The sequence below is a fragment of the Ruditapes philippinarum genome, unplaced genomic scaffold (genome assembly GCF_026571515.1).
Source record: "Ruditapes philippinarum isolate M1 unplaced genomic scaffold, ASM2657151v2 ctg2349_1_1_1_1, whole genome shotgun sequence".
In the NCBI taxonomy this organism is placed as follows: Eukaryota; Metazoa; Mollusca; class Bivalvia; order Venerida; family Veneridae; genus Ruditapes; species Ruditapes philippinarum.
The window spans coordinates 2250-146428 of NW_026865513.1; the positions used below are offsets into that span (position 1 = coordinate 2250).

Here is a 144179-nt window from a genome sequence, read left to right on the forward strand (position 1 = left end):
TATTATAAGAATTATATTTGATGTCCTTATCAACATCTAAATTGTGTATTCTTTAAAAAGCTAAAAGGTACCAAGCAAACAATTTAATATATAAAATAATCTTAAGGGTCATAAATTCTTTGTGTGCAGAAAGGGACCATGTGACACATGGTTCCTTTTTGCATTGATATAAGTGCTCAAAACTTATATAGTCATTCAATGCAAAAAGGTACTATGTGACACTTGGTACCTTTTTGCTCAAACTGGTATACATATGGTACCTTTTTGCATTACTAAATGGGAAAATATTGACATTGTACCTTTTTACATAACCTTATATGTATGTAAATAAACATGATACTACAGAAATATTTCTACAGATTAAAGATAACATTAAAACATAATGGAAAATGTTAAAAAGTCATTTTTGGTCAAAATGTCGCTTGGTACCTTTTTGCTTTAATGGGGCGATATATGAATGCTCCGCTACATTGCTTAGCCAACTGAGCATACAGGCAGAGCATTTTAACACTTAATTTTGGAATGCACCGCTCGATTGCTCTGCCAGGTCGACATTACAGTAGAGCAATTTTATAGTTTTTACACTTTATATAAGAATGCCCCACTAGATTGCTTAGCCAGCTGAGCATTCCAGCAGTGCAATGATACAATTTATTTTGCAATTCCCAGTTAGATTGCTCTGCGAGCTCGGCATTACGGAGAGCATTTTTTTAATTTTTACACTATATATAAGAATGACCCGCTAGACTGCTTAGCCAGCTGAGCATACCAGCAGAGCATTTTTCGCACTATATTTTGGAATGTCCCGCTAAATTGCTTAGCCAGCTGAGCATACCAGCAGAGCATTTTTGCACTATATTTTGGAATGCCCCGCTAGATTGCTTACCCAGCTGAGCATACCAGCAGAGCTTTTTTCGCACTATATTTTGGAATGCCTCGATAGATTGTTTACCCAGCTGAACATACCAGCAGAGCATTTTTCGCACTATATTTTGGAATGCCCCGCTAGATTGCTTACCCAGCTGAGCATACCAGCAGAGCATTTTTCGCACTATATTTTGGAATGCCCGGCTAGATTGTTTACCCAGCTGAGCATAGCAGCAGAGCACTTTTCGCACTATATTTTGGAATGCCCCGCTAGGTTGCTTACCCAGCTGAGCATAGCAGCAGAGCATTTTTCGCACTATATTTTGGAATGCCCCGCTAGATTCTTTACCCAGCTGAGCATACCAGCAGAGCATTTTTCGCACTATATTTTGGAATGCCCTGCTAGATTGCTTACCCAGCTGAGCATACCAGCAGAGCTTTTTTCTCACTATATTTTGGAATGCCTCGCTAGATTGTTTACCCAGCTGAGCATACCAGCAGAGCATTTTTGCACTATATTTTGGAATGCCCCGCTAGATTCTTTACCCAGCTGAGCATAGCAGCAGAGCATATTTCGCACTATATTTTGGAATGCCCCGCTAGATTCTTTACCCAGCTGAGCATACCAGCAGAGCATTTTTCGCACTATATTTTGGAATGCTCCGCTTAGATTCTTTACCCAGCTGAGCATACCAGCAGAGCATTTTTCGCACTATATTTTGGAATGCCCTGCTAGATTGCTTACCCAGCTGAGCATACCAGCAGAACATTTTTCGCACTATATTTTGGAATGCCCTGCTAGATTGCTTACCCAGCTGAGCATACCAGCAGAGCTTTTTTTCGCACTATATTTTGGAATGCCTCGCTAGGTTGCTTACCCAGCTGAGCATACCAGCAGAGCATTTTTTCGCACTATATTTTGGAATGCCCGCTAGATTCTTTACCCAGCTGAGCATACCAGCAGAGCATTTTTCGCGCTATATTTTGGAATGACCTGCTAGATTGCTTAACCAGCTGAGCATACCAGCAGAGCTTTTTTCGCACTATATTTTGGAATGCCTCGCTAGATTGTTTACCCAGCTGAGCATACCAGCAGAGCATTTTTCACACTTTATTTTGGAATGCCCCGCTAGATTGCTTACATAGCTGAGCATATACCAGCAGAGCATTTTTCGCACTATATTTTGGAATGCCCGGCTAGATTGTTACCCAGCTGAGCATAGCAGCAGAGCACTTTTTCGCACTATATTTTGGAATGCCCCGCTAGGTTGCTTACCCCAGCTGAGCATAGCAGCAGAGCATTTTTCGCACTATATTTCGGAATGCCCCGCTAGATTCTTTACCCAGCTGAGCATACCAGCAGAGCATTTTTCGCACTATATTTTGGAATGCCCTGCTAGATTGCTTACCCAGCTGAGCATACCAGCAGAGCTTTTTTTTCTCACTATATTTTGGAATGCCTCGCTAGATTGTTTACCCAGCTGAGCATACCAGCAGAGCATTTTTCGCACTATATTTTTGGAATGCCCCGCTAGATTCTTTACCCAGCTGAGCGTAGCAGCAGAAGCATATTTCGCACTATATTTTGGAATGCCCAGCTAGAAATTCTTTACCTAGCTGAGCATACCAGCAGAGCATTTTTCGCACTATATTTTGGAATGCCCCCGCTAGATTCTTTACCCAGCTGAGCATACCAGCAGAGCATTTTTCGCACTATATTTTGGAATGCCCTGCAAGATTGCTTACCCAGCTGAGCATACCAGCAGAACATTTTTCGCACTATATTTTGGAATGCCCTGCTAGATTGCTTACCCAGCTGAGCATACCAGCAGAGCTTTTTTCGCACTATATTTTGGAATGCCTCGCTAGATTGCTTTACCCAGCTGAGCATACCAGCAGAGCATTTTTCGCACTATATTTTGAAATGCCCCCGCTAGGTTGCTTACCCAGCTGAGCATACCAGCAGAGCATTTTTCGCACTATATTTTGGAATGCCCCCGCTAGATTCTTTACCCAGCTGAGCATACCAGCAGAGCATTTTTCGCACTATATTTTGGAATGCCCTGCTAGATTGCTTAACCAGCTGAGCATACCAGCAGAGCTTTTTTCGCACTATATTTTGGAATGCCTCGCTAGATTGTTTACCCAGCTGAGCATACCAGCAGAGTATTTTTCGCACTTTATTTTGGAATGCCCCGCTAGAATTGCTTACCCAGCTGAGCATACCAGCAGAGCATTTTTCGCACTATATTTTGGAATGCCCGGCTAGATTGTTTACCCAGCTGAGCATAGCAGCAGAGCATTTTTCGCACTATATTTTGGAATGCCCCGCTAGGTTGCTTACCAGCTGAGCATACCAGCAGAGCATTTTTCGCACTATATTTTGGAATGCCCCGGTAGGTTGCTTACCCAGCTGAGCATACCAGAAGAGCATTTATCGCACTATATTTTGGAATGCCCCGCTAGATTCTTTACCCAGCTGAGCATACCAGCAGAGCATTTTTCGCACTATTTTTTTGGAATGCCCTGCTAGATTGCTTACCCAGCTGAGCATAACAGCAGATCATTAATTTGAATGCTCTGCTAGTTTGCTTATCCAACTGAGCATAGCAGCAGAGCATTTTTTGCACTATATTTTGGAATGCCCCGCTAGGTTGCTTACCCAGCTGAGCATACCAGCAGAGCATTTTTTCGCACTATATTTTGGAATGCCCCGCTAGATTCTTTACCCAGCTGAGCGTAGCAGCAGAGCATATTTCGCACTATATTTTGGAATGCCCAGCTAGATTCTTTACCTAGCTGAGCATACCAGCAGAGCATTTTTCGCACTATATTTTGGAATGCCCCGCTAGATTCTTTACCCAGCTGAGCATACCAGCAGAGCATTTTTTCGCACTATATTTTGGAATGCCCTGCAAGATTGCTTACCCAGCTGAGCATACCAGCAGAACATTTTTCGCACTATATTTTGGAATGCCCTGCTAGATTGCTTACCCAGCTGAGCATACCAGCAGAGCTTTTTTCGCACTATATTTTGGAATGCCTCGCTAGATTGCTTACCCAGCTGAGCATACCAGCAGAGCATTTTTCGCACTATATTTTGAAATGCCCCGCTAGGTTGCTTACCCAGCTGAGCATACACCAGCAGAGCATTTTTCGCACTATATTTTGGAATGCCCCGCTAGATTCTTTACCCAGCTGAGCATACCAGCAGAGCATTTTTCGCACTATATTTTGGAATGCCCTGCTAGATTGCTTAACCAGCTGAGCATACCAGCAGAGCTTTTTTTCGCACTATATTTTGGAATGCCTCGCTAGATTGTTTACCCAGCTGAGCATACCAGCAGAGTATTTTTCGCACTTTATTTTGGAATGCCCCGCTAGATTGCTTACCCAGCTGAGCATACCAGCAGAGCATTTTTCGCACTATATTTTGGAATGCCCGGCTAGATTGTTTACCCAGCTGAGCATAGCAGCAGAGCATTTTTCGCACTATATTTTGGAATGCCCCGCTAGGTTGCTTACCCAGCTGAGCATACCAGCAGAGCATTTTTCGCACTATATTTTGGAATGCCCCGGTAGGTTGCTTACCCAGCTGAGCATACCAGAAGAGCATTTATCGCACTATATTTTGGAATGCCCCGCTAGATTCTTTACCCAGCTGAGCATACCAGCAGAGCATTTTTCGCACTATTTTTTTGGAATGCCCTGCTAGATTGCTTACCCAGCTGAGCATAACAGCAGATCATTAATTTGAATGCTCTGCTAGTTTGCTTATCCAACTGAGCATAGCAGCAGAGCATTTTTTGCACTATATTTTGGAATGCCCCGCTAGGTTGCTTACCCAGCTGAGCATACCAGCAGAGCATTTTTCGCACTATATTTTGGAATGCCCCGCTAGATTCTTTACCCAGCTGAGCATAGCAGCAGAGCATTTTTCGCACTATATTTTGGAATGCCCCGCTAGATTGCTTACCCAGCTGAGCATACCAGCAGAGCATTTTTCGCACTATATTTTGGAATGCCCCGCTAGATTGTTTACCCAGCTGAGCATAGCAGCAGAGCATTTTTCGCACTATATTTTGGAATGCCCCGCTAGATTGCTTACCAAGCTGAGCATAGCAGCAGATCATTGATTTCCCTATATAAATTGCAATGCCTTTTTGCTTAGCTCACTGTTAACTGCTAACTTCTCACATACTATCGCATTAACAGAGGTTATATCGGTAACAAAATGAAATTAGATATAAGCCGCGTGAATTCATATCGTTACTGCGTGATGTGTCTTACAGTGGAACGGACAACAAACATCAAAATAGTTGGTATCGGGACACTTGAAGGTCAAAGGTTAAATTCTTGTCCGCTCCATAACTTTTTCATTTATTATGCTAATTTGATCAAACTTCACACAAATGTTCACCGGCATTAGATATTGTGTCCCATGCAGCATCAAGGTCCCTACTGCGTCAAGGTCATGGTCACACTTGAAGGTCAAATTCTTGTCCGCTCCATAACTTTATCATTTATTATGCGAATTTGAACAAATTTCAAACAACTTGTATGTAACCCAGACATTCCGCACCGTCGGTCTATTTGAAGCATTGTCCTTAGCACCACAAACAGTTTTCTGACCAATGAAAAGCACACACGTCACAATAACATTAACTAGGTATAACAGAAACGTGATACATTAATATAATATATATATAATTATACAAGCGTAAAATGGCTGCGTAACAATTGTTTGATGGAAAGGCATGAAAAACTGTTATTTAAAAGGCAGCTGTTGAGTTTTACCAAATTGCTTAACAGCATGTAAAAAACAAACAAAAATGTATTACTATGTTACACCACGAAGTTATAAATTACAATTTACTGGGTTAAAGGGGAATCGTTACTATAGTATAATTATAATAGTAAAATATTTCCTTATCACACGGTTTATTTGATTGTAACGGGTCTGATCAAAAACTTTAATGCGTTAAATATAAAAAATACACATTTCTTCATAACGAACTTGTTTTTTAGTTTTAAGGCAAAAAAATTAGATGGATAGTTTCAGATATACATTTTGTATTATGAGAATGTAACACATTTTGCGTGTTTGTCCAATACAAAACAGTGCCCCTTTAGATCCAGATAGGTTAGGTAACAAGATTCTATGCGTCATCATTTCCTGAGCTTTATTGTCTAGTTCCATGATATTTAGTCTCGATTACCTACCCCCTATACATGAAAATCTGAAATCGTCCAGTCCATTGGATGTTTACGGACATGAGAAAATACTTTCTTTTCATTTGACAAAAATGAAAAATAAAAATGTTTTGCAACAATGCGAGAAATTCAAAATGTGCCCCAAAGTGTTAAAATTATGTACGAGACATTTTTTTATTTACTTGTGTTTTTATTGGGAACTCGCAAAATAAATCGTGTAGTGCCGCAGTAAATCATGTGTGTTATATAAAATCATAAGATTTGGATGCTTCGCAGCCGAATAAAGGCACTGTGACGCCGCACAGAAGCCCTGTCGCATAAACGGGTTCAAAGTCATTGATGCGGTGATTTTCCTCGCATAATAGAGGTGAACACGTTTATGCGGCTAGGCGCAAAGCATAAAGCGAAAATTGCTTCAGTGCCTTTTTGCCACATAAAGAGGCTGAACCTGAGTTTATATATTTTCGAGCCAAACAAAGTAAAGTATTAATATTTCAACAACTTTCGATAATAATTTATCCCTTAAACAGGGATTCCATTGTAGACTACCGTAGAACGGTTCTAACACATTAAAGTAAAAGAATCTTATTTTAAAATTTTCTTCCATTTACAAAATCGAGTTACTGGTATGCCTAGATATGCCTCTAAAACCTGCGCGCCTGTTCCGACAAATGCGGCGGCAAATTTCATGAAATCAATTTCACGACATAATAAAAATTAAGTACACAATCGAGCAAACTTGCGTGGCCTGTCATTAACAACTATCTCTTAAAAATGTTTAAAATGACGTTACGAATGATCATAAATGTCCGTCAGTCCAATAAATGGTAAAAAAATATGTCATACGCCGATTCAATTTTGATTGACACATAAACACGTTACACATTTACATAACCTTAGCAGGAGATAAATGGCTTTTTTTATATTTATTTTATTTTTTAACGTCAAAAACACCCCGTTTCTAATACAAAAAAGTCTTCAACATTTTAATTGTTTTTATGCGGTGACAGGGTACCTTTGTGCCGCATAAAAAGTATTTCTTTAACGCGCATAAACGACTTTGAACCAGTTTATGCGGCAAGGCCGCAATGCGGCGGCACAAGGCACCGCAAGAAATTAAATACACGTTCCTGTTATACAGTTAATAATGTGGTAAGGTACCATGATTACAAAGTCAAATAAAAAAATAAACTCAAGTTTGTGCAAATCATTTTAATCCATATTTTCCAACAAGAACAAGTATATTGAAATCAAATAATGCTAATTGATACTGTAATGATTAAGTGAACAATAATATTCATAAACGACTAGTGTAACCGTAAAACTACATAAAACATGATATGGCACTAGAGTTTTAGTGCAGTTTGTGTGTTATCATTTTAAGAATAGTAAATTATAAACTTAATGTAAATGTTATGATAAAAATTATGTACAAATCTCCCATTTGTAATCAAAGAAATAAAACAAAACTTTTGGAAAGCAAACTTTCAAATATAAACGAAGTACAATGACGAAAACAAATTCTTAGTACTAATTGTGATATTTAAAAAAAAAATGAAATCCAATGTTATATCAGTTTCAGCTTTCACCTATCTCATATATTTTAAAACATTATTATATGAGCTACAAACGTTCATGGCCTTCTATACCATATATCTACAATTTCAAACTATATACTTACAACCACTACACTCCTCCCCTCTTTACTTTTCAGAGCTAGCCAGCTCTCCTGAATGACACTCCCTGCTTACCGCATGAGTCCGTCAAACACTTCTGACACCATTAAAGTAAATTAGGAGCCAGAAAAATACCAAGGGTCCAACCGGGTTTTGAACAACAGACCTCTTGGTCCTTAGGCGGACACCTCAACCACATCGCTAAAGGGTTTACCCAAGAGCAAGGCTGTTGGAAGTGGCCTATATACCACTGCAATATATTGTGTTTGACCTCCAGAACGGCAACTAATTCGGCAACTGAATAATTTTTTGATGCTTTATTTTAATGCTATAAGCAGTGAATAATAAGTAGTAAGCCGTAAGCAGTTGACAGTAAGCAGTTGACAGTAAGCAGTAGGCAGTCAACATTTGGCAATTCCATAGTATATTGATTCATTAATGTTCCCAAAGAAATATTGAGATAAATATGAAAAGTTATGAAAGTATAACAACCTAAATCAATACACCGCATAGTTACGAATATCGATCAACAGATCAATTGGGTATTATTTAATACTTACATGTAGTAAAGCCTATCTAGTCAGATTATGAACAGGTATAATATAAAATATATATTAAGATATAGTTCCCCCTTAGCATTAACAAGCGGTTTGCTCAGTTATGTCAAATAATACTAGTATAACAAATATACATGTATATCCAAATGTTTTTGTTGATGCATTTTGTGAGAAAGACATCCTCAAAGAGAAAGTTTGATCTCACACCTGGTCCGTGGTTGAGAACCAAATCCATCCCTTTTATCAAAAACCGTTTCTATGGCCATAACAGGTTTTTGCCATAGACCGCGAAATACACATTTTGTTTGCTTACTAGGATATGTTTTCATGTGTAAATGGTATAAACTTTAAATGCTTTAACACTTACTTTTTTGTTTCAGTTCCATCTGTTACTTTCCTACCAAGTGCGACATTTAGCGTCAAGGGGTTGCGACATTTAGCGGCAATCGATTTTTGTGCGACATATAGCGGCAACGTTGCGACATTTAGCGGTAGGCGATTGCGACATATAGCGTTGATTGCGACATATAGCGTCAGAGTTGCGACATTTAGCGTTATTTGCGACATATAGCGGCGTTGCGACATATAACGTTGCTACAGCGCTGAATGTGAAATGAGCCGCGTCATGACAAAACCAACATAATGGGTTTGCGACCAGCATGGATCCAGACCAGCCTGCGCATCCGCGCAGTCTGATCAGGATCCATGGTGTTCGCTATTAGTTTCTCTACTTGTTATAGGGTTTGTAAGCGAACAGCATGGATCCTGATCAGACTGCGTGGATTTACAGGCTGGTCTGGATCCATGCTGGTCACAAACCCATTATGTTGGTTTTGTCATGACGCGGCTCAAATTATTTGTCATTATTTTAAAGCCATTTTCTTCTTTTTTTTATTTATTGTTCTTGTGCAAATTTTAATACAATCACATGTCACCACCTACGTTTTTATTTTAACACAAGAGATGTAAGAAGGCGAGTTTCGAAATTCCCTTTGTTTTATTGTTTGGATTTACGTATACAGTAGAAGGAAATTCCGACTAAAACACTAAACACGCATAACAAACCTAAAAAAAACAACATCAAATGACTCAAACTTAAGTGTCATTATTGTGAAAGAATGGTAATTGTTTGGTAGTTAAGTAGATGATATAGGGATTTCCTCTAAAGAAAGGACAACCCTGTGTTTTAAAGTGTAGTGATAATTTCTTTAGAGCATTTTACATGCTAATCACGTGAAGGAGAAATCAACGTTTAATGCGAAATACATAATACTTTGTCATATAAGAAGCAAAATGTTAACAAAGTGTATTTTGTTTTCCATACAAAATACTATATCTAAACGCCAAAAAGAAAAGAAGAAACAATACATAGATAAGCTACATGGAAATGACTAAAAAGACCCAAAAAAACTGTTATATTATATCTGGGACATAAGATGTTATGTCCCAGATTATATCAAAAATATAAGACACAGGTTTGCTTGTTCTTTTATGTCATCAGCCGAAAACAAAAAACAAAATATATTTCACATGTGATTGTGAAACTACATCTTTAAAAAAGAACGGTTACCGATTTATATCCGCCTGGCGCCTGCCATGGCATAGTGGTAGGAATTAGGAGGTACATGGTATGCAGGCAAAACGTGTCTCTCTCATAAGTCAAAAATGGCTGGCCCCATCAGTAGTGGTGACACTATAGTAAACAACAAAAACATTATTACTGAAACAAACTATGATTGATAAAATCTATTGTATCGCTAAACATTTTTTTTCTTCATGTTTTAAGTTGAAAAAAAGTAAGTAACATAGATGTAAGTATGATTCTACAAAACAATTAATACACAATTAAAAGCATGTATAACATATATATTTTTCAAACCATTCAGGATGTCTTAAATACTTTGGGGGAAAAAGTCTTTGTCGTCGATATTTCTGTCATGTGTTTAGGCTATGTTTAAATTGTTGTGAAATCTGCTGATTTTGCTTTTTGTTACACATCGTGGGTCAATAAGTGTATACCTATTCAGAATCTTGTGAGTTGTTTTGTCATTAGATATCATCTTGAAATAGTAAGGCACAAAGAATCGAAAGTGAAAATGGTTTCTTACAACGACATTATGTATCTATGTTTCGCAATACTTCCTTTTTTGCCATGACTAACATGATGCATGTTTTGCAACTTTCAAAGCTTCCTTGTTTAAAATATTACTCTAATATACAAGGTTGTCAATCCCCCCTCCCCCGAAATAAATAAATAAATAAATAAATAAATAAATAAATAAATAAATAAATAAATAAATAAATAAATAAATAAAAATAAATAAATAGATAAATAAATAAATAAATAAAATGAAAGACAAATAAAAAAAACCAACAACACATAAGTATTCACCTAATCAAACATTTGTACGGAAGAGCATTAGTGCCAAGTATGCTTTTTATTAACTCGAAATTTTGAGTTATTTATATTTTCACTAATCAAATTCTTCACATCCCTGTGAATATAACGATCCTATACTTCAAGTGTGGGACATCTGAGGAAAGTACCGAGGAGTGGCCAAAATAGGTTGTGATGAGGCCTTTGTCAAATTTGTTGGACTATACGAAAATTGTTCCGTATCTTGTAAAATCGGTTGCTTTAATATTATTTCCAACAAGTTTCAAACAACAAGTTCCACCTTTAACAACTTTTATCAACACAAAATATGAATCAAAGTTTGAGTAAATAAAAGAAAATAGAATATTGACAAACATCTTTTAAAATGTTACAAAAAGAATGTTAGTTTAAAGAAACGTGACAGACTAACTGGCGTATACACGCAACTTTAAACCTAGCTTACACATGAGTATTGCACAGTTTACAATAGGGTGGGTTTTGGACTTGTCGAATCTCCACATGATGGTTGTATGTGTGCTTTAGACACAAGAAGCATACCGTTAACACGAAAATGTGGAAAGTGTGATTTTATCTCCCCCCTCAAAAAACAGCAATCACACAAAAATGGAAAGGATATGTTCGGCCTGTGTGGACAATTTGATCCTATTAAATGCATAGGGGCTCTGTCTATATGCAACAGCTACACATGAAAGAAAATATCTTGAATTTAATCCTTGCTTTCACCGGCAACCAGTGTAAGACAGATAAATGGTGCGCAAGAGATACTAAGTCGTGCGCACGACTTGCTAACTCGTGCGCACGAGTAACTAAGTTGTGCACACGAGATAATTAAGTGGTGCGCACAACATAATTAACCATTCAGATTCATATATGTATATCTTAGTTAACTAGAAATGTGCCGTATGACAGTGATGCCCGTACTTCACCTGCCTGTCACACTGGCATGTATTACACACTTATGATTTTTTCACTGTGACATTGACCTTTGACTTTATTAAATTAAAATCAGTAGTGATCATTTATTTGCCTTGACCAATTTTCCTGCCGCGTAACATAAACAATGGCTTATTTATTCAAGAGTTATTGATTCGACAAGGGTCTCTGTGGCTTTTACCTTTGACCTTATGACTTTGAAATTAATATGGTTTTCTACTGGCCACTAAGGGGCTAAGAGCAATGTCCCTATCATGTAACAAAGCGCATGGCTTACTCCTTCTCAAGCTATTGATTGAACAATGATTTTACATTTAAGCGTCATTGTGACCCAATGAACATAAAGTCATTAGGTGTCATCTAGTGATCATGATAAATGTCCCTACTAGGTGATATAAACCATGACTTATTCCATCTCAAGTTATTCATCAGACAACGATTATACATGAAGTGTCTTGGTTATCTTGACCTTTGACCTTATGACCTTAACCATCAATAGAGGTCATCTTCTGGCCATGGGCAATGTCCCTACCAAATAAAATAAGCCAGGGCTTATTCCTTCTCAAGTTATCGTATGGACAAGGTTAACAGACCGTTAGTACGTACGTTCTGATCAACCCTATCACAGGATGGTCCCCACAAAGGGTCATAACGTAGTCAAATTTAATGTCTCATTTATAGGCCTTGGATAGTGACCTCCTAATATGATCTTAAAGACATGTATCCAGTGACGACCTAAAGTAGTTTCAAAGATTAATGTTGCATGTAAAACTTTAACCAGCTTAAAAAGCTTTAAAAAATCATATATATAGTGTTATCTGATTGGTAAGTTATCTCGTGCTTACGAGATAGATAAACAGACACACATGTCACCTCTGTGCCACCGTAGAATTTTGTGAAGCCTGTTAGAATGTCTTTTGAATTACAACTTTTATATTAAATCATTGAATTTCATAAAAATTGAAACGGTGCTATTAATGTTTGATTAAATGCATTATTACTGAAATAACTAGTAAATTTGCTCTCATTTCTTTTTTGAACACAGATTATTTACCGTACACAGGATCTTTCAAATCAATAAACAATATAAATATACATGTATTAAGATACGTGCATGGTCAACAAAAATATCATGATCAAAAGTAGGTTTGATGACAAATTATAATGCCCTGGAAACTGGTTAAATTTCTTATTTTGCAAAACACGATTTTAACAAACAAAATAAATCCATATAACACTTCAGATGTATAAAGACTTTCAGACATTATGTTTGTCGCGGGTCAGATCAACCAGGTAGGCAGTATCATTTGGAATTTCGGGTCGAAGTGTATACAAACGCAACAAAAGATACGATCCTTTAATTATATAAAAATGCAATTTATGCTACATATACAAAAGTAGTTATTTAATTAAATACATAATATTACAATAGTTGACATACATGACTCATGAGAGTATATATGAATAAATACAAAATACATTTATACCTGTAATTATGTAAATGAATAAATACAGAAGTGGAAATATATTTTATAGCACAAAATGGCTTTGTAATGGCGGAGAGTAATGATTGGTTATTGACCCGTGCAAAAGTAAATCGAATTCAACGAAAAGGAGTTTTTAATAACAACAACTACATATGAAACCCTGCAGGATTATCATTCAAAATGATATAATTTGCTCTGTGTGTGTGTATTTATTAAAAAATGATATAATGATAGTTTATACAATAAATGATAGTTTATTGGAAGTATAGGTTAAGTATAGGTTAATAAATATTTGCCAGTACTATGTTATAACACGGATTTATAAATCTGTGGTTATAAATATATATAAATATAAAATATATATATCCTATGCTACTAATTACTTCCGTAATGATTTGTTTAACGGGTATACGGATTTTAGCGATGTTATAAAGTGACTATCATGACTATGTAAAATTACAAGTTCACAAACAAAAACAAATTTTGTCGTAAAACGATATCATATAAACTAGAAATTTTCCTATATTCCATTAAAAATCTTTCAAAATGGTTTGCGAAAAATGTAAGTACATATTTCATAACCCATAAAGATCATGAAAAAAATGTTATAGACAGGAGCAATTGTTTCAGAATAAGTAAACAAAATCTCATTCGGTCAGACTAATGTAGTGATTTTCCCTTGTCCCTATCCCACTTAGACATATATACATTATTAGAAATATTCCCGAAACCAACTTTAAAATTTAGTTTTCATGCTAAAGATGTGACTTTTTCTAAACTTATTCTAGGAGAATAAAATGTTTTATAAAAAAGTACTTTCTTCTAAAAGTATTCAGTCAAACCAGGTATGTATATTATCCTCAAGGTACTTTATACCGGGAGGTACTTTGTACCGGGAATGTCCAGATATTACAAATTATTCGTACATAAAAAAATTCTTTTGTATGCAAGTGTTTGTTACATTGATTTCATACAAAGTATAGCATTTTTATGAAGAAAAGTCGAAGTTTTAATAACCCTTTTCACATAAATGTGTTTTATGTATAAAAACCAGTAGTATGACTAACAATTTGGACCCAACATGATATTTTGAACGTGTGTGCAAATGCTTATCGAATTGTTACCCTTTTACTGTGTAATAACTGATAAATATTGAATAGAACTTTAGTATCATTAGCAGTAATGGACCATTTACATATGTTTTTAACTTTTTATTGATTGCTTAAGGTGACAACGGAGTCAATTATTACTTAAAATACCTAAAATGAGATTCTTTGCTTAGTAGATTTATCAACCTTTTCTGAACACATTCGTGATTTAATTTTGGAAGCAGTTAGTCCAAAAAATGTGTTTTTAAACGTTTTAAAACGGTACCTGTACCATTTTTATCTTCTATTCGCGTAACCTGTCAATTATCGATAACGCTCCGCCCCCTGTTGAGGCATCAATGAGGGAAATCGGTAGTTCCATATATCCGTGTATTACCCGTCCATACTGGTCCATACTACTCGTAATTCATGTATCGTACAAATACCGTACATCTTTTATGAATATCGTCTACCTTTTATTAAGCATTTTTATAAAATAAGAAATTGTCGGCCAATGTACGTAACATAATGTATGAAACATAAATAATTAAGCATAGCGGCAAATCGCACGACCACGGGTTGATTTAAAATATAGTTGCTAAAATATCCATAATGTGTGAAAATAATTTGTCTGTCCCGTTAATCTGATAGATATTACATTGAGTTTATGGACTTTTGTACGGATTCATCGGCTTGCTTTACATTCAACCTCGTTTTCTAACAATGACAAGTAAAACAACAACAGAAACAGACAACATTTTTTATGTGAACGCCTATATGACTTGTGGTAAGGTGTCCCTGACAAATTTCTAAACCATTTTAGATTGTTTAAGGATGATCATTTCTCTATGAATCAATAAAAAAAGATATTAATATATACTATCAGTGAATGCTCTGAATAAATTGTTCGCCAGTAAATCGAACACAGTACTAATAAACCTGGGACAAAGTATGGAATTTATTGTATATCCCAGTAGAAACTGGATATCTATGCCGTGCATAGATGATTTTCATGATAAAAGAAGTCATAAAGGTCAAATCATAATGATCGAGTGATACCTTTTATTTCAATTATAATATGTCAAGCATTTATTTCAATTTGGAGGAAGAAATATATAATATCTCGTTTTTATTTTTACATTTACCATGGACTTTAAAAGACCATCAGAAGCTCAGTTTTTTGTTATTTTAATTTATATTTTAACGGAATTTCATACACGAATACACAGACAGAGTGACACTGGTATAATATAATAATAATGCTGATGATAATAATAATAATCTTCAAAAATGAAACAATTAAAAACCCCGCTAGCGGTGCGCAAATACGTTCCATTTCCCCCCACCGAGTGCCTCAAATTTTACCGAAAGTCACGTGACATGTGCGACCGACAGTAAATCACGTTAAGATTTGAAGAAATTTCTGTTATAAACTGATATTTATCAGCAACTTTTTAATTGGTCAGATGTCACTGGGTCATAAAATGTTGTTAGAGTATGTTAGCGCAACTTGTGACCCTCTCTGGTGCGATATTTGTGTATTATGCAATTATTTAGCGTGAAACGTAGGGGTCCGAGAGAGAACAGCCGATTTATGACACTTCGTTTGATGCGGGTCGGACTAACTTTGAATCGGCATAACTTGTTTAATAATCGAGCGATTAACATGCGGTTTAAAGCACATGAAAGGGAATTTATTTACGGAGGGAACCGTGTCAGGGATTTTTGTTTGCTCAATCAGCGACTTAATTATCTTTAATTACGTAATATGTATGGTGAAAAAAGTCGCATAAAATGTTTGACGTTACGTAATATTTTTTTGAGAAAAGATAGAAAAAATTTGAGACACGGTTCCCCAGATATTATAAGTATGTTTATTTTCCAAAAGTTTGATGACAAAAAAATACAAAATGACTTTGATATGACGATTTAAAATTTTAGGATTTTTATTAAAAATCAATCATTTACAAAGGCATTTTTTTCAAATATGTTATTTTTTATGTTGATCAACGACATTTAATGCATAAAGATTAAATAAATAACAATTATTACTAAAATAAGTTGGTTTAAATGACATTTATGTGAGTACCACGGAAAGTGTCTGTTGTCACCTTAAAAGTCATTCCTGGTATTAAGTACTTAAAAACAATGATGGCTGCCACTCTTATGAGGTTATTAACCGAACCATCTTTTTGATTTGTAGTTAAAAATTCTTTTGGATATTTGTTACTTTCATCAAAAAATGGTACCTTCTACAGAAAATAACTATTTTATCCGAGATTTTTTCTGTATTATATGATGGTGGGCCTAATAAGGCTTACACTCCCGGTAGATAGTACAACCAGGATAATATATATACCTGGTCAAACTTTACACTAAATTTATGAGGAAGTCTTAAATTGTAATGTCATAAAAGAGAAAAATGTATATATTAAACAGAAAATTCAAGTTTTTTCTTTAGATTTCATCTTGTGGTATGAATTTGATATTTTATGTGACATATATGTGTCGCTACTGTAACTCATGGCAGGTTTTATTTACATCTTGTGGTATGAAATTTTTTCATATTTTGCTTGTGGCTTCAGTCAATCATGAAATGTTTATTTCCTTACCACTCAATGAAAATAAATCCTTTATTTATAGACAGAAAAACATAAACATGAATACCCTCAAATTCTGTCAGACTCTTGCTATAACTTCTATGTGGTAGGCCTTTCATTTACTCATTTCATGATTTTTAATAAATCATGGACCATGGTCAGACCCTGCCCCCACATTTCTCTGCCCTTGTTGATTTTCAAAATATATTAATTGTGGTAACACATTAAACGTTTTTGTAAGCCAATTAGAATTTGTTTGATATATACTTAACCATGATTTTCCAGTGCAAAGCAGTTGAAACTTTTCAGATGTAATGAGAACAAATATAAATAAATTATAGTATGATACTAAAAAGCAATGTTTTATTGATGTCAAAAGTAATTTTCACATCATGTCTGGGCAATACGGGGAAACATTAGTTCCTGGTAAGGGCTTTTGTCCACCAATACTTTTTCACTGGAGGGCTTTTGTCCACCCTTTCATTTTCAAGGGAGAGCTTTTGTCCGCCATGTCATTCTAGATGGGAGGGCTTTTGTCCTTTTTCCTAACAAAACCTGTAGCAGAGTCACAGTGTATAGTTTCTTTTTATCACAAGAAAGGTTCAAGTTGAAGTATATACTGTACTTATGTCTTTTTTTATTTCTTGAAAGAATATGAATAGGAAATGGGGTTCATCTCTTTTATGGAATTAAAAAGATAAAGTCATGTCAAACCTAATTTTTTATATCCATGTACCTAAGTAGTTCTTTAGTTTTCCTGGTACATGCATGTCAGTACCATACATATATATTGTAAGAAGTGGATCAGTGCATTTAATAGTTCATATGAAAGATATTTATGTAGATTGTTTAAACAGGTAAATATTTTTTAAAAAGCAAGTTTAAGCAATCCAAACTTTAATTTTGGAATCTTCTCTTATCGTATTGCAGGTCAGAAAAAACTTGGAAAGGTTATTACTCCTGATCCATGGAAGTCTGGTGCAAGAAATACAACAGGTAATTATGTTGATGTCTTAGCTTTTCATGTTTTTTTTCTATTACTAAGTGTATTGTCTCTTACCCTGCAATCATCCCACTGTTACTTGTAGTTACTCCTTACACCTTCAATTAGTAGCTGATTTCAGAGACATACAGACAATTTTGTTAAAGTCACTGAAGCTGAAAATAAATTTTACTTTTTTTAGCTCGACTATTCGATAAGAATAAGTAGAGCTATTGCAGTCACCCGAGCGTCGGCGTCGGCGTAACCACTTATGTTAAAGTTTTTGTAATAGTTCAAATATTTTCAAAGTCCATAGACATATGGCTTTGAAACTTTGCACACTTGTTCACCATCATGACCCCAACCTGTAGACAGGAGGAGGTAACTCTATCAAGCATTTTGACAGAATTATGCCCCTTTTTCGACTTAGAATTTACGTTAAAGTTTTTGTAATAGTTCAAATATTTTCAAAGTCCATTGACATATGGCTTTGAAACTTTGCACACTTGTTCAACATCATGACCCCAACCTGGAAACAGGAGGAGGTAACCCTATCAAGCATTTTGACAGAATTATGCCCCTTTTTTGACTTAGAATTTAAGTTAAAGTTTTTGTAATACCTCAAATATTTTCAAAGTCCATTGACATATGGCTTTGAAACTTTGCACACTTGTTCACCATCATGACCCCAACCTGTAAACAGGAGGAGGTAACTCTATCAATCATTTTGACAGAATTATGCCCCTTTTTCGACTTAGAATTTACGTTAATGTTTTTGTAATAGTTCAAATATTTTCAAAGTCCATTGACATATGGCTTTGAAACTTCTCACACTTGTTCACCATCATGACCCCAACCTGTAAACAGGAGGAGGTAACTCTATCAAGCATTTTTTTTTACTATCAAGCACTAAGAATAGTCGAGCGTTGCTGTCCTACCGACAGCTCTTGTTCTGCATATTAAAATTTAAACCCTGCTTTAGGTTCTGTTAAAGCAACATCAAGACATCATAATGTTGGTGTCATTAATACTCATGGTAAAAGACAAGGGGAGCCATGGCCTAGTGGTTAAGGTGTCTGCCTCTCAACTCGTGGATCTTGGGTTCGAGCCCTAATTGGGTCACAACTATGTTTCTTCATATGACACCAGTACAGTACTGGTTGGTTCCAGGAAGTGGACTCAAAAGTGATTAATATAGGTTGCAAGAACTTGATTTTCAATGGAGCGTAAATAAATATGTATAAACCAAAAGACAAAATTTTATTGTATGATTTATTTAAATGAAGGAATCATAGGCAAACAATATACATATCATTTTCACAATTAACTATTTTACAGCTAAAATCTATTAGTTTGCAGTTTAACTTATTTTATATTTTAATTCTTAGACACTGTTTGATTAAGAAAAACTCTGAAGAAAAAGGTGGAAACTTCAATCTATCAATGACTTTATTAGGCTTTTTATCAGAAAACGAGTTGTACTTTACACTTGTATATAATTAATCTATTTCTTACAGAGGGAGGTGGTAGATCTGTGAATGAAAATAAAGCTCTTACTATGAAAAAGAACAGGTAAGGCTTTATTTGTAAGCAGTTTTCTACTTACATGTATAAGTATAATATTACATTATCACTCAAGTGGAAAATTGGTAATTTTCTTTCACATCCGAAAAGATATTACTAAATTTTTACTATTTTTATATAGTCTTTGATCAATAAGAATTTTGTTCCAAGTTAAAGTTGAATAATGGCACATTGTAAAATCTAAAAATTTATTTATGGAGATGTGGTCTCATGGTTAAGGTGTCTGCCTGTTAAGTGAAGGATTTAGCCGATTTATGGTTTGGGCACTACTCTCATTATGACCATATTTCCTCATAAGACACCTGTACTAGGTAGGTTTAGAACGCAGACTCAAACTTACATTACAACCAAGCTAATAAAATTACTGTTTGTTCAAACACATTATATAATATTTGTGCTAATTCTGCAATAAGTTATTAAGTACAGTAGAGTACTATAGGTAGACTATAATGGTAACTAATAATGTACAAGAGTCTAATAATGTACAAGAGTCAATATGAAGAATATAATATCAAGATTTTTTTTTCCAGATATTCCCCATATAGTACAGCTTTTGAGAAATGTAGAATCTGCAAGTCTTCAGTACACCAGAAAGGTTCACACTACTGTCAGGGTATGTTGTATATTATTTTGTCTTTTAATTAAATGGGACTATGAATCAAGCGAATCAGGGTTAGATTCCCGGACCGTTCAGGTCACTTCCGTTGTGATTGATTATGAAATCCCTTCTACGGACATTCGCACTGTATCTCTGCTCTGGCATGTTCAAAAGTTATCAGTTCATTGAGAAAGTGAAGGCAACTGGTAGTGGTACTGGTAAACTGATTGACAGCCTGCCCAGGAAAGGTGCAGTTGCTGAACTGTGCTCTGGTAAATTCAATGTGGGTTAATGCTATGATCTGAGTGAAACCTACCAACACCACCACCACCACTTTCATTGTCAGTAGGTTCAGGGTTGTAATGCTAAAATAGGGATTTACACTAGTCATATTCGTATATAATATTTAAAGAATGTATGTATGTTTTACTGCTTGACCCAACATAGCATGACATTTTGACATAATGAAATTAGGGATTTACACTAGTCATATTTGTATATAATATTTAAAGAATGTATGTATGTTTTACTGCTTGACCCAACATAGCATGACATTTTGACATAATGAAATTAATCATGGTGCCTATACCACATGACTTTGTATTGATTTTTTCTTTGTGAAGTGTCCTATAAACATGTGTAACTTGCTAGAATGAAAGGGTTTTACACTTGATCAAATAAAAAATAACAAAATATTAAAAAAGTTATGAAAGAAACTAAAATCTGTAAAGTCTCTTTTATTGGATTTTTTTTTGCTCCACCTAGATCATAAAAATGTCACATGGTATATGTCTCATGTTGATGAGGAATACAAAATGTAATCTATAAAAGCTTTTTGGTTTTGGAATTGTTATTGTTAGCCAAATAAATAGTTTTAAAATATCTGTATTTTTTTCAGGTTGTGCATACAAAAAAGGTATCTGTGCAATGTGTGGGAAGAAAATCATCAACACAGCAAATTATAGACAGTCCTCCACTTAAAGTCTGCTGTGATCATGTAATTATGACACTGACTTGATCATCTAGCCTCAGTTTTATCAAACAAATTCACTGTGAATCATCAAAAATTATCTGTTTGTCAGAATCTGTTAAAACTTTGTAAAAAAGGAAAATCCCTTGCAGCTTTCTTGTCAGAATTAAATAATTTGAAGCTTAATAACAAGCGTGAATGCATATCTTACAAAGCAAAAATTGTTATCCTTTTTTAGAAAAAGTCCAGCTATTATTTTTATCTAATCGTCGTTGTTGTACAAAAACAATGTACACAATTATTCAAACATTTAAAAAGGTATCAATATGAAACTGTGAATGCTTGCAGTTATTTGACAAGGGGCATGATTATGAAAACAATATTTTTGGATTTATGTCCCTTTTTTACTTATAATTTTTAACAGACAAGTGTTAACATACTTGTTTATATTTATACAGATTGTATTAGGTTTACTGATTAAGGATATTAAAAAGTGGTTTTAATGCCTTCTTAATTGACATTTTATGAACCAGAAATATTACTTGTTAAAATGCTGGTTAAAATATTGTAAACTTTGATTACATATTTATGAGACATTGGTTTACAAAGCTATGATCACTTTGTTGCAGATAGCATTTCTAATTATATTTTTCTGTAACATTTGATCTCTTCATGCAGACAGATAAATTCTGTTCTGGTAACAGATAATTTTGGGGGAAAATAAATCCTTTACTGAATAAATAGATATTGCTGAATGGAAGTCATTTTTGTGATTGCTACCTTTTAAACTGTGCTAATTTGTCTGATCATTCATATTTTTATTACACAAAAGCTTTTAAATGTTCTTAATCATATAGCAAAAAGAAGCTGGTTTTCAAATAATAAGATTGGGTGTAATATATAATATTATACAGTCAAAATTGTGTAAAGCAGCCCGCAAATATGGCAAAGTTAGCTGCATGTAACAGTTGGCTGCTTACTGGCTGCACATGTAACAGTTTGCTGCATATGTAACAGTTTGCTGCATATGTAACAGTTGGCTGTATATGTAACAGTTGGCTGCATATGTAACTGTTTGCTGTATATGTTACAGTGTGCCACATATGTACAGTTGACTTGATATGTAACAGTTTGCAGCATATGTAACAGTGTGCAGTATATGTAACAGTTGGCTGCATACAACAGTGTGCTGCATATGTAACAGTTGGCTGCATATGTAACAGTTGGCTGCATATGTAACAGTGTGCTAAAATATGTAACAGTTGGCTGTATATGTAACAGTGTGCAGTATATGTAACAGTTGGCTGCATATGTTACAGTGTGCCACATATGTACAGTTGACTTGATATGTAACAGTTGGCTGCATATGTAACAGTGTGCTGCATATGTAGCAGTTGGCTAAATATGTAACAGTTGGCTGCATATGTAACAGTGTGCTAAATATGTAACAGTTGGCTGTATATGTAACAGTTGGCTGCATATGTAACAGTTGGCTGCATATGTAACAGTTGGCTGCATATGTAACAGTGTGCTAAATATGTAACAGTTGGCTGTATATGTAACAGTTTGCTGCATATGTTACAATGTACTACATATGTACAGTTGACTTGATATGTAACAGAACAGTGTGCTGCATATGTAGCAGTGTGCTGCATATGTAAAAGTTTGCTGCATATGTAACAGTTGGCTGTATACTGGCTGCATACAACAGTTTGCTATACAACAGTTGGCTGCATGAAACAAACTGATATCCCAAATTTATTTATACCAATAGTATGTAAGCCAAAAAAAACAAAACATAATGACATATACATGTACAGTGTCAGTTTTTAATTATTTTATTAATGTATTTTTTATGATTAATTCATCATGAAAAAAATCATATTGTATAAATGCATACAAGATTATGTCAGACAATATCTTTCATCATTAATATTGTGGTCATTTATCATTTCTTTGGTGTTGTTTTATTTGATGATTGTAATTCATTGAAGACACATTGGTTTTGAAAAGTATTTTTTTGTGATCACATTTTTTTAAATATAACAAACAGTGTATATGTGAGTGTAAAGATAACATTAGATTTATTGCGTTTTTGTCCATACTTGTCTTATGAATGACTGTATTTTGAAGCTTTGAATTTATTATAGCCTGAAAATGTAAATGTTTGATGGTGAATTGCAGTTTTCTGATATATATGTAAATACTGTTTAAGTAACTTGTCATTGAATTGAAATTATGTATAGTATGTGATTGTTTTGAAAAATAAAATGTTCAAAATTTGGAGAATTTCTCTGTTTTTAACCAAAGAGACCCATTTAGACAGTTATACAATTTAAACATAGCTACTAATTTTGTACACACACATTGACATACTCCCAACAGAGGTTACTTCCCTTGTACCTTAAATTAGAAAATTGTAACATCATTTCAAGACATTTATAAATAAGTTTGCTTGGCTGTACCAATGAAGTCTGTCTTTTTAGCTCTATAGGGAGAGTATCAGATTTGTTATCTAGGGGTCAGGTTGCTGGTTCAATCATCAGATGAGCCCTAATTTCTCCAGGACTAATGTTTTGGGCTTCAAGCCTTATGGTCTTTCGACTTTAATCGCTGATTCAGAATCTATGTGGATTAGCTGTCAGTTACTTGCGGAGAAATTAGTAATTACTGGTTAGTAATTACAACCACAGACATAAGACCAAAAACATGTTCAAATCAGCATGAAATGGAAAAAACAAATCAACATATTTCCTGTTATCTAAAGCATACAAGAAAAAGATGTAACAAATTCTTTACTTTACTATTATTTAAAAGCAAATGTGATATTACAAATGAAGCTCTTTCACAGAGACATGTTGTGTCCAGAGATGAAGGTGCTTGCTTATAAAATGAAATGTTATAGCAATAGTTAATATTGTTTCAAATGATTCTCCATCTGAAGAGTTTATCTTAGTCTTAGTTTTACACCACTGTTTCACACTCGCATAAAGTATTATACAGTAAAAACAGACTAATCAGGAAATTCATCCAATTGCACATTCGTCTTTGTTTTGAAACACACATATACATATCTAATATACAATGTATACACATGTATATAACAATTTTTATTTGGTGTTATTCGCACCAGCATAGTTAAGGTCACATGGTGACGTTCCAGCTTAACTGATGGAGGAAGATCTTGGATGACCCTCCATGCATTTGACACAATTATATAAAACTATGATAATATTTCTGTACAAACACAGGAACAGACTTTAAATTCACTTGGGTCTTATTGTACACTCCACAAATCACGAGACTTTTAATGAATCTATAAATGTTTGTCTAATTGCTGGAAGGGTCTCGTACAGTTTCATTCCGAATGCCATGGTAATATCAGCTTGTTTGTACATCATTAAGTGTCTCTTTAAATCCTACAACAAACAAACAAATAAAAACATTAAAGTTGCATGCATCCAGAAAAGAAAAGAAATTTTTTAAAAATCAAAACAGAAATATTTATCAATAAAATTGATTAGTAAATTTTACAAAGTCTACATTTTACAATTATTAGTTTTTATGCCCCCACAGAGTGGTAGCATATAGCGTTGCACTTGTCCATCCATCCGTACGTCTGTCCGTCAGTCTGTCCGTACATCCCGAAATCTTGTGAACGCAACTCCTCTTAAACCGGATGGCAGATTTTGCTTAAACTTCCAGGGATGAACAACCTTAATGTGTAGATGGTAGTAAAGGAAGGAATTTTTGCTGCAACCAAATTTAACAGAATTATGGCCCTTTGTTGATATTTTCACTATATACCATATATATGTTGTCAGTGGGGGCATCCGTGTCCTTTGGACACAGTTCTAGTTTTTATAACAATTGTCAACAGCTGCTGATAGTTTTTCAATTTTCAGTATTTTCATAACTTAATTCTTTTTCACCTCAGACAATTAAATTAAAGTGTGACATGATATTAAAGGTTGAATGCAACACTGGATCTCCCAGTATTATTTGGACTGCCTATCCACCCTAAAATCAAACTCAGCCTATGGTTTCTTGTCAACATTTTGGGGGCCGACAGGTTTAATAATATTTGCCTCATTTTCATAAAACAAGAAAACAAAGCTCGGCAAGTTACCTCATTCTTGCACTTCAATATTCGTGACATCATTGTAGATTTCAGTTTGACATGTGTTTTATCCTGTGTATACATGAATCTGTTCACATGATGTACCGCCACTAGGTACAGTACAGGGCTCCAACATGGTCGCAGGGTACCACCAAACATGCTCTGGTAATATAGACGTATCAACTCCACATTTGTCTCCTCTGGCTCTAGGAAGAGTTGAACTGGTAACGGTAACTGAAACACATAAAAAATATACATATTTAAAAACATACAGGATTTTAAATAACATGCTGAATTCATTTCTGTTGAAATTGATGTCACAATGATGTAGTTCAGTTCATACAGAGTATTTCCAGCCGTTAACCCAAAACCTCCTGAATTTGTGCAATGGATTTGTCCTACTTTGAATTTGGAACAGTCCATTTGAAGTTAAAGAGTTTTAATATACAAAAATAGTTATCTATTGTATAGAGCCTGGCTTCGTAGTTATAAAGAAATTCTCTAAGCCCAAACTCAGATCTTGGGTATTTCATTGGTCAGAAACATCCACAGAATGTACACTCACCAATGAAAATCCTGAGATTTGAGACAAAGCTCAGAATAAAGCTTTATTTCCTCAAGGCCTAGTCAAACTGTACAAAGGTGTACAAACTGACTGGCATGGCTTCATTGAGTGGCAAGGGTTAATCAATTCTGGTTCCAAGTTTAGGGTAAAAAACACACAAACATTGCATATACCTCTGTCATATAAATCATGGCCGGTAAATGCAAAAAACCTTATTCCTAGAAAGACAACATCTATGTTGGGCACTCAATAGAGCCATCAGCTTTCTTTTAGCTAGCTTCTGCATGTATAAGAATATGAAGTCCACTGATGGGACTCAAACCTACAGTGATATGAGGAGATTTACAGTAAGCCACCCTAACTGCTAGACCACTGTTGCCCTACCGGGGTCATTATCATGCTCCCTCTACTGACACCTATACAGGTAGATTCAAGGAAGCAAATTAAAACAAGAGAGGGTCAAATAGAGTGTCAAATAGAGGTTTAAGCTTTCGTAAAAATCTGGCTAAACTAAATACAACAATTATCACCTCATTCAGTGGGAGTGTAAGAGTTCGCAAAATTCCTGTGTATTCTGTCCAGATAGCTTTCCTGAACTGTACACTATGTCTCTGTTGAAGTGGGATTATAACGTAGCAAGCAAATAATGAGTCACCAAATGATACTGCCTCATACTGCTGCAGTAATGATATATATCTGAAATAAAAAAATTATCTCTAAATTATATAATAATCCTATTCAAAGTATCAAAATAAACAAAAATGTATACCCATATACTAGTAAAACCATATTTTATGTTTGATGAAGTTAATACTGCACTAACTGCTTTTGCAAAAAGGTCATGTGCCCAGTATTCATTTTGAAACTGTTTTAAATAAAATTTGTGATTATAATGAGAATAAGAGTTTTTTTCAGCCCATGTTAGGTACCAGCCAAAAGCGGACCAGGGTTCATAGGAATGCTTGCCTTGGTTCACTTTACGTTCAATGGCTGTTTACATAATCATTATATTTCTGTGGGTAACAACATCATTATTAAATTAACAAGCTGAAAAATCCTTTAAGCAGACTTTCTTTGTTAAAAATCAACAAGTCTAACTAGATTTGCAAAAAACTAGATAATTATCAGTACAAGTTGTGTACTTACAAGTCATAGAATGACGGTAGACCTGGAATATCTTCTGAGAAGTTCATCTTGTTAAGTATAGCAGGTTTAGAGTACAATCTCAGTAATCCAGCCAGAAAACAGTGTATTGTTCGATCCAGAAACATGTCATTTCCTGAAATGTAAAACAACACATTTGTAAATTTTTTAGCTTAAGGATCACAAACTTTAATGAATTGATGATTATTGATTAACTATAGGTAATAGCATAATAAACTTAACATCATTCTCACCTTTAATTTAAACCACTTGCTCCTCACTGCTGTCGGTTCAAATCCCAACAGGGACTTTGGATTCTTTCATGTGAGGAAGCTATCCAGCTAGCTTACAGAATGTTGGTGGTTTTACTTAGGTGCCTATCCGTGCCTGAAATTATGCACTGAAGGGCACGAGAGGTCTTTCTCCACCAGTTAAGCTGGAACGTTGCCATATGACCTTTATTGGGCCAGTGTGACATAAACCCAATCAAACAAACAAACAAAACCTTCTTTGACAGTTTTTGTAATACTTACCTTTTGTATAATATAAGTTATAAAGGAACCAACTTTACTTGCCTCAAGAAAATAAGTTTTAACTAAAATTCAAATCTAAACATACCTGTAAGAAACGCGCACATGATGCGTGACAGTTTCAGCGTGACAGAAACTCCCTCTATCACAAATGATCTATATGATTCCATCAGGTATATCCATCGTAAAACACACCTGACAGTGTCAAGCTGAGAGCTAGATAAAATATTCTGAACCTCTGCTCCACTGAAATATAAATGTTTACCATACACTGTAACACCTACAGTGAAAGGAAAACAAATGTTTCAGATACATGTATTTTCAATTCAAATGTAAAGGCCCATTCATTATGCCCCAGAAATGCTTTTATTTTCATTTCACAAAAGCTTTTTATTTTTGGTGTACTTCTATAGTTTCCAAAAAGTTATTCATTGGCTGAATACCTGAATCATCTTTTTCTTCTGTTGCTTTTTTTTGTAATTATAGTTATAGTGATTTTGTATGGAAGTCAAATTATCAATTTGTTTACATTTTGCTACTTGTACATTTTATTTCATAACTATCCCTACTTTCTACTTTCGCGTAACAAGCATGTAACATGCTCTAAACCATATTTTAAAAGTCTTCATATTCATGTTTGCCATTTCTAAAGAAGTAAAGATTTATTCTTTTCTGAGGCATAATGTGTCTTTATGTCGGTAAAAAGTTGAATGTCAAATGCATATTCTTCATGTAAATATAATGAACTGAAAACTATTAAATGCTTAAATTTGTATGAATGGAAGTGAAATAAAAAGGCATGCTTACACAGTGCTGTACTTGTTATAGAGGTCTATTAGAGGAAGAAATATCCAATCATTTGGCATCACAGACTCTCCAATATTGGAGGTAAAACAATCTTTTGTTGCCATGGTGTCACCTACATAATGACTCCTGAAAAGTTTATAACAAGAGACACAAAATCACAATATTGCGATATATCCAAATTATTAACACAGTGTTTAACACCAAGACTTTGCCTTTTCTACCAGAGTAAATCTGGAAAAGCCCAAACTGTCATGTAACCTGGCTAACATAATACTATTGGCTACCCAATTAAGTACTTTTACTTCTCAACTTCCTGAATAACACTGAATTATCCCACCACACATTTCCCCTCCCTCAATTGTTAGATTAAAATTTTGTGATGAAATAGCTATGCCAAAAGTGGTAATTGTTGTAAAATGTTTGAGCTGTTTGTATTTGCAGACAAGGCAATATTTTCGTAACTAAGGGAACAAGTCTAAGCTACAGTCCCCTTGACATAATTTCCAATTTTGGAGCAAAACATGGTTAACATGAATTATCCCAAGAGTAAGGGTCATATTTCATAATAACTTTTAAAATCATTGGATAAATATCTGAGTTAAAGTAGATTACCTTGATAGTAACACTTGCTGCTCACTGTAGCTGAATGCTGCCAGGTATGCAGCCCTGATAGAATTCAGGTTTTGCTTTGCTTCTTTAACTAACTCTTCTGTTACAATCTCTATTTGTTCTGCTGTTACTGTTTGTAGATGTATTGGTGTAGACAAAGTCATCTCCCCTAGTCTATCTGCTGACGTGTCTGCTGACTCAGATCTAAAATAATTAAAAAACAACACTAAATGAATATGTCACTTTTAAAAGTTTAGCAAGAAATAATTAACTAAATTACTGAGTAAGTTAAGGCAGCAGTATCCATAAACCAGCCATGTGGACCAATATAGAGCCAAATCGGCAGCATATCTATGTATATATGTAGTCTGGTCACTGTTTATACTGTTTGATGCTCAATTTCATTCTAATATATAAATTAACATCTATATTTTTCAGACTAAAAAAGGGACAGTTCCAAATTGAAAACAGGACAGTTCCATTAAGATTTTTTTTTTCTGTTTGGTTTTACTGGGCACCAACACTGTATATATCATATGGCACTTAAACAGGAAAGATGATTTTGGCTAACTATATGTGTGCTACAAGCAACACCAGGTGGCAAAACCATCTCACCTGCTGGAGCTAAGAGATGCACAGACTGTAGTAATTCCAACTCATTTAGTTGCCTCTTATGATCACCCAATTCTGATCCCTCAAGCTGTAAAGGCAATAATTCTGCTACAAGGGGCATTCCATTATTAAAGTACATTAGAAAATATCATTAACTTACTCAAAGAATACTGGATCAAAAATGACAGTAGAGAGTAAATCATGTATGAGATATTCGTCACCATGTTGTACAGATGTTAGTAACTTCAGAGCCACCTGGTGGACAACTGACATATCAATACTGCCACATGCTGATGGCTGCAAATATGTGATATAATACATAAATATACCAATAAATTCACTGAAATCTGTCTATAAAAGCTTGTTTTTAATAACTGAAGTTTAATAAATGCTGCTGTCAAAACTACAGAACTCAGATAAAACAAGAGCTGTCACTAGGACAGTAAGCTCGACTACTCGCAGTGCTTGATAGTAAAACAAGAGTCTGGGTAATATAGAATTTTCTTAGTTCAAAAAAAGCCATAATTCTGTCAAAATCCATGTGAGTGTTATAGGCCTTTGGCAGTGACTTCTGAAAAACGTGTGTTAACATCTGTGTTAGCTTTACCAGTTTTTACACTACTGTCCGCATGAGTTAAGTATTTTATTCCAATCATAATAATAAAACAAGAGGGCCATAATGGCCCTGAAGTCGCTCACCTGTATATAGGCCCCCAGAGTGGGGCCAGTTTAAACCCCAGGGCTTTTATTTGAACAAACTTGGTAGACACCCATTACAAGATGTTTCATGCAAAACATCTAAGGTCTAGCTTGTTGAGTTTTTAAAAAAAAAGATTTTAAAAGTTTTAAATATACACATATAGTTCAAAGCAATGACACCCCTAGGGCGGGGCCAGTTTTGCCCCCAGGGCTTTTTTTAACAAACTTTGAAGACACTCACTAGAAGATGTTTCATGCTTAATATCTAAACTCTAGCAATTTGTTTTTTTTTTCAAAGAAGATTTTTAAGTTTTTGCTATACACATATTAGGAAAATCAATGTCCCCCGGGGCAGGACCAATTTTGACCCCAAGGCTTTTATTTGAACAAACTTTGAAGACACTAACTGGAAGATGTTTCATGCTTAATATCTTAACTCTAGCTATCTGGGTTTTTCAAAGAAGAGTTTTTGCTATACACATATTAGGAAAATCAATGTCCCCCGGGGCAGGGCACATTTCGACCCTAGGGCTTTTATTTGAACAAACTTTGAAGACACTAACTGGAAGATGTTTCATGCTTTATATCTTAACTCTAGCTATTTGGGTTTTTCAAAGAAGATTTTTAAGTTTTTGCTATACACATATAAGGAAAATCAATGACCCCAGGGGCAGGGCAAATTTTGACCCCAGGGCTCTTATTTGAACAAATTTGCTAGACACCCATTAGAATATGTTTCATGCTAAATATCTTAGCTCTCACTAAGCTCTTTGGGTTCTTTAAAAGAAGATTTTATAAGTTTTTACTATATGAATATAGGGAAAATCAATGACCCCCTGGGGCGGGGCCAATTTTGACCCCAGGGCTTTTATTTGAACAAACTTGATAGACACTTATTAGAAGATGTTTCATGCTAAATATCTTAGCTCTAGCTCTTTGGGTTCTTTAAAAGAAGATTTTATAAGTTTTTACTATATGCATATAGAGAAAAACAATGACCCTTGGGGCGGGCCAATTTTGACCCTAGGATTTTATTTGAACAAACTTGGTAGACACCCACTAGAAGATGTTTCATGCCAAATATCTAAGCTCTACCTCTTTGGGTTTTTTTAAAGAAGATATTTTAAGTTTTTTCTATCGGTTGCCATGGCATTTTTTATCAACAACCAGTGTTCTGCATGGAATTAAATTCTTTGAACAATTTTTAAAGGTGACCACCAAAGGAACATTCCTGTGAAGTTTGGATGAAATTGGCTCAGCGGTTTCTGAGATGTCATTTAAAGTAAAAGTTTACGGACGGACGGACGCCGGACGAAAAGCGATCACAAAAGCTCACCCTGTCACTTTGTGACAGGTGAGCTAAAAAGTCATTAAAAAAAACAACTTTACTAGGATTAAGTCATTTAAAGAAATCTCACAGGGTACGAATTTAATAATGATAAAGACAAATGTATAAATAGCAATTATACATTACCATTAAGGTTGCCAATTTTACAATGAAGTAGAGAAGGAAAGTCTCAAATCTTGTGAAGTAGTTTTGATGATGTAGTTTGACGGCAGCAATCTTGCGAAGGTAATTCCAAAGATCTGTACTCTGCAGCATTGTCAATGGAGAAACTATGCTGTCTGCTTCGAGCTTAAAACATTGATATATTTTCTTGTATTTACTGGTAAAATTTCTTCATTGATATCACATTTTACCTAGGAACAATTTTATTCATGACAAGTCTTTCATTGGTAGCATCATTTAAGATATGAAATGCTTGTTTTATTACAATAAAAGTATATATATATCACACAAGAAGTTCATAACTTCATATACATGTATTTCCAGACTTAAAATACCTATAAAGCACAGAAAAACAATACGCCCATCAGCAGGGTTTTAAAGCTACTCTCCCACACACAATTGGTTATAACTATGAGTGTCTTTGAAATAAAGTGTCATAAAAAATAAAACTCAATACAGGTTGATGCATTAAAAACATTTTCATAGAATGAGATAGGGCTGTCACTGAATATCGCAATATCGATATATCATCGATATTCATCTTCCAATACACACTTTTAAATATTGATACAAGCTAAAATTTATTTATTTATTTCTGTTAGTGAATATACCTCTCTATTTTGCCTAATAAGAGAAGTCACTTTTTTCCTGTCATTGGCTAACTTGAACTTTAAACTCAGTCTTCAAATGTCAAAGACAAAAACAACAGAAAAAACAAACTTTCTGTTAGTTTGCTGTATTTGTTATGTCTAATACCAGCATGTATAACACCATGATCCTAATTTATAACACATATTTAAATGTTTTTCATTGTATTTACTGTTAAAGTCGATATATCGTCGATATTTGTCTTTTGATATATCGACATAAAATTTTTCATCAATGACGGCTTTGGAATGAGATGATGACATGTCTTGTGGGTGGGAGATACCAGCTGTTCAAAATCCTGCTAAAATTTTAAACCTTTGCAACATTTTATATTGTAAACATTGATTATAGCTGTGAACAGATACTGTAATGTTGAGGCCCGTTCCTATTAAGGTCACAAAACAACCGTGTGAAGGTAATAGTTTTAAGGCCACTTATAGTCATTACTGATGAAACAAAGGCATCAAATGTCAACTACCTTCTGCAAACTAGTGGGATAATTTCTTACATTAAAGAGTAAAACACTTTTAATGGTATGCAATCACAAGAGCAGGTAAAAAGAGGTTTAAATTATGCATCATTAACAACTTTTATACTAAAGGAGTCTGTAAATTTGTTATACAGTTTCAGAAAAATATGAAACTTTGATTTTTGTTTTTGTTACTGATCTCATTCAAGGTAGAATCAACTGTATATGTCATCAGAGACTTTTATAACTAACATATTAAAAGCATTATAATATTATTATGATATATTCTCTTATTAAAAATGTTTATTTGTTTCACACTACCTGATTTACAGACTGTAAGCCCCTGTGCACTTTAGCAAAGCTGTAAACCATTCTGTACCAGGCTGTTAGAAAGCCACAGGAAGACTGGGCTCTCACTACAGAAACAAACTGATCTTCATTTACTGAAGAGCTGCCATATTCAGGAAGACAACTGCATTCCTCAAACCGTTTTGTTTCATTAAGAATGCTTGAATGAGAACTGAAATTGAAAGTATAAATTTTAAAAAAAAGAACAATAACAACAAAACAAAAACATCTTAAACACACAATATCAGAAGTAATTTATATATATGATTTGGCAAGTTTTAAGTTCGAAAAGTTGTAACAAGAGTTGTTTATATGACAGCATGTTTGACTTTTCTGAGTGCTTGATAGAAAAACAAGAGCCTTGAAAATGTACAATTTAAAGGGCCATAATTCTGTCAAAATCCACTTTGAGGTTGAAATTTTAACCCATTCCCTTCAGATACTAATTTGAAAATATAAACTTAATAACAACAGTGTGACTGAATTTGATGCCAACACATTCGCCAATGACTGAGTGAGCACAATAGCTCTCCCTATTCTTTAAATAGTCCAACTAAAAATGAAAGCTTTAAGTGCTTTTGACTGGTACAATATAATTATCTCATTATCAAGGAAGGTACCTGAGTTTAGAAAGTATTGAAGAAAATCCTATAGAGTTCCAGTGTTGGACACAGTCTGTGTAAATTTGCTGCATTTCTTGTAAACTGGTCACTATATCAGCACCATGTAACTTCAAAAATACATTAAAAATATACCTTTTTTTTTAAAGAAATATCAACTTGACCTTAACTTTTCACATGGTTCAAACTTTTTACAGAACAATTTAAATTACCAATTGTAAGTTCAAATTCCTTTAAGAGTGGCGTGGTGGCCGACTGGTTTACATGTCTGACTACAAATCTAAAATTTGCTAGCTGCATGGGTTTGAACCCCTTCAGGAGCAAGGCATTGTTTCAGTTTGCAAATGCTTAGTACTTCAAATGTAGCAAATGTTGGTTCCAGGTTTGGATTCCAGAGTGTTTCTATAAGCTTATAGCTTCTTAGACAATTAAACTAAAATAAATTTGTATCAACTAAATTCCTTTCAAGAGGGTGTCTATAAGCTTATAGTTTTTTTTACAATCAAACTAAAACTTCCAGTTTTCAACACAATGAAGGTAAAAAAGGTACAGCATGTAGGTTAAAACTTAATAAAGAAATGATCAAAGATTTACCTGTGACTGACAGTGAACATAGTAAGTAGTGATAAAGTTTAGGCAAGAAATCGGCAACTGCAGGTTCTGTTTCTAAAAGTGAAACAAGAATTACAATTCATCATATTTAACGCATTAGGTGATATTATTTCAAAACAAAACTGTATTACACATATACACATGTATCTTGTTATATTGATATAAAATTCAACTGAAACTATATACCATTTAAAATTATATATCCTGTAGCAATGAGACACAGACATAACACAATAACATGTTGATAGAACAACTTAAACTGTTCCTATTTTTTCTCATTTCTTAGCATAGCTTTACATTTTATTTCATTATATATGGAACTTTAATCTGAATCATTATATATGGAACTTTAATTTTGATTTTAGTTATTTCTGCTTAATGAAAAGACAGGCAAATTTCTACCTTTCTCAAATATCCCACTAGAAAAGCTATACCCAATACCAAATTATGTTTTAATCCAAAATAACAATAATGAACCAATCACATGTTTTTTCAATGCCAAACATAAGCACTCTTATTGAAGTTGATTCCTTTTCCAGACTTAATTTCAACAAATTTGATACAAATCATTAATTTCTGGATAAACAAGCCCTATAGTACAAAACAAGTAGTCACACCTTAATCTGGTAACTAGTCGCAAGCTCTCTTAACATTGATGAAAGCATGATCTTGATTGGCTGAATGAGATCTGCAACATGAGTCCAATTGATTATTGCCATGACAACATCCTCTGATCTTTCAACTTCAATATCTTCTCCATCTTGACTACAAATAGAAACATATACATGTATATTGTTACTTTTTTTTTAATATGATCATTCTGTTGTATAACCTTATTATTACTGAAAATAGTCATTCAATTGTCAACCCCATCCATCCCCCCCCCCCCAAAAAAAACCCAGAAAACTAAAATTCAATTCTTCAAAAAAAAAAAATGATTCATTCAGATTGAATTTGGGAAACAGATCTTTATTCCAAATACTTAAGAAAAAGGCCATGATAAAAGAAACATTCCATAAAATTGACAGGAATGTAAAACCAGCAAATATATGCTTCTCTAAGCAATTTCACAGCGCAATTGAATTTTTTACCTATGTTTAAATGTTTGTGGTTTTCTCAGAGTACTGGCAACACATACTGCCATCTCTAGACACGAGACAAGGGCTGCAACTCTGTCTTGATCCTCTGTGGTACGATCAAATATTCCGTCATAATTCCTCAATATCTCAACTATCAGTGGATAATACTCTCTGAAAAATATAATCAATCCAATATTGTATGGTATTTCAGAATATGTCTGTGTTTCTATCACAAACACTATTATTTCACTAAAATAGTGGAAGTTTATCAATCTGTTTCAACAATTGTTTTGACCATGCCCTAACATGTAGTTTGTTTGAGAAGAACAATATTTTTAGAAAATGTTGTCAACACTAGATTTAGCTCAGTAACAGTATCAAATATGACAGGAAAACTCAACAAGAGCCAGCAACATTAACTAAATGCAGGCCCAAATAAACACAGATGCTTGCATGATCTGATTATTAACTAAAATGATGATCAAGTATATATTTCAAACTTATGAGAAAAATTATGTGTCAGAACTTGCAAAATGTACTTTTCCATTCATCTTTAATTTCATATTTTCAAGACTCACACTCACTCTATCTTTTGTATTTATACTACTGAAATACAAATAGTAATTTTTAATTAATCAAACCTCTTACATGTATATATTATCAGCCAGTCCATATGACAAACAAACCTTCCATAAGTTCAGACATTCTAACTTTAGACCATGAGCTTCAATGTGAGGCAGTCCGAAACTCCTGTAATACATGTATATATTGTAACGTCTGGTATGTTAAAATACAGACAAGGACCAACAAAGCTATTAATATTTATTATCTTTTTAAAATACTAGAAATGTGTCATCATGCCACGGATGCCCCCACATGCAGCAAAAATTTCAGATGGTGCATTAATTATTTTTTTCATTTTAAGTTCAAAGCCCTTAAAACTTTATAATGTTAACACAAACCATTTTCATACAATGTTCAAGGCACTAAATTAATCAGTCTTAACCTTTTGAAAATAGCATATTGCATATTTGTAGCAAAAATAATGGTTAAAAGTATGAGTGCTGAAACTGAAAGTTCAAAATTTTTCCAACATTCAGGAAAGATAAGTTTGTCTAAAATCATTGAACCATGACCAAATTCAAACTTAAACTGCTTATTCCTAAGATGTATCTATATTATTTTCAAAGTGAAACAGACTTAACTCTGCCAAAAAATCATCCAACCATGACCAAATTCGAACTTGACCTGTATTTTCTCATGACATATCCATATGTCAAATTTGAGTTTAATGTGTGCAACCGTTCTTAAGATAATGAACGGAAACTGATGATGACGGAATGACAGAATGACGGAAGGACGGAATGACGGAACAGGGTAACACTATATGCCCCGGCCATTACATGGCGGGGGCATAAATATTATGACCTCATGCAAGCATTTTAGCTTAATTCTTTTTATTTTATGGGATGGATTGAGATTGGGTTGTAAGTCACACTGTGTAACAGGTTCATACAGAGCTTTATCAGCAATACTGGCACTATAAGACCATATATTTCCTTCTTTGCATTATTTATGGCTTGTACAGAAATTTTATAATAATCAGCAACCATCCATAAGCTTGCTTTCTCACACTATAAAAATCTCAGGGGAGTGTTGGCCTTGTGGTAGAGGATTCTGCCTCTAACACAGGGATCATAGGTTTGAACCCTACAGGGATTATTTCCATGTTTCCTCATATGATGCCACTGCTGATCTATTCAAGGGAGTGTACTCAGGAATGGTTCATATCAGCTTACATAAACATTCCTGTCGAGATTCAAACCTATGCCTTCACGTTTCACAATCAGCTATGTTAGAGACTTGACCACAAGGTCCTCCTTTCTTAAAGTGGATTGATCTACAATGGGTACATTTTCCGTAAGTCTTTTAAACATTGATAAAAGCATAGAAATGTATCACTGGAAAAGTCTTCTAAAATATTTCTTTAAAAAAAGAAAAAAAAGAAATGCCCAGCCAGGACTTTAAAGTATAAATGCATCTCCAGATATTAATGTACTAAAAAGATTTATTAACCCTCTAGTTACAGACCGTCCATTATAGGCCAATTCACTTTAAATATTTTGAAAAATAAAAGGCAAACATTATGGATTTAACATACTTTATGTCAGTCATCAGATATCTCAACATCCTTTCCTCCAGTTTGAACTTTGACAACTATTATATATAATGTAAAATGAATTGTTATAATACAAAATACAGTGTACATGTAGTGAAATGGGTACAGTGAAACAATTTAACAGAAATTTAATACATGTTAACAATCTTTTATTCTACAAAAAGTAATAATATGCATATCATCGCAACATTATGTCCAGTCACTTTTTCTAGTAATTATACATGTATATCCATGTAATTTCAAATGATTGGAGGCTAAGATATGCTATTTGAACTAACATCTACACGTATATACATGTGCAGTCCTTAATTTCTATTTTGGTTGCACATACCTTTTAAGTTAATGTAAAACAATTTAATATTCAAGTTTATTTTTACATTTCAATCTTGGTATGTGATGAAGTTGCAAAATCTGTACAGACCCCTGTTATGTTGCCTAAATACATGTATTATTTAGATATAAATATTGCCAACACACCATGTCATTTTATTTGATAAGAGCTAACCGTAAAAAAAAGCTGACTCAATAAATACAAGCATTTCTTGGCCAATATAACAGTCTGATATTTCAAATAAAAGATATGAAGTAAGAATTTATTACCAACATTGCAGCCATGTTTTTCCCGGCTTGACAAAGTGTACACATCAATGCCATTGCCTCCTTTAGTGGAATCCCATAAACATTACTCACTGGTTCCTGCACACCTGTATTTGATGAAAAAATACAATATATTTCTGATTGTGCTGTTATTTATGTTTGTAATGGAGGGGGCTCTGTGTGACGCAGTTGTTAAAGTCACAAACTTTCATCCCTTGCTCATTACCTCTATAGGCTCCAGTCAGAAAAAGTATTAATTCAAACAAATTCATTTAAACTTACTTGGGATAAAAGCTTGAAATTTATCTAAATCACTCTCATGTCTAATTATTGGAACTGAAACAATACTGGTGCTGTCCTAATTCCATTAGGACTCAACCTCATCATACTGTTTTCTCCCACAATATATATTAAAATTTATCTATTGAAATCATTGTCAACATCACAATTTATAAAACATGAATTAGGATGATAGCATTACCTTCTGTTTGCCAGGTGATTGGCAAAAATTCTTTTATCACCAGCTCAAGTAATCCTTTGTAATTAAAAACCTGTAAAAACAAAATATACAATGCCTTCAGAGAGGAACATATCATTTCCAATCCGTATACACTTGCCTACTAAAATTTGTCTCAAACTAAAATTGGACAGCTTAATTGTAAAGATACATGTATTCTAAAACAATCTGCAAAACAAATCTTTGCATTTTAACAAGCTTCCATATTATAGTTAAACATGTAAACAAAGGCCACCAACGGAAGAGAGACAAATAATGGTATTTACAGGCAAGTGGTCTTTATGTAGAGGTTACTTTACTCTATTTTATTCAGAAAAGGTTGTCTAAAAGTGGCCCTTATTTGCAGGGTTATCTATATTCAGAGGTGGTCTTTAACACAGAATTGACTGTATTTACATATCAAACAAACAAAATAAATGTGCATTATTACATATGATAATAATGCTTAGAATAAAGAAAAAAATGCTTACACACAATATGACATCATCTGTTATGTTAATAAACCAAATGATGTCACGAAATAGTACAATAATGCATGCTTTATCATTCAAATGCTTTGTACTTACTAATAATCTCTCAAGCCTACCAGCCTTTATGATAATATTACTGCACATCTAAACTCAAACCATGCAATAACAATAGGAAAGGAAAACATTTTCCTAAATATAATTCCTAATTTCAAAAAGCCTTGACAGTTATCATGCAATCAGCAACATAAACCCCTAAGTCAAAGAGGCCTTGGAAGAAATTTTTTTTTATCAGTAACAAGAACAGAGTCATGCTTACCTGGTATGCTAATTGTTTTGAATGTCTACAAAGTCTTGTAAGAATTTGTAATACTGCAATTACAACCGGTGCCTGTGGTTTAACATTCTGTAGAATGTAGGTTAGACGCTGTATCAGGTTCATTCTGCTGCCTAATGCCTGAAAATATAATATACACCAATTACTTCTAACACTTTCTAGAGAAGCACATCATCAGATATAATCATATTCATTTCCAGAATGTTCTCTTTCTTCTAATGAGGTGATTGAAATAGTAATTCCTATCATTTTGCATAAAATATTCAAACTTTTCCTTGGATTTTATGCAAAGATTTTTTTCAGCAAGTAAAAGGAGGGGAAACAAACAACTGTGTTTACAACATCTTTTTTACTGCTATTTTACTGATAAGTTATGCCATTTATATATCTCTGATATCCTTTGAGTAACAGCTTAACTCCTATCAAATTTAATAGCAGTTAAATGGTTACTGCACTAAGAAGACAAATTAAGTATTTCAATTATATTCGCAAAATCATTTTTTTAGCAGTCAAAATCCTTGACTTATTTAAGGCATGATAGTAAGGGCATACCAAGGTCATAGCACATCATTATGTTATTCACCTGAATCAGATCATGTTTAGCAAGCTCTGCATCTGACTGATCCGGAGTTTCTTCTGCTTCACCAGGAAGCTTTATTCCTACTTGCTCTGGTTTAGCAGGAGCTTGCCAAGCCACTCTGTAACCTTGAAACCAGTGGAAAACTTTCTCGAGTGCAACCTGTAACGAAATAGTTAGCTTTGCAAATACATGTTTATCTATGAAATGCATCTTTCTTTATCTATGAAAATCTTATTTATGTTTTCAACTTTTCTGACAATTACACAGTATAACAGTTATATACAGTCAGGATCGGAATTTACCTCCTAAATAAAACTGGAATATGTAAAAGTTTTGTAAAAAAGAAATCAAAAGATCAAACAGTTAAGTGCTGGCAACAATAAATCTAGCCTATGGCACCAGTAACGACAAGTGTGTAAAACTACACACTCTGAAAAAACTCTATCCTACTCACAGAGGTATAGAACAATCACCAAACCAGGGGGGTAGTGTTGTTTGTTTTTTTCATATTGTAGTTTTGAAGTCAATACATTTTAATTATTAGTCAAGAACTCTATACTATTTGTTTTGGATTTAACTACATAAAAATAACTAAATCCAAAGCATGATGAATATTTATGTTTATGAATTCAAGAATATAATGTTAAATGAAAGGAGAGTAATAATATTTGACCTTTGTTACAGTACAGAGCAGAATATCCTTCCCAATGGTAGGAAAGTTGCAGCCCATGGGCGGGTACCCTTAGTTTCAATCAAAATGTGCCAAAATGATGATAATGGGGTTCATTCATAAAATGCGCTAAAATAACGCCATTGAACAGCATGTGACTCATCTGGCACCACCGATGCCAGATAAAATTTCCTGCATGGGTAAAACCAGTCTGTCAGATATGCAAGAAAACTTCAATATAAAGGTTAAATAAAGGGAGAGAACTCTAGCACATACCTCATCAGCTTGATTGACAAGAAGAGAATTGAGGGCTATCACAGCTGCTGCTAGCACAGATTCAACAGTGTCATCTAGTGACCAGCGGAACAGAAATATCACACCAGCATCAATAATGCTAGCCAAAATTGGCGTCTGTACCATCTTTTCCAAGTTCCCATTCTTTGCCTAGAAATAAACCACATACTAGGTATTCTTAAATTCACTTTTTAATGGATGTCTAACTCTGATCATCAGATTAATAAATTAGCAATAAGAATTTCACCAAAACATAATTATTTGTTAACAAAAAACAAATTGTCAAATCTATTGTTATTTAAATCTAAGGTCACAGGATCAATCTATCAATGGAAAAATTACACATCATATTCAATGCATAACTAGAAATGCGTCCATAGGATGCTCGCTAATGCCCCGACAATCCACTATTTTTTCCGTCTATAGATTGACAGCATGAAAGCAGGACGGATAAGGGCAAATCTATGCCCCCTGCCTTTTTTGTTGGATTTAAGGTTGCACCAACACAGTAAAGGCCACTTTCCAGACTTACTGGTGGAGGGGAATCTCAAGTGCGCTTCAGTGCATTACTTCCGTGAGGGCATAACAAAGTTGACTATAGCTAGAAAATCCTTTTAGCAAATTAAAATTTTTTTGATGCAGAAATATAAACATTTTATACTTATTTTTTAACATCTTATTGGTAGTACAATCAATAACATTATATTATGAGAAATCAGTCCCAATATTCTTATGGACCAGCAACATGAAGCTTCTAGTAATTAAACCCACAAACAGATACATTGTACAATCAAAAGTAAAATTAAGAAGTAATAAATTATTATTGTTAAGTTTACAAAATTCAAAGGTAGACAGAACACCTAATCAAGCAATATAATATAGTTGTACACACCTGTTCGATAACTTTACTAAGTGTATTCAGGGCAAGTACTCTCTGCTGATTATTTGTACTTCTGGCCAGTGTAAACAATTCCTCCAGTGTATAACCTGCTCTCTGTGTTAAAAATAACTTACTATTTATTGACGGACAGGGATTCTCATTCTCCTATGTATCCAAAAGTAATTAATTGGACTAAGAAAGACTATTACACCATAGAGATAAGCAAGCACAAATCTACATGTATAAAACGTCATAATCTTTGGGAGGGATCTCATCTGTACTATAAAATAACATTAAATATTGTTCCAGTGCTTTAAACTGACGTCATCTGAAATTAAAATTAATAAAATTGTTTTTACTAAGACTAAGTATTTTGCAAAATAATAGTTTTACTTACATATGCTCTAAAGAGTCAATTTTTATCCCATATAATGTACAGTGAGTAAACAGACTAACCTCTGGTTCATCACCATGGTGATGTAGACCCACATTAACTGGTATATCTGCATCAGCAAACACAATGTTACCATGGAAATCAAATCTTGCTTGCTGACCTGTCTGAAAATTTAAACACAAAAATAACACATCTCCTTACGACTAATCTGATAAAATGTACAGGATTCATATAAATCTACTCATATCAACATACAGTTAATACTAAATAGCACAATCTTTTTCTTTAAAAAAATATTAACCTTTTTGGTACAGGTTGCTGACTTAAAATCACTAGCCCCTTTATTGCTTCAGGTTTGACCCTGGCTGTAAACATAAAATTGATTCATACCAGCCAGGTAAAATGAGATATAAGGTTCTACTCAAGTGTTTTGTATGTGACTGATATAATCTATAAAGACTCAATTTATTTATTTTTTGGGGTTGAGTTTAACTTTGCACCAACACAAAAGAGGCCATATGGTGACTTTCGAGCTTTTACTGGTGGAGGAAGACCTCACTCAGGTACACCTCAGTGTATTTTTTCAGACATAAGCAACCACCTGAGTAGAACCACCGACCTTCTGTAAACTAGCTGGATAGCTTCCTTACATGCAATTATCCCTGGCAGGATTCAAACCTACAACAATAAGGAGCAAGTGATTCGTAGTCAATGACCTTAACCACTCGGCCATGGACACCCCACAAAGAGTCAACTAAGGTTAAATCTATATCATTAAAGTGAGATAGCTAGCTATATGACTGACATCTCAGTTACACTTACAACCTGACAAACAATAGAATAATAAATATCTTTGCATTTAAAAAAAATAAATACCTTTGCACTATCAGCGGATGGTGGAGGTAAATCTTTCATCCATTCTAATTTATCATATTCTACAGTATCCATATGTACCCAATCTTTCTTCACTTCAACTGGTACATTTTCCTCCATTTCTGTATCATCCATACAAAATAATAATGATAAAATACATTCTTATAAGCTTGAAAATTTAGTAAAGGGATATCTAACATAATGGCTTTCGTAGATATATAGACATTATATATTTCATCTAAATGGCTAACAAGTAATGTTATGGAAACTGTAATAGGATACAAAAAATAAAGTGTTTAAGACATAAATATGATAGCATTTAAAGAGCTTAATGGGATTCATAGAGTTAATATGCATAACACTCTAAACTTCAAGACTTTAAATTGTCAGCATGTCCCAATGCTTTCAGACTCTGGTCAGTCATATAACTCAGTAGAAAAATGAAAGGTGTGCCTATCAATAATCTTATTCATTTACTAGTTTATAAAGAATTTATTTTAGTTTGTTTGCATAGGAAGTTGTAAGCTTCCAGACACGCTCTCAAATCTGTTCCTTTTTTTCAATCATATATATTTGGTTTGTTTTAAGTCACATTGACTCCGTGGGCACTTCATACATTATTTCAGGTACAGCAGGTGCCTAAGTTTAACCATCAATCTTGAAAAATGCTGAATCCTGAATCACTCGCTACCATAAGGACTAGAACTTCCGTGGTAAGCAAAAAAAAACTTACAGCAGTGAGGGTCAAGAAAATTTAAGTCAACAATACATTGTAGTTGAAAATATAGAAGAGTTTGTCATTTGTTTGTTTCCTTACCTTGTTTAGGCTTGCTTGTTTTTCCTTTCCTTTCTGTAGTTGGAATTTTCTCTTCTGCAGTCTCAGTTTTTTGCCCTGCTTTACCTTCTTGAGCAGTTTTCTTTGTTTTCAGAAATGCCACAAGTTTGGGATCTGAAACGTTTAAATGAAAGTAACAAGTATTGAAAGGAGTAGAAGTTAAATCTACAAATTCTAAAGATTTTTTTAAAATGAAGAGCACATTACAGAATAGCCTGCCAGTCAGTTCCAAGCAGCCAGTCCTATCATGGATGACCAATTCACTCATGTAAGGTGGGTATTCTACTTGATTCCCAAAAAAATTCTTGTTTCATTCATTTTCTTAATAGTGACTTAAACCATGAATGAGAAGAATATGTTCTTTTTCTTGACCAGTAAAGCTTGGAAATAATGTGTGATCTTATCTCAGCCAAAATAAGAACAAACTGTAGTTGACATAATCTATAAAATACCAAGTGTCTGTAAAAGTTTCCTTTGTTCTTCTAACACTTCTTCTTCTGACATTTGTGACAGATGACCAATGTTTTCCTCATGTATCTTGTGTGCCTCTGTTTTACTGAATGTTGCACTGAGACCACTTCCATCTATAATACTGGGCATTTCAACATCTATAAAAGAATTAATGCTTAGTTTAAGGGTTTTCAATACAAAAAGTACAAAATTAAGCTATCGTTTATTTTTGTTTTGTTTAACTTTATGGCACATCAACGCAATTTTGGTCATATGGTGCAAAAACAGAAAAGATGATTTGGCTAACCTCAAGTGTTACAAACTTAAAGCAATACCAGGGGTCAAAACCACCTCCCCTGCTGAAGCTAGGAGATGCACAGACTCTAGTAATTCAAACCCATTCAGTTGCCTCTTATGGTCAGGCAGGGTTGCATGGTGGCTGCAATTCTGGTGCCTTGACCTTTAAAGGCAACCCTTCAGCTACAAGGGGCAAAATTAAGCTACCAACAGTATAAATGTTCAGGCTAGCCTGGCCCTATCCTGGTGGCAAATGCTAATATGTTTCCAGCAGATTAGGCATTTAGACCATCAGTTCTTATTCAAATGTATTTTAATCACCAAACACAAACAAATTTACAATTATCTAAAGGTCTCTCTCTCTCTGCTTAATTTTCAATTCTCCTTCAAAGAAATTAAGAAATTATTTCTACATTTTTGAAGACAAGACAGTCTAGTAAATTTTAACATACACATTCATTTATTTTAATTGAGCAGCATTTAATTGAGAAGCATACCTTACAATTTCAAGTGTTTTGAATTTTACCTTTATAATCTGCCAAACATAGCATTTCAAGCCTTGAATTGAAGTCTTATCTTGCTGAATTTGAGTTTTGAAACTTTTTATCTTAATGAATTTCTAAGACCAGGCAGTATACTTTTTTGAGAGATTGGTACATTTTTAATAGTAACTCAGATATTAATTTACTTTTCTTTATCAACAATACCTTCTTCAGACTCCTCAGTCTCCATTTTCAGAACAGATGCTGGCTTATCTGGCAATATGCCAAATACCTCAGGTTCTGAAGCCACCTGCTGTGCAAACAAACTCTTTTTCTTCTTCTTTGTAGGGTCTTCAGTCTAAAAATTATAATTCTATAACTAGCAAGGTGATAATATTCCATCATTTAACAGTTATATCAACATTTCATGATCATAAATTGTGATGGAAAAACAGACCAAAACAATTAAACTATAGACATGTTTAAAAACATTCAATACTCTGAACTCTTTTCACTTTATTGTTTAAATGATAACCACTATGTTATGAACAAAATCAAAATAGGCTGTTTATAGGATAGATCGTTGTAAATAATAAAAGCACACGAGATAGTCCTTACCCCACAAACTACCTAAAAATCTAATGTGAACAATACAATAGATGCCGATGGATGCTGAAAAGCAATTTATATGAAAACCTCAACGAGCTCACGGTCCTTAAATAATCCGCGGCTAAAATAAAACACAGAGTAGATGTATTAAAGGATACACTGTCTTTCTGATGCTCTAAATCTCTAAAATGACCATAAAGTTAACACACTGAGGTGACTTGACTTCAAAAATGGACTGAACCTTCTTCCTTGAAAGATCTGATGTAAAATAATTCCAAACTTTTTTCTTGAAACATATGACACAGGATGATTTTAGCCAATGACTTATCTACTGTATGTTAATGCTTACCTGTGCACTTGTTATACCACTTTGTGACAACTGTGGGAATGATAAGGTCACTGGAGCTGGTAAGCTGTATCTAGCATTATGAGTATCTCTCTCCTGTGTAAAACATATCAAATATATCAAAAGATAATAGATATAAATACTGTTCAAAATATTTCTTATAATATTTACAGAATTATACAAATATATACATATGAACGATGAATAATGTTTTTTGCATTAACCCTTAATCTATTAAAACCAAACATGATCATCCCTTTATAATGGTATGTTCCATTTCAAATGAGAGCAAATTTTTTTTTTTCAGCTCTTGTCAAGATGTATGCTATTTTAACAATGGTAGCTTAAGGAAAGAAGATGTTTGAGCAAAAGTTAAACAAATAAGGAGTAATCATCAAAGGAGACTCATACTTACAATTATTTTGGCTAGTACTGTGGCTGTACTCCTGTCATACTCTGTCATGTTGGAAGAAATAAAATTTTCATAAAAATTTCAGGAGAACAATAACTTAAGTTCTCTCAAATTGAATTTCTAAATATCAAAGTTTGTTTGCTCATTCTAAATAAATCACCTGAAATATCGTATAAATTCAGATTTAATGTCAAAGTTAAAACAAAAAAAGTTTATACAAAGCATTAAACTTGAACGTCAATCCTATTTTCAGCAAAGCAGTTAATAAGAAGCTAGAATAGCTAGTCATGTAAAGATTGATAGTTCATGGAAACACAGTCGCAACTTATTTCAAAACTTCATTGTGGAAGGACTGTTTTATTAGATTGTAAAGAAGTTTTCCTGCCTCACATTAACAGTCTGACCAAACCCTTTTTTTGTGAGCTCTTTTTTGTCCATTTGAGAATATTTTATACCGTTTGTTGTCAATTTGAGAATGTCTTATACCATAACTCATTCAATGCAAAATTTCAAAGTAAAAACAGACAAGTCTATTATATAAAAGAAGTGTAACATTCAAGAGATTTACCATCAAAGTCATGTTGGGCATCAGAATGGGAGTGTTTCTTCTGTTTAGCTTTCTGCTCTTGTGCGGCTTTAAATCTTGACTTCTTTGCAGGTGCTATGTGGTCTGCTGCTGGAAGGGTCTGTGGTAGAGCTGAATAAAACATGCATCATGCTTTAATGAATGGGGTACATGCATTTGGTTTTTACCCAAAAACTTATTAACCAAATATACATGTAAATAAAACAAATAAATATTTAATTTTACTACTTAAATATATTGATCTAATAGGTATTGGCTATTTACCAGTAAAATACATCCATCAATTTTTAGTTTGATTTTTAACAGTAAAATACACAGAACAAAACAAAACAGTTTTTGTAACACAATGTACCCACATGTATTTAAAGTAAAACTAACAAACAATTACATGTGTCAACTTCAGTCAACTTAGGTAAATCTGTGTTCTCAATGTAGTTTACTGGGTTTGGCCAGTATTCACTATATGCGAATGATGATTCCTCCATTTTGTCCATGACTTCATAATGTTTTAAGAAGCTTCATACAAAAGGCAAAGAAGCTATCCAGTACAAAGTTGAAACATCTTCCCCACTGATCCTGACCTATCAGTTTTGATAAAATAAGATGATAATTTACATTCAAACTCTACCTTCCAACTGCACAATATCTTTTTGTTCTGTTTTGTCATCTTGTTTATCAACAGGTCTCTTCTCCCCAGCTCTTTTATTTATCACACTTACAGAAGGTGCAGTTTTCTGAGCGAGAAATTGTTTTTGAAACTCAAGTAAATCTTCCTCTGTCTCGCCAGGTTTAGGACGCTTACTCATCTTTTTTGTTTGCCCTTTTAGCTGAAATAAAATTTATCTAATATAAGTAATAAGAGAAGAATAAGATGCCCTTTATTTAAATTCAAATCAAACAGCAACTTCCTTAGGTAGTCACATTGAAATATCCGCTGCAAACTCTATTCAATTTTGGAAGCTTTGTTATGGTTTAAAACAGTTCACTATTTAGGGGAGAGGATGTGTAAGCAGCAGGACAGCTCAGTCGGTAGAGCCATGGTACGTATTTCGACAGTCCTGGGTTCGAGTCCCGGTCAGACCGCACATTTTTCTCACCCTATGATATTTGGCGCCAAACGTGGACTGTGACTGGATATAGCTGGATTAATTAACATTGCTTTGTAACACTTTGAAATGCGTGGATGAATTTCAATATAGCGGGGGATTATGTCACAGTTTAGAACTGTTCACTAGTTAGGGGAGAGGATGTTTAAGCGTGGCTCAGTTGGTAGAGCCGTATGGTATTCTGATGCTTTTCGCATCAAAGGTAGCACCTAATTTCATATAAAAAAACTTTAATTAAAACAGTTTTTCTTTGTTTTCCAAACATGCACTTTTATTTCGAAGTGGCTTTTTTTTGGAAGTGGCTAGCCGCACGGGCCCGTACGGCTAGCCAAAAAATCTAGCCGTACGTGAGTCACGTACGACTAGCCAGGTCTCACTGTATTGTCTAGCCGTACGGCATTTTTCAAAATTATATGGAAGTCGAACATGCTTATGTTATTTTGTGCCTCATGATTATGATTTGTTGTTTTATTAATTTTTGATGATTAAGCACATGGATCGAATAAATAATGGTCGGAGTGGAATAAATAAAAAGAACATTGAAAAAAAAACGGTGAAAAGCAAAAATACAGTAGATAAATATCAAACATAAAAGCACTCTCAATTAATAAGCCTACCCAGGGCCTGACAATAGAATTTTAAAATGCGTTTCACGGAACATGCAAACTTTCCTTAACTAAAAAAATTAAAAATGTTACAAAACAACAATTTTTCACCAAAATTAGGTGAAAGGCCACATATATTAACATGGAAAAACTAGATTTTGGGTAATTCTGAGGTTTTTCATCATTTTATGTTAATGATGGACAAACTTCCATACCGTCGGTAACTGACGCAATTATCAGAGCCCAACAACATTTTTTTTTTCATTTTAAAGGTGTCGAAAACTAACCTAATAAAAAAAAGGATTATCATCAAAATTTTGTAAACTATTTCAATCGATGTTATTTAACTGCGATTAAACGCTATTTTTTCTCGACCTCTTGAGTTGAAAAAGATCGATATTCGTACTTTTTTACTGTAGCCAACAAGGCGATTAATCTCTAAAAAGTAAACATACGAAGACAATTGCTGTTTCTTGGTTAAAATCCTCGCTTAAAGTCATAAAATAACATATGGCTGATATGCATTTTCTGAATTACAGTCAAATCGGCCCCAAGTCAGATCGGCCCCAAGTCAGATCGGCCACAAAATAGTCAAATCGGCCCCAAGTGAAATCGGCCTCAAGTCAGATCTGCCCCATTTTTTTGTTATGTTCTTAATTCATTATTCATTTTCTTATTTTTTAAATGTTGATAAAAAACAATTGTGTGGATGGGAATACCAAATGACAAACAATGGATTACATAGAAAACAAAAACAAAACATATAATAATCAATCTAATTTATAATATTCATTTGAAATCATTTTTATCAAGAGTTTAATATATATGGTTTTTTATAATTATACTAAGACTTTTTTCAATTTTGTTAATTATGATTTTATACACAGAGATGGAATCAAGGTAAGTAGAATTACTCATTTTTTAATTAAATGTGATTACTTCAGCTTTAAAGACGGCACAGTCTAAAACGCGGACGTCTTAAGTTGTTGGTGATATAATTTCTTTTATAGTTCTTTTATAGTTTTTTAATTTAAAGAAATTAAATTTAGATTGATTAAATATATAATATATCCAGATGTGTCGGACACGTGTAACTAATAAACAGCTAATTTAAAGTGTGAACAACATGCTACCTGATTAAACGTCTCACTCTTTAATTGGATGGATATCTCTATAAATAAGTATTTTTAATTATCGTTAATTGCATAAATCATTCGTTAATCCAGTAGCATTGCATCTCTATCTATTATTATCAATAAACTATAATTTAAATTAAAAACTACTCTATTAAAAAAATGCATTTAGAAAATTAGTAAAATACATTTTTGACTGTTGCTAAAAAATCAACCTTTTTATAACGTACATAACTGATTAAATTCACTTCACGCAAAATTTTTTGTTCAAAAAGCCGAATTCAATGCATGATTATTTGAGACAATGACTGAATTGATTAAAGACACATGATAATTGTTTGTTTTTCACATAATTATTTATCTTCAAAACGTAGACCGACCTTTATATGTTCAGATATTTAATTGTAATTGGCCAATCTTAAAATAAGTGCATTTTAATTATTAAATTTTAGAATTCTTAAACTTAGTATGGGATTGCCCCATCTTCCTGAGTTCCTCCTTTGGCAGAGGTTGTACGTAGAGACTACCCTGTCATGGGGGATATGGTATGCACACAACACATGTACGGATATAACAATAAGTAAAGAAACATCAGCTCCCCCTTTTAATAGGTTATAAATGAAGTATATGCTCGCCCATATGGTCTCCTTCCGGTGGCGAGGATTAACAAACTCAAACACACACACAAAGTAATTAAATGTAGAAATCAATCAACAACCATAGCACACCTGCATAATTACATTAATAACAATTATCACTAGCATCAAAACTGTCCCAATTTTTGTAATGAATTATTTTTAATTGGTACACTACATTTATGTTAAAGTACAATTCTCAGTTAATATGGCAAATAACATTATTTTAACCAAAATAGGATTTTTCATAAAAATAATTTTAGGGCCGATTTGACTAGTTGTGAGGCCGATTTGACTTTTTAAAATTGTTGTGTGGCCGAATTGACTAATTTTGAGGCCGAATTGACTAATTTTGGGGCCGATCTGACTTGGGGGCCGATCCGACTTGGGGACGATTTGACTAGTTTGCGCATTTTCGACTTCCATATAATTTTGAAAATGCCGTACGGCTAGCCAATACAGTGAGTCCTTGCTAGTCGTACGTGACTCACGTACGGCTAACGGCTAGCAACTTCCTTTTCGGAAACTAAATTCATATCGCGAAAACTGGTAATAATAGTTTATGAGCTCGATCTAACATCTTGGCGGCATTTAGTGTAATGAATTTACAAATAAAATATACGAATTAAGATCACTATTTACTGGATTGTATAAACTTACGGTAAAAACAAAGTTAGAAGACTAAAGTCGTTTAATGTGCAATACAAGACATGGGCGCAGCCATATTTAAAACCTGCATTTCCGTTTCCGGTTATCCATAGCAACGTTTACATACAGGACTGGTGAAAGGTGGATATTTCTTATTTGCTTTTTTTAATGTCATTTTTCAATTGTATGAATAACTGCCTCAAACTCCTGCATACAACATTGATAAATGTTAAGTTCTTTTGATTAATTTTAAACAGCATTGTTAACTGTTAACGTGAAATAAAACAAATTGAATGTGGCTTCAAGTTCAAATTAAGATTATTTTTATTAAAGTTATTTTCAGTGTTTTGAAGGTTTAAGGTTCAGATCCCAATCAGACTGCACATCTGAATGTGGAATATCGTTTCGTTTTCACTTTTGAATGCAATTTTTACAAGCAATTAGGCCTAAAGGTTTATGAATGTTTTTTGCAGACTTGATAATACTGATTACTGTTCTGACTGTGATGTTGATGCAGGATAATTGTCATTGAACAGTATAATGAATTTCAGTAATATTAGCATTTAATATAAAATAAGGCAAAGCCTATGAACGGAGAAGTAGGTAAACAAAATCCTTTCATTTTTCTGTTTTAAAGGTGTCATTCGGTATTACATGTACCCGCTTCCGTTTTCACTCGGAACACTTGACGATTATTATTAATCCAAAAAGTTGAGATTTGTTCCGTTATCCGAATACCCCGCCTGTTATCATTGAGTTACATTGAAAATGGCAGTGCCCCACTAGTACTGACACTGAACATTTCATTAATAGGTATAGAATGCTATATATTTTTAATTGTTTTTTGTTTGATTTTCTTTTAAATATACACGTGTAGTCTATAGACGGGCAAGCCAAAGCAGCGGACCTTGCCTTTGACGTCCCTGTATAAACAAATGCCTTCTATAAATACTAATTCCTTATTTCCAACTTTTTAACTGAACCACTGAAATCCTGTGCATGAGCAATGATAAAATGAGCTGTTGACCAGTCAACATTTTTAACTGTTACAACACTGTCGACGTCATCGGGTATTTCCGTTTAAAGCCGCCCACCACTATTTAGTTATCGAACCCGACAAGCTGAATGTACGATAGTGTTTCATCTGTAGTACAATGAAAACAGTTGTAAAAATGTTATTTGTATGTTGTTACAATATATATTGTACTTTGATTGCAAAGTATTAGGTAATAAAACAGTTATTTCATGGGCGTTTGTGGAACAGTAAACTGTTGTCCCTCAGTGACAAGGATGACATCCGGAACTGTTGCCCTTGGCCTTCGGCCTCTGGTCAATACATCTTATGAAAGGGATTGTGGGTCTGGAAGGAAAATTTTCTATTTGAGGAACTCATTCCTCTGTAATTTAAGTCTCTGTCTTCATAGTACGACTAGAAAAAAAGATATGACTAAAATGGTACATGATAAATGTACACATAGTCATATATAGCAAACTTGAAAGCCAAGTGTAAGCACACTACTTTAAGGAAAAAATTTCTGTAAGATACATGTATCAACCATTGGCAATTAAAAAGAACGTTGCTTTTTTTAAAAAAAAACACATCTTGACCGGCTACATGTAGTTCTCAATTAAAGACATTACTTGAGACTTAATCTAGATCTATATATTGAAGTTAAAGGAGAACCATTTAGCCATAAAATGGCTTCAATTCTCTCAAGAAGAGGAAGGTAGAGTGAGGAATAAGATTGTGAAAAATATCAAATGATAACAAAGTTTGAATATTTTAGATGGCTGAGCCACCAACAATATCAGATGATACACCTAGGGAAGGGGATGAGGGTTCAGCAGATGATGCCAAAAGTCAGAAGAGTGGACCAAAGAGTCAAACTGGCTCCAAGCCAAATTCAAGAGTAGGGTCTGCTCAGTCAAAAAAGAGTGGAAAGAGTGCAGGGGGTGATAAGAAAAGTGGTCCACCATCACCCACTGGTTCTGCTAAGGATAATCCAGCAGCTGATTGGAGAAACATGCGCCGCATCATTGCTGAAGATCCAGAATGGTCATTGGCCACAGTTCCATTGCTAGTGGAAATAACGCTAAAAAATATCATAGAAGATTTTGAAAGTAAGTTTTGTTTTTTTTGACAAATATTCTGAAATTAATAATGAGGTATACTTCAAGTTAAATTCATTTGCTGACTTAAGAGTTAAGATACCAACATTTATTTGTCAAATAGTTAAAGTACTAGCAGACTGTACATGGTATAAATTTGCAGATTATGATATTATTTTCTTTCCCTGTATCAAGTTGAGTAAAAACAATTCTCATCATGTGTATTAAAACATTAGTTGATCAAACTTGCTGTAAACTTGTAATTATTTTTTGTTTCAGATAATTCCTCGATTTTGAACAGTCTCCTTGCAAAACATAAAACCAAAGTGCTAGAGAAAATATCCACCGACATTCCACTTAAGATAACAGCTAACTTGGTGGAGGACGAGGGATACTGGAAACGCTGTTGCAAGGCACGCTGGGAAATATGTGATGTAAGTGCATTTGGTGGTAGCTGGAAACAAATGTACTTTGAGAGAAATCTACAGGAAATAATTGAACAATTTGTACCTGAAACAACAGACCAGACACGTTTGAATGAGACCTTACCATTATCTGCTAATTACATAAAGAAAATAGACATTAGACAATTGCTTCCTCCAGTAAGGGAAGCCCCTAAAGGACCAGATTTTGATGATGCCTCAGATGCTGGCAGTGATGCTGGTGATGAACCTGAATGTGATCATTTCAACTTTGGTCCAGTTCTGAAACAACTCCCAAATCTAGAAGAATTACATCTTACGTATGGTGTAAAAGACTGTGGTATGAACTTTGAATGGACTCTTTTTCAGTTCACTGCCAGAGATTGTTTACAGTTAGCCCAATGTGTTGCAGCATGCAAACATCTCAAAGTGTTTAGACTCCATAGAAGTAAGGTAGATGATGATAAAGTAAGAGTGTTAATCAGTCATATCCTTGATCACCCAGGCCTCACAGAGCTCGACTTGTCACACAACTGTATAGGAGACAGGGGAGCTCGTGCAGTAGGCAAGTTCCTCAATAATCACAGCCAGCTGGTGAAATTGAATTTGTGTGACAACCAGGTGAGGTCGACAGGGGCCCAGGCAATTGCTCATGCTCTCACCAAGAACACAACACTGCTTCATTTGAATCTTAGATTAAACAGGCTGGGTGATGAAGGTGGTCAGGCAATTGGAAGAGCTTTACTGAAGAACTCTACACTGAGGTAAAATAATAGCTAAATTAAATATATATATATTTCATCACCTTAGTACAGTAACGGGTTAAATTAAATCGAAATTTAATTTGAGTTAACCCAAAACTGCACTAAGGTGATTATTTATATAACCATAACCTGATAAATTTCTTGAATGCACTTGCCCAGCATCTATTTTTGTAAATGTTCAATTTTGGGATATTGAGATGAAAATTTAGTTTGTCAGTCAGCAGTGTAGAACCTGGTCAGACTGCATGGATGTACAGGCTAGCCTGGCTTTATGCTGGCGGCAAAGTCTAATCACTTCAGTTCCAGTATTTAAGGTGATAATTGCTAGATTTAGAAAATATATTCATATGATTTTGAATGTATTTAATGCAAAATATTATATGATTTTACAATATTTGGACTTAAGACAAGTGATCATATAATCATGGAGACTGTAGACTTACTTGATTACATAATATTGAAATCATCTGAACAACATTAAGCACAATATCAAATAATCTGTGCATAAATATTGGAAACCAGTTATGTAAGCTGGAATGTTCCATATGTAGGCTGGAATGTCACCATATTACCATAGTTAATATCAGTGTTAAACTGGCTAAAATGTCAGAAATATGATTATCAAGACTAAGTTAAATTTGTATTTATTTCTTTTTCTTTTCTTGGTCGGGTTTTACATAATGCACCAACACAAAATAGGTCAGTTGGAGACATTCCAGCATTACTGGTGGTGGAAGACATCAGATGCCATTCTGTGCATTATTTCAGGCACAAATGAGCACCTGAGTAGAACCACTAATGTTCTGTTGTAGACAATCCTTTATTTCTTCCTAAAAAAGAAAGAAAAAAACTTGATATACAGTATCTCACAAAATAAATAATACTTTGACTTAAGCAATATCAGGTTATTAGATCAATTATGACATGACTCGGCAAAATGTAATGCATTATGTTTTTAGCAATTTCATTTCATTCATATTGAAATAAAATCTTGTAATAAAATCCATAACCATCTGAATCATAAGCATTTAATACTCTTGCAAAAATCCCTGGAAAATTATTTCTTTAATATGATTTTAAAATTCTGTTACAGGGAGATCAATCTTGGCAGTAACGAGCTAGCAGAACCAACGGCAGCTATTTTATCACAAGTGGTAATACAAAACATGACATTAAAGTCTATAGATCTGTCATGTAACAGACTTGGTCCTGTAAGTTACATTTTCATTAGATTTGATATTTACCAATATATATATGCTCTTCCATGTAAGGCAGGGTTGTAAATTTTGCACTGTATTGACTGTATTTTGCTTTGCTTTTGATTTTATTTTTTCTAAGAACTATCGAGACAAGGTGTATGGTTATGATTTTAATCTGAGGACAAAATTTTTTTTTAGATACTATATTAAGTAAATAATGTATTGTTGGAAAAAGATATACGGGATATGTCACCTTTCCATAATTTATTACCATATATATCATGTTTCTGAAATATTTAACAGAACAGCTCCTCTTCAATATTATTTCTGTATATACCATTATACATGATTATATAGTGGCTTAAAGTAAAGTGTCAAAACTAAAAGTAATAAAGATTGCAAACAGGAAAAAAATATGCTTTTAATTTGAATGTTTAAAAAGTCATAAGTTATTTTTTAAGTTAAAAAGAGGCATCATTTTATTGCTAATCACATTTCTTGTAAATGAAATCCTCCTTATTTGATCTGTTTACTTTGAGAGGTATATACTGATTCAATAATAATAATAACAATAATAATAACAATTTTTCTCTAAAATGAAATATAATTAATAAATGAAATGTAAATAATACATTTGACCTTTGACATTTTAGGATGGTGGTAAACAGTTACAGGAAGGTATGGAGGAGAATTCCACTATCACAACCATGGACCTCCGTCTTACAGAATGCGGCCAGGAATCAGAGTACTGTATCAACCAGCGCTTGCATTCAAACCAGGAGAAGGAGCGTGAGAGTCAGATCAAAGACCAACCAATCCTCTCAAAGAAGATTAAGCCTCAGGCTGCTCACAGATTCAAACCTAAACAGAAGGCTTAAAACTCTAGCATTTTTATGTTCATTGACAAGTGAAAATTGAAAAATAAACTATTTGAGAATTATAATTATGTAGATATTTAAATATCTTGATGCATCATTAAAAGTGTATTGAAAAAGATTTTATTTTGTGTTTAAGATGTTCAAGTGTAATTGATCAAAACTCATATCATCACCTAAGTGCAGTATATAAAATAAGGAGTTAACCCATAACTGCACTAAGAAGACAATATAATTATGTGTATTTGATGAATTTGTGCAGACTCAATAAACATGCAATAGTCCTCAAGTTTACAAAATAACAGAAGCTGTTGAGCTAATATTCATAGTTGTTTATTTTGCCATAAATCAGTCTGAAAACATGTATTCTTCCAACTGATGTTTTAACCACTGCTGACTTGAAAATGAGATCCTAAATGCTGTGACACAATATTATTATAATTTATTATTTCTGCTATAAAAGCAATGAATTTTAAAGAAATGTTAATGTGAACTGATTAGATTGTTCTATACTTTTGATTTGATTAGTGTTAGGAAAAGTCAGTGGTTGTTTTAATTGTCTCCCTTTTTGTAGGCTATAATTCATATTCTTGATGTAATGAAGCAGCATTTTGTTGAACTTGGTTAATCATGAAACTACCATATTATAAATACATGTATCTCACTTTTTGTTTTAAAGAGGTACAGATTTTATACTTAAAGACGGATGTGAGGAAAGTTTTGAACTTTCTTAATTGTGATGAATATTTATATTTATGAAGACATACACATAAAATAAAAAAAATTTGTTTCATAGTTGCGTTTTTTTATTTATTGTTTTTTAGGGGTTATGCATGGAAAAAAATTAGATAAATAATAAATATGCTTTAATGTGACTTTAAATTTGTCTTTTGATGCCTTGGTCTGTGATAAGCAGGCTTCATAACCTCTGATTCCCTTTCGAAATTCCATTTTAAATAGTTTGGCCCATTGTTTTCTTGTTTAGGGCACCCACATTTTCATGCTCCACTTCGAAGAAGAGGGGGTATTTTGTTTTGCTAATGTTGGTTGGTCGGTCCGTCGGTAGATCACATAGTTTCAGCTGATTATCTTCACAGAGTCTTCATATTTTACATACTGATTGGTCATAACTATTGATGTTGGGGTCATTAGGTCAAGGTCACAGAGACCTTAAATGTCAGAATGGTTTCTGCTCATTATCTTGGAAAATAATTATCACAAAGTCTTCATATTTCGCTTACTGATTGGTCATAACTCGAAGATGACCCCTATTGATTTTGGGGTCACTAGGTCACAGGGGCCTTCAATGTTAGAATGGTTTCTACCATTCTACATGGGCTTTGAATGGTAGTGTGATTTCCGCTCATTATCTTAAAAGCTTTTTATCACAAAGTCTTCATATTTCATATAGTGATAGGTCATAACTAGTACATGACTCCCATTAATTTTGGGGTCACTAATTCAAATGTCAAGATCAGAGGAGCCTTAGATGTCAGAATGTTTTCCGCTCATTATCTTGAAAACCATTTATCACAAAGTCTTCGTAATTCACATAGTGATTGATAATAACTAGAAGAAGACCCCTATTGATTTTTGGGTCACTATTTCAAAGGTCAAGGTCACAGGAGCCTTTAATGTCAGAAAGTGTTGGCTTATTGTCTTGAAAACTATTTATCACAAAGTCTTCATATTTTACATATTGATTGCTCATAACTAGCAGATGACCCCTATTGATTTTGGGGTGACCAGGTCAAAGGTCAAGGTTGCAGGGGCCTTGAATGTTGGTATGGTTTCTGCTCATCTTGAAAAGCTATTTATCACAGTCTTCATAATTCACATAGTAATTGATCAGAACTAGTTGATGAACCCTAATAATTCTAAGTTCACCAATTCAAAGGTCAAGATCACAGTGGCTTTAAATGTCAGAATGGTTTTTCGCTAATTATCTTGAAAACTTTATCACAAAGTCTTCATATTTCATGTAGTGATTTGTCATAACTAGTAAATGACCCCTATTGATTTTGGGTTAACTAGGTCAAAGGTCAAGGTCACATGTGCCTTAAATGTGAGAATGGGCCATTATTCATTTTGCGGGCCGATTATCACCTTCCAGCCCTTCTCTGCCGTGTATTAATCTCTTAGTAGATGACCCCTATTGATTTTGGGATCATTAGTTCAAAGGTCAAGGTCACAGGGGCCTTAGATGTAGGAATGGTTTCCACTCATTACCTTGAAAACTTTTTATAACAAAGTCTTCAAATTTCACACATTGAATATTCATAATGGGTTCACTATTTCAAAGGTCAAGGTCTTTATATTTCACATATTGATTGGTAATAACTAGTAGATCATTATTTTTATTTTTTCCATAACTGAAGACTTCCATTAACCCATTTATGGCAAGTTTCTATAACAAAATTACCAATAATATGAGTCAAGGGCTGGAAGGGCATATATATGTCTTCAATATTTCTTGTTATTTTTAAAGTTTGTACAGACTACTGCTCTTATACCACTTTTGCAATTTCAATGAAACTTTACAGGACTGATCTGTAGCTCAAGTTCTTGCGCATATTGCACGTGTTTTCCAGTTGAGTGATTTTTGGCAGAGTTATGGCCCTTTAATAAAAAAGGTGTTTTTTTTTTGTGTGTTGCCAGATACACAAAAGCTAATGTCCTGACTACTTCTCAAAAACTACTAGTGCAATTTCATCCAAACTTTACAGGGCTAGAAAGGGGAGCATATGTGTTGTTTGACATTTCTTGTTTTTTACTTGCGAACCATACACCATTTTTCATGGAATGGAATGAGCATGTCACATTAAAGGTTTCAATGATGACCACCATATGAATGCTTCTGCAGACATTTTAATGTTGAATTCTTCTTAAACCGGTGATAAGGGCATGAATGGTAACTTGAACTTTCCAATACCGAACATGAACAGGCTCAATCAAACCGAGCCTGCAACATTTTCAATTTTTTCTTTTAAACAGATTCTTTTTTCACTATTCTGATAATCAATTACACAAAACATAAAAATTATATATTGACTTTGCAAACAGTTTGTTTATTTAGCATAACAGTTTGTTTATCTAGCATATATTTCTTACTCATTCAAATCTAACAAATATCTTTTGTACATGGATTTATCTAATAACAGTGTTTCGCCTTTGACATTTCTTGTCTGTTAAGGGCAAGTGGTGGATATAAGGTGTCTGCCTCTCAACCCAGTGATCATGGGTTCAAGGCCTATTGGGTCACAACCATATTTCTGCATTTGACTGGTTGGTTCCAGAAAGCAAACTCAAAAGTGATTAAATATATGTTGCAAGAACTTATTATGCAATCAAGCTTAAATAAATATGTTTAAAATGCAAGCAATAAAGGTGTATAAACAGGATGAGGAATGATCTGAAAATTTGGACACAAGTTATTCAGGTTCAGACCTTCATTAAATGGTACCAATGGTGCATGTCTTGAGGGATGCCAGGAAAAACAGGTAGATAAGGCCATCCTTAAAAAAATGTTTGTTTGCAGTAACCCAACCCAGAATTTTCAAGGTGGGTAGGTAGGTCGATTTTTTTTTTTTATTGAACTGCACAAATAAACACGGAGTTTCAAAATGCTGGACAATATATGCTTTGATAATCTGGTAACAATAAATAAATTGATAACTGAATTCTAATTTAATAAGACCTACATTTTATTTCTTCTATTAACCTTTAAAAGAACGAAAACAAAGCACAAGGCATAATTTTCTGATTCAAAAAAAAAATTTTTTTATCCAGACCATGAAAAAAATTTTTGAGTAGGGGCAAATTTTGTGAGTCGGTCGGGTTACTGCAAACAAACATTTTTTTAAGGATGGCCTAATGTCCTAATTTTGATGTCTGGACTGACCATATAAGAATGGCCTGGTCCATAAGATGAGCTCAGAGTTAACATCTACTCTATGAAGTTTAAGGAGGAGTTTGTGATGGTCATCTTTATCAAATGTTTTGCTGAAGATCTGTTGGCCTTGCTTTAAATTGTCATGGATTTCCTAAAAGAAACTGATGAGCTTGGTTTTACAGCCATTGTTTTTATCTGAAACTATGTTGAAAAGGGCTGAGGATATTATGCTTGTCATAGAAAAACCTGATATTGCATACCATTATATGCTTCATAAGCTTTGAGACAATACATGTTAATGAGATAGGCCTGTAATTACTGGGTTAACATTTTGGGCTTTTCTTATAGACAGGAGCATTGGTGGCATGCTTACAGTCATTGGGGACATATACCTGCTTGACTTTTCCTTAGGTCAAACACATCAGAGGAAGAATACTGTAGTAAAATATAATACTAGAAAAACATATTATTCAGCAAAATGTAAATCAAATTCAATATTTGACCTTGATGGTCAATGCCATTTAAGAGTCAAGGTCAAATTTGAATTAATCATCATGTCTATTTGCTATAAGTGTTGTTTCATGCAAGAATGAATCTAACCTATAAATAAATAACCCAGGAATGACAATTTTAGCAAATTTCAATAATTTGACAGTTAAGGTCAAATAGAGGTCAATGTTATATTAGAATAATTCAATATGTGGGTTTAGTCAAATGTGTTCTTTTTTCCATGCATAAATCAAATCTGTAAATAAAAAAAAAATGATATTTTAAACAAATTTCAATTATCTGACCTTGACTGTCAAAGTCAATTTAAGATCAAGGTCATATCAGAATAGTTCAACCTGGTCAATTTTATCATATCTGTTCTTTTGTTCAAGTTTAAATCAAATCTATAAAGAAATAACAAAGTTATGATAATTTAAGCAAATTTCAATGGTTTGACATTGATGGTCAAGGTCAACTAAAGGTCAAGATAATATTTCATAATTTGAAATACTTAACATATTGGTTTTGTTATAAGTGCTCTTTTTAATCAAAACCATAAATAAATAGCAAATATATGGCCAATGGTAGCAAAATTCACTTTATTGTGAAGGTCAAAGTAAGTTAAAGGTCAATTAAATCTGCTTTTATGTCTTGTCCCAAAGATTGTTAAGCCAAAGTATTATGACAATCCATTCCATATTCGTTTTGAGGAGATATAAATTGATTTTCACACGTATTTTCAGTCCAATGTATATGTGTAAACAATCTCAAAACTTTCACAATACATGTTTTTTGTTGTTGTTTTTTTTTCAATCCAACCAGCAAAAAAAAAGCCAAAGCACCTAGATCTATTTGCACAGGTACGTATATTAATATACGTACCTGATTTGCACAACTATTCTAAATCAGCCAAACTTTTTCCTGAATATTACAATAATTTAATACCCAACTTAATAAGTTTCAAGTTGGTATTTGAACAAAACATACACAGGATTCATGAGACACGTAGAGCTGTCAAATTTTCCCGCCACGTGTCAACTTAAATTTGACCTTTGATTGGTTACTCAAATCACTCGAGATTTAGCAGGTGCGTGTTTAATGGGAGCAACTGCGAATGGCAAGCGAACTGAGTTTTTATCAGGTTTTGTTTTGTTTATAACAGCTTTTGATATGAGATAATATATTGTTTATTTGCCTTAATTTATCTTTTGTATCATAATATACCAAATTATTGTAAATTTTTCGTTCTGAAGATGAAATCAAGTGGATTCTAAAAACGTTTACATTGGATACGGTCTGCGTCGTTCTCAATTAAATTCGATCCAAATGTTTGTTTATGCTTGTTAATCGTAAATTTTACCTAGTTTTTATTCGCCGATTTTTAGCCATTCAATCACATTCTTTGCTTTTGAACCTCATAAGCAATACGACAATGTATATTATTTCTATATTAGATTCTATTTGATCTAAATACAACATTTATTTTATAATTTCATGTTATTTCTGTTTGATTTTTGTATGTGTGTGTTGTTAGAGGGGGAGTTAGGATATAGGAGGGTGGGAAAAGAAATACATACCGCTGATGACGATATTGCTCCACAAACAGGTGCTTATGACTTGTCCTGTTAAATTATGTCCCAGGTGCCTTATACATGTATGTGGTCACATCTGTGATGATCATCTTTTATTGGGCAGTAAATGTCAAAATGGTTGTGCTTTAATAAATTATGTATTATAAACATGAAGTATTATAAGTTCTTGATAGAACAGTAACTGTTAATCCTTAGAAAGGAACGTGCCAATTAAATCAAAAACCTGTAAATTTGGAACTAGATATTACAAGAAGAATTTGATACTGATGCACGTCAAGCACTGTTTTGCTATGTGTTTTGAGATAATTAGAAGCAGTTTGCAGAAGCTGTAGATGGAAAACCAAATGTGTACTTTCCCATTTACTAAATTTAGACTGGAGATTCCATTATAGTCATACTTTTCATAAGTTTGGGGCAATTTTATAATTTTGGAGCCAATTTACTTGTTGGCTCCTGCCTGCATGTTTTTGGATAATACACCCTGTACTTGTATGTCTAGCGCTTAAATGATCAAAGACCCATGCATATCTCTTATCCATGGATTTTGGGGTATTTTCTTTTGCAAAAATCTACATTATCTATATTTCTAGATAATATTACTATCAAGAACTTAAAGCATTGTCTGACTGGCAGGTTTCCTTTAAATTAAAACTTTTAAACATTTTTCTGAATAAAGCATAATTATGTACCACTATATGAACACATCTGCAAATGTTTCCAAATTCCAAATTTTCTGTTTCATGTTAAATGTGTATTCTGCTCAAAGAGCCATTATGCCTCACAAATGCTTTTATTTCTCAAAGTTTTTTTTAACTTTGGTGCACTTTTAAAGAATAAAAAAATTATCTCATTCAGGCCAATTGCCTTAAACATCTTTTTCGTCCGTTGCTTTTTGGCAATAAGCATAGTTAATATAGTGAATGGAAGTCAAAAATACTGCTTTGTCTAATTTTTGCTACATTTATGACAAATTATTTCACATTTATTGTTACTTTCTTATGGTAAGTTGGTAACAAGCATCTGACATTCTCCAGAACCATTATCTTAATTTTATAAAATTCATTTTTGCCCTTTCTAAAGAAGTAAATTAAAATTTATTTGTTTCTGAGGCATAATGTGCCTTTAAGCCTAGGGGGCATGAAGGGTATCTTGCACTTTCCAGTACCACCCATGAACAGACCCAATCAAAACAAGCCTGCAACATTTTTAAATTTTGCTTTTTTTGGATGTTCTTTAGGAATTCTGTTTCTTTCTATTTTATAAAATGACCAAAAACCTATTAAAACGTTGCCATCATATGATATTGCAGAATATCGTTTATTTGCACTACCAGTTTTCTAGTGGTTTGTTTGGTTTTTCTAAAGTGCTTGTCAATGGATTTGAATAAAAATATTTAAAGTGAAATGTCATTGTAAGTATTTAAATAGCTGTAACTAATCTATGTGTTTACATGTTTAACACATTTATTTGTTTTTGTATACTGGAATTGATTGTATTGTTTTTATTGAAAAATGACATGCAGGAAAACAATTTAATGAACTAAGTGTTTATTGACAAAAGGTGTTGAATTATATAACAGAGAAGTGCTAGTCTTTTCGAATATGTTCATTTACGATTATAAATTATACATACAAATGGGTCAACTGGAGATAATGTAAAATCATGCATTTAAGTATTAATGTTTATCACTTAGATAATTATAAGTTATGGAATTATGCCAAGAATCATCATAAAAAATGCACCTGTTCAGTTTGGTCTACTGAGCCTTAAGCCGGCCAGTGGCATTATGAATCTACCAATGTAAACCAGTGCAGACCAAGATCATCCATTCATGGTCTGCACTGGTTGCTTAATTAAGTCAGTAAATACTTTTAATGAAATCAACCTGTGGCTATTTTAAATTTTACCAACTTTTGCCAAGCTAAAATTATAGAATAGACTTGCTGTTAATCTTACTTACTCTTCAAAATATTCATTATGATGGACTTTGTTATCAAAATGCTTAAATTAACCCTGGACCTGATAGATTTTTCAATGGACTTGTCGAGACAAATTTTAAGGGTTTTTGGCCGGGTTGGACAGGTGCAAACCTGGGTTATAGAATGGTGAATGTCGGATGATGCAGTGATGTGCAGTCTCCTGGTGGCAAAGGTTTTCTGCGTCCGGTCAGACTGTATTCAGATGTACAGACTGGTGTTCTGGTAATTTCATGGACATGTCAATATCCCTACTGTCATTAGATAGGCAAAATAAATGCAGAGTTTAATCTATGTGCATGTTTACTTAAAATTTTTATAATGTATTTATAAACCTAATAGAAATACAATATAGGAAAAAGGCCTGCATTTAAGTCCAGCATTAAATCAAGTTATCTAAGTAGGCCTTCATAGCTACGGGTATGATTTGAAAAATGTTTAGCTTATAAAATTATACAGTTAATCTCGCTTTTAAAAGTAGTCTTTAGAATGTGAAAAATGATTTTAAAGGAACTCCACAGAGGTCCAAAAGCCTAAAAACTTGAAATTTGAATTTCTTAATCATAAATCGGCTGGGGCTAATAAGATTGAAAAATATGGTAAAGATAATTAAAACTAATACTCAAGCGTAGTTTGGTGGTATTGTTAGCCAGATTTGCAACACGTCAATTTTGGAACAATTTTCATGTAAAGGATATTTATTGTGGAAGAACAGAGTGAGCAAATGATCAGAAATTTTGCACACAAGTTATTGGTCTCGACCTACATTAAATTGTACATTAATATGGAAAAATTATATCCAGTCTCATCATGTCAAAAAACCTCAGTGGAGTCCCTTTAACTGACAGGTGGTCCCTCACAACAGTTATAGTGCACCTGTTATAACCAATTACAACAAAATGTAAACAATATGGTTGTCTTGAGTGATAGGTTTTTTGATATCATCTTTGTTTTGGAGATGGTATAATTAGTACAGGTTAGTCTGTATTGAAGAAAGGGGTGTACCTGTAAAATCTGAAACTCTGATACTATGATGAATCATGGGTCTTTTTTTTCCATACAAAAAAAATTCTTTCATCTAATGATATATCCATTATGATAAATATGTCCATTCAAAGTTTCTTTTTATTCTTTGATAGATATTTACAATACTGATATGTCATTGAAGAAGTTATAAAAAAAATGTAAATTGTCTTTAATTGTTATGTCTATTGAATAAATATTGACTTTTTACTTGTAAAATAACAAGTAAAAACACTAAGATGTCTTTTGATCTGTTCATACAAATTTTTTGAATGCTATTGAAAGTCATATAATGGAATAGAGACAAAAATGTTTTTTTTTCAACCCATTAGTAATTTACTGGTATCTTTATGAAAGAGCCTGAATCTGTATATAGTTTTTTTTAAATTTTAGTCTCAGCTGAAAGCAAGAATAAGATGTTACCATTTATTTTCTCATATATGTTATTGAAAATCAAAATAATACTCACGTATGTTATGAAAAATCAAAATAATACTTTTCTTGAGAAAAAAACAACAAAACTATGGTTCAACAGCATGGTTCATGTTTTTAATGACCTAGTGACATAATTTATTTGATACAATTTTTGATATTTAAGGTGTATATTGCAGTACACAGTTGCATGATATACCCACAGTAATTGTTGTAAATTTGCTCGATCATGTGCCAAGTAAGTGAATAAAGTCAATAAGCTAAAAATTACTTTGTCATTACAATTGTTAATACTACCAAAATAATAGCCGTGAATTATTTATTCAGATTTAATTCCTTGTTATTGGGAGAAAAAATGAACCAGCGCTTACTTTAAGCCCTTTGTAGGGTATTATATATTAGTTATTAAGTGGCAATTAGAATTTCAAAAGTATTTTAGCCAAAAGAAACTAAACAAAATGAAAAAGTTGAATACACTTTTACGTTTAAATGAAAATGTTATTTTCTTTATTATGGAAGAGAGAAATTAACACGATAAAGCTTTATTGTAAATGGCCTTTTAAGTTAATAGAGTTTATATTTGGAAACAAAATGCATATATTTAAGCCTGGTATGTAAAGGTTTTTTTTATACCCCTGATTTTGTTTAATATATTTTTCTTTTGAAGGAAAATAATTGAAACTAGATTAGGTCTGGGTTTAATATTGTTATTATTGCTTCATGGTGGAACAATTTTTAATTACTGCATTCTTTCATTCATTTCAGTTGCCAGGGTCAAGCTGTCATCAAGAACTTTTGTGAAGGAATTTAATTAATTGCAACAGAAAAGAGACTGCGTACTTAAATAAATGTGTCGTCAGTTTGGATTTATTGATCTTGAGTTATGGGAAATCAATTAACCAGATTTGAACAAAAAAAAAATCGGTGAAAGAGAATGTATGACAGTTTTATTGATTAAAGTTTGGGCCGTTAAATGCATTAAGCATGTTTGGTAATCCAGAGATTCCTAAGTGTATTTGAGATTTAATATACCTGAGACAAAAACAGGGGTAAAAAAATTGAATGAATTAAGTAGGGATAAAGACCTAGCTCTACTTGGCTGTGAAAATAATTAAATATTCAAAGAGCTGATTGTACGAAGACTCGATAAAGATGTATACGGACAATAATATTGTGATGATGAGGAATTTGCATCCAACATCGGCCCTTCCAGTTACCAGAAATATGCCGTATTACTCAGCAAGTGTTCCCAGTAGAAACCAGCCACGAAACATGACTGGAATATATCTTGGACTGGTTTGTATATTTTAATATTGTTTATTGTTGGACTAAATATAAGTATTAATTTGAAAATTGATAATTTATACAAAGATTTTATTATAATTGAGAAAATGAAAAGCTCATTCGGAAATTCCAGTGTACCAGTTACTATTGCCTATATACTGTTTACATTATGTACCAGTCAAATGTAACAATAGTGTTAACTTTTACTTTTGAATACTCAAACTCTGAGTGGGGCGTCCATGGCCGAGTGGTTAAGGTCATTGACTTCAAACCACTTGCCCCTCACCGCTGTGGGTTCAAATCCCAACAGGGACTTTGGATTCTTTCATGTGAGGAAGCTATCCAGCTAGCTTACGGAACGTCGGTGGTTCTACTCAGGTGCCCGTTCGTGCCTGAAATAATGCACGGAAGGTCACCTGAGGTCTTCCTCCACCAGTAAAGCTGGAGCGTCGCGATATGACCTATACTGTGTCGATGTGACGTAAAAACCCAAAACAAAACTCAAACTCAGAGTAAATGCCCAGCCCTGTGAGAGCAGTCAATTTATAGTAGATTCCCACCTCTTCCCGTCACACTTGAAAATTAAGTAATATTCCCCTTTATAATGATGTTTGAATATTTTATATTTAGGAGGGGAATGTGAACCCACCAGCCAACAGAGAAACAAAGATTACTCGTGCACGTACTGGAGTGTCACAGAAAATACGAACCCCAGCGGAGGACAGAAGATATGTATGTTTATTTAATATTTTTACAATCAAATTATTTGTAGCCATTGTAGAGCCAGGCAACCATGCATGCATGCTTGTTCAGCCTTACCAGACGTGCTCTGAAAAGTAGCACATGCTGACTTAATGAACTTTAAAAATGATCTCTGTACTGGTAAGGGGAGATCAATGTGTAGGAGATTGGTACTTTACTTGCAAAATTAGGAAGTAGACTGGTTGTATTTTACTTCCAAAAACATGGACACACTGTAGCCAGCTGCAGATAGTCCATGTTTAACATTCATTTTGGCAAGGTCTTTTGTCCATGGAGTATCAAAACATTAATCATCAACAAAATTGACATGGATATTAGTCTAAGCTGTTTTGGGATACCTAACTATGGATGTTGTCCATGTTCTGCATGGCCAATGTCCATAATTCTCTCCATGGCCAATGTCCATGCCCTCCATGGCCGATGTCCACATCCTCCATGGATAATGTACATACATACCCTCTATGGTCAATATCCATGCTCTCAATGGCAAGTGTCCAATCTTTCTACCCTCATTTATAAAGATATATCTGTTTGCATATAAGCAATACAGACTTTATCTGTCTTAGAAAAAACAGTTTGTTATTTTCAAAAGTGAAAATATAAAAAAGAATTAGCAAGAGACAAACAATATTCACTTGAAACAAACAAATTTTCTTTGTATAGACTGGTTTATCCACTGTGCAATTTGTGCACACATTAAGAAGTGTACAGCTTCAAGGTCACATTATATTCTATGATGTTACCCCATAATTTCTTTAAAATACTGGACTTACAGAAAATAATGCCTTTCATGTCCACAATTGGCATGACTAATATCTGGCATTCATATTTCTTATAAAACATTAGCTATTCATATTAAGAACAGTCATCTTGTAACTATTCTTTTTGTTTTCATTTTCATGAATAATTCAGTACTTCTTGCTTCAATGTACTCGAAACATTTGTTAAAACTGATCATCTATTGTTGATAAAATCAATATTAATTCTTCCATACTTAAATACCCCTATAACAACCATGATTAATGTAATATTTACAGCTGTACACTAATTGGATAAGTGTCAATAATAAATTAATCATATTAGTGTGTGCTTTAAATATTGTACAATATTAGCATTGTTAAGTTTTTAAACAAAAAATTCTTAAAAATCAATTTTAAAGCAAAAATTCTATTGATTTTTACAGACTTGGAATTTCTTTTATAAAGAATTATTTTATTACCATGCTATAAAGAAATTTCAGTTTGTCCATTGATTAGCTTGACTTTTTTTTTCATTTATATGAAGGACTTTGCAACAAGGTCCAAGTCTGTCACACCGTGGTTTTTTAGTTTTTTGCACCTTTAAACTCATTAATTTTGAGTATTGCTTTTAAATGTTGAATTCCTGTTTATAACTGTCTAAAAATAATGCTGTCGTAAAGTTTGACATAATTTTGCCCCTTTATTTTCTCAAAGATTTGCTTTTCTAATTGCACTCACTGAGTATAGTGTTGCTCCTACTCCTGTTCTAGTATGTACATTGTAAGGCACCTTAGTGAATTCCAAATAACTGATATTTGCTTCTCCTTTTTAGCTCGACTATTCGATAAGAATAAGTAGAGCTATTGCAGTCACCCGAGCGTCGGCGTCGGCGTAACCACTTATGTTAAAGTTTTTGTAATAGTTCAAATATTTTCAAAGTCCATTGACATATGGCTTTGAAACTTTGCACACTTGTTCACCATCATGACCCCAACCTGTAGACAGGAGGAGGTAACTCTATCAAGCATTTTGACAGAATTATGCCCCTTTTTCGACTTAGAATTTACGTTAAAGTTTTTGTAATAGTTCAAATATTTTCAAAGTCCATTGACATATGGCTTTTGAAACTTTGCACACTTGTTCACCATCATGACCCCAACCTGTAGACAGGAGGAGGTAACTCTATCAAGCATTTTGACAGAATTATGCCCCTTTTTCGACTTAGAATTTACGTTAAAGTTTTTGTAATAGTTCAAATATTTTCAAAGTCCATAGACATATGGCTTTGAAACTTTGCACACTTGTTCACCATCATGACCCCAACCTGTAGACAGGAGGAGGTAACTCTATTAAGCATTTTGACAGAATTATGCCCCTTTTTCAACTTAGAATTTACGTTAAAGTTTTTGTAATAGTTCAAATATTTTCAAAGTCCATTGACATATGGCTTTGAAACTTTGCACACTTGTTCAACATCATGACCCCAACCTGTTAACAGGAGGAGGTAACTCTATCAAGCATTTTGACAGAATTATGCCCCTTTTTCGACTTAGAATTTATGTTAAAGTTTTTGTAATAGTTCAAATATTTTCAAAGTCCATTGACATATGGCTTTGAAACTTTGCACACTTGTTCACCATCATGACCCCAACCTGTAAACAGGAGGAGGTAACTGTATCAGGCATTTTTTTTACTATCAAGCACTAAGAATAGTCGAGCATGCTGTCCTACCGACAGCTCTTGTTAACTGAACAATTGGAAGAAAAGTGAGACTATAATACTCACCCAGACATCAGTGTTAGTGTGTGGGTAACTCTATAGTTAAAGTTTTGGGTGAAATTTCTTGCATAACTTTTACTTATCAATAATTGAAAATATTTGCTTGTTCTTTAAGATCATAGTTAGAGGTCTCAGTCCAAGGCCCATTGTCATTTGGGAGTTGTTATATTCCTGGAGAGTTTTTTGTATAATCAGAATTACTGGAAGTTTTTTACTTTAAGCTTCATACATGTGTTGTGATCATGTTTGGTAGTCACTATCGAAGACTTACAGTTATGTCATGTATTTTAAATGGAATCTCCCTTCATTAACACTTGTACATTATTAGTCGCTTTTACTATTGAGGACTGAGATTAGCCTGGTCTCTTGTTTGTAATTCTTGATAATTATACATATAGTTACATGTATTAAAGTATTTCTGCTTGAGCTTTGCACTCTCCGTTGCAGCTTGTAAGAAATTTGACTTTAAAAAGTGAAATTGATCCCTTCACAGTACATAGAGGCTTGTCTAATTGGCTGGCCTGGCTTTAACATGGTGGTTATTGCCTCTAGACTGGTTAGCATTAGATTTGTTCTGTAAGCACATAATGTACAAAAGTAGAGTGTAAAAAGAAGAGGGAAAAAAAAAAAAAAAAAAAAAAAAACGAGAGAAAAATAGGGCAAAGGAATGGAGAATTTTGTGACTAAATTTATTGCTTAAATAAAATAAAACAAGACTTAATTAATGTCATTATAATCTTTTTGACATTGTTTTACAGAAAATGGTGGAACTGCTTAGAATAAAAGAAGAAACCAAAGGATTTAGGGGGAAACTATTGAAGGTAAGTTAAACAACTTTGTAAAAATGCTCATTTATTATTTTGATGGGTTGGTTAGTTTTAAGGTCTTACTCAAGCAGGACTATAAATTTGATTGTTGTAAAATATGACATATGAATCTTTCTGTATATAGAGATATCTCCACATAACCTTTGACCCGATGCATTAGTGTCAATGTTATAAGGGAGATAGGACAAAATATACTCAGGATTTTCAAGAGGTTAAGGCCATTGATTTGGGTTGCCTGCCTCTCACTTCTGTATGTTTAAAGGCTGCTAAGGGATTTTTTTTGACAGGAATTATCCAGCTAGCTTACAGAAGGTTAGTTGTTCTTCCCAACAGCCAGCTTACGCAAGAAATAATACTTGAAGTGGTTCATCTTCATCTTAGTAAAGCTGGAATGTTGACACACGACCTTTACAGTGATAGTGTAACTGGAAACCAGACCAAAAAAACTAAAACAAAATTATTACTCTATGACTACATTAATTTTGTATTTTTATTGACTATTTTTTATTAGTATGTCTGTTTGGAAGAAAAAATCAAGCTACATGACTGTACAATGATCACTGAGGCATTATAAAGTCTTGTGCAGAAACTTTAATAAGCCCATTATTCAAACATTTCAAAAGTTTTCAACATAAATACTTGACGATCATGACAAGGTTAGACAGGGGGCATAATTCTGTGAGCAATATTATTATAATATAAAGCTATGCCCCTTTTTAACATAGAATTTTTAACTTAAAATTTCTAACAGATAAGCAATTTATAAATGCTTGTGATTCTCTTGTTTCAGAAACATCAACCTGTATCAACAGATATATATGGAGAGGAGAGTTCTACACCTAGATGTTCACATCCAAAACAGTTAAAACATAGGAAATGGGGCCCAGCAAAGTCGGCCGATCCTAAACATTTTGATGATGTCATCAAGTATGTAAAAGAGAATGATTTTATATGAATTCAATATTTTTGACAGTGATATATTACTTGGGGTCTGTTACTCTCAGTGCCTGAAAGGGTGGATCGATGGACCCTCATTAAGCCTAGAGTACATACATGGAATATTATCTGTATTATTTTGCTTTGATAAAAGGAAAATACATTTTTTTCTGCACTCACTTTTGCAAAAGTCAAATTATAACCTATTGGAAGCCTGTACAGAAATGCATAAAAAAGATTGAAGATAGTGGCATTATGCAGTTGTATTACACTGGAAACAGCAGAAGTAATGTATGAAAGATAATTTAGGTTTCCTAGTTATCATTATCTATATCTTTTTTATAGGCTTATCATCCCAGAAATGTTACAATACAGTTCTTTCTCGGGAACATTAGTTTATAATTATTAAATAACAACTGATTACAGATGCTTTTTTGTTACAAAGTTATCTTGTATGAATGAAGTTTTTTCTTTTTCTTTAACAGATGACAGCTAAAATATAATTTCTACTGAATAATGATAAAATATTGCTTTTTTAAACTGATATGAGATATTTTGTGTACGATAATACTTCTTTTTTTAAACAGACGAAATCCTAGGAATTATACTGGTATAATAAATAATGGTGTGACAAGATCGGAGAATTTAACAGGAGTGATGAGTTTTGCGGACCATTTCGGCTGGGATATTTCGAACATGCCGCTGTCTGACGCTCTCGTGGAGGAGGTACAGAGAATGGCCAATGAACGCAATGATCTTGGCGGGATAGAAGAATGTTTCAAAAAAGTTTGTAAGGTACATATAACAGAATTTTTTTGAAGAATTGTAAAAAATCATTGAAGATTGTTATGCATTTTTAGCTCACCTGTCACAAAGTGACAGGGTGAGCTTTTGTGATCGCTTTTCGTCCGGCGTCCGTCCGTCCGTCGTCCGTCCGTCGTCCGTCCGTCCGTAAACTTTTGCTTTAAATGACATCTCCTCATAAACCACTGAGCCAATTTCATCCAAACTTCACAGGAATGTTCCTTTGGTGGTCACCTTTAAAAATTGTTCAAAGAATTTAATTCCATGCAGAACTCTGGTTGCCATGGCAACCGAAAGAAAAATCTTTAAATATCTTCTTTTAAACAACCCTAAGAGCTAGAGCTTAGATATTTGGCATGAAACATCTTCTAGTGAGTGTCTACCAAGTTTGTTCAAATAAAAGCCCTGGGGTCAAAATTGGCCCCGCCCCAGGGGGTCATTGATTTTCCCTATATGCATATAGTAAAAACTTAAAAATTCTTCTTTTAAAGAACCCAAAGAGCTAGAGCTAAGATATTTAGCATGAAACATCTTCTAGTGAGTGTCTACCAAGTTTGTTCAAATAAAAGCCCTGGGGTCAAAATTGGCCCCGCCCCGGGGGGTCATTGATTTTCCCTATATGCATATAGTAAAAACTTAAAAATCTTCTTTTAAAGAACCGTAAGAGCTAGAGCTAAGATATTAAGCATGAAACATCTTCTAGTGAGTGTCTACCAAGTTTGTTCAAATTAAAGCCCTGGGGTCAAAATTGGCCCCGCCCCAGGGGGTCATTGATTTTCCCTATATGCATATAGTAAAAACTTAAAAATCTTCTTTTAAAGAACCCAAAGAGCTAGAGCTAAGATATTAAGCATGAAACATCTTCTAGTGAGTGTCTACCAAGTTTGTTCAAATTAAAGCCCTGTGGTCAAAATTGGCCCCGCCCGGGGGGTCATCGATTTTCCCTATATGCATATAGTAAAAACTTAAAATTTCTTCTTTTAAAGAACCATAAGAGCTAGAGCTTAGATATTTGGCATAAAACATCTTCTAGTGCATGTCTACCAAGTTTGTTCAAATAAAAGCCCTGGGGTCAAAATTGACCCCGCCCCAGGGGGTCATAGATTTTCCCTATATGCATATAGTAAAAACTTAAAATTTCTTCTTTTAAAGAACCCAAAGAGCTAGAGCTAAGATATTTAGCATGAAACATCTTCTAATGAGTGTCTACCAAGTTTATTCAAATAAAAGCCCTGGGGTCAAAATTGGCCCCGCCCCAGGGGGTCATTGATTTTCCCTATATGCATATAGTAAAAACTTAAAAAATCTTCTTTTAAAGAACTCAAAGAGCTAGAGCTAACATATTTAGCATGAAACATGTTCTAATGGGTGTCTACCAAGTATGTTCAAATAAAAGCCCTGGGTTAAAACTGGCTCCGCCCGGGGGGGGGGGGGGTCATTGATTTTCCTTATATGTGTATAGCAAAAACTTAAAAATCTTCTTTGAAAAAACCCAAATAGCTAGAGTTTAGATATTAAGCATGAAACATCTTTAAGTAAATATCTACAAAGTTTGTTCAAATAAAAGCCCAGGGGTCAAAACTGGCCCTGCCCCAGGGGTGTCATTGTTTTTAACTATAAAAACTTTAAAAATCTTCTTTTAAAAAACCCAATGAGCTAGGACTTAGATGTTTAGCATGAAACATCTTCTTATGGGTGTCTACCAAGTCTGTTCAAATAAACAAATAAAAGCCCTTGTGTAAAAATTAGCCCGGAGGTGTGGGGGGGGCCTATATACAGGTGAGCGACCTCAGGGCCATCATGGCCCTCTTGTTATTAGCTTGACTATTCGCAGATTACTCAAGCAAATGCGGTGTTACCCTTTTGTCTTCATCAGCATCCCTGTGGTTAATTTTTTTTGTGTAAGCTGGTATCTTCATAACTTCTGAAAGAAATATTTTGAAACTTCATGCACTTCTTCTTTGTGATTAAGTCCCATAACTCTGATTTGCTTTTTAGCTCATCTGTCACAAAGTGACAGGGTGAGCTTTTGTGATCGTTTTTCGTCCGGCGTCCGGCCGTCCATCGTCTGTCCGTAGTCCGTAAACTTTTACTTTAAATGACATCTCCTCATAAACCACTAAGCCAATTTCATCCAAACTTCACATGAATGTTCCTTTGGTGGTCACCTTTGAAAGTTGTTCAAAGAATTTAATTCCATGCAGAACTCTGGTTGCCATGGCAACCAAAAGAAAAAACTTAAAATATCTTCTTCTAAAAAATCCAAAGAGCTAGAGCTTAGATATTTTGCATGAAAGTTTGTTCAAATAAAAGCCCTGGGGTCAAAATTGGCCCCGCCTCAGGGGGTCATTGATTTTCCCTATATGCATATAGTAAAACCTTAAAAAATTTTCTTTTAAAGAACCCAAAGACCTATAGCTAAGATATTTAGCATGAAACATCCTCTAATGGGTGTCTACCAAGTTTGTTCAAATAAAAGCCCTGGGGTCAAAATTGGCCCCACCCCAGGGCGTCATTGATTTTCCCATATGCATATAGTAAAAACTTAAAAAATCTTCTTTTAAAGAACCCAAAGACCTATAGCTAAGATATTTAGCATGAAACATCCTCTAATGGGTGTCTACCAAGTTTGTTCAAATAAAAGCCCTGCAGTCAAAATTGGCCCCGCCCCAGGGGGTTATTGATTTTCCCTATATGCATATAGTAAAAACTTAAAAAATCTTCTTTTAAAGAACCCAAAGACCTAGAGCTAAGATATTTAGCATGAAACATCCTCTAATGGGTGTCTACCAAGTTTGTTCAAATAAAAGCCCTGGGGTCAAAATTGGCCCCACCCCAGGGCGTCATTGATTTTCCCATATGCATATAGTAAAAACTTAAAAAATCTTCTTTTAAAGAACCCAAAGAGCTAGAGCTAAGATATTTAGCATGAAACATGTTCTAATGGATGTCTACCAAGTTTGTTCAAATAAGAGCCCTGGGGTCAAAATTGGCCCCGCCCCGGGGGTCATTGATTTTCCTTATATGTGTATAGCAAAAACTTAAAAATCTTCTTGTAAAGAACCAAAAAACCTAGAGCTAAGATATTTAGCATGAAACATCCTCTAATGGGTGTATACCAAGTTTGTTAAAGTAAAAGCCCTGCGGTCAAAATTGGCCCCGCCCCAGGGGGTTATTGATTTTCCCTATATGCATATAGTAAAAACTTAAAAAATCTTCTTGTAAAGAACCCAAAGACCTAGAGCTAAGATATTTAGCATGAAACATCCTCTAATGGGTGTCTACCAAGTTTGTTCAAATAAAAGCCCTGGGGTCAAAATTGGCCCCGCCCCGGGGGTCATTGATTTTCCCTATATGCATATAGTAAAAACTTAAAAAATCTTCTTTTAAAGAACCCAAAGACCTATAGCTAAGATATTTAGCATGAAACATCCTCTAATGGGTGTCTACCAAGTTTGTTCAAATAAAAGCCCTGGGGTCAAAATTGGCCCCGCCCCAGGGGGTCATTGATTTTCCCTATATGCATATAGTAAAAACTTAAAAAATCTTCTTTTAAAGAACCCAAAGACCTAGAGCTAAGATATTTAGCATGAAACATCCTCTAATGGGTGTTTACCAAGTTTGTTCAAATAAAAGCCCTGGGGTCAAAATTGGCCCGCCCCAGGGGGTCATTGATTTTCCCTATATGCATATAGTAAAAACTTAAAAAATCTTCTTTTAAAGAACCCAAAGACCTATAGCTAAGATATTTAGCATGAAACATCCTCTAATGGGTGTCTACCAAGTTTGTTCAAATAAAAGCCCTGGGGTCAAAATTGGCCCTGCCCCAGGGAGTCATTGATTTTCCCTATATGCATATAGTAAAAACTTAAAAAATCTTCTTTTAAGGAACCCAAAAAGCTAGAGCTAAGATATTTAGCATGAAACATGTTCTAATGGATGTCTACCAAGTTTGTTCAAATAAGAGCCCTGGGGTCAAAATTGGCCCCGCCCCGGGGTCATTGATTTTCCTTATATGTGTATAGCAAAAACTTAAAAATCTTCTTGTAAAGAACCCAAAGACTTAGAGCTAAGATATTTAGCATGAAACATGTTCTAATGGATGTCTACCAAGTTTGTTCAAATAAGAGCCCTGGGGTCAAAATTGGCCCTGCCTCGGGGGTCATTGATTTTTCTTATATGTGTATAACAAAAACTTAAAAAAATCTTCTTTGAAAAAAACAAATAGCTAGAGTTTAGATACTAAGCTTGAAACATCTTCTAGTGAGTGTCTACCAAGTTTGTTGTAATAAAAGCCCCGGGGTCGAAATTGGCCCCGCTCCGGGGGTCATTCATTTTCCTTATATGTGTTTAACAAAAACTTAAAAAATCTTCTTTGAAAAAACTCAAATAGCTAGAGTTTAGATATTAAGCATGAAGCATCTTCTAGTGAGTGTCTACAAAGTTTGTTCAAATAAAAGCCCTGGGGTCAAAATTGGCCCAGCCCTGGTGACATTGATTTTCCTTATATGTGTATAGCAAAAACTTAAAAAATCTTCTTTGAAAAAACCCGAATAGCTAGAGTTTAGATATTAAGCATGAAACATTTTCTAGTAAGTGTCTACAAAGATTGTTCAAATAAAAGCCCTCTGGTCAAAACTGGCCCTGCCCCAGGTGTGTCATTGTTTTTAACTATATGTTTAAAGATAAAACTTGACCAGCTAGACCTTAGATGTTTAGCATGAAACATCTTCTAATGGGTGTCTACCAAGTTTGTTCAAATAAAAGCCCTGGGGTTTAAACTGGCCCCGCTCGGGGGGCCTTTATACAGGTGAGCGACTTCAGGGCCATCATGGCCCTCTTGTTTGCATATTTATACCCCTTTTTCGTCTTAGAAATTCTCGGTTAAGTTTTTGGGAGTAAGCTGGTATCTCCATAATTTCTCAAGGGAATGGATTGAAACTTCATGCACTTCTTTTCTGTGATTATGAACATGATTGGCACAAGTCCTATAGATCTTTTTATTCAAAAATTTTGCGGACTTTCTTCCTCTTTTTCAATAATGAAGGTCAACCTTATTCCTTATTTAGTTCATTGGTTATTGTCCATAATATCTATAATCAGTGATATAAAGGAATTTATTTTGTCAGCTCTTAAAAGTTTTGTGATTATAAACCATTATTCTGTTTTTTTTTGCTGGGGGGGGGGGGGAGGGGGGTTGAGGGAGTGGAAAGCTAGGCAATTGAGCCAAGTTAGTACCTTCCCTTTACTAGACTAGGTTAAAGTCTGTGAATTAGTTTAATAAGAAAATAAGTAAATTTTACACATTTGTCCTTATTCAAAAGGAAAACATATTATAGGCTGGTTTTCCCTGTTTTGCCTTCATTTGCAAGTGTTCTTGTACCACAAGTAAGATAGATTTATTTCAGTATCATGCAATAACATGGTACAACATTTCTTATACATGATAAAACAAAAACACAAAACATGTAGTAGAAATGAAACCACATTAACAATTACAACACAAAAAAGAGAACTAAATCTCTTGATTTCCTTTGTGGTACATAAGTTTTTATTGTATTGACCTAGATGCATGGTAAAGAATATCATTGTCCACAATTAAGGAAGTTAATAGTTTACATATATATAGAATTTAAAAAAAAAATATTTTACAAAGAGATACATAAATATTAAGAATTTTTTTTTTACTGACAATTTAAAATTATACAACTTAGATTCGTTTCTTATAGAAGAAGATAGTTTGTTCCAAATGACACATTTATTATTTGCAAATGATTTTGCAATCATAATCTTTGACTCTGGGTAAAATGTATTACCCACTCTCATTTGATTGTAAGCATATTATATTTTGTATCATTACAGGGTAATGTAGAGTCTTTGCACAGTTTATTGCCATTAAGAAAGCCAGTAACAAGACCCAGCAGTTATACACCCGGAACATTCACACCCGGAAATTACAGCACTGGCTTCACAGTCAGGTAGGTTATTTAGTTACACAACAGAACCCTTACTTTAAAGGCCAAGAATTGGCATATTTGATACACAGTTTCATAGGGAGAAAAATGTAAGATAAAACAACTATTCTTGACTTTACATGTGTGGATGGTGATGTTCTTATTAACTTATCAAAGGTGAAGAGACTTTTTTGGCTTAATGATAAATAAAGAACTTGATTAAAAAGTCAGTAGTCTCTTCACTGCTGTAGGGTTGTATTCCACCAAGGATATTGGAGAAACTTGCCTTCAAGCTTGCAGAAGGTCATAGGTTCTATCTAAAACATGTCCGCAATTAAATATCAAACATGTACCTGTACCTCTTAGCACCATATATTTGGGATAACAGTCATGTGCTTATAAAAAAGGCAATGTTTCTTTTTTAAAGTTTCTAGAATGTTATAGATAATTTTCAAACGCAGACAAACTTTGATGAAAAGACCATTAATGAGGCCAAGGAAGAAAACAAATTTGGCCTCTTGATTCTGTTGGTGACATTGATTAACAGATCTGATAACTGTAAACCAACAACAATTGTGTTAGTTAAATACAATTTACACAATTGCTTATAAATTTTATATATTATTGTCAACAACTGCATTGTTTTATTTTCACAGGAGCTACAGAAATCCAAATAAGGCTGAGATTTTAGCAGATTTTGACTTGCATTCAGAACATACCAGACCAAAGACCGTTCCCGCCACTTCAATACATAATCAAAGACAGCCTCTTGTACCAGCACCATATTTCTTTAAGCATTTCAATAGAGCGGGCACTGCCAGTAGTACAAAGAAAAGGAACTCTCCTAATTCACAGTTTGAAGGTAAATTTGATATTCATTGATATTTAGTTAATTTTGTTGCCTAGTGGTTTAGGTGTCTGCCGCTCAACCCAGGGATTGTGGGTTTCGAGCTCTAATCGGGTCACAACCATGTTTCTCCATATGACACCAGTACTGGTTGGTTCCAGGAAGCAGGCTCGAAAGTTCTTAATATAAGTTGAAAGAACTTTTTTCGCAATTGTGCTTAAATAAATATGTTTAAACCAATTTTGCATTTCATGCCTACTGGTCGGGGACCATCAACCGGACACTTTTTGAACATTTTTCCGTACAGATTTCATAATTTTAAACCTAGAGATCAAAAAATTTGACACAGTTCAGCTAGGTTCTTCTCCTAATTAACAAACTAGTTTGTTTATTTCTGATTGTATTGACACCTATATCTGAGGCTCGACAAGGAGGGTATCAAAATTACCTGAATTGTCCACACTACAGTACCATGTGTCCGGACAGATATGTACATGATGTGATTTAATTCAGATAAAAGCTTGGGTGTTTTGGTTTTTGATTTTTAACATGATACACAATATTTCAGCAACAAATGCTGAAGTTTTGGATATTCTATTGTTTACTAAGCAAATGATTATAGCTGGTATATGAGGTCAGGCATTGTTTTCTTGACTCCCATATTTCAACGTCAACATTCTTGAAATAGACATTAATATATTACCATTTACGGAGGTTGAAATAAATTTAATTACTTAATTTTAGAAGAAACATGCATTTATTGTTGATAAAAAGTGACTGACAACCACTGGACAAAGAAAATACTAAATTAAGCATTTTCGGGGCCGTCCGGGTTTGGTGGTCTACCAGTAGTCTGTAAATTTCACATCATCCATTTTTAAGTGAATTCATTTTATGTAAAAATTCCAAAAATGAACAGCCCAACATACATTTGTACTAAAGTGAAGTTAAACTGCATAAATATGCAGGTTAGCCTGTATGTAATTGTTCATCAGCATCTTACAAAATTACTGTAGTTAAAAGTTTTAGATTTAAACTTAAAATTTTGCATGCAAACAAATTTCGTCAAGTGGCTTTTTGTTTTGTTCCTTTTTAATTTGAATTAAATTTTGCATAATTATTGAAAGCTGTTCCCTGTACATTTCTGCAAAATTTCATTTCAATCCCTGCATATTCAGTTAAATTATAGAAAAATTACTTCTGGCATTTAAAATCTAAATTCTAATTTTAGACTTTAAAATATTGATAAATACAGGCAATGGTAGAATTACTAGGAAGTTATCTAAATTTATGACTGTTACTGGGAAATTAAGTTTGCCAGAAATAGTTTTCTCAGTATGAATTTTGTCATTTTTGCTGTAATGCATATGTTGTGTTGTTGAAGCAAGGAAGAATTCAGGAGTCTAATTTAGGTAGATAATTACCTCAATAGCCTTGATAGAAGTTTATGATATTGTCTTCCTTTTTTTGCTTCAGAAACTGAATTCTAACTTTTTGTTTTGTTTCATAATTACTGGCTTGTAAGCAGTTATGCTTATAAGATTACATACTTACAAATAATATGTTTTAAAAGTTGAAAATAAATCATCTCAATATCTATTTGCTTTTGTCATTAATGTTCTTGATCCAGTTATAAGACAGGATATAAGAAGGAAAAAAAACCTTAATAAATGGGAAGTTAAACATAATATAATGTTTGCAAATGAACAGGATGTTTGGTTTTTATTTTGAATTATTAAAATTGCAAATTGCCTTATTTATATTAAACCAAATACCAATTATATACCGTTAAATTAAAACTATGCACTCGTTACCCCTGTAAGTGTGTGGAGAATAGCAGGAGATATAAGCAAAAGTTTAATATATTCTGTGTGACATTGTCTTAACGGGATTGATTGAGTTTTCTCCATTGTGCCATCTTGTTTTCATTCTCATACCATCATGCATTGCTGTTTAAGGACAAAATAAAAAATCACTATTATCCAAATGGAAGCACAAAACCAGCAAGGGGATACAATGTATGTATAACAGTAATATTGCTCACAGTAAAGCTGTGCTAATAATAGGACTTCTTTGTTTTGTTATAAGAACTCCACTGAGGTCCATAGACCTAAAAACATAAAATTTGAATAATTAAAATAATTATTCAGGGAAAACGGAGTGAGCAGATGATCTGAAATTTGCACACAAGTTATTGGTGTAACCCTACATCAAATGGACCATTAATCTCGAAAAATTATTTCCAGTTCCGTCTTGTCAAAAAACTACAGTTAATCATCTAAAAATGGCTTTAAGTATAGAACCAAAATATATATGCAAACAATCATATTAATTGATAGGGAGAGAAAAAAAACACCTTGCAAAAGCAGTTTTATTTTGAATAGAAAGGTCAGTGTAACAAAAAGCAAAAGAAAATGCATTCTTTGAAAATTCCTAATTATAGTGGAGTGTTAAAAGAAATTGAGTGGTTGAAAGATGAAGCTGAGAATTTTAAACAAAGTGCATTTGTTATTCTTTAATCTAGTTTTTTTTTAACTTCAGAAAACTGTTGTATGTTTATTTCAGTGGAGCATAACAATGTTTTAAATGGGGATAAAATTTTCGGAGGTCCTGGAAGTGGGGCAGTGTCACGCTCAGTAAACCAGGGTCGTAAGTCAGCATGGAGCGAAGGCGAGGGGTCAAGGATACGAAGGGTAATCATGGTTTATATATATATACCTAAATATTAACCTGGCTTAACACAGTATTTAATATAACTTGTATGACTTAATCAACAGCTTGGATTTCTGTACATGTATATACATGTATTTATATTTTTTTAATTAAACAAAGTGGTTGCAGTAACCTATTGCCCCTGCTTTTAAATTAATAACTTTAACCCTTATTCAGACACGTCCCATATGCATATGCTTTATATATCAATGTTTGCAAAGAGTATTTCATTCAAATTTTCTTATGTTAAAGATCATTTTTATTTGGTATTTAATGCATATTTTTACAACAATTAGTAAATCGAAAATTAGCAAGAGTATTTGATGGTAAAGCCATTTGGTATGTTGGTCTAAGGGTTAAATTTGAGTCTGTTTCAGAGATATTCATTATTCAGTGCTAATTATGCTTATTAACCAAGACTTTTCTAAATGTTACTTTAGTACTAGTAGAATAAATTCTCACAAAATCTGCCAACTCTTACTCTATCATTCATTGATAGAATTAATCTTTTTTAGAATTATCTTGTAGATATTCATCTTATTTTAAAGTTATTACTTTATTCTATCATTAACCCTTTTGTGTGATAAATCTATATAATTGACATGCCTTTTGTTTTGAATTTGGAACAGTCCATTAAATTAACCCTTAACCTGTTGGAACTGAAATAGATTAGTCATTGTCACTAGTAAGGCTTTATACTAAAAAGTTCACCTTGATATCCCCATAATTGATAATGGACTGTGCTAAAATGAAAGTTTGACAAGTCCAGCTTGGAAAGTGTTGCAGGTTAAGAAAATTAGAAGTCAATTTTCTAAAAATAAATTACAGTCAACATTATACATGTAGCATCTGGTCAGGTAGCACAGAAGTGCTGGTTGACTGAATATCATGTTCTACAAAGGGTTAATGATGAAGTATATTTTAACTTCAGCTTTTAAGAAAGTTATTTTTATGATTTACAAAGTTGTATGTCTGTTCGCTAAAATTTATATATTTAATACTTTATTTGAATGGTTTTAAAACTTGAAGATGGCGCCATCTTTTAAATTATTTGAATCAGAGAAATAGAGTTATCTATGTCTCTGTTTGATTTTAATGATTTTAATATATCATTTTTACATCTTTCTGCTTGAAGATGACACCATTTTTTTTTTTTTTTTTTTTTTTTTTTTTTTTTTTCTCAATAATTGGAGATTTTTTTCTTGTGAAAAAAAAACTGAATTGATATTATTTTTTTTACATCTTTAAATGACAAAATGATTCAAATAGTATTTATTAGATTTATTTTTCAACATAAATTTTGAAGTTGTCTTTCACAGTTATTTATTTTTCAGTTAATTTATTCCCAATAATATTAGTTTAGATTCATAGAAAATTCTTTAGATCTCAATATTGATTTGCATGTTTACTTTATTTTTATTTTGCTCTGCTTTGATATTTCAGGACCTTTGGTCAAGAAATACAATCTAATCTTTACTACTACTGGTAACAGTTCTCTCCCCTTAGTTGTAGTAATCTGCATAGCATGCTCAGTAAGGTCATTCACACGTAACCTTATCCTTTATGTTGTACTGTATATATATATAATTATGAGAAGTTAATATGCGTATAGATTCTTGTATGATAATATTTTATTTATACTGCCTATAAATTGATCTTGGTGATATGTAAATCTTTATGTTGTCTTTTCTCATTTATGGGCTAGGTCAAAGACCCCTAAATGTATGATTATATTTGATTGGCTCTGTGAAGATAAGGATTTTCTCGCTAAAAAGAAAAGAAAAATATAATGATTTCAAAAAGGTTACTAAGGAATGGCCTCACTATGTGGTGATAGATTTATGAACGGAAATGATATTGAAATTCCTGTAAGAATTTTATTTGCACTCATGACATTTGTTATATCAACATAATGTTACTGGTATTTAGATGGTATTTTAAATGGCATTTATCAAAGGAACTGAGGTAGGAATAGAAAAGGTGTTTAAAAATTCCTGCTATGTCTGTTTTATTCCCCTATTGTAAACATTTTACCTTCAGAGTAGACTTTTAATGTTTCAACGAAGAATATAAAAGATTATTTGAAAACAATGCTTGTCATTCAAAGTGTTACTCTCCCTTTTAATGAGATTCTTTTTGTAAAAAACTTATGTTAATATTTTTAAGTATTTTAAATTAAAGTTGAATTTATTTGTCAGTGTTCCTTAGTTATCATAAATTGGTGCTGATGTTTTTGTTCATCTATTTAATGATGCATGCACTGTTAATTTGACTTAACTTTTAGCTCACCTGTCACAGAGTGACATATGGTGAGCTTTTGTGATCACTTTTTATCGGTGTGTCTGTCTGTCATCTGTCTGTCATCCATCCGTGAACTTTAAACGACATCTCCTAATAAACCACAAAGCCAATTTCATCCAAACTTCACAGGAATGTTCCTTTGGTGCTCATCTTTAAAATTTATTCAAAAAAAATTTATTCCATGCTAAACTCTGGTTGCCATGGCAAGCGAAAGAAAAAACTTTTAAAAAATCTTCTTTTATAAAACCCAGAGAGCTAGAGCTTAGAGATGAAGCATGAAACATCTTCTAGTGAGTATCTTCCAGGTTTGTTAACCAGGTTTTCAACGAAAACCGGGTTATTGTAATGCCGAAGTCGGCAGGCGGGCGGCTGGGCGGGCGGGCGTCAACTTTTGGTTTCCGCTCAATAACTTTAGTTTGCTTTGGCCTATTGACACCAAACTTGGTGTGTAGGTAGCTTATATCAAGAGGCAGCTTGGGATTGCTAGCCAGGTGTCTGTGATCAAGGTCAAGGTCACTGTTACTAAAAATAGAAATTCAGTTTCCGCTCAATAACTTGAGTTTGCTTTGACCTATTGACACCAAACTTGGTGTATGGATAGCTTATATCAAGAGGCAGCTTGGGATTGCTACCCAGGTGTCTGTGATTAAGGTCTAGGTCACTGTTACTAAAAATAGAAATTCAGTTTCCGCTCAATAACTTGAGTTTGCTTTGACCTATTGACACCAAACTTGGTGTATGGATAGCTTATATCAAGAGGCAGCTTGGGATTGCTACCCTGGTGTCTGTGATCAAGGTCAAGGTCACTGTTACTAAATATAGAAATTCAGTTTCTGTTAAATAACCTTAAGTTTGCTTTGGCCTATTGACACCAAACTTGGTGTATGGATAGCTCATATCAAGAGGCAGCTTGGGATTGCTATCCAGGGGTCTGTGATCAAGTTCAAGGTCACTGTTACTACAAATAGAAATTCAGTTTCTGCTCAAGAACTTGAGTTTGCTTTGGCCTATTGACACCTAACTTGGTGTATGGATAGCTTATATCAAGAGGCAGCTTGGGATTGCTACCCAGGTGTCTGTTGTCAAGGTCAAGGTCACTGTTACTAAAAATAGAAATTCAGTTTCTGCTCAATAACTTGAGTTTGCTTTGGCCTATTGACACCAAACTTGATGAATCGGTAGCTTTGACAAGAGGCAGCTTGGGATTGCTACCCAGGTGTCTGTGATCAAGGTTAATGTATTTAGTTTTCATGTTATAACTTGAGTTTGATTTGACCTTTTGACACCAAACTTGCTGAGTTGCAGCTTTTGATTGCCACTAAGATATCTGGGAGCAAGTTCAAGGTCATTTGCTTACAATAGAATTTTCAGCTTCTACTCAATAACTTCAGTGCTTTTTGACCTATTGATTGCTGTCACATCAAAACTTGGTCGTTGAAAACCTGGTTTTCGTCGCATTGCGGCGCTTCTTTGCGTCTTTGGGCCATAATTTGCCCCACACGGAGGGGGGGGGGGGGTCATTGATTTTCCTTATATGTATATATCAAAAACTTTTTAAAAAATCTTCTTTTAAAAAACCCAAAGAGTTAGAGCTTAGATATTAAGTGTCTACCAAGTTTAATCAAATAAAAACCCTGGGGTCAAAATTAGCCCGGCCTTGGAGGAGTCATTGATTTTCCTTTTATGTATACATATATAGTAAAAACAAAAAAAGTCTTCTTTTGAGAAACCCAAAGAGCTAGAGCTAAGATATTTGGCATGAAACATCTTCTACTGAGTGTCTACCAATTGAAAAAAGCCTTGGGGTGAAAATTGGCCCTGCCTGGGGATCATTGATTTTCCTTATATAGTAAAAAAATAATAAAAAAAATCTTCTTTGAAATATCCCAAATAAACATGTATTCTGACTCAGGTGAGCAATTTAGGGCTATCATGGCCCTTTTGTTTAAATTTATGCTCTTTTTTTTTTCAATCACTATGCCACAAATGTCTTTTAAAATGTACAGCAGATAGGATACAGTTTTTTTTATATCAAAGCCATATGGAATGCCATTGACAGTTTGCACAATTTCAATCTCTAGTTCTGTATGTATTGTAAAATTGTTAAATAAATGGTGAGGGGTAAGTGTTTACAGTTGCACCTTTCCCTGCAATGCATTTGTTCAACCTTCTTCAGAAATTTATCTGTCAATTCATGATGGAATTTATTCAAATTGCTTTACTTGAAATTATAAAGTAAGGTAAAAAAGTTCATGATATCTGTGTGCCTAGTTTAATAAACTGTCATTGAGTTATGGCCCTTTACATTGTTTGTAACTCAGAATTCTTTTCTTCAAATTGAATTATTGGCACTTGCAAAGGATGATGGGTTGATGTGAAGTAAATAAATATTTGCTGTATGTGTTTGTGTTCTGGTAAAGGTGATTTACTTCACATTTTTTCTCTCACATAATGTAGTTATGGTCGTTTAACAAAAAAGTTATTGCACTTGATTTTGTTCTTGGCTATATTGCTTTCTTAAACTCACATTGAGAATAGACTGTATTACTTTTTATTATTATCAATGTTACTTGGTTTTCCTCTGTTCTATTTCAAAGAGTTATGCCCTTATGTCTGTTTGTTTCCAAGTGCCCAAGTTCAGGATGAGGCTTACCACATACAATTTCTATTTTTATCCTCTGAAAACCATTGAACTTCCTTATCACCATGTGACACAGGGTGAAACACACCCTTTTATAATAGTGTGAGGTTACTCCTTCTGCGTAATTAAATGCTTATGAGAAGAACTTTATTGGTTTTGTAAGGAATGCTTCCATTGGTTCATAAAGTTGAATATCCATAATTGATTTCATTAGGAGAGCTTTCATTGGTTTTGTTAAGAAGCATCCATTGGTTTTATACAAGGAGCTTTCATTATAAAGCAAACACATTGATTTTATATAGGGACATACAGTTGGTTCTTAAATAGAGAGCATCTTTGTTTTTTTTTTACTAGGAGAGCTGCAATTAAGAAAGCTCAAATTGATTTTATAAGGGAAGGCTTCATTTGTAATGGTAAGGGGAGCATCTGTTGGTTTATTAGGAGAGATTTGATTGGTTCTAATTAGATGAGCACATGGGAGCAGCCTCCTGTATGGGAGCACCCATTGTTTTTGTATGGGGTGTATCCATTGGTTTTACAAGGGAGCATCTATTGGCTTGATAAGGGGAAAATGAGCTATTGGTTTTATTTTTAGCTCACCTGTCACAAAGTGACATAGTGAGCTTTAGTGATCGCTTTTCATCCGGCATCCTCCGTAAACTTTTACTTTAAACGACATCTCCTCATTAACCGCTAAGCCAATTTCATCCAAACTTCACAGGAATGTTCCTTTGGTAGTCAACTTTAAATAACGAATTTAAAATATCTTCTTTTAGAAAACCGAAAGAGCTAGAGCTTAGATATTTGGCATGAAACATCATCTAGTCAGTTTCTACCAAATTTGTTCAAATAAATGCCATGGGGTAAAAATTGGCCTCGGCCTAAGGGTCATTGATTTTACCTTTATGTATATAGTAAAAACTTAAAAAATCTTCTTTTAAAAACCCCAAAGAGCTAGAGCTAAGATTTTTAGCATAAAACATCTTCTAATGGGTGCCTACCAAGTTTGTTCAAATAAAAGCCCTTGGGTTAAAATTAGCCCCACCCCAGAGGTCATTGATTTGTCTTATATGTGTATAGTAAAAACTTAAAAAATCTTCTGATAAAAACCCAAAGAGATAGAATTTATATACTAAGCAAGTGAGTGTCTACCAAGTTTGCTAAAATAAAAGCCCTGGGGTCAAAATTGGCCTCTCCCGGGGGGGGGGGTCATTGTTTTTCCCTTTGTAAATAGTAAAATAGTAAAAACTTAAAAATCTTCTTATAAAAACCACAAAGAGCTAGAGCTTAGATATTTATCATGAAACATCTTCTAATGGGTGTCTACCAAGTATGTTCAAATTAAAGCCCCTGGTTTAAAATTGGCCTTGGCCAAGGGGCCTATATACAGGTGAGCGATTTCAGGGCCATCATGGCCTTCTTGTTTTTATATAGATTTTTCATAAAAACAACATCCATTGCTACTACAAGTACATTGAAAAAAATTCAATGATTTCTTGTTTCACTTGATTACCTGCCAAATTTCTTTTAATCTAAAATAAATTGGCAAAACAGCACCAAATTTTACTGCACAGAAATTCATATGAAAATTTATTTAATAATACTGTTCATTTAACATAACAGCTGTTATATGTATCTAAGACTTAATCAGAAGATTTCAGCGTTTCCTATCGTTACAAGTTTTGGATATAGAAAACCTGTGTACTATTGGTAGATATATTTAATGTGTTTAGGTGCAAATCACTCTGATTTTATGTAGCATGAAATTCTTGTTTTTGTAGTTGAATTTTAGCCGCTAGACTGAAAGCTAGAATTCTCTTTACAGCCTGTTTTCTCGCTGTTTATTAAATCAAACTTGTTTTCAAGAAATCTTGTATTATTTCATCTTTTCTTGGATTAAAAAATTATTTTTAAGTGTATATCTGCTGGACATGTAATTCTTACTTTGTAGTTTGTTATTCACAGTGGTCCAATACTTAATTTTCAGAGAAAAAGTCAGATTCTGCCACTGTGATCTTTAATAAAAAGTGCTGCCGTCATATTGCACATTTTATTCAGTTTTAGGAATGCCTTGTCTATAGTAAAGATACCTTTTATACTTGTTTCTGTTGCGTATCAAAAGTTGAATGCAATACTGTTTTAACATTATGATTATTTTGTAACAAACCCTTAAAATGTTGTGTTTTGTATTAAACTTACAGCATGAGTATTGTAAACATACAAATTACTGTGCAACATATATATATATATATATATATATATATATATATATATATATATATATATATATGAGAAAACCATACACTTCATAGTTACGCCCCTTTATGAGAATACCATTTACACTTCTGAAGATTGCGTTTTGCGCATGAAACTATTAGTAAAGGAAAATGTGTTTTTCAATGTGTTGATTGAATATATCCATACATACAGCTCTATCGAGCACTCTGTAGGGTTTGTACATGTATATATATATATATATATATATATATATATATATATATATGCATAAAGTATAATAATATATATATATAATATATTTATTGTTATTTATGCGAAAGTAATTATATCAATTTTAGCATCTTTTTGGGACAGTTGAGTTTGCAGTTTAAGGGATCTGTAATTATTGGGTTGTTTAGATAACTCCATTACTTCAAATGAACTGTACAGTGATGTCCCTTTTCACTGTGTTTTGAGTCGCTGCAGGGGCTCTGAATTTGTTTCTATGATTAAACTAGCTAAAGAGAAAGTTGGTGGTTCTACCAGTGTGTCTCCTTATGCTATAGGATCTGATAGGTCTTTCTTCACCAGTTAATTAAGCTAAACAGTTGTTATATGACTTTAACAGTATTGATGTTATTTAAATAAACAGGTTGGTGGTTCTGAAATAATGAACGGAGGAGGTTTTCCTCCACCAGTAAAGTTGGAAAGTCGCCAATTGACCTTTTATATTGTTCATGCAACTTTACCCCACCCCCACTCCAAAAAATAATTAAATTAATTGATTAATTAATAAAAATGAAGTCTAGGTGCCATTAGTGCTATTAGATAATTTTATGATATATAGGGAGAGTGCATTAGGGATTATATTACAATTATGCTACAATATTGCAGACAGAAATTGCAGACAAATTATATTGAAACTACTGTATCAAATAATTAAACATTTCACAGTAAAAAACTGGAAAAAAAAATTGTTTAAGGAAATTTTTTAGCAAACTTTGTTAATGAAATTTATCACACACCCGTGCCGATTTTGCGACTCCGTAAATATGGTATTGCACGGCCGTGCATATATTTTGTTGGACGTCATAGTGTAAAGACGCGCTAAATGTTAGCGTTAAACTAAAGGCGCGTCAAAGAAATATGACACTTATTTCACTTTAAACAGTCTTTATTTTGGGTATGTGATAAATAGAATATTAAATTTGTGTAAGTTCATTACTGAATTTATTGCACTCGTTGAATAAAATAATATTATGCTCGCCAGAGGCTCGCATAATATAATTTTATTCAACTCGTGCAATAAATTCAGTATTGAACTTACACTCATTTAATATCCTCTATATACTGAACATAAATAAAATCAGACTTAAGAGATTATATTTTACTGCTCCTCCTCGAGGAAGATTTTTCGCTGGCATTCATAGCCCATTATTTATCATTATTATGATAATTAAAGTCATTATGATTTAATGTTATTTATGCTTCTAGTGCATGATATATGAATCTTTAACACTTGAAGTAAATGTTGTATAATTAAATAATTAAATGTTGTTTTATGGTAAGTGGTTATTTCCTCTCCTTATAGTTTATAAATATTTATATTTTCAACACGGCTCATTATCATAGGAGTTTAAAGAGAACCCCTCCATCCCTCAGTTTTATATTTTTTTTGGATGGGTGTACTTTTATGGATGACATAAAACATCAGTGCATATTGGAAATCACTCTGCACAGAATAAAAATTAGAATTGGATCTTTTTAACATAAAAAACGGGATATTGTGGATCTCCCAGCCCTTTAATTATTACTAGCAACACATTTTTTCTTATATTATTCTTATGTCTTATGTGTTCTGAGGCTTTCATGGTACATCCTGTAAATGGTCATAAGATGTTCTTATTATCGCTGTAAATCAATTCTTACCATGTTAAGGAGGCTTATTACACTGAAAAGCATTCTAATTATCGTTAATTATAAGGAAACATTTCTTTATCAACTGAAACAGTCCTAATTATATGAAAGCAGACTATTATTATGTTAATAGGTCTTTACACTGTAAGCAGGTCTATTTCAACTGTTGCAGTCAATTATACACTGTTAAGCAGGTCTAATTATCAACTGCAAAGCAGGTTCTAATAATCAACTGTAAAGCAGGTCCTAATTATCAACTGCAAAGCAGGTCCTAATTATCAACTGTAAAGCAGGTCTTAATTATCAACTGTAAAGTGGGTCCTAATTATCCACTGTAAAGCAGGTCCTAATTATTAACTGTTAAGCAGGTCTTAATTATCAACTGTAAAGTAGGTCTTAATTATCAGCTGTAAAGCAGGTCTTAATTATCATCTGTAAAGCAGGTCCTTATTATCAACTTTAAAGCAGGTCCTAATTATCCACTGTAAAGCAGGTCTTCATTATTAACTGTTAAATAGGTCCTTTTTATCAACTGTAAAAGCAGGTCCTTATTATCAACTGTAAAGCAGGTCCTAATTATTAACTGTTAAGCAGGTCTTAATTATCAACTGTAAAGTAGGTCCTTATTATCAGCTGTAAAGCAGGTTCTATTTATCAACTGCAAAACAGGTCCTAATTATCAACTATAAGCAGGTCCTAAGTATTAACTGTAAAACAGGTCTTAATTATCAACTGTAAAGCAGGTCTAAATTATCAACTGGAAAGCAGGTCTTAATTATCAACTGTAAAGCGGGTCCTAATTATCCACTGTAAAGCAGGTCCTAATTATTAACTGTTAAGCAGGTCTTAATTATCAACTGTAAAGTAGGTCTTAATTATCAGCTGTAAAGCAGGTCCTAATTATCAGCTGTTAAGTAGGTCTTTATTATCAACTGTAAAGCAGGTGGAAAAAAGTGGTCTGTACACCTATATCCACTGTAAATAATGTCTATGAAAAGCAGGCCTGTAAAATGTGTTCGACTTTTTTTTCATTTTGCTAGTTTACAAATTTAATGTAGTTGTATTTTTGTAACATGCTGAGTGTACTTTTATTTGCACTGGTTGACAGGTGCACTTAGATGAAGTGGGTTGTTGCATTTAGTGCTATTTCATCATCCTAAAGATAATTTATAATATCTAGTTTTACTTTGTAGAAGAAATGATATCTTAACATTCTAATGATATAAGATCTTTGAGAAAATGTGCTTTTGAAATGTAAGAAATCAAGATTACACTGATAAAGATGTAAGACAGAATCTCTTATATTTCCTTTTGTAAGATGCCTTCATTAAACAGCATTTATACATTGTAATCGATGGCTTAAGGGTATATTTAGGTTGAAATAGATTTCTTTTTATGTTTATTATTCAGTTTTTTTGCATCAACTTCTCTGAATTTGTAAAATGGACTTTTCCTGCTTAAACTTTGGAATTGTCCATTGTTAAATAAAGGGATTTCAATATCAATTTATTGGATTCAAGTAGCAAATGAAATCGGGTCCGGCTAGACAGTTAAAGCTGCATGCCTCCAGATGAGCTAAAATATTTCAAGAAAATGGCAAAAAGATTCAAGATTCTAGTAATAGTTTACATATTATATGCAATTAATGAATGATTTTGCAGTATTTATCACCATATTTCTACTGTTTTATTAATTCAGTAAGGGCTATTTTGCATATTTTGACATCTTTCCGGTAATTTACGTGGATTGTTAGTGCTGTTAGCAATGTGTTATAACTGTCATTGTTCACTTCGCAATATTTTAATTTGGAATACATTTTCAAAATTTTCATGAAAATTAGCATGAATCTTGAGGCATGCAGCTTTAAACAACTTGCCTGTCTAAGAGTCATTGTTGTGTTCATAGATGGGAGTTAATAAGATATTAAATCTGCTTTGAACAATTTGTTAATGGGGTATGTAGTTAAGATAGAATATAGATTAACAGATTATTTTGGTGTTCATTGATAGAGATTGCTGATTATTATGTTGATTTAAAAAAAAAAATAACACCTGTTAATTATTTAAACAGTTTATAGCAATTAATATGTAATTAATTACATATCTTGACAGTTGCTGTCAGTTATCTCAATACATTTTGTTTCTCATTTTAGGGTACCCCAAGAAACGATTCACCTATCAAAGATATAGGTAAGTTGACATTAATGATATAAATCATAAAAAATGTATTTTAAAATGGCTGCTCTTGTGGTAGAACATTTGCCTATTATGAGAGTTGTACTGTATTTTCTCCTTGCTTGGTCAAGTCAAGTCAGTTTTATAAAAATGGAACTATAAAAAGTGGCTTTGGGCTTATAATGCCAACTGTTAAAAGGGTAATAGATTAAAAATTATTTTATTTTGATGAATGTATTATTTGATCCACTTTAAATTCAACTTCCTAGAACTGCATATAAGGAAACATGGTGGCGCCCTCAGTATGCTCATACCCACAACCCAGTGTTGAGAGATAGACACCGTTACCATTAGGCCATTGCTCCCCTTGGAGATTATAGTTACGTTAAGTTCTAGTCAGTATATTGTAACTGGATGGGTGTATCATGTATTGGTGTGTACTTAATGAAAGAGCAGTATAAAGCTGTACATTGTGCTCTGAAAAAGCTTTTGGCTGAAAAAGTTTTGAAAAATTTAGATAGAATTCAAGATATATAGTTTATAACCTACATACTATAAATGATACATCTGTGTCTGAATGTAAGATTATATAAGAACATTTAAATGTAAATCTGCAGAGTTTTCCATTCCTTATAATAATGCAAGAGGGATTTTAATGCTTCTAGACTTCTTGACATTTCATCTCCCTGGTGACAATATGTTAAATGGAGATATTGCCTTCTAAATGCAGTGTGACAGTTTTAAAGTATTCCTCTTTTATCTTCACAGTTGCTTTCAATATCTTATGTTGGCTTGAACCTTTCCTAGATTGTTCTGAATGGTTTTCCCTGGTCTTTATATAGAATACTCACCATTCCTAAGCTAGGCCAACCTAGTGGTTACCTAATTTCATTATAGTAATATCAAAACAATTCACAACACTATTATGCAGTTTAAGATTCAAATCAGGTCCAGTATACAAACTTAAGAGATGAATGATTAAACTCGAACAAAACACAAAAAAGACCATAAAAAAGTCACAGGTAAAAGAAAAAATTAATTAATTAAAATGCAAATAAATATGTGTTTTCAATATTCCTCATTCCCAACTTAACCACCCTTCCCTAACACCCCACCACCCCCTCTCATTCCAAACTTAACCCCCCCCCCACTGCCCTGCCAACCACACACATGCTCACACTTACAAACAAACATATAAACAAACATAAAACTCTGGCATCATATATAAAGCAAATTGGTAAACCAAATACAAGATATCTATCATCAATCATCCTGAAGCTGTACTGATCCTAGTGAATTAAATTTCTATCATAGCAGACGGAGAAAGTCTTGAAAATACATTATAACATATATACCTTGATATTAGACTGAAATACATGCAGAGTTAAATTTAACCTGTACCCTGCTGGAAAGTCTTTGCCCAGGTCAGTCATCACATCCATGCAGTCTGACAAGGCTCTATACTGTTGGCTGACCAACTTGGAATTGTAATCTTGATATCATGAAAATATACAATGAACTGTTTTAAAAATTGAAGCTGTGTACAATTTTGTTTAAAAAAAAACAGCAAATTAAGATAACATATATAATATAATGTGTCAAAAGTGACAATGTAATGTCTATGCTACCAATATAGAGCTAGGAGCCAGCTCACTGGTTCTGTACTCTACATCACCGTGGTCTCAAAATGGATCATTCCAAATACAAATAGAACAAGTCTGTCACATATATTGTAAATTACATATGGAATGTTGCATTATCCTAAAGTGGAGTACTGAGGTTTATTAACTTGAGTGGACTAGAAATAATTTCTAAAGTTTAATGTTGCATTAAAATTTTGATGTAGGTCTAAACCAATTACTTGACGTGTACAAAATTTTAGATCATTCACTCACTCCTTTTTCCAGAATTATTATTTTAATTGTGAAAAATGACACAAAATTGATAAGCATTGCAGCACTTTTCACTCAAATCAAACTAAGAATAGCACAAAAGTACAATTTTCAAATTATTTCTGAGTATATTTCCTAATTGCCTATTGCATGATTCATTATGCTCCCCAAAATGCGGGGGAGCATATAGTTGGCGCTTTGTCTGTCTGTCTGCAAGTTGTCTTGTCCGGAGCATAACAATAACTCTTTTTGTCCTAATTTTTGAGTTATTGCCCTTTGTTAATTTTAACACTGAACTTTGTCTGGAACATAACTCTAAAACTATAAGATATATCAAGATGAAACATTTTAGGTAGATATATCTCATTGAGTAAAAGTGCAGTGCAAAAGAACCATAACTCTGTTAAGCCTAATTTTTGAATTATCTCCCCTTTTAGAAAAATCTTGTCCAGGACATAGCCGTAAAACTATAAGAGATATCAACATGAAACTTTGTAGGTAGATATATCTCAATGAGTAGATGCGCAGTGCACAAGAATCATAACTCTGCCTTGCCTAATTCTGGAGTGATTGCCCTTTGTTTATTTTTACTTTTTAAGTTGTCCGGGACATAACTCTGAAACCATAAGAGATATCAACAAGAAACTTTGTAGGTTGATAGATCACATTGATTAGAAGTGCAGTGCAAAGAAGAGTAACTTTGCCTTCCCTAATTTTGGAATTATTGCACTTTGAACTTTTTCCAGGGACATAACTGAAACTACAAGAGGTGTACTTTCCTGTATCCAAAACCTATTCAGGGAGCATCACCCGGCTCAAACCAGGCTCTTGTTGTTTAAAGTGCCCCAGCCGATAACTATGTAAAAAATTCAAATTTTATGATTTTATGTTTTTTTGACCTCAGTCAGGAGTTCCTTTAAAGATATTTTTCTTATATTTGTGCCAAAATTATGTAGTTATTGTTCATGATTCTAAATTGATTTTGGATTAAATTTCTAATTATCAAAATGTTAAAATTATAATATATAGTGACCAACAGCATAAAGTTAAAGCAGATGGCATGCACTTACAGACTAACCTGTCTTTATACTTTATTTAAGTGACTCACATCACCATCTCTTCATTGGTATCCGATTTAGTTATTATTGTGTTCGTAGCTTATAATTATACGCACCTTAAGTGTATTTTTGAAATATGACTGTCAGATATTCCATATTGCAGTAGGGCAAAAACCTTAATTTCATCAGGATGGTGACTTAGTGTGGTTGATATTCTTTTCTTTTTTCTTTTTTTTTTAAATCCAAAATGTAAATTTCTTTACCTGATGAATATGTTTAACAGATTTGCCCTACTATGAATTTGGAATACCGTAGCTATTCCAATGTTTTAACTTAAAGCAGCAATTGCCTCCAGATTTTTGCTGATTTTCATAATTATGTGGCTAAAAGTAAAATATTGTGATGTGAATATAGAAAGTAACATTGCAATCCATGTAAATTACGAAAAAGAGTCAAAATATACAAAAATAGCCCTTACAAATGCAGTTGAAATTATTATAATTATGATGGTGATAAAAACTGCAAATTGAGCCATTATTAAAAGCACATAAAAGCACATAGCATGTAAATTATCTTGAATCTTAAATATTTTAACTTTTCTTAAAATCTTAGTACATTTTTATCAAGTTTAATATTCTTGAAAATATTTTGGCTCATTCGGAGGCATGCAGCTTTAAATGGGATGTCAATATCAAAATTTGAGCTGCTGTAAGAAAGCAACTCTATTTTGGGATAGAATTGAGGAATAACAGCAGGTGTAAGGTCTACAGCTTCCCCACAAAAGATAATGTATTTTCAAGTATGACAAGCTTATAGTAAATGGGAAAAAAAGAAGTTTAGTTTAATTTTAAATTTCATGTGAATTTATTTAAACTCAGCAGTGAAATGTGAAGTGCATATTTTTATGAACCAGTCTATAATCTACTTCCTGTAAGTAACCAGTCTTGACGTCAAGGAGACTGACAGAAACATTATTTGAATTAAAGAAACAAACGTATACCAGTCCCTCAGGGGGCGTGGATGGTAGCTTGCAATTAACTCTTCCATCAATCTCAAGGCTCGGTCATACCAAACATAAACTTTTTTCAATTTCGTCATTTAAGGCTTTCTTAAGTGATTATGTTTTTCTTTCTATCTTATCTCTTAACATCCAGTAACAATAAGATAAGAGAAAAAGATAGATTTATAATTATTGTTTTCAGATTTACGTCAATTGAAGGATTCTGGACAAGATATTATTATACCAGTACACAATCCGTTATGTAGTTTAAAGAATTTACTTCCGATTTTCATGAATGAATGGTGATATTATAAAAACACATGATTACCATGGCTAATTTGATATGACATTTATGTCATAAATTATGTGTTCAACATATGGTAGGGTGTTTTAATACAATACTGTTGTTATGAGACTGGAACCAAACATTTATTTCACGATTTTATCTTATACCAGAGGCAGACTGCATTGCTTTATTACAGTTTGAAATGTGGCTGTATAAAGCGAGCAATTAATACATAAAACTAGCTTTATTATCTGCGTAAAGAGATAAATAGTTCCTAAAATAACCGGTTATATTGCTTATAGTTATCCTATATGACCTCCTTATGAATTGATATATTGAATTAGCATTTCATTGACGTCATTGGAACACTATTTGTTAGATCTTAGATCTTTATGTGAAATCACTACACTTTTGTAAAGATGAATAAGGATTTACATTTTTTTCTTCAAGCTAAAATTTATCCAAAAAAAAAGAAAAACACACTTGTATAAGTTTTGCTTTTGAAGATCATGCAATTCTTTGTATGAATTTTATTATAAGTCAAATCTGCAACTGATCTGAAACGGTGATTTACTGTAAGCATCTGATAAATTATATTTTAGAAAGTGTTTTAATCTTTACACTGCTTCATTTAATTTTGTGTAATGAACTTGTCCTTGACCTTTGAATTTGGAACAGTCCATTATCTATGGTATTTTAGGGTATTTCAGTATGCTAGAACCAACAGGAAATAGGTTTGTCAGTCTGAACAGATGTGCATTATGGGTCTGTAATTGCCACCAGGATTCTAAAATTGCTATATTACATCAGTTGCAGGAAACATAATTTTAGTGAATCCTTCCCAGTTCTTTGGACCTACAATCTGTTCGGATCTTTTTCATGTACTTTGTTTATTATAACACTTTCCTTGCTTGACTGATACCTCTGAATATATTTGATGTGTTTATTTTACCTTCCATAAATCTCTAGCATTTGTTGAAGTTTCAGGTCATGGGTTGAAGGTCAGTAAGGTCAGGTCAAGGTCACTGAGGCAAAATATGGCAGATATCTTTGATATATTGGTACCTTGCCTTGACTCTTCTACTTTGATGAGGGTTTCAAGTCAATTGGATGAAAGTCAAGGTCGTCAAGTCCAAAAATAGATATTGCTCCTTTTCCCACATTGTGCCATTATTTACGTGCATTTTCTCTTCATGGGCCTCTGTAACCCTAGTTCTACATTTCCACACATTTTGGTAACATTTATAAGCTGTGTCAAATCACCAGCTGGGATATTTTTACAAAATTTGACGTATTAATTAGGACAGGATCTGTTTGGTTTTTGGCCTAATTTTCTATCATCACACACTTTATTATTTAGTTACGTCATTTGTCATATTATGTTATTACACATATGTTAAAGTTAGTATATTACATAAAATATGACAAAGGTCTGTACCATAAATTATGGCGATCTTTGACTTTTGTATGTCAATTTGTGTCATAATTTTATGGGTCAACTGTAGGCCTTGAGATATAATTTTTCTACAATTAATATTCATGAGATTGAAAAATTAACAACTTCCCCCTTCAGGTTGTAAATTATAATTTCTCTCCTTTTTAAAGAAAAAACAACAAGCTGTATTTATAACCAAACATTTTTGTTTTAGTATATTCAAATAAAAACAGTAACAAAAATTTATAAAATCATAAATGATATGTGAATTACAAACACAAGTTAAAAAAAAGATTAAAGAGAAAATCTGTAAAGTTTATTGTAACTAGGGAAAAAAATGACATAAAAAAATTGAATTATGACATAATAAACAAATTTAAATATGAAACGATAACAAAATTTGATTTATAATGATTTCTAAATAATCTAAATTAAATTATTGCAAAGTCTGCCTCTTGCCAAATTGCTTTTACATTTCTTTATTTCGTATCAATGAAATCAAGAATAAAAAAAAAATTCAGTGCCCTTTAAACAAATATTTCATGAATACAGCGTAAAATGTAAAAGTGCTTATAATAAATATGGCAGTAATGTTTTTTGTGGGAATTATTCAATCTGTTAGATAATAATTCAGACTTCAATTACTTTACGTATTGTCCAAGCGAGTCCCGCAATTATGTATGCATTTACATCATTTTTATGTAACATGCGTGAAAACACGTGCGACAGCTAGTTTATATATATGTATAAAACCATTTGTCTATGTATAAAACCATTTGTCTAAAATGCTAAAATACCTTATTAAAAAGTATAAGAAAAAAAAAAATATTGTCTTTTATGATATGAAATATTAATGCGTTTTTTGTTCTTTTTTCTTATCGTTGAGCCTAAAATAGCTGGTCTGTCAGGATATTGTTACAGGAATCTATTTATATACTGAGATGTCACTTTTATGTTCTGTAAATGTTAATACATAACAGTTACTAGCCACTGTGAAGTTTGTTTTGTGAGAAGAGAACACCTAGTGTGAAAGGTGCGTCTAAAAGGTAGACAAATTCAGTAGAGTGGTATAGCTTTTTAAATAGACGTTCATAAACTGTAAGAATATCGCTGGGAATAATTTGTAGCAAGAGACTTTTAAATGTTAATTAACAAATGTTGCAAATAAACACTCGTAAAAAATCGGTAAAATCATTTATACTTTGATTAACGTGCAAAACTGGATAAGTTAAATATTATTAAGAGGTACTAGTTAAACATATTTGTAAGTATTCTTTTATTTATTAGTTAAACATATTTGTGAGCATTCTTTTTATTTGTATTTATGAATTAAGATAGAATGAGATAAAATACAATAGATTATTGTTATTTTGCTTTGATACAAAATTGAATAAGAGAATTATTATAGGTATAGATTGAAGTTCCTTATAATGGTTGTTCTTTATTTGTATTTTATGAATTATAAGAAGGATGAATCCATGAAACATAAATATCTGTAGAGAGGAACTGTAATGATAAAATAAAATGATTCTTGTGAACAAAAAATATTGCTTTATTTATAACTTGCACTTATGTTATGAATTGATTATCTATTAATGTAGGAAAACATTATTGGTTTTTTTTAAATTAAAAATCAATCAAAAAATGATTTAAAATAATTAAAAAAAAAATTAAAGATAATGCTTTGGATTAGACAGGTATTTTTGAAATGTTTTAATTGTCAGACCTGTGCTTAAGAATTACCCCATAATTATGAATATGGTACAGAAAACCAGTCAGTTTTTAGGGCCAACATCTTGGTTTCTATTTTGTTTATTGATAGCAAATTCTTTCTGACTGTCAGAGTGACCTTTGTCTTACTTTCAATAGACAAATTTGACTGCTTTATTTCACCCTTACGGAAATATATATTTCATTAATATAATTGAGTCATTTTGAATATGAGTAAAATGATGAGGATTAGAGAAAAGGTTTTTCTATGGGGAAGGGTGTGGGGGCAGGAGAGGGGGGATTGAACTACATATGAATCTCAAAATTGAGCATCGGTAGAAAAAGATATCTATGTTCAAGCGCTCACCTGGATCAGCAGAAATTTTTTTCTACTTATGCTCAATTTTGCGGTCCATATTTAGTTCCCCTCATAAAGAAAAATTTTGTTTATTGCTCTTGAAAGTTTTCATGATGACATGTTTGTTGAAAAATTACAAACTGGATTGAGAGCATTTTTGGCAGGTTTAAATTTCAGTTAGTGATATTAAAATTTACATGTGCATATGCAAAAAGTATACATGCGTTCAGCCAGCTGGTTTGTTGGTTGTGTCTAGGTTCTCAGTACAGTCTGCAGTTAAACATTAATTTTAGTAGCTAGATCAATGTTGGTCTTTAAGTGCTAGTTAAAAGCTAGAAAGTTGCTTTATGACCTTGACAATGTTTGTGAGTTATAACTTCTCTCAAAAATTTCTATTCTCCCCTCTTTTTCCACACAATCAATGTAAAATTTAATATTAAAACCTTGGATTAAAGGATTAAAATAAGGATTTATTTGGCATATTTTGCTGCAAAAGCTGAGTATTAAAATACTAGCAGTGACCAAGCAAATGTGAAGAAATTTGTCACCATTACCCCCACTCCCTAAAAAGGGTATATGGTATTTTACTCCTATTTTTAGCTCGACTATTCGCAGAATAATCGAGCTAATGCAATCACCCATTTGTCGGTGTTGGCGTCCCTGTGGTTAAGTTTTTGCGTGTAAGCTGGTATCTCCATAACTACTGAAGGGAATGGATTGAAACTTCAGACACTTGTTCTCTGTGATTATCTTACCTGATTGGCAAAAGTTCCATAACTCTGATTTGCTTTATTGCATAATTATGCCCCTTTTTCGACTTCGAAATTCTTGGTTAAGTTTTTGCTTGTAAGCTGGTATCTCCATAACTACTAAAGGAAATGGATTGAAACTTCACACACTTGTTCTCAATGATAATCTAACATGATAGGCTTAAGTCCCATAACTCTGATTTGCTTTTTTGCACAATTATGCCCCTTTTTCGACTTAGAAATTCTTGGTTAAGTTTTTGCGTTTATGTTGGTATTTCCATAAATACTAAAGGGAATGGATTGAAACTTCACACATATTTGTTCTCTATGATTATCAAACATGATTGGCACAAGTCCCATAACTCTGATTTGCATTTTTGCATATTTATTTAAAGGTGTGACAATTCCCCCTCCTACAGGTACACTGGTACTGTTCCCCCAAAACAATTATGAGAGAGCTCTGAAAACAGAACCTTAGAGAAAAGTGAGGCTTGGTAAAAGCTCTGGCCTACAAGGGCTGGAGTCAGATGGTTTAACATACCCTTTGTTCTGCACTGAGTAGTCCCCACTTTTATTGTGCTAAAACTAAACTACAGCATTGACCAGACATTGTGGGGACAAATTGGAGGTAAACACTCCCTTTATTTGAACTTACTTTGAGGAACCGGGGAGTAGGATTACAACTGACCTGTCACATATTTTCGAATTTATTCTGTTCTACCCTTATTGTCCATAATAAAGAGTGATTTTATTACTGACAAACACTTAAGAAGTAATCAATGTAAAGCACCACTTTATTGGCTATTAAATGATCTAATTGAAATTCTAGATACGTTATTGATAAACAAGGAACCTCTGTTTCTTTGAGGAGAACAACATGTCAGAAATAACCCATATAATCAAAATAATCCAAAATATGTGAGATTAATGGCTATGGTGTAAAATACAGTGAAAAGTAAATCTGGTGATAAACTGGTGATAATGATCCAGATCTGACATGAGTTTCTTGTACCTTAAATGATGTATTATGACAGGGTTGTTTCTATTTTAATTTTTTAGCTGTTCTATTTCATTATCAAATTCCTTGTTACAGACTGAATATTTTATGTCTAATCCTTTGAGCACTGATAGAAACCAGGCCTCCCTTGCCTCTTTCAACTGTAGGTTCAAATCCCTACAGGAGAGTTGGATTCTTTCTTGTGTAAACTTCAAGTTTATAATCCCCACTTTAATTTTTAAGCTTAAGGAACATTGATGGTTTGTAATTAGCATTTGCTAAATTTTCCACTGAGGGTCTTTTTCTAAGAAAGTGTGGCTGGCCAAACTCAAAAACTATAAGTTTATAACATGTACTTGCTAATAAGTTGATTTCTTTGATAATGAAGCTCTATTAAAAATATTTACAATATGCATTTCAAATAACAATTCAAACAGTGATAATGAATTCAGCAATATGTACATGTATTTAATAATAGTCAACAGTACAAAATTTGATATCATAAGGTGATTATAAAGACAGCAGTGTAAATTTGATATCAAAATATCAAAATTTGATTATAAATTTAGCAGTATAAATTTGATATTAATATCACAATCTTTTAAGACCCAAGTATCAACTATTTTTTGTTTATTCCTTTTTTCTTTCGTTTTTTTACTCAAAGAAACTTCCTGCTTTTTTTTAGATTGATAAATATAGTTTCCTGGCATTGTAGTATTTCCTCTATCATAATTCTTAACTCTCTCATCTTAATGGAAAATCCAGGTGGCAATTCATACAATAGCTAAAAATAATTATCTCAATCTCTTAAATTCTCTAAACTTTGGGTACAGACTGTTTATTTATGATTTCATGATTTTAATAAACAATAAATATATTTGAAATCCCACAAGGCTAGGTTTAAACAGCTAAGTTTCTGCATTTTCATTCAAAAAACCCTTAACATTTACAATGAACTGTTCCAAATTCAAAGAAAGGCATTTAAAGTCTGTTATATTAATTAAGAGGAAAAAGGGGTGCCAGGCTCTATATTTGTAAATTTTTATCTTGACATCCCCAAAAGTTGATAATAGGCTAATCCAAAAATTGGAAGCTGGACAAGTCCATCTAAGAAATTCAACACACAGACATAAATTTTGGAACAAAATTGGATTGGAAAATAAAAAAAGCTAAAAATGCAGAAAATATTCCAGGGAAAGAATGTAAATCAATTTACATTGAAAATAAACTGAGTTGGATGAATGAATGAAGAAGGGGAGTGGATTTCTTTTATCTATTGTATTGCATGTTTTAAATAACCATTTTAATGGCAGGTTATTTATGTACCATAACTAACGAAGCATTCTTACTTTGATGCAGAAAGATTTAAGCATCGAAAATTTTATGCTTCGTTTTCTCTTGTGGAGCAAACCTGATATTTAACATTTAAAGGAACTCCACTAAGCTCAAATAGCATAATAACATAAAATTTATATCTGTTATATATAGTAGATCAACTGGGACACTTTAAAGGATTCAAAGACATGCAAAAGATAATTCATAGATCCCTGTATAATCCTGATTGTTTTATTCGAATTGTTTGAGAAGAGAAATAAAAGGTCAGAGTATGGATCTATCAATAAAAAATATACTCAGAATTAAATTAAAAATTGATGCAAATGATTATTCTGGAAAAAAAACAAAACAAAACAAAAAACAGAGTAAATGAATGATCTGAACAATTGCAGTGTGGACCTACATAAAATGGTACCTAAATCTTCTGGAAATATCTTGGTACATCATTCTTGTCCCATCTTGTTAAAAAATCTCAGTGGTTTCCCTTAAAGATCCTGTAACACATTTTTTTCATGGTTTTATTTCATAAATATGATGCTCAAATTAAGATTTGTCAATATTGTAAGTTCCAATAAGCATTATTTATAAAGATATTACCGATTTTAATATTTCATGTAAATAAAGGGAGATAATTAGAAATTTATTTTCTATAAATTCTAAGTCAAATTTTCTAATAAGAAATGAATGCATATGATTTATTGATTAAATATAATGTGCTTAAATATTTGCAGTACACATTTTACATATTCTTCAATGTTTGAAAATTGTTTTACTTGCATAATTATATACATATATAGTTTTTTGCAAGTGTGGTATACAGACAGTAACAATATCAATCACAAAACATACAGGATCTTTAAACATTGGCCAACAATGTAGATGGTTTTACACCTATTGGACTACAAACGAGTCAGATGAACTTCTGGATTTCTTTTTAGTATTGACTGCAATGATGGTAACAAATTCAATGTGATTAAACAATTTTATTGGAATGTTACAGTAAATTATTTCAGACTTAACCTAGAAAAATTAAATTGCCAAGTCGATTAAATGGTAGGGACATTTGAAATATGCCCGAACAGTTAAGGTGCCAATTAATAGGGACTTTGGACTCTGTCATGTGAGGAAGCTATCAGCTAGCTTATGAAACCTCATTTCTACTCAGGTGCCAGTTTGTGCTTGACATAATGCATGGAAGGGCACCCGAGTTCTTCCTCCACCATCATCATATGTGTTGGTGAGACGTTAACCCAACCACAAAAAAGTGTTATTGCCCCTGAACTTTAAAAGTATGTTAAAACAAAAATGTTTGAAATTGTTTAAATAGAAATTTGTTTGTATGTTAATTACTGTATATAAATATGTCCAAAAGATTGTTTTTGAAGCTCATGAGCATTTCACAAGTTTTTTGACAAATAAATGATTTACCAAAAACAAAAAATGTATATGGACACTCCTATTAAATGATATAAGGCGTTAAGCCTTTATTGCACTAAGGTGAGGATTTTATGACTGAGAGAGATTTTAATTAATTTTTACTGACTCTAGGATGGGAATACTTTTATGAAATTAAAGTTAAAAAAATTCACGCTTTAGCCATCCTTTTATCTCAGATGTTATAGTGCACAGTCACCAGGGGATATTAATTATTCAAGGTCTGAATTTGTTAAATAATCAGAGCCAGTGTTTTAAACTGATTAGATTTTACAGATCTTATGAGATGTTAGTGCTTGAAATTATTTTTTGTCCAATAGGATTGCAGTATTTCAAATGAATCGTAACACATTTACTTTAGTAAGTCGGCAAACTATTAATCAGTCTAGTAAATCGACAGTTTAGTAAAATAATTTAAAACACTTAGCCGGTTAAAATTTATTAGTACGAATTTACAAAATTTAATTGGTCGCGCGGCTGTGCTGCCCCTGACCAATTTAATTTTGTAAATTCGTACTAATAAACTTTAACCTATACTTAGCTCAAAGTCTGATTTGGTTTAGGACTGCAGTTAGTTAAGTTTTAAGCACTATGGAATGATAAGGATTTTATTGGGTTACAGATTTAAAACATTTATCACTATTACTGTAATGTATTATTAACCAGCATGGCTTACTTTGCACTTAAGTCCTAGAACAGTACTAAATGCAAGACCTAATCTAGACGTCCAAATCATTTCAGGCATTTTCTTAACTTACAGTTCATGTCAGTAAAAGTCTGGGGCATGTATCCTGAAGAGAACTGAAGAGATGTACAATAGGCTCCTTTAATTCAGTATTATGCTAATATAGATATGATTTTAAAGATTTAATTATGTATTTTTAGTTGTCGATTTTTAGCCCCCATCTTAGGGGGAGTTAGGCTGCATATAGATTTGCTCTTGTCCGTCAGTCCCATCATCACACTGTCTGTCTATAGACTGACAAAACAGAGGAATGTGGATGGTAATGGGTATTTCCAGTTTTAACTAGTTACTAGTTTTTACCTAAACTGGAAATGTGGAAGCCAAAATTTGCTTTATTTCAGACCGACTTTACAATCATAGCCAAAATTTACTTTATTTCAGACCAACTTTCCCGTCACAGGCTAAATTTTCTATTTCTATTTAAGATCGATCCCGTCATGACAACTCATTGCAAAGCACTGGTCCATTAGAAATACGCGCTGAAGGTTTCCAGTTGAATTCAGAAGATAAGGCACCACTGAGCGATAGAACTGGAGCAGGTGACGGTAACCTCACCAATCGGTCCGAGACGAGTGTGAAACATTCGGATAGAAAACCTGTTGATAAATCAGGAAGTAACAAAAACCTTGAGGTCGTAGGTCAAAGTAACTTCGGAATGGAAGGTCAGTCTGATAATGGGGATAAAACTATACGGCTTGACCTGGAAACAGAAGACGGCAGAAAACAAGAAATTTTCTTAGATGACAAAGGTAATTAATATTTCTTTTTTTGTTTTAAATACTTGAATTTATATTACTTTTATAGAAATGGTAGCACATCAGGGCTTTATATCTGAATGAGTCTGTTTATAATCTGTTACCATATATTTTTGTCCTGGCTCTTCAAAAATTAAGTTCAGACACTATAAATTTATAAAGTTAAGCTATTGGATTTATGGACACCATTTTTGGCCATAATTGCTCTCTTACTTAAAGATGCAGAAGCTTTGTGTCATAAATAAAAAAAGACAGGCCAAATGTTTTTGGTTGGTCACTCGCCTCTAACCAGTGTGGGTTCAAATCTGCTACAGACTTTTTGCAATTCTAGCTTAAATAAAATAATATTCATTGTTCTATAACTTTATGGTTGTTCCTTAAATGATGCACAAAGTTGGGTCAGAGGTCAGTTCCTCCACCAGTATAGCTGTAAAGACTAGTCTGATGACATTTTCAATGTCAGTGTTACTAAAAATAAAAAACAACCTAATTTATATAAAAAATTATGAATCTAAATTTGGATAGTCGGTCACTATGAAAAATAAATCATCTGTCATAAAGTTTAGTGAAGTATATTAAAACAGAAGGGATACCTACAGTTATAAAACATTACATTATCTTGTCACTTGTTGCAAGATTTATCTGGTAGTCGTGTGATGTTAGTATTGTGTCATTTATACACGTACATCTGTCAGCCTGCACTGAGAAATTAATGTTACTGACGTCATGAAACGTTTTAGCTTGATGGATACTGTCAGAATCCACCTTGTCTTAATAACTATTTGGATGACTTTTGTCATAACTGTTGAATCAAATTAAGATATATTCATTAACTAAAAACGTTGTGTTTTTTTTTTAACAAGTAATGTTAGAGAGAAAAAAATCCTGTATACATTTTGTCTTTATTCTCCAAATTGGTTTCATTCTTTTAGACCACATATAAAGATAAAATATATTTATATACAGTGATTTTTTCCACAAATGTTACAGCCAAGTAGAAGGTGTTTCCCGCTATAATTTCCCTTGAAAACGCTATATTTTCCTCTTGCATCCCGATAATTGCTAATTTTTATAAAAATTTCGAAAATGTATCAAAAAAATGAAATGTTTAGAAATGAATATGAAAAATAATTTCAATCCACATAAATAACGAAATAAATGTCAAAATAGGCAGAAAAGCTCTTTTTTGGGTAGTCATACAGTAGAAATATCGCAAAAAAAATAAATGGCACTCCAGTAATGTAAAATGATTAAAGAAATATATAGAGGATATTCAAGTTTTTTCTATAAATACATGATCTATTTTCATCGGGTGGTATGAAAATAAATATTTCATGAGTGGCGGTAGCCACGAGTGAAATATAGTAATTTTCATGCCACAAGATGAAAATAAATCATGTATTTATGGAAAAAACTTGAATTTTCTGTTCGTTATATACATTTTTCTCTTTTTTTGACATTAAAATTTGAAAGCAGAATTTAAAAGAAAGTAGTCCGGCAAGACATCAGTGAAAATACGGAAAATATGTTTCACTGCAGTGAAAAATATTTTTTTTTCAGTGAAAATACGGAAACTGAAAATACGCATTTTATTTCATCAATATATCTCAATATTTCATTTATGATTAAAGAAATATAATATTTTATTATTATATTAGATCATAATATAATATATAATATAGTATATGATTTTTATAATTAAATTTTCTTTATTAAAAATTTTATAGCTTTAATAAGGACCTCCCTTTTGAAAAAATTCAAGCCCATTGGGCATTTAATTGAAACAATACAGTTTGTAATAAAGGAAACTGTTTGTCATGTTTAGAAAATATGAAAATGGTATTTAATTTCATCAAGGGAGAAAATTTATGTTGTTTTTTTTTTCCAGCAAATATATTATTTCTATTTCTGTAAAAGTTTAGCGTAGAAAAAACAATTTATTGTCCTTAATTAAAAAAAAGTTGTAGGAAACATTATTATAACAATTATGTTTTCGCTTAAAATTTTAAATTATTGTAAAATGTTAAATTTGTGATTATCATACATTTTTGTACCTAAATAAAAGTACACTTAAACAAAACAGGAGGTCTGGAGTGCTTATAATAAACTTTAAGAGAGCTTTGAATAGCAGAAACAGATGCTAGGATTAAACCCTAGAATGAATAATTGTCGATCATCAGCAATAACAAATGTTGTTTTTCTTTGTCTCTTTTGTTTCATTAGAATAGGCTTATTATTGATCAGAATTCTTTTTATGATAAGTGTGAATTGTTGTACTTTACCAGTGAACTTAATTGTTGAGTGTGACTCATTCACAAAGATAGGATTTTTCTTCTTTTTTTTTTTTAACTCACTGTGGCAAGGTTGTTAAGGGTGCTGTGACATTGAATCTGATGAATATAATAGGTACGAAACCAGTAATCAACACACTGTCACTGCCCTTATTTCGTTTGCCAGTCATCCGTTAATTGTCTTGCACTTTGAATTACTTTTTAAATTCAAAAAGGTTCAAATCACAAAGAATTATGTATAAAATGACTCATTCTTACTGATATTTTTCACTTTGTTCTTCATGTACTTAAAATTATGGTAGTTTTCTAAAATGTTACTCATTGGCCAATTTTCTGAACCAATTCTTTTTCTTCTGTTGCTTTTTGATATTTTGTACAGTTTACTAAAGTGTAGTGATTTGGTATTTTGTTTGGAAGTCAAAATACTACTTTGTTTACATTTTGACAAATAATTTTGCATTTTTAAAGCATTCTTCAGGTTAACAAGCATCTTACATGCCATATAACTATTCTTTAAATGTTATAATTTTGCCATTCTAAAAAAGTAAGAATTATTCATGTCTGAGGTATAATGTGCCTTTAAAATCCATCCCAAAAAATCTGTAGCTTAGAAAAACAGGATGAGATCAATGATTTATTTTTACATTTCTTTTTCTCAGTTTTCGATGCTATATGTCATTGACTTTAACATTATTATAGAACTTCTGCTAACTGGTTCAGCACGATATTTTTGTTTTGATAACTTCTTATTGAAAACAATTTTTTACTTTACTTTTCTACATATTGCTTCTAAATTCTAAAGATGAGAAAAACAACAGAGTCTCTAAAGAGCACCTAAAAAGGCAAAATTGAAAAAACCAACATAGTGCATTTGCGACCAGCATGGATCCAGACCAGCCTGCACATCTGCGCAGTCTGATCAGGATCCATGCTGTTTGCCTACCAACTCTATTACAAGTAGAGAAACTGATAGCGCAAACTGATTTGCTGGTCGCAAACCCATTATGTTGGTTTTGTCGTGACGCGGCTCACATTAATTTTAATTAAGCACATAAATTACTGCAGCATTTTGATGCTGTGCCTATAACACTGGTTCAAAAGCCATCTATGAGATTAAAAACTGCCAGCATGGTGTAGTAACAGAGGGGTGTTTATGTTGAAAATTATTTTTATTTAGAATTGATACCATCAAGAGAGAAGGAGCGGAGAGCGTCCGAGGCACGTGTAGCCTCAATGCAGGTATCTGTTGTCACCATAGTTACCGTATATACAATATATATATAGATCAATATGTACCCAGAACTTCTAACATGGATATACTACTTTAACAGCATGAATTTTTCTTATATATTGTGCACTGTATCTCTTTTATTGCTCTTATGTATTTCTCAGGTGTGTTGTTTACTCCTTTTATTTTGGCAATCTCCTGGATTAAACCCTTATGTATTTTTCAGGAGTAAAACTTGTAACTATATTTATAAGGTAATGAAATAGAATGAACCTTATATAAACTCCTGGTTTTTTAGACCCCAGGTCTGTTCCAGGATGATAGCCTTATTTTTTTTTCACCGTTTTTGATATATTTAGAATTTTTAGACAAGGGAGGTCACTTAGTTATTAAATGATTCTTATTTATTATAAGTATCTTCCCTTGAGAGATCTTGCCATTAGTTGGGTTCTTAAGTTTCATACTGTTTTGTTAATGTTGTTTTTTTTATCAGAGATAAGTTGTTTACATAAGTATAAATTATAGCAATTGATGGAGCTTTATATTCATATGGTATTGACATGAAAAAAAAGTTCCAAAATGTAATTCTAGTTTCCTCCCCTTATGTTATAATGTTGTATACTTTGCATGATATCTTTGCAATGAAAATGTATGTAGTTTACTAATTGTCCGTCTTGTATCTTTTATTATGTATGGTGAAAATATATATGTTGCAAAAAAAAATTTGAATTAAATAATCTTTTTGGTATTTCATCTTAAATCCTGGAATTTCTCCATACAGTCAGAAAATTTGAATTCTGTCATTAGAAATACAATCCACAAAAAAATTTTTATGTCAATTTCAAGTTTAACAATAATAGATCTTGAAAATTTGAACAGAGCATAATATAACATTAACAACAAAATGTGGAATAAATTTCTCTTTTTTTCTTTTTTGTTTAATACACATTTAAAGAAAAAAGACATGCAGATTCTGAATTGCTTAAAGTAGAAGCGTAAATATGAGATTATCATTATATAGATTTATTTTCAAACATGTAATTTGTACATGTGTACAAGTTTCTTGTGTGTTTCTAATTTCCATCTGTCTTATGAAAATACTTTTTGTTTTGATACAAAAAATTCTCCTCAGTCATCTGTGATGTTTCACATCATATTTTCTTTGCATGCTGCATTAAATAGCTGCTTAAATTTTTTTTTACTGTATTTGAAAATTGCTTCACCAATAGTAAACTATTGTAATAAACGCTACTTGCATGAAACACATAGTGCACCCTTTAGATATATATTATACTTGTAACGATAACATTGAAACCGCCCGGTTGAGCATTGGACTGTGAATTAGGCGACATTGAGCATTGGACTATGAATTAGGCAACCCGGGGTTCAATTCAAGGAAGATGCTGTACCTTTTCATTTTGAACCTGAAATCCTTTCACGGTCATTCACATAATGTACTTCTAACAGGCTCTGGCATGTACAGAAGTTCCTTGCGAAAGTGAAGGCACTAGTACTGGTAAACTGTTTGACAGCCTGCCCAGGAACGATGCGGTGCCTGAACTGTGCTCTGGTGAATTCAATGTGGCTTACAGCCATGATCTAGAGTGTAAACTACCACCACCAACACTGCTTTATATTGAAAAGAAGATTTTTTGTTAAAGAACCCTTATAGCATTAGGGACATTGCATAAAAACTCTTTAGATTATTTTATTGAGCCAGTCACTGCCAGTGCTTAAAATATTTTATAGTATGTTAACTGTTCTCTGAGTATAGGCAATGATGGAAAACTATTTGTTTATCAGTATAAAGTCAGACTATTGCATTGAGCTTACAATAAAATAATGTGTTATAACCAAAAAAAATAATTATGGTTCCAGCTTTTGTCAACAGGAGTTTTCAATTATGCAAATTTAAAAAAAAAAAGAATAATCTTTTAAGGTGCTGGTTTAAATTATGTATTAGAAATAAACAACTTGAAGAACTTATTAGCAGTAAATAAGTAGAAAATTAGCCAGTTTAAAAGTATGACTAGCACGATTTTCCAGGAACTTAAAGCTTAATGACATCACCCTGATATAGAAATTTATGGAACAAATATTTTTCTAAATTTAATATCATAGTTTGTAATTATGTAATTGAAAAAAATGTAATTATCTGAGATATCATAATTTTTCGTTAAAACAAAATTTGAAGGTGTGGATAAGTATTAAATCAGAATTAAGTATAAATTGAATGTTATTTCAGTGTTGAAGTAATTTGACTATTGAATCAACGGAACTAAATGAGTCTCTAATATGGAAATGATTAAACTTTATACAGTTACAAAAACGTTAGACTGATTATCACATAAATTTGGTATTGTATTTCACACACAAACTATAGATGAACATTATTTTTTAGCTTGTCTGTTTCAAAGAAAAAGTTAAGCTGTTATGATCGAGGAGGCGTAATTGTTGTTGAGCAAAAACTTTAATGTAGCGCCTTATTAAAACATTTCAGAAGTTATCAGCATGAAACTTGGAGTACTTGCTTATCGTGACTTAAGGTTGTTCATTTTAGACAAGGATAACACCACTTTTTAATATTGAATTTTTAACAGATGAGCGATAACACCGCAGGCGGTGCTCTTGTTTACAGTTAAGCTGCTTCTTTGCTTCACATTGTTTATATAATCTGTATTGCTTGGTGATAGAATTTTTATGGTCATTATTAAAGTCTTTGAACACTAGTTGAGATAATAAAGTGCTTTTACTGCTAGTACATTACCAGGCCGGCCGGAACATACCACGATGTGCCGTCAAAGCAGGCTCTGTGGCTTTGGTTGCCTATTTTCAGGATAGTGGTATAATGGAAATCCTTATTTTAACAATGGACCAATCTGAATTTAAAGCTAGAAGTTTGACGTTCCGTGATATCAGGGTGATATTGATTGTAACTTTTTTTGTACTTCTTGCAGGAAGACGCTAAACAAAGAAAGAAAGACTTGGAGCAGATCCTTAACGAACATGAAGAAATTGTGAAGACCATAGTACGTCAAGCTAGCCATGACTCGAGTAACGAAACATTCCAGTCAGATCAACGAGATCAATGATTGGTTGCAGCCTCCCCTTCGCCCTGGACATGCTCTGCCCCTCCATTTTTTTCTGGCTCATCTGGGATCCCTTCAGCAAGCTCATTCCTTCTTTAGAACTTTTACTCACATATATAGAGATAATTATGGCAAAATTTGTACATGTATATTAGTTTCATATTGACATTGACCTTCATAATGAGATGATATTGGCAAAAATGTTGTAATATTTTGCATTTATTGTGTAACAGGTGTATATGAATTCCCTGTTGTATTTATGTGAATGGATATTTTATGGGGGGAAAAAACGCTAGTATTTGAGTATTTTATTGTTGTTACAAGGAGATTGATGTGGTACACTGTTTGCGAGTGTTCTCATTGTAAATGTCATTATACATCATTGAAGTTATGTCTGAATTGGTCATGTTTTCATATATTATATATTGCATTTTTAGCTCGACTTTTCTATGAAAAGGGGAGCTATCCTACTCGCCCCGGCGTCGGCGTTAGCGTCGGCGTTGGCGTCACACCTTGGTTAAGTTTTTCGTACCACCCCACTTTATTTCAGAAGTATTACAAGTATGGCTTTGAAACTTACCATACTTGTTCACCATCATAACCTCCATCTACAGACAAGAGTACATAACTCTGTCAAGGTTTTTTGACAGAATTATGGCCCTTTTTTGACTTAGAAAGTGTATTGAGCTTGGTTAAGTTTTTTGTACCACCTCACTTTATTTCAAAACCATTGGAGGTATTGCTTTGAAACTGACCATACTTGTTTACCATCACGACCTTCATCAACAGACAAGAGGACATAACTCTGTCAAGGTTTTTGACAGAATTATGCCCCTTTTTGACTTAGAAAATACATTGAATATGGGTAAAATCCACTTATTGCCTTAACCCTTTGAGATATTGCTTTGAAAATTTTAATGCTATTTCACATCATTACCCCCATCTGTACGCAAGAGAAGGTAACTCTGTCAAGGATTTGTTTTAAAAATTAAGGCCTTTTATCGACTTAGAATCTTGGTTAAGTTTTTAGTACCAGTCCACTTTTTGACTGAACTGTTTGAGATATTAATTTGAAAGTTGGAATACTTGTTTACAATCATGATTCCCAAACATGTCCAGGAGAAGGTAATTCTGTCAAAGATTTTATTTGAATTATGGCCCTTAACTGTCAATGTTTTGTATTATAGGCAAGCACTAAAAAACTTAAAAAATCTAAAAAAATTCATTCCTATCCACTTGTTCACTTTACCATAAATTATGTCATATAAACATTGCTGTAATATTCAAGGGTATCAAACAACTAGTTCACTTTAAAAATACAGAGATTCTTGTATTGCCTTTTACTGCAAAAACTTTTTTTATTGGCAAGCAATAAAAAAGTCGAGCGCGCTGTCTTACGGACAGCTCTTGTTTTAGGAGTTTCAGTTTGGCAAAATAATCATTGTGAAAGTTTGGCAAAGTATTCATTGTTAAAGTTTTGGCCAAGAAATCATTGTTAAAGTTTTGAAAAGTATTCATTGTGAAAGTTTGGAAAAGTTATCATTGTGTATATAATATAGGTTTATAGAATGGAAATAATATTTATTTGTACTTTTTTTCAAATTGTGGTAAGCTACTTTGGTCATAAGTCCTTCTGTTTCCCATTAATATGAACTTTTAGGTCAAAGCTATATAAATTTACCTTTTCTGAAAATCATAGAAGCCCAAAAGTATAGGTTTTACTCCATATTTTTTGAAATAAGCAACTATGTAATTATGTCTCCCCCACCTCGGGGGGAGACATATTGTTTTTGCCCTGTCCGTCCGTCAGTCCGTCAGTCCGTCCGTCCGTCCGTCCGTCCGTCCATTCTTCGTTTCCGGACGATAACTAGAGTTCCTTTTGACCTACAGCTCTCAAACTTCATAGGATGAATGGTCTTATTGAGCAGATGATCCCTATTGTTTTTGGGGTCAGTAGTTCAAAGGTCAAGGTCACAGTGACCGTTGGTCAATTTCTCGTTTCCGGATGATAACTAGAGTTCCTTTTGACCTACAGCCCTCAAACTTCATAGGATGATTGGTCTTATAGAGCTGATGATCCCTATTGTTTTTGGGGTCAGTAGTTCAAAGGTCAAGGTCACAGTGACCGTTGGTCAATTTCTCGTTTCCGGATGATAACTAGAGTTCCTTTTGACCTACAGCCCTCAAACTTCATAGGATGATTGGTCTTATAGAGCAGATGATCCCTATTGTTTTTGGGGTCAGTAGGTCAAAGGTCAAGGTCACAGTGACCGTTGGTCAATTTCTCATTTCCGGATGATAACTAGAGTTCCTTTTGACCTACAACCCTCAAACTTCATAGGATGATTGGTCTTATTGAGCAGATGATCCCTATTGTTTTTGGGGTCAGTAGTTCAAAGGTCAAGGTCACAGTGACCGTTGGTCAATTTCTCCTTTCCGGATGATAACTAGAGTTCCTTTAGACCTACAACCCTCAAACTTCATAGGATGATTGGTCTTATTGAGCAGATGATCCCTCTTGTTTATGGGGTCAGTAGGTCAAAGGTTAAGGTCACAGTGACCATTGGTCATTTTCTCCATAGACAGCCTTCATTGAAGTGACTACCGGGTATTTACATTATCTTATCTCCATTTTCATTCCTGTTTCCATTCACAGTTATTCTCAGCAGTGGGGGAGACATGCGCTTTTTTACAAAAGCATCCTCTAGTTGGTAATTGCTTTTTAGCTCGACTTTTCTATGAAAAGGGGAGCTATCCTACTCGCCCCGGCGTCGGCGTTGGCGTCACACCTTGGTTAAGTTTTTCGTACCACCCCACTTTATTTCAGAAGTATTACAAGTATGGCTTTGAAACTTACCATACTTGTTCACCATCATAACCTCCATCTACAGACAAGAGTACATAACTCTGTCAAGGTTTTTGACAGAATTATGGCCCTTTTTTGACTTAGAAAGTGTATTGAGCTTGGTTAAGTTTTTTGTACCACCTCACTTTATTTCAAAACCATTGGAGGTATTGCTTTGAAACTGACCATAACTTGTTTACCATCACGACCTTCATCAACAGACAAGAGGACATAACTCTGTCAAGGTTTTTGACAGAATTATGCCCCTTTTTGACTTAGAAAATACATTGAATATGGGTAAAATCCACTTATTGCCTTAACCCTTTGAGATATTGCTTTGAAACTTTTAATGCTATTTCACATCATTACCCCCATCTGTACGCAAGAGAAGGTAACTCTGTCAAGGATTTGTTTTAAAAATTAAGGCCTTTTATCGACTTAGAATCTTGGTTAAGTTTTTAGTACCAGTCCACTTTTTGACTGAACTGTTTGAGATATTAATTTGAAAGTTGGAATACTTGTTTACAATCATGATTCCCAAACATGTCCAGGAGAAGGTAATTCTGTCAAAGATTTTATTTGAATTATGGCCCTTAACTGTCAATGTTTTGTATTATAGGCAAGCACTAAAAAACTTAAAAAATCTAAAAAAATTCATTCCTATCCACTTGTTCACTTTACCATAAATTATGTCATAATAAAATAATTCTTCACTAAATATCTTAATGCTCATGGCCATTGTTCACTTTAAAAATACAGAGATTCTTGTATTGCCTTTTACTGCAAAAACTTTTTTTATTGGCAAGCAATAAAAAAGTCGAGCGCGCTGTCTTACGGACAGCTCTTGTTGTTTAAACTTTTCTGAAGAATGTATGACAAATTTATAACAGATTTTTGAATATAAAGTCTGCCTTGTCAGAAATTTAAACTTTTTAGCATTATTACATGTATGTCAGCTTAGACTAACCTGAGCATTTATTTTATCATTAATCATCTATTAATTATGTATATTATGTGATAGTGCCTTCAATACAAACAATTGTATTATGTATTTTATTCTATTGACTATCTTCAACAAAATTTTTTGCAACATTTACTCTCACTGTGCCTTTCTTTTACAATAGTTTTAACTGTAGTAAAAATGTTTGGATTTCACATTATCTCTGTTTGCCATTGGTTTAACCTTTATCCAGAGTCCATTCCTGCCCATATGCAGACCCTATTTTAAACTTAACAAGAGTTTTTGATCCCTTTAATGAAAGCCATGCTTTTACTGTTACATTCCTTTATTGAGGTAAAAATTTATTATTTTTAGCTGTTTAGCTTAAAACCAAATCTAAGAAATAAGATTTCTAAATTTTGATAAGTAATACCTAATAAATAATAAAGTAATAAGTAATAATAAGATAAGTGCATGCTTGTTTAAATTTTCTTCTTCAATCTTTGTTTTCTCTATAATGAATTTTAAATGTTTAATTTTTTAATTTGAGAAAAAAATAAAACTATTTTGTGTTAAATTTTTATTTGATATGTAATTAAGAATAATCTAAAGAAGTTTTTTGGTACTTATTCTCAAGTAGATTTTAAGAAATTGCACAGTTTGCAGGAATCTGTTTGTCTGAAATAATTGTTTAAATTGCTATGGGAACAATAGCGGACAGTTTAAATCTTCTTTGATGTTTTGTTCATTGCTTTTCTTGGCTATATTATAAACTGACATGGCTATACTTAAAGAAAGAAACAAACAAACAAACAGTAGGATAGCCACTTGAGTACCCATTAGTTAAGATTGTCTGTCTGTGTGTCTGTCTGTCCAGCCAGATTAAATATTAAGCCTCCTTCCTGGTATTTGTTGTCACAATGGTTACCATATATATATATAACATGTAATGCATTTTTAAATGAGTCAGTATTTGAGCCGTGTCATGACAAAACCAACATAATGGGTTTGCGACCAGCATGGATCCAGACCAGCCTGCGCATCCGCGCAGTCTAATCAGGATCCATGCTGTTCGCTTATCAACTCTATTACAAGTGGAGAAACTGACAACGAACAGTGTGGATCCTGATCAGACTGCGCGGATGTGCAGGCTGGTCTGGATCCATGCTGGTAGCAAACCCATTATGTTGGTTTTGTCGTGACGCGGCTCATTTATTTGATGAAATATGTTGCAGAATTTATGTTTAATGCATTTTCTATGACATTTTGTTAAATCTGCCTTTTGTTTGACTTCTTTTTGTTCACATTCAAATTTGTTTTGCATTTTTAATGAGCATTTTATGATGAACTTATTTGTTGTTATGACTAATTTCAAGATAATACTAGCCTTGATAGAGATGTATTTTTGTGTTTTTATGATTTTATTGTTCTGAAATTGTTGATTCTTGTTTGTTCTCCTAAGACAATTTTTACCTTATTTGTTTTGAAATTTTATTGGTAACAAACGTTTGAAATGGCATGGCTTCAAATATGTAAAATAACTCCTTTAAAGATAAGTATAAAATAAACAAATATTTGTAAGTTAAGAAATGTACAAGTATTCAGAATCCACGTGAAACTTAAATATACTGAATAAATAGATATTTCCACATGTCGGGAAGTTAAGGAATTTAAAATTGCAGACATTTAGTGTGAGGAAATATTAGTGAATCATGCAAGGGTAGAATGTAATGACAGGTTGGTTGATATTTACACTGTAGGAAATTTTAGCAATTTTCGTCAATTGGCGAAATTCGCCAATATTTTCGCAGCGCTAACTTTACCACTTATATAGTATTTTTCAAATTATGACAAAATTTCCAAATTTTTGTCTCTCAAATTCTTCCCCTATTTCCAATGGAGCAATTAAGATGAATTTCTGTATATTTTGACAGGGTAATTTGTGAGCCTAGTACGCTTTATTAAATATCAACATAAATCTTAAGGCATGCTGCTTGAAATTGAATTAATTATGTAAACTAACAATATAATAGTGGGTGTGTTGAAAAAGTTTAAAGTTTCTTGACACATAAAGTTGAAAATGCATGACTTAAACATTAATGCAAAATTACTTTATTGCTTAGAACTTACTTTTAAGAACTTAATGTTCTTTTATAATAAAATGTTAAATGGTTGGTCTCTTAATACTCGAGGGTATATTAATTTGACTGTGTAACCAGTCTAAATTCTAGTCTGTCCGCACTTTTAGTTTTGCCGTCTGACCAAACTATACTTTGGACTTGCTTATTTTAGCATCATTATATTCAGAAACCCCTTCACTTTAACAGTGGACTGCTCCATATTCTTAACTGGGAAAGACCATTATGGGTAGGGTAATTCTTCATAGTTTTAAATCTAAATAGTATAAAACATTTCTTTTCTGGATTTATAAGGAATTATTATTAATTTGTCAAATCATTTGTAATGTTTTTTTGTTTTTTTTGTAAATGCATTGCCATGAATATACATGTATGTTACTTGATAGAATCTACCCCAATAGTTTCTTCTTAAAGCATACGTAGATCTCTTCATAAAAATTTGTACTTACTGATAAAACTTTTATTGTGTTTGTTTATTAACTTACTGTATTTAACATCAGTATTAGTGTATGTATGTATGATGTGTCTGTTTTCATCATCATTATTTGTTATTTTCATTGTACTTTATTCATTGATGTTTTTCTTAAAATAAAAATTCTCTTCAGTGATGGACAAAGGATACATAGTTTTTGGTCATTAGTTACATGTAAAGTCACTGTTACAGTGTCTAGCTCATAATGGAGGCTTAGAAAATACAAAAGCATGACAAAACGAGATCGCCTGCTTCAATTATGAAATATACGACATAAATTGTACATAAATGTACTCTATAAATGTATTCTAAAAATAGGTTAATTGAAGCAAACAGGAAATGGGTTCTGGTTATTTTCCAAGAATCTGATATAATAATTAGGCTGTCTTTTGTACGCTATTCATAACTGTCTACCTACATCTGAAAAAAAATAACATTAACTGTCATATCAATTAATTCTTTGAATGCTAGTGGTATAATTGGCTTGGCTATACCACTAGTTTAGAACTAGACCAACTTGCAGTTCCCTGCTGATTGACCTGACCTTTTCCTGCTTTATTTTAAACAGTTTGATATCAGAAACTTAACTAATTATGGATTGTTTCAAATTTCAAGCAGGACTAATTCGCTTGCATAAAATCAAACAAGAATGATATTATTGTGTATGCAATAATGAATGTCAATAGTAATGATAAAGGTACTGGATTTGTCTTAGAAGTTTGGGTTTATTTCTTGTGTTTTTCTTGTACACAAGAAATAGATTATGAGAATTGGATATGTAAGATGGTAACATGTGTTGACGGTAATTAATGTCATTGTAATATCTTGTCTTGTATAACATTATGTATTAACATCATACAAGAAAAGTACAAAGGAGGTTAATTGAACCACCCGATGTTTATGCGCACTTATTGTTTCATCAATAAAATGTATTCCTTTTAATCTTTATCACTTTATCAGAAACCCCGCCCCACCCCTCGTTCTCCACCTTCCCCCACCCTTTGCCAGAAAAAGATACTGGACTTTTAACTTCTTGAATCAGCGACATTATTTGACTATTTAGGTCGTAGCTTGAATGAATATAGCTCTGGCTTCCAAAACTTTACATGTTGTTTTTTAAAAACATTTTTTCTTTCATCTCATGTGGCATTAACCATCCTGCCACAGTAAAAAAAAAGGGGGGGGGGGTATGCTGAAGACCTTAAGCTTGAATGAATACTATATTGTGGTGATTAAACGTGTCAATTCCACCCATTAAAGTTTGTTCAGTTGGCACGTGCATACATCTATATTGTACAGTTTGGTTGTTTTGGTATTGAAATCTCTTTAAACTTTGCAACGGATTGTTCCAAGTTCAAAGAAGTCAAGTTTATTGTAAATACTTTAGAACTAGATATTAGTTCTGTTTGAACTAGATATTAGTTCTGTTTGTTCATTATTAATGTGATGTCATTATGTGACCTCATTATGTGTTCATGGTACACTGTCTTCATTCAAGTAATAGTTTGACATTGAAAGTTATGCATGTTCTATGTGTAAACATATTATTGACCATTTTTGGTGGTTTTGTGAGAAGTGTTAAAGGGACCCCACTGAGGTATTGACATGACATAACTGAAAATGTTTCGAGATTAATGTTCCATTCGATGTAGGTCCAGACCAATAACTTGTGTGGATATTGCAGGTCTTTCGATCCTTCTGTTTTTCCACAATTCATTCTAATTGTGAAAAATAAAGAAAAAAATGAAAAACCCTTTTTCACTCAAATTGTGATAAGAATGGCAAAAAAAATACAATTTTCAATTTATTTCTGTGTATATTTCCTTACAATCTGTAAAATATTTCCGTTTAAAGTGCCCCAGCAGATATATGTAAGAAATTCAAATCTTATGTTTTAGGCTTTTGGACCTCAGTGGAGTTCCTTTAAATAATTCAAGCCAACTGTTCATATGTAACTTGGACAGAATTTTGTCATTTTAGGTAAGGGATTGTAAATTTATATACAATGAACATGTACTTTAAATTAAGGCTGAGTAAAGATGCAAAGATTTATTTTAACTTTGTAATACTATACAACAGTAACAGGTGACATACTATAAACATTAAAAGTACTTGTATTAATGATCAAAGTACTGTAGTGCTTTTCAGTGCTGTGTCTAAAAATTACAAATCCTGATATAAGTTCTGTACTGTACTTGAATTTGACAAGTTTTCATTTAAAGTTAAGTGCATTTTAAGCCTGAACTTTTCATATTTATGTTAATGAATCTGTACAGTACTTGAAATTTACAAAAATGCTAATTGTTCTGTACTGTACTTTGGTGTTATTTTTTCTCATCTTTGTTTTGATTTTACAAGTATTTAGAAATAATACTGATACATGTTTTGTATTATTTTTGAATTTGAATTTTACAAAGTACTGATATTAAAGTTATGTACTGTAATTTAACAATGTCATATTTAGTTCTGTACTGTGCTTGAATGTGACAAACAGGCGTACTGTGTGTGGCCAGTGTTGATTAAAAAAAAAAACACAAGTTACAATGCAGGTTGAGTGACTGTATGAGATTTGTTTGTATATATTTACTTAAGGATCATGACTATGAACTAATATAACTAGATTTATTTAATATTTTCAAATAAAAACATCTGTTATAACAAAATATGTGTATTCTTAATTTATTTGTGTCCATATGTTGACAAAGACTTATGCAACTATATAATATATGAGCCGCGTTATGACGAAACCAACATAATGGGTTTGCGACCAGCATGGATCCAGACCATCCTGCGCAGTCTGATCAGGATCCATAATGTTCGCTATCAGTTTCTCTACTTGTTATAGGATTTGTAAGCGAACAGCATGGATCCTGATCAGACTGAGCAGATGCGCAGGCTATTCTGGATCTATGCTGGTCGCAAACCCATTATGTTGGTTTTGTCGTGACGCGGCTCAATTATAATGTAATATAGCTCCGTTTCTTTAGGACATATTATAGTAAATAGCACTGCATGCTCGTATAAAATTGGTTTCTGTAAGTTAACTTGAATGATTTGCAGTAAACAGTAAAGGCACACAAACACGAACATTCAGTAATTATTTATTGAATACGTTTCGGCTATTTTTTTTTCTGCAATAATTTTTAAAGGATTTTAATGATAATGTTTATTATTTGGCAATAAAAGCAAAGAAGTTGGACTTTTGCTGCAGTCAATAGTAGGTAGAGTTATGCCTCTTTTTTAAGTACATTTTCTAAAGAACTACTGGTTTCTGCATGGACAATTTTAATGGATTGAAATAAAAGTATGTTATATTAACTTTTTCCCTTATATAAGCGTGTTTCGACGGCTTTTTGCCCCCCCCCCCTTTTTGATGCCTCAAACAGTGAAGAAATGCCCTATTTAGGCCCCAAACACTGTTTTTCGTTTGAGAAATGTTGTTAAAAAAGTGACCACTTTTTCGGCGCCGTCCCCCATCCAAATATTACATCAGGGGGTTGCCAGAAGGGGGCAGAGTCCCCCTCATCGCCAAGAAAATTTTGGACATGTGACAGGCTAAAAATAGCCTCAGGTCAATCTTAGGGTAACTAGTAACCGACGCTGAAAAGTCTTTTACTCTATCTCAATTCATTGAGAAGTTGCAGCACTTTGAAATCAGTTTTGATGGAAAAAAAACAATGCAAAATAGTGATTTTTGGCAATTTTGAGACGTCCCCCCATTGCCATGGTAACAGGAAATTTACAATTGAGCATGCTGTTACAGAGGCTATGGTGTAGTCAACATTTGTGCCAAGTTTCATTAGTATTGAAGCATTTTTCATAGTTTCATAGCAGTTTGAACTTGTTACAGGAGGCTTTTCAATGAAAACGGCCATTTTTCGCAATATGCTCATGGGGTAAAAGGTTAAGACGCGGGTTAAGCTTGATTTTCGTTGCAATCAGCATTTTTAAAAAAATTATGCCCTTTAATCCATTAAATGCATTTTTCCTCAAAATTATTGGTATCCGCTGGATACATGTAGCTTTTGATTTTGTGTTTGTTTTGGGTTTTACGTCACATCGACACAGTATAGGTCATATCGCGACGTTCCAGCTTTACTGGTGGAGCCCAGGTGCCCTTCCGTGCATTATTTCAGGCACGAACGGGTACCTGAGTAGAACCACCGACGTTCCGTAAGCTAGCTGGATAGCTTCCTTGCATGAAAGAATCCAAAGTCCCTGTCGGGATTCGAACCCACAGAGGTGAGGGGCAAGTGGGTTGAAGTCAACGACCTTAACCACTCGGCCACGGACGCCCCACATGTAGCTTTTGAAGGATTGTGATAATATTTGGCATGCGTGTATGCTATGTCAAAACACCGTTAAAGTTTGATTTCCTTTGCAATCAATTTATTGACAAAGTTAAGCCTCTTTATATGCAAACGATCTATATTGCTAATATGCTATTACATGTACCTGAAAAAAGAATATGTGTTTACAGAAAAATAAGCATCTGTGCTTTACAAAACATAAACTTGCTGCCTAGCTGGAAGGCAGATATTTGTCTGTTTGCCATCGGGCCCGCTGCATCGCAGCTCTTGTTTTGTATTTTGTTTCTTCAATATGGTTAGGCCTATATAACTTTTTCAATATCTTTGGAGAGAGCTAGTCATATTTCAGAAAATGAAAATCTTCAGTTCATGTCGTCGTGGTCATGTGATCAAGAGTCCATATTGGTCACACAGTGTAGTTTTGACAAGAACTAACCAGCGTTGGTGTCGTAAGAAGGAGGATGGTTGCGATACCATGTAGGATCGACACCAGCGATCCCAGGTTTGAGATGCTGACATTTTAACCACTAAATCATCCAATGTACATGTATAGCCATATCTATAAATGTATGTAATGAGACTTATGATCTTTTTACAAGCCACTTTATAATGAAAATGGGGTCTTGTTTGATTAAAATGAAGATTTCTCGTGATGAAGTTCTGTATCATAAATATAAGACCTTTACGTTTAAAAAAAAAATGAATACCGGTTGTTGTTGGCCTTTTTACATAAAATCTGCTTAATTATTCATTTGATATATATGGCAATAGTTCTATTTCAAGCCAAATAAAGTATCGTTTGATAGGTAAATATTGTTTGTTCTTAATGTAACATTATAAATCAACAATACTTCACAATATTTTACATGATTAAATAATACCAATCTAAACAAATCTTAGTTAACAAAACATTGACATTTTCACTATTGACCGAATCGATGACACCCTGTCCCTAGACGGGAAATGGCATTATGACGTGAAAACAATTAGGACTATAGAAAATATTTGTTTTATACGAACTTTTGTCTTATAAAAGTATATGAACTCTAAGCATCGAACTGAATTTTCTAGTACTAATATGAACATTGGGTTTGATAAATCTAAAACGCCATTTCGTTCATGTAATTTGGTATGAATGAATACTTCGGTAATGTTAAAGAGAAACGACTAATTATCAATCATGAAAGGATTTTGGATTTATTTGGTACTTTGCAGCCATCGTTTTCTTGTTGGTAAGTTTCTGAAAGATTATGTCGCACAATGACAATGTCACTTTCTGGTAAGTTTATGCTTTCTTTCCGCTTCCAAACGTACATGTCGCACGAAAAAAGTTTCGTGGATCTACCTGACAAAATACTCCGTGATCTTTTGTGAATTTTTAAGTGCTTAACTTTTATGTAAATTTTAAGCGCACTTCAGTTTTGTGGATCCATGTATCAATCCATATATTTTGTCTTTTAGAAGATAAATAATTGAAATTCCAAGAAACGACTTGAACCATTGGTTATTATAAAGTGCTAAAAATTCATGGTTTTTCCAGGATCCTTATAGATCTACGAATCATTAAAAATATAATATGTCCAAAGTTTTATCTACAGCACCCTGCTGTTTCAATTTAAATTACTGATGAAAAAGTCGTCAATGATACCTTAAACAAACGACATGTGTGTGCCCATTTTGACCACTGCACATTTTCGTAGATCTGTTAAAAAATAAATTCACGTTTTCAGTACTTACCGCCTTAAGTCATCCCAAAATTAATGTTTTTTGGGTGACATAACATGAAATTGCATCTATTAAAGCCTTAGGGTATGATAGACTGTATAGACATCGTTATTGCGTTTTGCCCTACGCAGAATGCGCATGCGCGAAATGCAACATTCGCTGCTATGGAAAATCGTATTGTAAAAAGGTCTATATGAAATAAACATAAAACTGTTTCTTAATTAACAGACAGGAGCGAGTACTTCAATTATGAAAGCTCATTATATTTTCGTAATATTGATATAATCGCACTTGTTTACTCTAATCGTAAGTAATTACCGGCATTGTTTACATTTTGCATGTACCGGTAAACGCTTTTTTGTGTTAATTTCATAGACTGACAACCATAAATAATGTCAGAATTATAAAGAGTAATGACTTATTTCATTAATTGTTTACATATTTTCTTATAATCAGCGTACATTTAGCTAGAAAGTACTAGCATTTATTGTGATTTTACTCGATAAACTTTGACAGGTGTTGTTGTTGTTCGCCAATGCATTATGGGTTGTATGATTTCCGTTGTCAATAGCAATTGCTGCCTAATCTCAGTAAACAAATTGTTTCAAAGTTATGTTTCATCAAAAGCAACAAACTTATAGTCAATCCATGGTACTAGTCATTTTTATAAATATTATATGTATCAATTTATCATATTTTATGTAAACTTTCATAGAACTTTAGCTATGAATTGTTGATGTTCGGACGTTCGGTTGGTTGACATCGTTCTTTCTGTATGGAAATGATCGTTTCCGAACGTCAAATGATCAGTTTTCGAACATCGACTATTGTCCACTGACCAAAACGTAAAGCTGAACATTTTTCGAACCTTTTTATGTTCGTTTTCTCAGATTTGGTATAAATAGGCCAGAAAACGATCAACTTCAGTCAGTTTTCATTTAACTTTCGGTTAGTCTACATAATTGTCGTGTTCTTCTGAACGGCAATTTTTACTTTTTTAAGGCAAAATAAAACATAGTCTATAGATTATTATTTTACATTTAATTATTGTCTAAGAATAATTGATAAGAAATTCATAATTTTTGTTTTACATTATTACGGTCACTGACTCGACCAAACTTTATTTACGTTTTCACATTTTTTAATTGAAATTAAACGGCAGTCGCGGTAATAATTTATGTGAAGTCTATGTAAGACATAGCTATCGGATATTTAAGACTGAATTATATACATGTGTTGATATTATATACAATACTGTTATTTGAATATTTCACATTTGAATTTCTTAACAGTTTACCACTAATTAAAATTAGTAAACAGTGAACAGTCTTTCTTTTTCGTGACTCAATTTTAATCTTAAACTGGCATACATGTACCTCCAGAAGTGGGGAATTATTATCAAGTACTTTGGAGTACAGTGTCCAAGCCATACAGTGTTATACAGAGTAGCCCACTATTGGCAGATCCATAATAGCATATTTCAGCTAAATGGATCTATAGGCTTTGACAGCCATCCAAATCAAGTATCATCAGTCCCCCTAACCATAACAATTTCTATTTTATATAGAACATTATGGAAAGCCATGGCTGTCTGATATTGTTCTTTTTCAATTTATGTAACCATTTGGATAATATATGAGTTCACTTCGACTATATATGAATTGAAAACACCTTCTTATTTAACCGGAATCCATTGTATACATATTAATCCACAGTTACAATATATGAAACCATACCGTCAGTGTATGAAACCGAGTTAGCAATATATAAGTTGATTTTCTCAATATATGATTCCAATTCTTCAATATATGGTACCAAAGTAGCCATGTATGGAACCAGATGTCCTTATATGAGACCAAATTATCAATATATTAATTCATTTTTCAATATATGAAACCAATGTATCACTTTATGAAACCAAAGTAGAAATATATAAGTTGGTTATTACATTATATGATACCAATTCATCAATATATGGTACCAAAGTAGCCATATAGGGAACCAGATGTCCTGATATGAAACCGAATTATCAATATATTAATTCATTTTTACAATATATGAAACCAATTTATCAATGTATGGAACCAAAGTAGCAATATATGAGTTGGTTATTACATTATATGATACCAATTCTTCAATATATGGTACCAAAATAGCCATATATGGAACCAGATGTCCTTATATGAAACCGAATTATCAATATATTAATTCATTTTTACAATATATGAAACCAATTTATCAATGTATGGAACCAAAGTAGCAATATATGAGTTGGTTATTACATTATATGATACCAATTCTTCAATATATGGTACCAAAATAGCCATATATGGAACCAGATGTCCTTATATGAAACCGAATTATCAATATATTAATTCATTTTTACAATATATGAAACCAATTTATCAATGTATGGAACCAAAGTAGCAATATATGACTTGATTATAACTTTATATGATACCAGTTCTTCAATATATTGTACCAAAGAAGCCATATATGGAACCAGATGCCCTTATATGAAACCGAATTATCAATATATTAAGTCATTTTTACAATATATGAAACCATTTTATTAAAGTATGGAACCAAAGTAGCAGCTAGTATATAAGTTGATGTTACATTCTATGATAGCAATTATCATTAACTGGAACCAAAATATATGGAAAGCCATGGCTGTCTGATATTGTTCTTTTTCAATTTATTTAACCATTTGGATAATATATGAGTTCACTTCGACTATATATAAATTGAAAACACCTTCTTATTTAATCGGAATCCATTATATTAATCCACAGTTACAATATATGAAACCATACTGTCAGTGTATGAAACCGAGTTAGCAATATATAAGTTGATTTTCTCAATATATGATTCCAATTCTTCAATATATGGTACCAAAGTAGCCATGTATGGAACCAGATGTCCTTATATGAAACCGAATTATCAATATATTAATTCATTTTTCAATATATGAAACCAATGTATCAATTTATGAAACCAAAGTAGAAATATATGAGTTGGTTATTACATTATATGATACCAATTCTTCAATATATAATAACAAAGTAGCCACATATGGAACCATATGTCCTGATATGAAACCGAATTATCAATATATTAATTCATTTTTACAATTTTTGAAACCAATTTATCAATGTATGGAACCAAAGTAGCAATATATGAGTTGGTTATTACATTATATGATACCAATTCTTCAATATATGGTACCAAAATAGCCATGTATGGAACCAGATGTCCTGATATGAAACCGAATTATCAATATATTAATTCATTTTTACAATATATGAAACCAATTTAATAATGTATGGAACCAAAGTAGCAATATATGACTTGATTATCACATTATATGATACCAGTTCTTCAATATATTGTACCAAAAAAGCCATATATGGAACCAGATACCCTTATATGAAACCGAATTATCAATATATTATGTCATTTTTACAATATATGAAACCATTTTATTAATGCATGGAACCAAAGTAGCAGTATATAAGTTGATGTTACAGTCTATGGTAGCAATTTTCATTATATGGAACCAAAGTAGCCTATTTTCATTTCAACAAGTCAAAGGCCGAGGTCACTGGGTTCTGTTATTACAATGCATACACTTTTTCATGAAATCAATTATTATTTGACTGATTATTTTTAAACTTTGTGAGTAGATGAACCTTGATGTGTCCTACTGGCCATGCCCATTTTTGATCAAAGGTAAAGGTCGAGATGAACTTATTTTTTAAATATGTTTTTGTTAATGGTCAGTACGACGCAATAGCTTAAGACATACAACTCGTACATATAACGATAAGTTCTGCCTGCCCAGCCCATTTGAAGTGAATGTGACGTTAAATTCAAATATTTCCTTATTTAGAAAATGTGCAATATGCAATCAGTGAAGCACGCTGGTCTTTTGAATATTGGCACGAAACTGAAATACCGGTGCAAGGATAGAATACAGTCTTTAAAAAACGTCCCGTCAATATAATGACATTTTGGTTCCATATATTGCTACTTTGGTATCATATATTGAAGAACTGGTATCATATAATGTGAAAATCAACTTATATATTGCTACTTCGGTTACATACATTGATAAACTGGTTTCATATATTGTAAAATTGATTTAATATATTGATAATTCGGTTTCATATAAGGACATCTGGTTCCATACATGACTTACTTGGATCCATATATTGAAGATCTGGTATCATATAATGTGATAATCAACTTATATATTGATACTTTGGTTCAATACATGGATGAAATGGTTTCATATATTGTAAAAATGATTTAATATATTGATAATTCGGTTTCATATAAGGACATCTGGTTCCATACATGACTTACTTGGATCCATATATTGAAGATCTGGTATCATATAATGTGATAATCGACTTATATATTGATACTTTGGTTCAATACATGGATGAAATGGTTTCATATATTGTAAAAATGAATTAATATATTGATAATTTGGTTTCATATAAGGACATCTGGTTCCATACATTGCTACTTTGGTACCATATATTGAAGACCTGGTATCATATAATGTGATAATCGACTTATATATTGATACTTTGGTTCAATACATGGATGAAATGGTTTCATATATTGTAAAAATGAATTAATATATTGATAATTTGGTTTCATATAAGGACACCTGGTTCCATACATTGTTACTTTGGTTCCATATATTGAATAATTGGTATCATATATTGTAATAACCAACTCATATATTGCTACTTTGGTTCCATACATTGATAAAATGGTTTCATATATTGTAAAAATGAATTAATACATGCATATTGATAATTCGGTTTCATATAAGGACACCTGGTTCCATACATTGCTACTTTGGTTCCATATATTGAATAATTGGTATAACCAACTCATATATTGCTACTTTGGTTCCATACATTGATAAAATGGTTTCATATATTGTAAAAATGAATTAATGTATTGATAATTCGGTTTCATATAAGGACATCTAGTTCCATACATGGCTACTTTGGTACCATATATTGAAGATCTGGTATCATATATTGAGAAAATCAACTTATATATTGCTAACTCGGTTTCATACACTGACATTATGGTTTCATATATTGTTACTGTGGATTAATACAATGGATTCCGGTTAAATAAGAAGGTGTTTGCAATTCATATATAGTATTAGTGAACTCATATATTATCCAAATGGTTACATAAATTGAAAAAGAGCAATATCAGACAGCCATGGCTTTCCATATCACTGGGTTCTGTTATTACAATGCATACACTTTTTCATGAAATCAATTATTATTTGACTGATTATTTTTTAAACTTTGTGAGTAGATTAACCTTGATGTGTCCTTCTGGCCATGCCTATTTTTGATCAAAGGTAAAGGTCGAGATGAACTTATTTTTTAAATATGTTTTTGTTAATGGTCAGTACGACTCAATAGCTTAAATTATGACATACAACTCCTACATATATAACGATAAGTTTTGCCTGCCCAGCCCATTTTAAGTGAATGTGACGTTAAATTCAAATATTTCCTTATTCAGAAAATGTGCAGTATGCAGTCAGTGAAGCACGCTGTTCTTTAAACAAGGAATATTGGCGCGAAACTGTAATACCGGTGCAAGGATAGAATACAGCCTTTAAAAAAAGTCCCGTCAATATAATGACATTTTGGTTCAATATATTGCTACTTTGGTATCATATATTGAAGAACTGGTATCATATAATGTGAAAATCAACTTATATATTGCTACTTCGGTTACATATATTGATAAACTGGTTTCATATATTGTAAAATTGATTAAATATATTAATAATTTGGTTTCATATAAGGGCATCTGGTTCAATACATGACTTACTTGGATCCATATATTGAAGATCTGGTATTATATAATGTGATAATCAACTTATATATTGATACTTCGGCTCCATACATTGATAAAATGGTTACATATATTGTAAAAATGAATTAATATATTGATAATTTGGTTTCATATAAGGACACCTGGTTCCATACATTGTTACTTTGGTTCCATATATTGAATTATTGGTATCATATATTGTAATAACCAACTCATATATTGCTGCTTTGGTTCCATACATTGATAAAATGGTTTCATATATTGTAAAAGTGAATTAATATATTGATAATTTGGTTTCATATAAGGACACCTGGTTCCATACATTGTTACTTTGGTTCCATATATTGAAATATTGGTATCATATATTGTAATAACCAACTCATATATTGCTACTTTGCTTTCATACATTGATAAAATGGTTTCATATATTGTAAAAATGAATAAATATATTGATAATTTGGTTTCATATAAGGACACCTGGTTCCATACATTGCTACTTTGGTTCCATATATTGAATAATTGGTATAACCAACTCATATATTGCTACTTTGGTTCCATACATTGATAAAATGGTTTCATATATTGTAAAAATGAATTAATATATTGATAATTCGGTTTCATATAAGGACATCTGGTTCCATACATGGCTAATTTGGTAACATATATTGAAGAATTGGAATCATATATTGAGAAAATCAACTTATATATTGCTAACTCGGTTTCATACACTGACAGTATGGTTTCATATACTGTTACTGTGGATTAATATAATGGATTCCGGTTAAATAAGAAGGTGTTTTCAATTCATATATAGTCGAAGTGAACTCATATATTATCCAAATGGTTACATGAATTGAAAAAGAACAATATCAGACAGCCATGGCTTTCCATAGAACATTGTTATAATTGTGGACAGTATCGTTCTCTACAGTCCAGTCTGATTATTGGTCACCAAGTCTTGAGCACGTTACCACATTTTTAAGAAGATTAAAGGGACCTGGTACCATATAGCTGGACCGTAGCGCAACAATATTACATGTATTTGCTTTACATGAATGATTCAACACAAATCTTGGCAGTTTTCTTCCGTTCTCGAAAATGTTCAAACTCTCATTTAATATTTTTCATAAAATATATAGATAAGACAAGAATTTGGCAAAAAAATATTTTCACATTTTTATTCATAGCAACTCGTGGCCACGACATAGTATCTCGTTTCCACGACTTAACTATCTTCGTGGCCACAACTAAGTAACTCGTGGCCACGGCTTAGTATCTCGTGCCACGACATAGTATTCTCGTTCCCACGATTAATTATCTCGTGGCCACAACTTAGTAACTCGTGCGCACGAGATAAATTAAAAACACACACATGTCACCTTTGTGCCACCGTAAGATACAGGAAGCATATCCAGAACGAAAATGCATTGCAGTGATCTTATTTCATTATTTGTTATTAAACGTTTTTTAGTTATTACAAATGTTTTTTGTTGTTGTTGTTTTTGTTTTATCTTCTTCTTTCTTTTTTAAGAATAGTTTTTAAAAAGGAAAAAACTCAAAAGGCTTTTTTTACGTTTTTAGCAAAGATCCGCAAAGTTTATGCAGTATTAAATTTTAAAAAAACAGTTTAGAATTAAAAAATATACAAAAAACACCCGTTTTGTGCATGGAAAAAAGTTGTTTTGGGTTTTCTATCATCCCTTAAATTTATTATCATTTTTTCCCCTTGAATATGTGTGCACCCAAAAATTTTTGGGGAAAAGCATAAAAACAAATTTTAAAACTGTGATTTTTCAATGAAAAATTTATAAAAGCAAGTTTTTTTTTTAAAGGGATTTATTATTTAAAATAAAATTCAGAACAGTTTAGACAATATTTAAAGATATAAAATCGTCCCTGAGCAAAAAGAAAAAGTCAAAAAATAAAAATTTAAAAAAACAAAAAAAGCAAAAAAAACAACAAAAAAAGCAATCAAAGAAAAGCAAAAAAACAAACAAAAAAGACATGCGTGGTTTTTTTTCTTCTTAAATTAAAAATTTGAAGACAAACAAAAGGTAAAAAAAGACATGTTTTTGAAATTATCAATTTTAATTTTTAAATATTGTATTCTTATTTTATGGAAATTAGAAATTGCGAAACTTAAATTTAGAAAGAGGAAAAGGAAAACACATTTAGGATGCATCCCAACTTTCGTCTTTCCCGTAAACGTCGTATATGGAATAATAAGGAGGTTCCAAGGGGTTAGAAAAAATGTAAAAGAAAAATGGGGGGTTTAGAAGTTTTTCAGCATGTATTTTGTATATAATGTTTAAAATTAATATTGGTGCTGTTTTATCAAATTTCGGATTTTTCAATACTATATTTTTTTATAACAAAAAAAGTTTGCGTACATTTAAAACTTGGCCTTTGTTTTTAAAGATTAGGTGTTTGAAGGACTATAAAAAACTTTTGTCTTTATAACAATTAGCTGAGATAGAGTACCACATGTAAGCATCACGAGCTTTTATTACAAAGTTATCTTATCATTCAACCTTCATATGTTCATTTTATATGCATTTAGCCTATTTAAAGTTAAAACAATTTCTACAATATATCGAAAGTTAAGATATTTCAACTTGTGGCTTTAGTGAGTTCTTTAAATTTGTAATGATATTGTAGAAGGCATACCTATTACTAAGTATACATAATTTACGTTTCCAAATGTTTCAACAATGGATTTGATAAAAAAAAATCTGAATTTATTATCAATTCTTACCTTAATCATTTAGTCACTTACAGGTGGACGACCATCATCAGTGATGTCACATCCGGTTATGCCAAATACTTCTGTAAAAGAATGAACACAATTGCTCTTTTGAAGTGTAACCAGTGCTTTAACTTGTTTAAAAGAAAGCTCGTCGGAAGTTTTTTTTCTTGGTCGGCTCGACGCCTATTTTTATGAAAAATTATGAATTACTGTATGTCTTTTTTGGTTTGTCACAAAATATTAAATATACATGCTTACCCTTGAATTCTTTGATAGTTCTAGGTGCTCTAAAAGCAGAGTGGTTGGTGTCGGCATCCATCACAATATTTGACAAGCTCTCTGTTACAGCCATATCAGCAATTTCTGTCAAATAAAATAATTATATCGTGTACACTAAAAAATAACTTCTCAGAATTAAGAATTCTCTTTACACAAAATAATCGGGTGTTTATGTGTTTCAGTCGTTGCTGAGTACCTGGGAATGGGATAGCAAATAACTCTTAAGATTACCGCGTGTCAAGGTGAAAAAACAACAGTTAGCGGTAAAAACTCATTGGATAAGTTTTATCTCTGCAATGTACTTAAACAACCATAAAATTTCCGTATAAAGGTACAACCTTTATTAACAGTACTTTGTTTTAGATATACATGTATGTCGTAAATAACTGTTGAAAATGTAGAATTATCAATATATCTTGATTTATTTAAACGCATTATTTCATGCACAGATCAGTTTTACCTGCGCCTCGCTCTTGGTAAGGCCCCATCCTGCGGAGACTGCCAGCAGGTAAAATGTTGGCTAAAAGCCGCAACCTTCGTATTTACCCGGAAGTGCGGGGCAGACAAAGTGCAAAATATCAGCTATCCTACGCATTCCCCGGGGCAATAGGGATGTTGTTACAATTAACCTTTGTAGCAACAAAAATGACTTACGGCTGATGATACTGGAGGACAATGATATGTTGTCGTCTGCTGGCCTCACTGTTAAGGTCGCTGTGTTGCTAGGCAACTCCTGTCTCAGGGTGTCGGCTGCCTTGTCTATGATGCATGTCACGTATTCTTCAACTAAAAAAAATATTAAATCTTTATTTCATGTTATTATGACATAGTGTCACAAAACAAGAAGCCTTACATGATGATATCTAAATGATCAGTATAAATTTGAATGTGATCGGTTTAAAAGCACATGCATTTTTATATTGAATGCATAATTTAACAAAAATCTCGTAATCATTCTGTTTAAACTATACAGCTAATTAAATTGCGGGTTCATTAAAGATGTAGCAACGGCAATATATGCTGTACTTGATGGATTACAAAACGGACTTTTTCAACTATCTGATTAAATTTTAAAAGATATTTTTTGGAATTTCTGCTGTATTTTCAGTAATGACATTGTAAAAGTAATTGAGAAAATATACATGTATATATACCAAGTTTGTCGTCTGATGTGGTCTCTTTCACTGTTGTACTTTCATTATCAACAACATCACCTGAAAAGGAGTGTGTTTTTAAATTGTTTATGTTTTATTTTTGTTACATCTTTTATTATATGAAAATTTAACAAAATCAAAGAGGAAATGTTTTGTTTGTTGTTTTTTTTTCTTTACATTTTAGTTGTTTATATCCAGCCAATCTGCAATCCTGTACTTTGATTTTCGTTTCTGGACATTAAAACGGTAAATGTTTGTAGAAAATACTACAGTAAGAATTCTTTTATAAAACAATTTATAAATTAATGTATAAACTACCATACCAATCAGAGATGACAACCATTGAGGAACGACTTTATTTGACTTGCTGGCAATCTCACAGACGACCATGTCGGCATTTCCTGTTTCATTTAACAGGGTTTCTGGGTCAAGGGTCTTGCCTCTTCTTGCATAGTATCTTTGGCGCATGCGGTTTCGAAATCTTGCAAACTGTAAAAGAGTCAATGTTCCTTATTTTAAGTATTAACCTGCATTCAAGTTTCAGAAGCCAATGATTTTATTGTATATTTTTTATTTGAACTGTTAATGACACTGCTCATGTTTAAATTTTTAGTTCCCACTAAAATCTTAGAATCATCTTATCATTTTATCATTGAATATATATTATTATTAACAATTATTATTATTATTATTATTATTATATTTTTTTATATTATTATTTTTATAATCATCAACATAATCGCCATCAATAAATTCCCTAAAGTAAATTATGCCGCCATTTTAAATGATTCTCAAAAAAACCGTTGATTTATTATCTAAACTGAATGTTCAAAAATTCTATTTATTCTACTCACCCTTTCGTTGCATGACTTCTTTAAACTTATGAGCCAAACAAAACAGCCTCGATTTTCACGAGCCATTAATTTTTCATAATTAAATGGTTTAGAAACAGCCTTTGTAATCTTCCGGGTGCAATATGACGTTGCTAATGTGTAACGTCAACTTTTGTGACGTAACAATGCTGCGTGTTTTAGTTACCGTTAAATTAAAACATCACCGAATGATAGTTGGCAACGGGATAATCTGGTTCCCTGTCCAATTATGGTTCCCTACCAAGCTATCAATGTCTGCTTGAAGAGCTTCTTTAAACCAATATGATTAATGAGTTAATATCAACATTGATATCTATGCGTCATTCCACTATACTAATTTCTGTATAAAGGTTAATGTCTCGATATATGACTCCACAGAACCGCATAAATTATTAATAAGAATAGAATAGCAGTGAAAATGTAATGATGGGGGAAGGTGTTGCAATAAAAAATTAGTAAAGATTGATATATCAGACAAAAATAAATTTTCCATTATAAGAAAGTTTGTTGGGGATTTTTTAAAATGCTTATTCGAAAGGATCATTTAAATAGATTTTTAATTGGTTATAACTATGATAAATAGATTAAATATCCAACTTAATGTAAGTTCGAATTACTTAATTAAGCAGTCTTTGTAAAAGTATGCTTTAAAGAATTTCTAACGAGAGCCAAAAGCCTAAAACATAAAATTTGCATTTCTTACATGGATCAGCTAGGTTACTGAAAACAGAAAGATATGCAAAAGATAATTTGTAAATATACTAAGAAAAAAAAGAAAATAGTTATTTGTGCTATTCTTTGCCCGATTTGAGTGAAAATAGTTCCAACACTGTTCATTTTGGGGTCGTTTAATTATTCTGGAAAAATATCGAGAGCTAATTATCTGAAATTATATGTACACACGCTATAAGTGTAGACCTACATCAAATGGAACATTATTCTCCAAACAAATATTTCAAGTCCCGCCGTGTCAAAAGGCTTCAGTGGAGTCCCTTTAACAGCAATGATAAATGTTGCAACCGGTTTTATGTTACAACCGCTTTTGTGGTTGTAATAATGCTATGAGCTTATTATTCAATGCTGAGTACGATAATGAATTATTTTGGGCGATTACATTGTCAAATCTATATTGGCGTTTTGGACTAGGCGCTAGGTTTTACAGCCAAAAGAGCAATGTATTAAGTCGTCTTTATTTCACACCACTAAATCTTTTACATTTCGACAGAACTTTGTTTCATCGACTACAGTAAGGTTCTGGTATAAATTGAAAATAGAAACACATAAGACGTAGTACAATAGTGTTTTAATATAGATTATTTTGGACTAGGAATATAAAAAACAAGCTAGATAGAGTACAATAGAAGGACTGGAATAAAAATGAAAAAGAGGCTAACTTGATAATATTGCATATATGGTGATTTACATTGAATATATTTTGTAAACTGTGAAATAAATAAAAATTGCTCGACGAAAGCACAAAGATAAAACATGCACTAACAAAAGTGCGCGGCTTTCTTCGGTTACATTGAACAATGCACGATATTAAACATGGGTATATCATTTTAATTCTCACTTCTTTTTCTTCAAGATTGTGAGCTGTTAGGGAACAATACCTTCACGATAATTTCAAAGTCACCACTCAACGATGGTATATGGAAGTCAATTGCCATATGCAATATCGACAACTCGGGACACACTTACAGTGCACATGAGACCTATATTGTTTCCAGATTTGGGGTTCCAATACTGACTTACAAGGTATTAACGCTAATTTTCCTTCTTAATCGTTCTTTTTTTGTAGTAGTTGTGTCACATTAGATCAAATGTTCTTAATAATATTGTACATGTATATTTGCGGTCAAAGCCATTTCTACGAATGACCAGCGGGCACATTTCACGATTTCAGCTTCGTGAAATTGAAATCGTGAATTCATGAAGTTGACAGCGTGAATTCATGAAGTTGAAATTGAAATCGTGAATTCACGAAACTGAAATAGTGATTTCGTGAAGTCAAAATTGTGAAGTTGAAATCGTGAATTCATAAGTTGAAATCGTGAATTCATGAAGTTGAAATCGTGAATTGGTGAAGCTGAAATCGTGAATTCATGAAATTGAACTCGTGAATTCATGAATTCCGTATGTTGAAAACGTGAGTTCACGAAGTTGAAATTGTGAATTCCCGAAGATCTTATCGTGAATTCATGAAATTGAACTCGTAAATTCATGAATTCCGTATGTTAAAAACGTGAGTTCTTGTGAATTCACGAAGATATAATCGGGAATTCATAAAGTTCAAATGTCTCCACCGGTACTTGGTACATTCTTGATCTTGAATAAGTATGATATCAAGCAATTAACATGTATATTGAAACTGGTACAATCCCTTCCCAGATCGTGACTGTTCAAAGAGAATGATCTATAAGACACAATTTAAGAGCTGAAACAAAGTCCAAAGTAAGCACTTTACACTAGTTCATTTTATCTTACATGAAATATCTTGCAGGATTATCTTTCCGGTGGTTATGAAGAGATAGCCCAAAGTGGAAAATGGGTTATTTCGAGGGTCGGATATGGTAGTTCCGGGCAACTATCTTTCAATCCGGAATTTAGCTATGACATATGGCTTGGTAAAGGAATACCCTCCGGTGACTGCTACCAATTTAGAGGCCAACAAGCGGCTGAGAACTTTGCTTACAATGCAGAAGAACTTACAGATACACCGGCAGGTACATGTAATTTTGAAATCCTGAATTAGAAATCAGGACATTCTAATGTCAGCGACATTTGTTCTCTTTAAACTTGGAAATTCTCATTTTTTAAATAAGGTGTGATTCGGTTCTAGCCATTCTCACTATATAATGAGGGATAATCCTTTTCTAAAGAAGTGTTCACATATTAATTCATCGAAGCACGTAGTTGATTCTCATAGGTTTCAAGATGCATTCATATTTGAACACTTATCGTATCATGGTATCCAGCATGATCGGTCTTTGAATCAAACTCGTGACCTGAAACATTGTATACACACATATTAAATTCATTTTCAACTGCTGTGATATTTCCGCTATCATTTAAATAAAAAAAGACCCTACTTTATTAAGGTACATGATTAATACTGTGATATATTAAAAAATCCAAACCCCTTTATTTCTGGTTCATTGTACATTTCCGTGAAAACACAGGGTTCGGCATATTTGTCTTGGAAAACCAAAATGTGGAACCCTTTGGTGAAAGGGGAAAGAACCCTTTGTTGCCATAAAATAATAAAAAATTCCCCTATTTTATTACAGATAACCCCGATTAGTATGCAGCGTTATTTGGGAAAGTCAGGCCCATTGGGGTCACGGGCGTTTGGGGGCCATCTTTTATCGGTCTCTCGGTTGGAGCACGTGAAGCCATGCTTTTGATCGATTTTACGGTCCCAGTGCAATACCAGAGCGTAAGCTACAATATTTGATCTCATAATTGTTTAATATTTCATACAATTATTGTAATTTTCGGGCGTTGTAAGCTGGGTTTTAAGTCACATCCACAAAGTGTACGGCGAGTTGAAAGATTACCTGCTAAAAGATTTACCCAGCTAGAGGCCCTTCCGTGCACGGGACCCTGTGTAAAATAACCGCTCTTTTTATATACGTACCGCACAGTGATAATATTTGTCTACATGATTTTCAAGGATATAACAAAAGTATTTTTTTTATTCTTATGATTCCTACATTTATTTGTTAAGTTTTATGTCGCACATAGACTGGGAAGGGCACATGGATGTAAATCTTTAAACTGGCACCTCTCAGTATCCTCACATGAATGAATCAAAAGCTGGCTGGGCGTTTAAAACCAAATGACTCTAAAACATCCAGATAAACTGAGCTTATTTATACATATGAAGTTAGTTACATGTATACTGGGATGTACATGAATTTTGGTTTGGCGGCGTTTTTGTATTTACGTTTGTGTCTTTGAATGTACTATAAAATTAATATTATCCAAGGTTATTTTTAATTCACTTGTCTTGACTATTTTCAGTAGAAATTCCACAAGCATGTATAAGATGTTGGTGTAACTTTATGTCTTTTCAAATCAGACCTGCCTATCTTAAATCCTCTTCATCGCTTGTTCGTCGCTTCATTTCTCTATCGGTAGATTTTAAAAATAAAATACTTTTTATGGATATATCTGCACATTTTCTTGTGTAAGGTAGTTATCTATTTAGTATTTTTCTATGTACTTTATGATTATTGCATTATGCCGGTTTATCGTAACAGTTCATTGTGGATTGTTTTTATAATAGGACTACTTTGGAAGCACGGTGCTTCACGAGGCTGCCGATAAAACATGGTACATCGTGAAAGATATCTATGCTCGTACAAATGGCGCACTGTATACATTCAATTTTATGTTTACAACCACCGATCATGACGTCAGTAAGGCCACATGCTCTATGTTTGTATCAGAAAGCGATGCTGTTTCACATGCAGCATCTTTGAGCGGCACGACGACACAGGTTGCCGTAGCTACCACAGATGCTAAAACAACAGCGGCCCAGACAGTTACAACTAATACTCCGCCACCGTCATTCACACAAGGAAACTCCGCACGAGTCATCATACCGCATTCACCACGCACACGGGCGACATCAGGTACTTTCTCGCTTCACGTTTATTATTAATGGGGTATTCTTACATTCCTTACATATACAAAGAAGGCCGGAAGTGTGATATATTTCACAGCAGTTCTTATTTTCTCCCTCCGTATTTGCGAACCAACATATTAAATTTGAAAAATCTGATCAATAAAAAACAACTTTTTATTGAATTTTGCTCTAAAACTATCTAGAATGATTGAAAATGGTCGTCCAGATGTTCGTAATTAATTGTTCAGGCCGTAGCCTTCGGGATTATATTACTACGCATCTGAACTCCGTACCGTGTAGTCTGGTTCCCGTCGTACTAGAACGGAGAGAAAAGGGCAGGTAATCCAAACTACGTACCATGCTCTATAATAACACAGAATACTAAAATCAAAATATATTTCCTAAACATTAAGTGTACATTAATTATTAATTGTATAATATTTTGAAGACCTTTTCATTGAATAAGACCCATACATGCACAGTGCATGAAGAGTGCGGGATTCGAGTTCTCAGACACAAGGGAGGAAATATTGACTGTGATTGTAACACAGGAACATTAAACAAAATCGTATTTCTCTCCCTTGATTAAAAATTACCACTTAATTTCTATCTTATTTTAAAAATTATATAAATTGTAGTTTCGTTGCAAAACCTGAGAAAAGTACTCTAGATAATGTTGTTAAAATGTTCTATGTACATGTATATGATATTAAAGGTGTTAATTCGTACTGTACAAAACACAATAAAATAAACTAAACATAAATTTGCCGGTCACTTCTTTCACACGAAGATCTGAAGTCTGTCAAATTCAGTTGAATGAACGCTTTTCAAGATTGTTTTTTCCCTCTTTTCAGGACACTTTGTTGAATCACAGGATATGCGTAACAAATATGTTGGCGAGAACAGACTTTGGAATATTACTGACGTCAATCTGCTGCAATGCATACGCACGTGCCTTGCAGACGACAAATGTGTGTCTGCATTTTTTCTTGAAAACAGTTCTACTTGTACAGGACATGGCGTAATCTATGGAAGTGGGGATGTATTGGCGCGAGTTTCGTATTACGTCTATTCATAAGAACATTTTTTGTACATTGTATTTTGTAATAGAATGAAAAATGTGATACAAAGTACACTTTACACAAAAATCTGCAAAATATTCATTAAAAAACAGCAGCTGTAATGTAAAAAGCAAATAAAATGTTATTTGATTTCACTAAATAGGTCGAGTTAATGCACTGAAAATGCGTAGCATTTGAGCATTTTACTGAAAATACGCAGGAGGTACATGTTTTTCATGGGTTCACATTTAAGAAGTATTTTCAAAGAATGCCGGCTGTTAAAAAATTTTTGGTCCTTTTAATGAAATAGAAATGTGGTTTCTTTTGTTAAACAGAGTGACAAATGACAATGCAATGATCAGAAAATGAAGTTCATTGTTACGACGTAAAATTTTTAACGTTTTCGCCATTCAGCCGATTTGTTCGATTTCTTTTCGTGAAAAATTTCCCGAACATTAAAGCTAAAGTAATATGAGCGGTGTCATGACAAAACCAAAATAGTCTTTTTCGACCAGCAGGGGGCCAGACAGCTGATCACACCATGGGGTTTTCCCATCAGTTCCTTACTTGTAATAGATTGGTTTGCGAACAGATGTCCTATTAAAAACTGCCGCTGGGCTGGATCCTCTGGGGGGCCCAAACCATATTTGGTTTTTTTCGTGACACGGGTAATGATCTTCCTCCCCAAAGCAGCCTAAACACTGGTTTTTTTAGCTTTTAACAGAAAAAATTTATATCAATTTTATACAGTAAAAAACATGCGGTGCTTTCCCCTATGTGCCCTTTTGAGGGCTTTTTCGTCCTTTTTTTATTTTTTGGGTATTAAAAATT

General features: G+C 33.0%; 6 protein-coding genes across 7 annotated transcripts; 4 read left to right on the forward strand and 2 right to left on the reverse strand.

Moving 5' to 3' along the window:
- Positions 1–13569: 13569 nt before the first annotated feature.
- Positions 13570–23243, forward strand: LOC132729412 (cysteine-rich PDZ-binding protein-like). Its single transcript, XM_060715180.1, has 5 exons — positions 13570–13694; positions 17751–17816; positions 19320–19374; positions 19917–19999; positions 20883–23243. The coding sequence occupies exons 1-5, from the start codon at positions 13679–13681 to the stop codon at positions 20963–20965; spliced, it is 303 nt and encodes a 100-aa protein (XP_060571163.1). The 5' UTR covers positions 13570–13678; the 3' UTR covers positions 20966–23243.
- Positions 23244–23736: 493 nt separating this feature from the next.
- Positions 23737–51359, reverse strand: LOC132729410 (RNA polymerase II-associated protein 1-like). The gene is made up of 32 exons (XM_060715178.1): positions 51270–51359; positions 47759–47957; positions 47113–47241; positions 46548–46588; positions 46136–46228; positions 45403–45535; positions 44401–44556; positions 43931–44062; positions 43117–43235; positions 42303–42404; positions 41859–41960; positions 40949–41116; positions 40006–40161; positions 39405–39542; positions 38583–38652; positions 38105–38208; positions 37487–37542; positions 35974–36075; positions 35338–35496; positions 34864–35011; positions 34229–34300; positions 33635–33744; positions 32988–33186; positions 31514–31675; positions 29501–29637; positions 28732–28932; positions 28120–28245; positions 27401–27558; positions 26786–26918; positions 26170–26335; positions 25084–25308; positions 23737–24373 (listed from the first exon to the last, which is right to left on the reverse strand). The coding sequence occupies exons 2-32, from the start codon at positions 47934–47936 to the stop codon at positions 24251–24253; spliced, it is 4098 nt and encodes a 1365-aa protein (XP_060571161.1). The 5' UTR covers positions 47937–47957; positions 51270–51359; the 3' UTR covers positions 23737–24250.
- Positions 51311–56747, forward strand: LOC132729411 (dynein regulatory complex subunit 5-like). The gene is made up of 5 exons (XM_060715179.1): positions 51311–51398; positions 53045–53378; positions 53646–54552; positions 55646–55763; positions 56405–56747. The coding sequence occupies exons 2-5, from the start codon at positions 53045–53047 to the stop codon at positions 56627–56629; spliced, it is 1584 nt and encodes a 527-aa protein (XP_060571162.1). The 5' UTR covers positions 51311–51398; the 3' UTR covers positions 56630–56747.
- A 5327-nt stretch (positions 56748–62074) lies between these two features.
- On the forward strand, positions 62075–115704 carry LOC132729413 (uncharacterized). Of its 2 annotated transcripts, XM_060715181.1 has the most exons (13): positions 62075–62148; positions 66796–67326; positions 67945–68046; positions 71354–71416; positions 72213–72349; positions 72946–73153; positions 79025–79140; positions 79773–79978; positions 82529–82656; positions 93904–93940; positions 107350–107673; positions 111148–111209; positions 114156–115704. In XM_060715181.1, the coding sequence occupies exons 2-13, from the start codon at positions 67183–67185 to the stop codon at positions 114288–114290; spliced, it is 1662 nt and encodes a 553-aa protein (XP_060571164.1). In that variant the 5' UTR covers positions 62075–62148; positions 66796–67182; the 3' UTR covers positions 114291–115704. The 2 variants fall into 2 exon arrangements, with proteins under 2 accessions (XP_060571164.1, XP_060571165.1); XM_060715182.1 differs by lacking the exon at positions 111148–111209 and having other exon boundaries at positions 114156–114299.
- A 10378-nt stretch (positions 115705–126082) lies between these two features.
- LOC132729409 (uncharacterized) lies at positions 126083–140958 on the forward strand. Its single transcript, XM_060715177.1, has 4 exons — positions 126083–126224; positions 139243–139412; positions 140158–140380; positions 140945–140958. The coding sequence occupies exons 1-4, from the start codon at positions 126173–126175 to the stop codon at positions 140956–140958; spliced, it is 459 nt and encodes a 152-aa protein (XP_060571160.1). The 5' UTR covers positions 126083–126172.
- LOC132729414 (uncharacterized) lies at positions 135300–138010 on the reverse strand. Its single transcript, XM_060715183.1, has 6 exons — positions 137637–138010; positions 137106–137271; positions 136783–136842; positions 136283–136414; positions 135608–135712; positions 135300–135429 (listed from the first exon to the last, which is right to left on the reverse strand). Exons 1-6 carry the CDS (start codon positions 137700–137702, stop codon positions 135368–135370), a joined length of 591 nt encoding a protein of 196 aa, XP_060571166.1. The 5' UTR covers positions 137703–138010; the 3' UTR covers positions 135300–135367.
- Positions 140959–144179: the final 3221 nt, after the last annotated feature.

Excerpts from the sequence above, each read along its gene's own strand:
- LOC132729410 (XM_060715178.1), bottom strand. The coding sequence starts at position 47,936 with ATGAGTAAGCGTCCTAAACCTGGCGAGACAGAGGAAGATTTACTTGAG. Across the intron at positions 42,405-43,116 it reads CATCCGCTGATAGTGCAAAG|ACAGGTCAGCAAGCAAGATT; the intron begins GTATTTATTTTT and ends TTAAATTTTCAG. Across the intron at positions 27,559-28,119 it reads TATAACAAGTACAGCACTGT|TGGAGCAGAGGTTCAGAATA; the intron begins GTAAGCATGCCT and ends TTTATATTTCAG.
- LOC132729414 (XM_060715183.1), bottom strand. The coding sequence starts at position 137,702 with ATGGCTCGTGAAAATCGAGGCTGTTTTGTTTGGCTCATAAGTTTAAAG. Across the intron at positions 137,272-137,636 it reads AGAAGTCATGCAACGAAAGG|TTTGCAAGATTTCGAAACCG; the intron begins GTGAGTAGAATA and ends ACTCTTTTACAG. Across the intron at positions 136,415-136,782 it reads CACATCAGACGACAAACTTG|TTGAAGAATACGTGACATGC; the intron begins GTATATATACAT and ends TATTTTTTTTAG.
- LOC132729413 (XM_060715181.1), top strand. The coding sequence starts at position 67,183 with ATGTATACGGACAATAATATTGTGATGATGAGGAATTTGCATCCAACA. Across the intron at positions 73,154-79,024 it reads GTTTCAAAAAAGTTTGTAAG|GGTAATGTAGAGTCTTTGCA; the intron begins GTACATATAACA and ends GTATCATTACAG. Across the intron at positions 79,141-79,772 it reads AGCACTGGCTTCACAGTCAG|GAGCTACAGAAATCCAAATA; the intron begins GTAGGTTATTTA and ends TTATTTTCACAG.
- LOC132729411 (XM_060715179.1), top strand. The coding sequence starts at position 53,045 with ATGGCTGAGCCACCAACAATATCAGATGATACACCTAGGGAAGGGGAT. Across the intron at positions 53,379-53,645 it reads TATCATAGAAGATTTTGAAA|ATAATTCCTCGATTTTGAAC; the intron begins GTAAGTTTTGTT and ends TTTTTGTTTCAG. Across the intron at positions 55,764-56,404 it reads CATGTAACAGACTTGGTCCT|GATGGTGGTAAACAGTTACA; the intron begins GTAAGTTACATT and ends TTGACATTTTAG.
- LOC132729409 (XM_060715177.1), top strand. The coding sequence starts at position 126,173 with ATGAAAGGATTTTGGATTTATTTGGTACTTTGCAGCCATCGTTTTCTT. Across the intron at positions 126,225-139,242 it reads CAGCCATCGTTTTCTTGTTG|ATTGTGAGCTGTTAGGGAAC; the intron begins GTAAGTTTCTGA and ends TTTTTCTTCAAG. Across the intron at positions 139,413-140,157 it reads TTCCAATACTGACTTACAAG|GATTATCTTTCCGGTGGTTA; the intron begins GTATTAACGCTA and ends AATATCTTGCAG.
- LOC132729412 (XM_060715180.1), top strand. Across the intron at positions 19,375-19,916 it reads CTTACTATGAAAAAGAACAG|ATATTCCCCATATAGTACAG; the intron begins GTAAGGCTTTAT and ends TTTTTTTTCCAG. Across the intron at positions 20,000-20,882 it reads AGGTTCACACTACTGTCAGG|GTTGTGCATACAAAAAAGGT; the intron begins GTATGTTGTATA and ends TATTTTTTTCAG.